General features: G+C 47.4%; 3 protein-coding genes across 5 annotated transcripts; 1 reads left to right on the forward strand and 2 right to left on the reverse strand.

Moving 5' to 3' along the window:
• Nucleotides 1–8,234: 8,234 nt before the first annotated feature.
• Nucleotides 8,235–20,716, reverse strand: dusp3a (dual specificity phosphatase 3a). Its single transcript, XM_039740695.1, has 3 exons — nt 20,180–20,716; nt 16,438–16,664; nt 8,235–11,051 (listed from the first exon to the last, which is right to left on the reverse strand). The coding sequence occupies exons 1-3, from the start codon at nt 20,404–20,406 to the stop codon at nt 10,843–10,845; spliced, it is 663 nt and encodes a 220-aa protein (XP_039596629.1). The 5' UTR covers nt 20,407–20,716; the 3' UTR covers nt 8,235–10,842.
• An 11,324-nt stretch (nt 20,717–32,040) lies between these two features.
• LOC120518096 (sperm axonemal maintenance protein CFAP97D1-like) lies at nt 32,041–53,793 on the forward strand. Of its 2 annotated transcripts, XR_005631175.1 has the most exons (7): nt 32,041–32,449; nt 40,317–40,387; nt 41,473–41,582; nt 43,153–43,276; nt 44,285–44,347; nt 49,081–49,389; nt 52,919–53,793. XR_005631175.1 is itself a non-coding variant. In XM_039740699.1 (6 exons), exons 1-6 carry the CDS (start codon nt 32,329–32,331, stop codon nt 49,153–49,155), a joined length of 564 nt encoding a protein of 187 aa, XP_039596633.1. In that variant the 5' UTR covers nt 32,041–32,328; the 3' UTR covers nt 49,156–49,912. The 2 variants fall into 2 exon arrangements, 1 of the variants encoding a protein (XP_039596633.1); XM_039740699.1 differs by lacking the exon at nt 52,919–53,793 and having other exon boundaries at nt 49,081–49,912.
• A 1,677-nt stretch (nt 53,794–55,470) lies between these two features.
• mpp3a (membrane protein, palmitoylated 3a (MAGUK p55 subfamily member 3)) lies at nt 55,471–107,014 on the reverse strand. 2 transcript variants are annotated; one of them, XM_039740685.1, is made up of 20 exons: nt 106,857–107,014; nt 80,625–80,717; nt 80,418–80,536; nt 79,764–79,841; nt 76,082–76,162; nt 75,493–75,630; nt 72,866–72,947; nt 70,676–70,761; nt 70,466–70,540; nt 70,022–70,218; nt 69,586–69,650; nt 67,750–67,770; nt 65,866–65,907; nt 65,401–65,562; nt 64,889–64,969; nt 63,316–63,409; nt 60,238–60,346; nt 58,650–58,754; nt 56,714–56,903; nt 55,471–55,653 (listed from the first exon to the last, which is right to left on the reverse strand). In XM_039740685.1, exons 2-19 carry the CDS (start codon nt 80,659–80,661, stop codon nt 56,724–56,726), a joined length of 1,752 nt encoding a protein of 583 aa, XP_039596619.1. In that variant the 5' UTR covers nt 80,662–80,717; nt 106,857–107,014; the 3' UTR covers nt 55,471–55,653; nt 56,714–56,723. The 2 variants fall into 2 exon arrangements, with proteins under 2 accessions (XP_039596619.1, XP_039596620.1); XM_039740686.1 differs by lacking the exon at nt 106,857–107,014 and adding an exon at nt 106,371–106,469.
• Nucleotides 107,015–117,180: the final 10,166 nt, after the last annotated feature.

The following is a 117,180-nucleotide window of genomic DNA, read 5'->3' on the forward strand; positions in this document are numbered from 1 at the left end:
TCAAGGCCCATCCATCCATCCATCTATGCATACATTCACACAGAAGCAGTTTGAACTCAACAATTAAGCCAACATGCATGGCCGTAATAGTAGGGGAAAAAAAACAAAAAAAAGACGAGGCCATGACAGGTAAGGGGGCACTTGAGCACTGTGCCACCGTCCCACCCGTTGAGGATATCCATTCATTTTCCTGACCCGCTTATCATGCAGCCTATCCCAGCAATCCCAGGGTGCACAGCAGGAACAGCACCAGGACAGGGCGCTAGTCATTGGCACACGTGGTCGAGGAAAGACATGGAAAGTCCTAAATAAATATAGAGGTGCCAGCTGGGTCGCACCATTTAATGCAGCATTTTGGGTACAGAAAAGAAGCAAACACGTGATGGCACAAAACACAGCAAAACACAATAACAGGCAAAGCTGCAGTTGAAAAAGTGATCAGTAGAGGGGGTCCTGGTGTCAGCTCCGCTCCAAATGAGACCCCCAACTTCTGGAGACGGTCGACTCTTCCAGGGCTCCTGCCAGAAGGCGCGGAGTGAGTTGCCTTCATTGGGTGTCTTCTCAGCACAATGACACAATACCGTTAGTGATGGCGCCCCCTGCTGGCCCAGAGTGGAAGTACATACCCACAATGAGCAAACAGGGAGATCCTCCAATGCGCATGTGGGACGTGTGTATACACAGTATGACACAGCACTACAAACTTAAGTGTTTCCTATAAATTAAATATATATATATATATGTATGTATACAGTATATATATATATTTTATCTGCAAAGGCTCTTTGTATTGGAGGAATAAACGTCAAATTTACCAACTATGTCAATTTTTCAAGCCAACTTGTCGGGTACTGATCCTCTTCTTGCGGTTACACACGCATTGCAAAATAGTTTAGACCTGTCATATTGTGAGTCGTCCTGCTGTGGGCTCTGGAGGGCGCCAGAGAGCACTAACACCAAACACGACAGGTCCAAGTTTTATTTTATAAGAATATCCTGACAGGCCCTTAGGTCACTCCACATGGAATCATCTAATACATCGAATGCTTTTCCTTCTCCTTTCACTCCTCTTCCTGCCAACTCCTAGATGAGGTGGCCTCCAGACTCGGGCATTCCTGTTGTGCCACAGCACTGAATGTCGGGAGTGCACCCCCTACAGGCCATAACTATAGTAGAATTCTCTTTTCCTCCTCCACTCTTCCCAGGTGGGCTTCGCCTGACCCCTCTCCTATTTCTGACTGCCTATGGCCCGATGTCAAGGTGGATGCACTTCTGGGCCAAGCAGAAGCTCCCAGATTGTAGGATGTCATTCCCTTACAGTTTCCCCTGGCTGCTTCAACAGGGCTGTTCTGCAGGACTACAACTCCCAAGATGCACTGCGGGTGTTCAAATAGGAGCTCCTCCAGAAGGATGCTGCCACCTTGTGTATAGGGGGAAATACATGGCCTCCGGAAGCAGTCTTCCTCTCTCCTTCCATTATGGTCCCCCACTTGGGAACGGTACCCAACAGGGATGCATGCCTGTCTACCCATCCAACATGGCACTTGCACTGCCCCCTTGAAAGACCAAACCCCAGTAAACAGTTGACAGTTTTGTTTTGTTTTACTCGCACATGTGAATAGAAAACGTTTCCTGGAGGGGGCCCTTGGTTATTAACAGTAATCGAGTGGGGGGGGGATTGGTATAAAGGAGATTTGCCATCCCACCCAGAGGCGGCTGATGGTAGCTCGGTTGTCATCAGTTTGGAGTCTGCACCTTCTCCTCTTTCCTATGGTGGTCCCTCTGTGTCCTTCCAAAGCCGTCCTGCTCTGGTTGTGCATTGATATTCCAGATTGCCCCCCCCATGCAATCAACAATCGGTGTCTTTGTGTTCCTGTGTTATGAAGTTCCCGTATGGAGCTCTGAGTCTAACCATGAGCGCCTACCAGGGCTGGACTTCCAGGAGGGGGGACCCCCCCCCCAATCCCTCCAACTTAGAGATGCTACTTTAGTTTTTAGGCTGGGGGGGGCATTCATTACCTCCTGCATGTCAAATATGGAGATCTGCACAACACTGGGGCAGCTTATCGTAGCGGAGAAGGCCCCCTAATGCAGGTAGGGGTGCCCCCCCTTATAATCAAGATGAGCGCCTTCGTGTTTGTGCTCTTACCGTGTGTCGCTGAGATCCGTGCCGCTCGCGCTCGCTCCAAATACCACACAGAGACGAGCCTTCCGCAGAACTCCCACTCGGAATGTCAAGCTGTAATTATTTAGCCATCGTCTTATTGCTGGGTCTCCATCAACGCCTCCCACGAATCGCCGGGCGCGCTGCTGCTTTGTAATTAGCGCCCAGGCTGTAATTACTCTGCCACTTTCCATCATCGCTCTTTTCGGTGGCGAGGCGGTTGGGGTCACTGAGGACTCTGCGCTTGCACTGCCGCTGCGTTAAAAGACGTCGGCTTCGGTTAAGTGCCCGTCTGACAGAAAGCTGCCCCGGGTGAAGCGGCCGTCTGGGACGGGCCTACAATCCCACACGCACACGCATACCGGGTGGGTTTCTCGTGTGCCCAATCGTGTAACTTTTACTGCCAGACCAAATCTGCACATCATATAGCCCCCTCGGACCCCTCACTTTGTGCACATTTTGTTCTGTCATGGCCTTCTGCTAAACTTGTTTCACCCCAGAGTGACAAAGCAAAAAGGGGATTCGAGGAATTTGAACAAACTGAATTCAAATGACCCTCCATGACACCTGAGATGTGGATCTCTTTACCATCACTGAGACTTGGGGGTCCACCTGTGGTCAAATCACTTGATTCGGTCTGATTATAGGAAAGTCACACATCACCTGTCTGCAGGAGGTCCACCAGGTGAGCAAAACGTCCAAGGAACTGCCTGCAGATCTCAGAGACAGGAGAGCGTTGGGGCGCAGATCTGGGGAAAGGCGGCAGCACAGAGGAGCTCACTGGCCTCCAGAATTGTAAAAATGGAAGACGTTTGCGGCAATCAGGACTCCTCCTGGGCAAGAGAGGTGACCAAGAACCTGATGTTCATTCTGGCTGAGCTCCACAGAACCGGCATGGAGATGAGAGAAACTTCCAGAAGGATGACCACCACCCAGCATTCCACTGGCCAGACAGGAGCCGCTTCTTGGTATAAGAAACATGGAAGTCCGGTTGGAGTTTACAAAAAGGGCACCTGAAGACCACTCAGATGGTGGATTGTATGGTCTGCAGCAACCAAGGTGGAAGTGTTTGGCCTTCATTTTAAATGTCACCTGCTCATCACCCGTGCAATGCCATTCCAGCAGCTTGAGGTGGCAACAGCAGGGACTGGGCGACTACTGGGCACTAAGGGAAAGCTGAATGGAGCAAAGTGCAGTCTGGACCTCCTTAATGAAGACCTGCTCAGAACCAGGACCATCTTAACGCATGGGCACGCTGGGCAGTTCCCCACGAGCATAGTGGACCCCAGGCTAATCTCTGAATGTTGGGACTTTGCTGAGTGCTTGTGTAAGTAGGGGCCTCAGTGCACTGCTTCACCTCGGGGGCTATAAAGCTGCAAAGACGGCCCCTTAGACCTCAGACTGGGCTGGACGGTCACCTTCCGACAGTGCAAAGACCCCAAGCACAAAGCAAAGATGACACAGGAGCGAGTGGCTTTGGGTCAACTCTGGGAATGTGCTGAGGTGGACCTGATAGAACATCTCTGGAGAGACCTGACGATAGCTGTCCACTGGTGGTCTCCGGCCCACCTGACAGAGCTCGATCCAATCTAAAGAGAAGGATGACAGAAAAATCCTCGGCTCCAGGTGGGTGACAGTTGTGGTGTCAACCCCCCAAGGGGCTGGAACCGCTGCCACAATGAAAAACTAAGTAAGGGGTCTTGGATCAGCATGAGAGTTCTGCTTTTTTATTTATTTTTTTTAATAAATTTGCAGACATTTTTCCGCTTTGTCATTCTGGGGTATGGGGTGTTGCTTGTTGAGGGAACAAATGAATTGAAAAGATTTTAGCAGAAGGCTTCAGCAAAACAAAATCTGATAAAAGTTAAAGGGTCTGAAGACCCCCTGAAGGTGCTGTACAAACGCGCGTTTGGACACAAAATAACGGGACACGGCTCTGTACATTCTGAGTCAGCTATTACAGTAAATGGGGGTCCCACACCCCGCCGACCATCGCACTAAGGCACCGAGTTCTCTGGACGACGATCTGAGCAGAACATCGCGCAGCTTTTCTCCGAGATATTCAAAATAATTAGCGCTGCGGCACAGATGTGCGCTGTTTTGTTTGCTGTTTTCAAGGAGTAAAACAATTAGAAAGACGCCATGTGGTTCTGATTTCCATCAAACCGTTCAAAAAAATTCATAAAACAAGTTCTTATATAAAAGCAGATTCCACATGTGCCCCAAAGACACAATGGAGTCGCGTCCTCGCCCTGGGCGGCTACTAATGAGCTAATGATCACCCCGAGCCAGAAGCGCTGTAGAAGATCCTGGGTGGGTCGTCGGGAGTGTGTGTGTGTGTGTGTTGTGTGTGTGTTGTGTGTGTGTTGTGTGTGTGTTGTGCGTGTGTTGAGTTTGTGTTGGGTTTGTGTTGCCCGTATACCTTCCTTCTCTCTTGAGGCGCTTTTCTACTGCAGGACCGTCTCTCAGGCACCGAGGACTCGGTAGAACGTTTGTAGCATTCCCAGCGCAGAAGCTCGGGCCACTGTAGTTCCCGGTACTTTGTTTTTTAGCTTCTACTCCAGGGTATGGGCTTTCCGTTGAACCAGGGAATACTCGTTTTTGGGGTGGGGTGGGGAGTTTGGGGAGGTGTTGGTTGGGGTTTGAAGGACGATGAACTGCACGGATTCTTCTCCGAATACCGGACTACAGGAGTTGCGGGCAGGACGGAGATTCCTAATGACGAGCAGTCCGGGCACAGTTAAAAAGGAGCTCACACACTTACACACAAATAGCCTGTAACACACACACACAGGCGTGACTTTGCAGTCATACACTCACACTCACGCGCACTATCGCTCACTCACATAGACTCACCCACACATACACTAACCTATACAGGCCCCCACACAAACTCACACACACACACACATCTGTCTGGGCAGTCACATACCATCAGTCACACATGTCGCTCGCTTCTATTGGCTCATACACCAACACACGTCACACTCGGGCACGCGCATACGCACAAATCGCCTATGGCTCACGTATACACCAACACACACTCGAGCACGCACACCCATATACACATCTGTCCGCGCAGTGATACACTCGCGCACACTCGCATAGACTCACCCACCTTGCCATCATAGAGTACACAGGATGCGCCTGTAACCCACACACCCTATAACACGTCCGCCCAGCCTGTCACACTCCCACACTCCCTCGCGCAGCTTCACAGACACACACACACATCCCTCACACACTCCACGCGCGCTCACGCGCACACCTTCTGCCTCTTTCAGCGCTTCGCTGCCGCCCGTCCTCACAGCCGTTACTTATGGTATGCGCACCCTAAACAGCCCCAATATTTTTTTCTTTTTCATATATTTTTTTTATTTTATCGCCCAGGTTATGTCCTTCACTTTTTCTTTGTTATTACTTTATTTGTTTTGCGAGATTTTATTTTTTGCCCTTAACACACATTCTGAATTCCTAACGAGCTGAACCCCTCGAACGATTATTCACCGTTTTACGCGCAGGGTGTCTGCTGGCTCTCCCGAGTCCCATGCGAAGTCCCAAATGCGCCCCCCGACAGGTCACCATTCGTGTTGTTTGCTCGCTTGTCAGTCGCCGCGCAGGGCCGCCCGCTAATTGTCACAGAGCCCGAGACGGGCTTTGGCAGGGACAGAGCGGCACCTACAGGCCTTGTCGGGAACTGCACGGCTATGAGTCGGTGCTTGTAAAGTGAGAGATTTCAGTTGAGTTTTACATTCTGTTCCCATGTTTTCATTTTGTCATTATGAGTTACTGAGTGTAGACTGACAGGCAGAAGTAGCAAACGTATTCACTCCAAATGAAATAGTTTAGAAGGTGAGGGGGTCCCAATACTTTATACATTAGGAGAATGGGCGACTTCAGATTGTCCCCGGGTACGTGAATGAGGGTATGTCTTATGATGCATTGCCGTCCCGTCTGGGGTTTGTTCCTGCTCCATATGGCCAGAGTGAAATAAGCAGGATTTGGTAAACAGAGGGTTCATTTGCATCTAGACATGGCACATTTAGTGGCACAAGGGGACCCAAACCAGCAGCATCAGGCACAAGTTAGGAAAGCACCCAGGACGTGGTGCCAGTCCATCACAGGGCACGCTCATTCACAGCGCTCACCTCGGGGTCTATGGCTGCACTGCCAGCTACCCTCTTCTCATCTTCATCGGTCAATCCAAACCAGGATCGTTCCCGAGACTTGCTGGTGGCCACACACAGGGGCTGAAGTTGTTTAACTCCGGAGAAGACCCTCTGAACTGCTTTCAAAAATAAAGCGCTTGCTTTCCAGCCTTGTGTGCCACGCCGCTCTGCTCTGATTTATACTCGACTGCTCCAGATGGCTTTGCCCCTAAGACACCTGAGCGTCGCTTCTCTCTCAGGTTCAGTCCAGGGAATCGGAAGCTGCCAGCTTTGTTGATATTCCCTGTCATGTGGCCTTTCTCTTGGAATGCCAACGGTTAAATTGTCCTTGACTGGGTTGGCACGCAAGAAAGAATGGCACAGCAATCTGTACTGTTTGGCCATGACAATGACCCTTTGGACCGTCAATTGTCTTATATTTAAATATGAATACACAAACACGGGTGTGCCAGGTGTGCCAAGCTTGTCGAGATTTAACTTACGAAGTTGCAAAGCTGGAATTGCTGCCACAGGGGGCTCGTCCCTGACGGCCGCTCGATTTTTAACTCTGTGTCTGCGTGGCACCATTTGTGTTTGTTTTTTGACTGGTGGGCACAGTTTAGGGGGACCTCACAGTGCTGTGAAAAAGTTTTTGCCCCTCCAATTTTTTTTATTTTTTGCTCATTCTACACAATGAGGGGCCTCAGACCCTCAGATACAAGAAAGGTGGTCCGAGTGAACACACAGTGCAATCTGATTTTAAATTCCGAGTTTCTTTATTTAAGAGTTAACGTTATGAAACACGTCTGTCACTCACGTGAAAAGGTCTTTGCCCCCATTGGTTCTGTACTTGTGACACCTTAAACAACAATAATCACATCTCAGTGCTTCGCATCATTCGAGCTTTCACGTCGAAGCTGAGGAACGTTCAAGTGGGTCAGCGAGTGGACACACGTCTGGTGGGTTCAAGTCAGGACCGGACCACTCAGTTGCAGAATTGCTGTTGTGTTTCTGGCTCATTGTCCATCCATTTTCAGGTCTGGGGGCCAATCTAAGCAGGCATTGGGCACAAGGCAGGGGGAGACCATATGGCGGGGGGAAGACCATAGGATATTCTGCTCAGGGGCACAAGTCAGGATCCCTTCAGTGATGGGGGGCTCCTAAATCATCCGCACACCCTCACCCTCGCACTGCCATGCTGTACTGTGGGTGTTATGTTCTTACTGGTCAGCGCCAGACATAGTGGGACTCTGTGTGGCCCACTTGACTTGTCCACCTGTGGCACTTTATTGTGAAAGACTTGTGGATCATCCTGGTGGTCCTCTTGGATGACTCAGGTCTCCACGTCCCTCTTCGTCCCCCTTTACCTCCTGCTTATCGTGAGGTCCTGAGCGCTGACCTTAGCCGAGGTCTTCAGATGTTCTTTGGGGCTCCTCCGTGATTTCAAGGAGCCATCAGTGTGCCGTTGGGGTCATTTGTGGCAGGCCGGCCTTTCCTGGGCAGATTGGTGAGCTAATGGCACTCACTGTGCTGCAGGCCTTAAAAATGGCTTTGTCACCGTGTCCCGATTGGAAAGTTTCTCAAATGTCTTTTGATCGAGGCCACCTGGAGGTGACGACTTCACTGTCATACCATCATGGTGGGAGTCAGGAGACCGGGAGGTTGAGATTCAGCTGTTGATGAACTTTGGTTAGCAGTTTGGAGGGAGTAACTAAGGGGGGCAATTACCTTTTCACAGTACAGGTGGTGGGTAACTTTACGACTTAAAATATATTAAGTACATGGGGGTCCAGGTCCCCCGGTTCATTTCGTCCCAAGGTCTGGACAAAAGGAGGGTATCAGGAAGGGGGGCAAACACTTTTTCACAGCACAGCACTGAAGGCCTGAGTGATAAAGCAGCAACAAGGCAGCGGACACTGGCGCATTTTTTTGCATTTCTTTTATTGTTCACACTTACTGTTTACACAAGCAGACTAATGGCTACCACACAAAATCAAGTGCACTTTGACCTGCGCCTGCCCTGGCGTGTGAGAGTAACGAGTGGCGAGTTCATGTCACTCACTAGGTGGGCGCTGCCCGACCCCAGCCATTCTCGGCCACCACTGCAGTGCGTTCACTGCTCACTTTGTCTTCATCATGGCATCAGAGTTCACCCATCAGTCATCCCAAGCGTCCCTCTGTTAGTCGTCATCTCCGTGTAAGGCGCTATATGTCCTTGACGCATCCTACTTCACCTTCTTGGCCCTGCAGGGGTGTGGGAGTCCAGATTCGATTGTGGGTGGGCGTCCACCACGCTTACTGGGTGACACCCTCCTCGCCGGCACCCGCTGTGTCCATCCTTGACCAGGCAAGTTGACAAAATTAAAAAATGACAAATTCATAAGGCGGGTTTGACTTTTGTCCTTAACGTCCAGCAGGCCTGACATGTCGGGCAGAGCCACCTCTCCGCTCCGCTTCTCCTGCACTGGCACAGGGCACTCGTGCTAATAAATACTTTAAAAAAACTGTAAACATTGGTGACAAAAACACTCGACAGAATACACACACATACATCGAGATATATTTCTATATTTTTAAAATACTGTCACATCAATCGCCGCTCATCCCCCAGGAGACAAACGTGCATGAAGCTGGAAGAGACATAGCTAAGAGGGCCGACTACCCAGCAGGCCTCAGGTCACCCCACTCAAACCTTCTAAATGCAGCCGACTGCCAGACCACTAGGGGGCACTAGCAGGCATCATTCAGTGTGACGTTATCACCTCAGCAGGCCGCATCGTTCCAGCAGAGGGATGCTGGCTCAAGTAGTGACAGCTGCATGGGGTGCTCAGGGTGAGGGTCTCGGCCAATGGTCACCTTTGAGAGGGTCTTCCAGGTGATGGGGGAGGAGGGGGGCATCACTGGGCACTCCAGAGGAGCACTCGAGTTCTTCTCCTTCTGGATGGTGCCAGGGGATTGGTCACTTCACCAAGAGCGGGCAGTGCAGTCTGGGCTCTGGGCTTCTTCTTCCCAGGAATGTATTCAGGAGCAGGGCTGCCCAAGGCTGGCTCGGCTAGAGGGGGCCGACACTTTAACTCCTGTGGGTTTCAGGTCAGGCATCTCCAACGGTGACTGGGCAGCATCCAGGAATGTGAACAGATAATGGGGTAGAGGAGCGGGCAGGGCAGCACGGGCCGGCATGGGCGCGCAGAAGAGACCGATCGCTCCTGGCAGGAAGACATTGACAGAAGATGCAGACCCGTGGGCAAGTGTGGCAGATGGGGCAGACTGGCAGCCTTGGCATACCAAGCTAAGGGCACATGTGTAGGCTGGCCCAGAGCCAGCAGCAAACCTGCTATGCCCCTCACCTTAAGCTTATATAGTGCCTTTCACTGTGGCCCCCATTACAAGGCACCTTTAAAATAAACAGAATTCTTAATTTAAAATACAAAAAGATTTAAATGGCTAAATCTAATCATCCACAAGGGGGCAGGCTTGGCATGCAGAGCTGCGTGGCACACTGCACTACACTACACAGTCCAGAAAAATCAATAAAAATGGACACATTGAGACCCCAAATGGCATCAGAGCCCTTGATGCCACCAGAATGTCTACTACTATGCATCTGCAACATTATGATTGGGTAAGTACAGCGCCACAGCCTCCTGGGCACTACCCGCCAAAGGCACTATATAAGGACAACACTGATCAACGATTCACCTAAGCTGCCCAGCGTGTCTGCCAGTCTCTCTCTGGACCAACACCACAGACCCATCAAGCTTGGTCCACTTGATTTATGGAAGACGGAGGTCCTGCCACCTTCAGAACAGAGGGCGCCTCCTCTGGTTTTCAAACTGGCACTGCATTTTGGCAAGCCGCAATTCCCAAAGCAGCCACAAGGGGGCAACTTGCGAGTTATCCTGCACCTCTCTGGCAGCCTACAAAGGTGCCCAAATAATGTTAGGGGCAGAGAGGCACACCCTGCAGGCCAACATGCCCGCTTTCGGTGACTTTGTGTGTAAAGGCACTATAAATAAGAGAGAGATTTCTTCTGAGTCTGCGGCGTGGTGACAAATTCATCAGCAACTCCTGTGTGACGAGCAGGTCGCTGTGTGGCGGTCATCCCAGGACAACACCTGCTTCTGCAAATCCCAAAAACGAGACTGGCAGAATAGGGTTAATCATCTGAGTGCCCACCCTGTCCAGTAAGAGACACTGATGCAGCCCGATGCCCACCTCCCTGATGTGCCAGTGTGGCCAATCAAGGCCTGCGCAGCATTACGTCCCCTCAGCAGCTCCAGATGGTGAGGATGCCACCTTTTACTGGGTCTACAATGTCGGCCCCTATGAGGCCTTGTGGAAGACTAGGTGCCCTGCTTCACCAACGGAGCGCAGACACCGGCCAAGCATTTCACCCGGAAGACACCAATGCCCCCCACACGCACGCCACACACACACAGACTCCGCTTCTGAGGTATAATGAAATGCGGCTGCCACGCCTGCCCATCCGCCCACCTGCCTGCCATTCCGTCCGTCTCCATCTCCACCACACTATTTCGTCTTGATTTTACCCTCCTTTGCCAGTCTCTCGTTAAGCTGGCACAGCTGCCTCAGGAAGCCATCATTCGGTCCAATCTCCCGCTTGTGGCGGACCGTGGCGAGGGCCGTCTTCACATCCATCTTGTGGCGCAACATGAGGTAGGCGATGACAAGCGTCGGGGATCGGCTGTACCCTTCTCGGCAGTGGACGTACACCCGGCCTGTGGGGGGCAGAGGACAGAACACCAGTCAGGCGATTTAAACTCCACTTTGTGTCAGGCACACCCCAGGGCGGCCTGCCAAGCCGAGGCTCACTCAAGTCCCTGGTGCCCCTCTGGCAGCCTAAACCTTAACTTCCTGAGTGCGGGGCATTGGGGTCAAAGGTCAATCTTTGGGCACGCGTCCCAAGCTGGCAGCGATCATTACTAATCCAGCACGAGGGCCGCCTCTCACACCCAGGCGGGCGCTGGCGGCGTGTAATTCCCTTAATGAGACAAGGCTGCCGCGGCGGCTCGAGATTTATTGGCATGGATTTTATGTCTGCTCTGGCGCTCCGACACTACAAGACAGGCAGGCGCCCGGGTGTTCTCTGAAGATCAGGACTCTGCTCCTCGAGAGTGATGGGGACAGACCAGTTCTGGCCCTTGAGGACACCACGGGGGTCAATGACAGTGCCACTTTGGAAGTGACCAATGCTGGCCCTCGAGGACACCATGGGGGGTCAATGACAGTGCCACAGGTGTCAATGAGAGTGCTACTCTGAAAGTGACCAGTGCTGGCCCTCGAGGGCACCATGGGGGTCAATGACAGTGCCAGTGCAGGTTCTCAAGAGTAGAGGCTCCTAAATAAGAGACTTGCCACCATAGCGGCACCCAAGATGAGGATTATCATCACAGTACTGCTCAGTGATGCATGTGGAGTGAGCTCATCGGTGGGGTCCCTCAGGGGTCCGTCCATGGACCCTCAGTTACTTTTTTCCAATTGACACTAATGGCATTGTGTAGTTAGTGAACTTGTGACATTTGAAGATGGCACTCAGATTGGAGGAATGGCAGACATGGAGGAAGTGGCAAAAACAATTCAGAAGACCTGGAGAAGCTTCGGAACGGGGATCAGAACACCTGGAAAATGAAGTAGAAAAGCGCAAAGAGGGGCAACAGGAACAGCAAGTCTAAATCCAAGATGGGGGACACTGAGCTCTGAAAAGAATTGAGGGGTTTATGTGGACACAGGAAGGCAGAGAAGTGAAGTGACCAAAATGGCAAATCAAATAAGAGGGTTAGGTGGTAAAAACTGGTGAATAGAAATCAAGGGATGTCATGCTCAGGCTGTAGGGGGCACTAGTGAGACCACCTCTGGAGTCCTGTGAGCAGTCCTGGTCACCACACTGCAAGAAAGACAAGAGCGACATGTGAAGCCACCCAGAGCATCCCAGGACTTGAGGACATGTCCTACTGGGACAGCCTCGGGGAACTTGGAACAGAGGGGACAGCTTGGGGACCACAAAGTCCTCAAGGGCATCAATAGAGGAGACTTGGCACAATTCTTACGAGATACCAAATAGGAAATGTGTGTGGAATGGTCTGTGAACTGTCATTGACACAATTCTTAGAACTTAATGATAAATCATGTACTCGAGGACACCTAGTGGAAATTAAGGGAAGTGCATTTAGCTCTGAAGAATATTATTATTATTATTATTAATAATAATACACTCAATTTCCATAACATTTTTCTTACTACTCAAAGCAATTTAAATAGACCAAGGGGGGCCAATGTGTAGTTACCCCCCCATGAATGATGTGACAGCAGCCATTTTGTGCCAGTTCACTCACCACACGTGAGCTGTTAGGTTGGTGAGGTGGTGAGATAGCCAATTAGGGACAGGTAATAATTAAGGGGCCAGAATGGACGAGGCCGGGGTGGGACATTTAGCCAGGATATCAGGATACCCCCTACTCTTTATGAACGATACTCAGATATCTTTTATGACCACAGAGAGTCAGGACCCCATTTTTATGTCACGTAAAGGATGGGATCCATTTTTAGAGCCCAGTGTCCCTGTCACTGCACTGGAGCTTTGGGATTCACACACCACACAGACCACAGGGTAGATGCCCCCTGCTGACCTCTTCCAGCAGCTTCTCCTAGGTGGTCTCCCATCCAAGTGCTTGCTTAGCTTCAGGCGACTGACATGCTGCAGAGTGCAGGTGGTGTGCCATGAAGCCAGGATGGACTTCTTTAACTCAAGAATCTGAAACAGACGGCCGAGACGTGGAGGTGAATGACATGGGACCCCCGAGAAGCTTGAAGAAGGATCTGGAGGAGAGTTTGGGACAGCAGAGCTACTAGCGAGACAAACCAGCTGGGTGGACTGAAGGGGCTTCATACTTCAAATGACAAATAACAAGGGCCACATTCAAAACGTGACACGTTTGTGGCTTCCATTTAAGTGTGCGCCTCACGTGTATGATTAGTAAAAGAGGAGAGTGGAACACCAACATGTCTGTCAGTGTCATAAAACGCTAATGTCTGTCGGGGTGTGCCCAGCCTCTCTGAGCAATCCGATTGGTCAGTTTGGCTTTGGTCTGATTGGTGGGTTTCGCTGTGGCTGAGACACATGAGGATGCGGAAGAAAGGAATAGGAGGAACGCTGAGAGTCGCCCTCAAAGACAGGATGTAGTCATACGAGTACACATGGGGTTTACACAGCGGGTAATGGGGGTCAATAAGGGGGACGGGATGCAAGCAACGGCGCCTTACAATGACAGACTCTGAGGCTTTACGTGAAAAACGCAATCAAGATGGGGGGGCTGAGACTCACAAGGATACCCCAGAAAGGCATCGGAGGAAGGCTGAGGGTCCATGGAAGGCAAGAGAGACCAAATATGAAATGTGTGTGAATTTGGTCGACTGGCTGTCACTGACGACGAATAACATGGCGAGTTTTGCACCATAGAAATGAAAGCCCCCTGTTGTTTATGGGCTGTAGGAAGGGACAATAAATAGGAGGGCACAATGTCACTTGCCACATGATTAGCAGTTGGAGAAGCTGAGCTAATCTGAAGTCAGGTGGTGACCACCACAGACACCTCGATGACCCACACATTGTCTAAGAAACTCCAGCACTGCCCCTTGAAAACATCAGGAAAGCCCCCCTGCCACTGCAATGGCACAGGCAGTGGTGCCCCCACAAGAGTAGTGGCACAGGCTACGAGTGCCACTCACAAACAGTGTAAAGAATGGGCAAGCTTGCAATTGCAACAGCGCAGGTTGTGAGGGTAACGCCCAGGTCTGAGGCAGCAAGAAAGAAAGACCACCGTCACGGCTCAGGAGTGGCACAACAGTCCAGCAATGAGCGAATAGGCGGCATGCCCAGGGAGTTTGTAAAATGGAAAGGGGTTCTGGAGACAGGGGGGTCAACGGCAGCTCAGCCAAAAACACAAAACGAGGAAAGGCAGAGTGAGGGTGAGGATGGCGACATCTTCTTTAATCTTCCTCGAAGACTACGGGGAGAGAATGAACGACGCTGACGGGCGAGAGCTCTGCAGTCCCAGGGACAGGAGGGTGAGACCTGTGGGCGCCGCCACTCACACTGCACCTCACTGCACACTCGGGTTCACCCCATGGCCACCCTCAGGGTGCCATTCTTCCTTTTCTTTGTCACCGGCCTCACCTTCCACCCCTGCGGCTCAGTATTTGTTAATTGATCTTTAGAAGCAGTTACAACGTGTGGCCTTGTATTGATTTATTATTTTTAGGCTACCATTTCAGGGGGCTTCTTAAAATATAAATGTGTGCAGTTTATCTAAATTAAAACAGAGAAAAGCACGGCTTGTTTATATGAAGAAAAGTCCCAGCCAGGCCAGCTTATCGCCAGGCGGCTCCTGGTAATGAGATGATGGGCACTGTTTGTTAACCTGTGAAAAGAAATCAGCCAACAAAGAGCACCCTACAGGTTTTTGGGGTCTTTAGGGTCCTGTGCACAGTGCCCAGTGGAGTTCTTACTCACATGTGCTCACCAACATGCCACAAGTCACCACTCTCTGGTGCCAGGGTTAGTGGGCAGAACTACGTGACCTCGAAACTTCTGTCTGCCTTACCTGAAAAAGCTCAGGACACGTTCAGTACAAGCAGAACATGGAACACAAAATACAGGTGAGGAGGAGGAGAAGGTGGGCAGAGAGGACTGGCACCAGATCTTAGAGTGGCAGACAAATGGGCGGGTTAGACGCTTGAGGGACTGCCAGCCGGGTAGGGTGAGTGAGATACTGGCAGTCAGCTGGGCGGGGCTAAATGCTTGAAGGACAGGTACTGTTTGTGGGGGTAAAAGATATATAAGTGACATGCAAGTGAATGGGGCTCACTAATTTAGGGACAGCCAGCTAATTAGGACATGATGTTTGAGTGGCAGTCATCTGAGCAGGGGTGGGCGCTTGAAGGACAAGCAGCTGAGTGGCATGAGAAGTTTGACTGGCAGCATACTGGACATGATGAGATGTCTGAGTGGCAGCTGAATGGGTGGGATGTTGAGGTTGAGGGACCCCCAACTGGGCAGACAAGACACTTGAGAGACAGGCATCCAAAGGGGGTTAAGATGTTTAATTGGCTTGCAAGTGAGTGGGGCTCGATGCTTGGGGGACAGCCATCTGATTAGGACGAGATGTTTGAGTGGCAGATGACTTGGGTGGGTTTTGATCCCTGAGGGGCAGCCAACTGGGCAGGGTGAGATATTTGAGTGACAGCCCATTGGACGCAATGCGATATTGGAGTGGGGGGTGAAATGCTTGAGGGACAGGCAGCGGGGCGGGATAAGAAGTCTGAGTGGCAGCGGATTGGGTGGGGTGAGATGTTTGAGGGACCACCAGCTTGGCAGACTGGCAGCTGGGTGAGGTAAGATGTTTGATTGACAGCCCACCGGATACAATGAGTTGTTTAAGTGGCAGTTGAGTGGGAGGGGCTAGAGAGGTTTCTATGCCCCCCCCACTGTCCTGTGCACAGAGTCTAGTAGAATTCTCACTTGCACATGCTCATCATCATGCCCCATGTTGGCACTCTCCAGCACCACGCTTAATGGGCAGAACGTTCCACAAGTGGGCAGCACTGTTATGACCGTCTGTCTTCTTTATTTTAATTATTCGGGTACGATAAACAGACCACCTGCAAACCCCCATTGCTCCCTCTGAACCTAGACAAGTGCTGTGTCACTCTTGGGGGACAGCAGGTCACCCTTGGCCTCTCCTCAAAAGCCACCAGAGAGTCCAGGGCAGCCCCTCAGTAGTAACTGGGAGGTTCTTCTTCAGGGACTAAACAGTGAGGGGCTCCTCGGCAGGAGCTGAGTGGATGAGTTCTTTTGCCCAAAAGGAAAAGGAAACCCACCGGAGCTCATCTAGAGCATCAGAAGAAGGCGGCCAAGAGGCTTAAGGGGTAGGCGGGCAGTCAGGACTGAAGGATGACAAAAAAAAAAATAGGCTCAGACTACTCGCATCACATAACCCACCTGTCACTTAATCCCATCTCATAGTGACGTCTGGAGATTTGAATGAAACTCGGTGTTAAAAAAGTGGGCCGACCAAAGGACCCCAGAGATGCCCCTTCAGGTCTCACCTTCCTTGTGGGCCAGGGCCTTGTCAATGAAGTCTGCGGCCTCCTCGAAGAAGGCGCTGAGATCGAAGTGCTCCGTGTCGTTGGCCTTTATGCCGTGGTAGCAGATGCCTGTGCCCGCGTAGAAGTCGGCATTGGTGTTGACGTGCATGAAGGAGTTGCCTTCCGCCGCATTCAGGATGTGAGTGACACCGAGACGCTGGAGCCTCATCACGTTCTGGGCAACAAACCTGCATGGAGACAAGGGGGACAACAGCAGTCAGTGTGAAATGGGGCACAGGGTGGTGACAAAATGGGACAACAGATCAGGGTCCTAATGAGAAACAAAAGTGACTGGAACTGGACGGAAACGGCCTACCAGTTACACTCAAACTGGGCCATATGAGCCACCCCCCACCAAGGTGCGTTCCCAAGTTACACCCGAGCCCAGGGTGACTAGGACTCATGTGCCACCTCCCTAGCCATGACACCCTCAACCAGTCCTCCCAATTAAGCCTTACTGGCCTAACTGAATAATACGACTACCCTCCCACCCCATTTATTACCCCCTGCCAACCAAACATGGCAGCAAGTCCTGCCCCCTCTCCTCCAAGGTGACACCTCTAACCAAGGACCCTTCTGGCCAAACTGGGTTACAAGAAATACAGGATGTCAAGACCTGACCCCAAGCAGGAGACCCCCCTAACCAAGGAGGGGACTAGTCAGGTGGTCTCTTGGTCTGGAACCCCTGCAGATTTTATTTTTTTTCTCCAGCTTTGGAGTTTTTTTTTTGTTTTTTCTGTCCACCCTGGCCATCGGACCTTCCTTATTCTATGTTAATTAATGTTGAATATGTTTATTTTTTATTGTGTCTTCTATTTTTCTATTCTTCATTTTGTAAAGCACTTTGAGCTACATTTGTTTGTATGAAAATGTGCTATAGAAATAAATGTTGATTGATTGATTGATTGATTGATATCCCCTTAAGTTATGCCCCCCCCCATATCAAACAAGGACTCACAGACCACTTCCCCAGTCATGACACCCTCAACCAGTACTCCCAATTAAGCCTTTCTGGTCAAACTAGATAATACAACTACCCCACCCCCCCCCACCCCATCCCACTAACCTAAACCCCTCCGACTCCTACAACCAAGGACCCCCCCCCCTCAGTTGGGCCTTCACATCCTAAGGCCTAACTTGTAAACACCCCACCCCCATCCAGCCCCCAAACCAATGTCTATCCCCTCAATTTAGCCCCCCCCCAATCAGACAAGGACTCACAGACCACCTCCCCAGCCATGACACCCTCAACCAAACGAGGAGCCAACATCTGTCCCTTCAAACTCTTCCTCCAAGTTAACCCTCTCTGGCCAAACTGGGTAACAAGACTCCACCCCAGCAGTTACCTAACTTTGTCAATTGGGAAAATGTGGTCTGCTCCCAGTTATACCAGTTAGGAGCAAAGATGTGCCTCTCAGTTACGCCCCAAGTTGCACCTCAGGCCCCCCGCGTCTCCCAATTACACCCTGCCAGCCAAACTGGGTAACAACTCCTGCCACCCTCTCCGCTAAGGGGACCCCCAACCAAGGTCTCTCCCCTCCAGTTAGGCGTTCACAGCCAAATTAAGAATCAGACTCTGCATCCCAGTTAAGTCCCTCTGGACAAACTGGGTAATAAAACCCGGCACACCTGCTACATGCCTCCTGTCAATCAGGGTCCTACTAAGGTCTGCCCCCCCCCGCCACACCATCAACACACCTCGATGATCTTTAAGACGTGAGGAGTGAGGTGGCTGCTGGGGTGGCACCGTCACCCACTGTGGCCTTGGCTGTGTGGCACTGTGCCATCTGCTCCCTGTCATTGCTCAGCGCTGCTGTCTTTTTGCAGGTCACACTTGGCTCCATGTGACAACCCAGACACACACACGCAGGCTCAATGGTTTTCTGTCCTCGGTGTGCGCGCCATTTCCCATAATGCCAAGAAGCTGGCACTAGCCCAGGAGTGCCCAGGCAGCAGAGCTTGTGCTCCCAAAATAAATCGTCTCTCACACGGCCAGCATCTGCCACTCGCTGCTGGTCACATCGGAGCACCGAGGGGTCTCGCTGCACGTCGCCATCTTCGTCTCAGCCACCTCCTGAGGTCACGGTAGCTGCAGGGAGTTGGGTTAGGAGATCCTGAATTGGGGTCATCTCTCCTTTTCCCACCTCTGGGTTCCCAGGTTCCCGGCCTGCTGGGATTGACCCATGTGGTGTTCAGGAAAATGTAAAGGGAGAGACGGTGCCGCCCTGATGACTTCTCCTATTTTGTAAAGCATTCCTGGTCAATGCCAAGCAGATGCCATGTGTGCCAGCTGCTGGTCCCACTGATGCTTCCAGCCCTTAGGAGTCTAAATGGAGACTGGACTGGGATGATGCCGTCTTTCCCTTCCTCCCCAGCCGGTATCTATTTAGGAATGAAGAGAGCGAGGAGATGATTGCCTGCCATTACTTTTCAAAACGTACAGCTTGCTATATAGCGCCTTTCATGATGCCCTTTCCATAAGAGGGATCCACCCCTGTGAGAAGACAGAGTGGGGACTTCAATCCAAACACAATTCTGGGATGCCATCAAGCACACCAGTGCCTTGCTTAAAATGGCCAAACTAGGACCACAGGTGCCCCCATGGTCAGGGTAACATATGCAAGGCACTATATAGAGGTGAACCTGTCTGAGGCCTCGTGCTGCACAGATGGGCTCCCCTGACCACGGACTGGATCGTAGGATGGACAGACGGGTGGATTCTCGCTCTGTCAGTGAGGGGGTGCTGTCGCCCACGGCTCATGGATGTCTTGATGCCCTCTACTGGCTAGCGCCTGCATGACAGTCCGTGAGGGGCTAAGTGGGCACATGAAATATCACCCACACTGTTGAGCTAAGGCTGTAGTGGCACAGCAGCTTCCCCAGTTCCCACTCCTCCATCCCCTCTGGTTTTGCATCTCCTCACCCAAGCAGCTTGTTTTCAGTTCACAGGTGCCATTGGCAAAATGGAAGATAAAGTTGGCAAGCAGCACAGGCACCTGCACAAACAAGCAGAAGGACACCCCTGGGTAAGAAGAGGCCGTGACGTTACTGCAATGCCATGCTGTTAGTCAGGTTCAGTGGGTGGCAGAGCTGTACCAGTAGACAGAAAGCAGCCCACCCGTTGAATTTACATGGGCTCCCTGTAAGCCTGGGGGTTCCACAAACTCTCGTTTGCACCCATCGGACGTGAAGTGTGCCCTCCAGTGGCGGCGAGAAGCACACGCCCTGAAAGCCTTCACCAAACACCCCAGCCATGCATCGCCGCCCCGGCGTCCTCAGTTGACCTTCACGTAACACGGAGACCCCGCAACTGCACGCACGGACATCGCGGACAAAGGCGACCTGCGTGTGTCTGTCAGCAAACCCCGGGGCTCGCAGGCCGACTGCGAATATAGCGCCGTTCACACGCACTCGGACGCGGGAAGCCGGCAAAGTAGGTCGGTCGACATCCGCGTTTTCGTCGCAGATGAGCATCGAGGAGCCGACATGACGAGGCAGCACGACAGTGGCAGCCCCGCACGTGACACCAAGTGAGACGGACGCGAACGAGCAGGCGGCGACCCTACGCGAGTGCCCGCGCGTGACGGACGGGAACAGGCGCTCGGCCAGCCGGCTGTCAGGAAGGGCGGCGGCTCGGAGGGAAGCTGGAGACGTTCAGAATGAAAGAAAGGAAAAAAAAACATAGTGAAGAGAAGCCACTCACGCGTTGCCCACGTAGATCCGCGGGTACACCTCGTTGCAGTGCTGGCTCGGCAGGCTGTAAAAGCCGCTGCCGTTGGAGAGCAGCTCGTTGAGCTCCTGGACCGAGATCTGGAAGTCGGACATGACGGCTCCAGCAGGTGCTTCGGTCGAACTGAGGCTCCTCTTCATTAAGGACTGCCTCCGGAGGGGGCGCACTCGGGTCAGGTGGCTGTCGGGGCGCCGCCGCATCTCCGCCCGCCGCCACCGCCACCGGAGCGCTCGATCGTCTTCGGCCAGCTGCTGCTGCTGTCGCTTAGCTGTACCGAGTCTGCGGAGCGAAGGAGACAGAAAGAGAGCTATGAGCGACGTGAAGGCGAGGCGGGGGGACTCAGGGTTCTGGGGGTGGTCGCAGAAATACTAGCAGAAAAAAAAGGAGGGGGGCGATAATATCAATGACAGAAGAAGCGGGGAGGTGTGAAACACAACGGGAGAAGGAACAGCCACTGCGCACAGCAAATCAAAGACTGAAATAAGAAGAACGTGGAACCCGAGAAAACAGAGAGAAATGGGGGGTGATGTGTCATAGAAAGAGACTTGGCACCCGGGATGGGGGCGGACGGAGGGGGCGATTTGTCTTACATTGCAATTATCCTGTAATGCGCCTTTGTGAAGCGCTCACTGGGGAGACTGGGATGGGTAAGAAAACACTTGACTGGTAAGAAAATGGGGACGAAAACAGCCGGAGAGGGGAAAGAAAGTGAACTGCTGACAGGCACAGACAGTGCGGGGGCTCACACGACAGGAAGAAAATGTGGAGGAGTTAAAAGGGAAGAGCAGGTGGCGGCGAGGGGCGCCCCACTGCGTACAAGTCTGAGGCAGGAAAGAAAAAAAAAAAAAAACAAGGGGGCTGCTTACACAAATAATGAAAGTGGGAGACGAAAATGAGCTGCAGACTTCAGAGGGGGTCTTCAAATAGCGATGTCTACCTCTTATAGAGATTGGCTCAGGCGCAACCTGTGATTCAATGATGCGGACTGAATTTAAAAGTGTTATATAGTGCCTTTCATATCCCGCCATCGTTGGGGGCGTAGTGCGCTTAAGGCTGCGCAGTGCAATGCTTACTGTCACTGGTTTACAGCCAGAACTCACGTGACATGACGGGTTACTGTTTATCAATCGTGACGGTCTGAGTTTAAGAGTTTTATTTATATAGTGCCTTTCATATGTGCCCGTCCATCCCAGAAACCATAAAGACTTCCTCGGGTCCGCCCCTTTTCGGACGATCTTAATTGTGTCGTCGCGTTTCCGTTGTTCTAGAGCCTTCAGCCAATCAGCTTTAAACTCCGCCTCTGACATCATAACCTAGGAAGTACACAAAAAAAAAAAACCAAAACAAATCATACCATTGGAACGAGAAAACAGGAGAAAGCTGACCCTCCATTTGTAAATTCACAAGCAACGTAAATCTTGGTCAAAAATACGGTTATTATTAAAATTTGTAAGGAATGAGTTTTTAAAAACTGTTATTTAGGTATGTGATATCGGGGACCTTAAAGCATAAGAGCCCTTCGTCATGGCTCATGATGTCTTCGAGTTAAAAAGCTGATTGGCTGAAGGTGATGACTGTCAATATAAGACCCTCCCCCTGTTTCCTCTTCGGGGATTTTTCTTTTTACCTTCGAACGCTTCTTGTTTATCTTAGGCATGGCTCGGCATGAAAGGCACTACATTTATTTTCTTTCTTTTTATAGTGCCTTTCACGTTTTATCCCTTTCTTCAAATGCTTCTTATTTGATTTGCGGTAGGTGTGGCTCATCATGAAAGGCGCTATATAACTTTTCTTTCGGCACAACTCAACATGAATTGCACTACATATTCTTTCGTTTTATAGCGCCTTTCATGTTTTACCCCTCTCCTTTCTTTAAATTCCGCTAATTTCATATAGGTGTGACTCAACATATAAGGCGCTATATTTATTTTTATAGCGCCTTTCATGTTGATTCTTTCTTTCCATCCATCCATCCATTACCCAACGCGCTATATCCTAACTACAGGGTCACAGGGTCTGCAGGAGCCAATCCCAGCCAACACAGGGTGCAAGGCAGGAAACAAACCCCGGGCAGGGCGCCAACCCACCACTGGATTTTCTTTCTTTCTTTCATATGCTGCCTTTTTATATTAAGTGTTATTATAGTTGAGTTCTTTCCCTCTTTTCTTATTTAAAAGTGCCCACATCAGCAGGCTCGGGAGCAGCTTCTGTCCTGTCGCTGTCACCCTGCTGAACTCCAAATCCAAGTTTGAGTTCACCTCCACCATTCCTGCCTCACCTGACAGCCACGGCACCCTCATTTCAGATCAGGTCACCCACCTGAAGCTACACCTGCCCAGTAGTTGGATGGGAGACCATCTTGGTCAAAGCTTGAATTGGCATGGCCAGCAGGGGGCGCTTACCCCTGGTCTGTGTGTGGATCACTTTGCCCCAGTGTAGTGATGGGGATAGTGGGCTGTAAAAATGGTGACATCCTTCAGATGAGACTGAAAACTGACCTCCAGACTCTCTGTGGTCATTAAGGACCCCTGGACATCCTTCTTAGAAAGCCCAACACGGCCTGGTCATTCTGACTGCCTACTCATCCCCTGCCTCTCATCTCTTCTCCACCCAATAGCTAATGTGTGGTGAGTGTAATGGTGCAAGATGGCTGCCAGGTGGGTGCTGCACATTGGTGGTGCCAGAAGTGCCCATAACCCACCAGCCCGCCGGTATGTAAAGTGCGTTGAGTAGTGACAACAGTGCTATATAATGTCACCTTCATCTTCTTCTTCTTCTTCTTCCTCACGCACACCCTTAGACTCTGTATATCCACACTCTCATGTTTAACTCTCCCCAGTCCTTCTGTAGATCTTCATGACCACACAAATGCCCACTGCTCTGTCGATTCACGTTTATCGGATTTCTTCTAATTCACTTCTCTTTGCACTTCTGGTCAGATGTAAACGGTGTTAGGAGTCTAATCTAAAATACTGGGCCGTTTTCGAATCATTTCCTTTCTAGTTCTTTCTGTTATATAGCGCCTTTTACATTAAGTACCCGTTAGTTCGTTAGCTGGTCTTTACCTTCCACGTTTGCTTTGACGTAGAGCAATTCCCACATAGTTTGTCACATATGTCATTAAATACATAACAATGGTGACTTATCTCAACACTGTGAAGTGCGCCCTATTTAGGGGTAAAACTTTTTCCACTTGTATTTGTTTTTAAATGTTGGCAGCACATGTCGCCTCCACGGAGGTCACATTTGGAGACGAGCCATGTGTCTGTCTGTCATTGTCTAACCCTCTTAGTCCTGAACAGGGTCATGGGGGTCTACTGGAGAGCCCATCCCAGCTAGCACAGGGCACAAGGCAGGACCAAACGCCCGGACAGAGCGCCAGTCCATCGCAAGGTACACACACACACACTTAGTACTGCCAACCCACCCAACCTGCACGTCTTTGGACCATCGGAGACGCCAGAGCAGACATGGGGAGGACATGCAGACTCCGTGCAAGGAGGGCCAGGGGGCTGCGAGCCAGCAGCGCTACCACCGTGCCAAGTGCCGCCCTCCCATTGTGATTGTACCACAGAGAGCGGACCACCTCTCCCCATTGGATTCTTAATTCTTTATCAGTCACAGGCTGATCGCCCCCCTACCCCAGTCCATGCGCTCCCTCATCGCGACACGTCCATCAGATGCTGGTTGAGATGTTCATTTTCTTCAGCCTCATCTCCTCTGCCATGTCGAGTTTCAGCTCCCGTCCCACCCACGTGGCTCTCAGGTACTCGAAGCTACCTGCCCTCTCCACTTGCGCTCCATGGCGGACCACCAGTTACACGGGTTCAACATCCTCCCTGAAGTCCACAAGCCCCTCTTTTGTCCTCCTCACATTTAGTCGGAGTATCTGCTGCCTGGCCATCCCCTCAGGGTGTGCCCCACTGTTGGGGGTCCACTATTACAGCTTAGCTCTTTCTTTCTTGGATTATATAGCGCCTTTCATATTCAGTGCTCTTCTGCCTACTCTATAGCGTCTTTCAGCATCATGTCAGATTCGTGAGGTTAGATGACCGCTCGACTCTTTCCCGTCTGGTTTCTTCTCCCCCACCTTACCTGATTTACCTGATGGCTGCCACCGCCCCACGTGGAGAGGAAGGCGTCTGCATGCGCGCTCGTGTTGGATCAGTCAATGGTCAACTCCTGAAGTGGTCTGAGTGATGCGTCGCTTACAGCCGGCTGTTAAATGTGCTCAAGTGAAGCCCCCCGAGCGTGACGCACGTTAACGCAGGGCACAGCGGGTGGGCTTTGGTTTCTGTCCGGTTGGCAGTCACCCTGCACTTCTCCTCTGTCTGCTGCTCGACTCTTCTCTCTCTGTATATAAAATCCAACATCCGTCTGTCTGTCTGTCCGCTTTTCACGAGAGAACTGCTTCACGGATTCAGATCGGGTTTTTTTTCTAGAATTTGCTTGAACATTCCGGTTGATTTTGCGGCTTCTCTCATCGTGCTAAGTGTCAGAGTTCGCTTGCGGTACCGAGAGAGACGCAGCAGATTGAAGGGTTGGGGGCGTGGCCTCCTCACTCACACTCCACCTTCGGGGCGTTTCTTACATCCACTTAGCTAGCGAATGAGAGAACTGCTTCGCGGATTCAGATCGGGTTTTTTTCTAGAATTTGCTTGAACATTCCGGTTGATTTTGCGGCTTCTCTCATCGTGCTAAGTATGAGAGTTCACTTGCAGGAGCGATATATTCGCACTAATCCGAGAGACAGAGGCTGCGGGCCGAGGGGAGGGATAAGCGTGACATCAGGAGTGACATCACGCGCCACATGTTGGAGCGCACCTCTCTTGCTTTTTAAAGTTTGTCCTGTTTCACTACGTAGTATGCGGGCGCAGCTACGGGGGGCGGCTAGTTCTACTATAAATAAACGAGGGAGGGGACAGAAAGGGGCAGGACAGGCGTCACTGGGTGAAAACCAGGGACACAAAGGGTGGGACAGCCCGTCTAGTGGAAGTGACGGTCATTTACAAGGGTCGCTTCACAGGACTTTTAATAACAGAGAAGGCTCGAAGTCATTCGTTGTGTAACCCACTTAGTCCTGAACAGGGTCACCGGTTGACTGCTAGAGCTCATCCCAGCTAGCAAAGGGTGCAAGGCAGGAACAAACCCCAGACAGGATGCCAGTCCGTCACAGGGCGAACACACACACACACACACACACGGGACAATTTAGAAAATGCCAAATCACCTGACCTGCTTGACTTTGGACTGAGGGAGGAAAGCCACGCAGAAGACACGGAGAGAACATGCAAACACCACACAGGAAGGACTGGGATGTGTACGCTGGTCTTCTTACTGCGGGGCAGCAGTGCCACCACCGTGCCACCCTCTGCTAGAGGTCCTATGGTGAATCGGTGAATTGCAGGGCTGAACTCCCACTCGGTGTGCGTCTTGGTCTTTTCATCTCGGTGCTTGTCACAAAACGTCCTCACCATCCTCGGGTGCCACCGGGCAATCACTGGGTCTGTTCCTGTTTCCCAGCACCACTGACCACCCCCCTGACCACAGGGTGTCACTTCTGCTGCACGTTTGTCGCTGATTTTCTCTTCCAACTGCCTGTGGACCCCCCGGTGGTTTATTCTCCACACCAAGTTTTTCTTTTCCTCTCCTCCACTGCCACTTGGCCAGAGCTCAGCAGTTCATGAATGGACGGAGAGTCTGGGCTCCCATCGATGGAGTCTTTATGTGGGCTACTTCTGTATTTAGCCATTTGTAAAATCTGCACTGGCGGAGAACTTGTCACAGCGCTCAGCGAAGGGCGCCATACAAAACGGAACAGACCTCTGCTATTGTCACCTCGTGCGCATCTTCATGTGACACCACGGGTAGCCAATCAGCTGGCGTCTTCAGGGAGCCACAGAATGTGTCGGTTCTCAATGCAGAGGGGGGTCCGTCTGCCCAACTTTCCAGACCTGCCTTTCCCTGCTTGGGATCACAAGGAGTCTTGAGAGGACACATTGGGGACAAAAACAAAGATGAGAAAAAGAAAAAAGGATGCCAGGCGGGTCACACACACCCGTCTAAACACAGCGCCATTACTGCAGGGCACATTGACTTTGTCCTTATGAATTCATTTAAAGCCACGTTTGGCCTTCAGAGTAACATAAAACGGAGACCACCACTCACCCGGACCAGACCACCCTGGGGTTCATAGATAACACTTTACAGTGTGTGTGTTTAAGTATTTGACCCCCTGCTGAATTTGTAAGTTGAAAGTCTCTCATGTTTATGGTAGTTTGATTTTAACTGAGGGAGACGGAATATCAACCAAAAATCCAGAAAAGACACAACACATCAAAGTAAGAAATGGATGTGCATGGCAGGGAGGGAAATTAACCCTTTCGGCCCTGGATTGTCTGTTTTTATGGGAAACATGATTTTGTGAGATATTCTACCTTTGGGGTGTCTAGGAAGCTCAAAAATGAAAGAAAACAAAAAACAAAAAAAAAAACCTATCACTATAATTATAGAATAGCTGCCAAATACTTCAGTCTTCTGCGGTGGGTTGGCACCCTGCCCGCGATTGGTTCCTGCCTTGCACCCTGTGTTGGCTGGGATTGGCTCCAGCAGACCCCCGTGACCCTGTGTTCGGATTCAGCGGGTTGGAAAATGGATGGATGGATACTTCAGTCTTCTTGAGGAAATAAAACTGAAAGTTGAGCTTCTGTGCTTACTATGTGGAGCGCACAGTCCGGAAGCGTCCAGTTTTACTTCTGTGTTTCGCGGACTGTATGCCAGTCTCTCCGGTTTGTGCCAATAGTTACACGCCCGCTGCCAACGGCTGCAAACGTACCTGCGCTTTACAGAAACGGCCGCATATTTATGTCCTATAGTAATAGGAGGCCAGGCCTGAAAGGGTTAAGGATTTGATCACCTATATAACCCTGCCAGAATTTAGGGTCCCGCAGACTGGCACACAGATTACAATCAATCAATCGATCGATCGATACTCCTGACCTCATCTCATTATGTGTATAAAGCCCACCCGTCCACAGACTCCCATTTCTTCTATTCCAGCGGTTCTCAAACTTGTGGGGCGTTGAAGCTGTACAAGGGGGGCTGTCGAATAAATGAACAAGACATCAAAATGAATTTTTTACATTTTTATTTCAAATTTAACATATAATCACAACGAATTCATTATAAAAAAATTAAAATAAAACATTTCTAAGGCATAGATCTAATGACTAACTGACGGGCGGCGCCGCTGCTGCTGCTTTTATCGTCGCGTATTTCCAATCCAGAAAGTTCGAGACGTATCGGTGTCTGTCACGAACATTCGGGTGACAGCAGATAAGGTGATAATGCGGCGCGACTGCACCACCTTGGCAGCGTAGCCATTATTACCAAACTGAGTTCAATAATTTACTGCGTATTGGGTTATTCTCATGATACAACTAACAGCGGTATAATATTTGTCGGACATTCGTCTCGCGCAGATTGACTTCATCGGTGTCCTCGTTTACGAGAGTTTTAAAAATTAAAACATATTTAATCGTTTCTTTACATAAAAAAAATAATTAAATAAGAATAAATAATTTATTCTTTGTTTTGGGGAATTAGAATTACTACCAAAAACCACACAAGGCATTTTAACAGTTATTAAAGCACTTTAACAAATAAATTGCAAATATTTAATCGAAGTTAGCCGAACACACGCAAATCTTATGGAAGTAAAAATGTCAGGATACGGCGACACCGCACGAGTGTCACACCTTCGTTAGTTGTACCAGGGGTTCATCTCATCTGTCTTATTTTAGGGGGTGCAGAATCTTTCCCGGTAGAAAAGGGATGCGCGAAATACGAAAGTTTGAGAACCGCTGGTCTATTCCAAGAGCAAAGAGCTGTCAGAGGACGTCGGGGACAAGACCTGCGCAAGGCTGGAAGAAGCTCGGTGACAAGGTGACAACTGTTGGTGCGATTCTTCGCGAAATGGGAGATACGTATAAAATGACCGGTCAATCGCCCTCAGTCTGGAGCTCCATGCCTCATGGGGTGAGGATGACGATGAGGGATCAGCCCAAAAATGCACACTGATCTGAAGGCAGTTGGGACCACCACAGTCACCAAGAACACCACTGGTAACACACTACGCTGTCATGGATTGACATCTTGCAGTGCCCGCAGGCTCCCCCTGCTCAAGATGGCACACGTACTGTACAGGCCCATCTTAAGTCTGCCAGTGAACATCTAAATGTTGAAGTGCCTTGAGCATGAGAAAGGCGCTATATAAATAAAATGTATTATTATTATTATTATTAAATGAGTCAGAGACTCTGAACAAATCCAAATCCTATTATGGGATATCATCTCCTGTTGAATTCTGTTCTGTACTTGTGTTCTGTTCTGTGTATTATATTGACCCCCTTTTTTTTTTGACACCCACTACATGGCCAGCCTACCTGGAAAGGGGGTCTCTCTTTGAATTGCCTTTCCCAGGGGTTCTTCCATTTTTTTCCCCCCTACAAGGAGTTTTTCTTTGTCTTCTTAGAGAGTCAAGGCTGGGGGGCTGTCAAGAGGCAGGACCCGTTAAAGCCCACTGTGGCACCTCTTGTGTGATTTTGGGCTCACAAAAAATAAATTGGATACTAAATTGTACGGCTCGGGAGAAAGTGCTGTGTGGTCAGATGAACCCAAAATCAAGCTCTTTGTCATCAGCTCGTTTGGAGGAAGAGAAATGAAGAGTGTGACCCTAAGAACACCACGGAGGTGGACACATCACACTTTGGGACTGTTTTCTCTGCTAAGGGTCCCGGACCACTTCACTGCATTGAGGGGCCAATGGACGGGGCCGCGTGCCGTGAAATCTTGGATGAGAGCCTCAGCCAGAACACTGAAGATGGGGTGTGGAGGGGTCTTCCTGCATGATGATGACCTCAAAATCCTATCGCCAAGGCAACAAAGGAGCGGCTAAAGAAGCAGCACATTAAGCTTCAAGTTGCCGAGCCACTTCCATTTCTGAAGAATCGCACCAACAGTTGCCACCTTGTCACCAAGCTTCTTCCTGGTGGTTCCAGCCATTCCAGCCTTGTGGCAGTCTTGTCCCCAACGTCCTCTGGCAGCTCTTTGGCCTTGGAATAGAAGACATGGAGTCTGTGGACGGGTGGGCTTTATACACATAATGAGATGAGGTCAGGGGTATCGATTGCTTGTAATCTGTGTGCCAGTCTGTGGGAGCCTGAATTCTGGCAGGGTTGTAGGGGATCAAATCCTTAACCCTTTCAGGCCTGACCTCCTATTACTATAGGACATAAATATGCAGCCGCTTCTGTAAAGCGCAGGTACGTTTGCAGCCGTTGGCAGCGGGCGTGTAACTAATAGCACAGACCGGAGAGACTGGCATACAGTCCGCAAAACACAGAAGTGAAAATGGACGCTTCCGGACTGTGCGCTCCACATAGTAACTTTCAGTTTTATTTCCTCAAGAAGACTGAAGTATTTGGCAGCTATTCTATAATTATAGTGATAGGTTTTTTTTTTTCTTTTTTCATTTTTGAGCTTTCTAGACACCCCAAAGGTAGAATATCTCACAAAATCATGTTTCCCATAAAAACAGACAATCCAGGGCCGAAAGTGTTAATTGCACTCTCTGCCATGCGATTCCATTTCTAACTTTGATGTGTTGTGTTCTGTTCTGGATTTTTGGTTGATATTCTGTCTCCTCTGCAGTGGGCTGGCACCACCCAGTGGTCTCTGTTTTATGTTACTCTGGCCAAACGTGGCTTTAAATGAATTTATAGGGACAAAGTCAACGTGCGCTGCAGTAATGGCGCTGTGTTTAGACGGTGTGTGTGAGACCCGCCTGGCATCCTTTTTTCTTTTTCTCATCTCTTTTTTGTCCCCAATGTGTCCTCTCAAGACTCCTTGTGATCCCAAGCAGGGCTGAAAGGGTTCATTTCACTCTCTGCCATGCGATTCCATTCCTAACTTTGATGTGTTGTGTTCTGTTCTGGATTTTTGGTTGATATTCTGTCTCCCTCTGTTAAAATCAAACTACCATAAACATGACAGACTCTTCATTTCATTGTAAGTGAGAGGAAAGTTACAAATTCAGCAAGGGGGTCAAATAATTATATACCCCACCGTATAATAATAAAAAAAAAAAATAATTCTTTAAAGGAGCGCCAGAATATAATGCAATATAATCCCGCAACTGTGGGATCAAACAGTAGGATTTATTGTTTGAATTTGAGGTAAAGTTAATATATATATATCAATGAATGATATAACAATAAACAACAGAAGCAAGAGCCGCTGCCATCGATAACCGTCCAGTAGGTGGCAGTAAGATGAGGTGCACTGCCATCTGAACTGAGCGCGTCCGTCTTGTTGTTCACGAGGCCGCCTAACACACTCACGACCGTCACGTGTTCAGAGTCGGAGTATCTGAGAGGGGAGACCACCATACCTCGAAAAAACAGCAGGGTCCGAATGCGGGGAAGTGTCAACAGCCAGGCCAGGAACCACACACCCCCCCGGGCCATTTCTCGTCATAGTTCAGTCCGGTGTCCTATAGAAGCCACTTTAGGGCCCAGCACGTCACACTCCCATCGTGATCCCCAGACTGTCAGCAGATTTTTTTTTTTTCTTTCTTCTGTCCGTAACCATTCACGGTGGTGGTGGTGGTGCTTTATGTTTGCTGCCTTGAATCTTTTTTTTAACTGGTCCACACGGGTGCCATTTTTTTTTTATTGTGGCTTAGGGTCCAGAGAGTGAAGCTTGGTAACGTACAATTTATACAAATAAATGAAAGGGTCAGGGGCACTTGGTAAACTTTCTCAAGAAGTAAAAAATGTGTCGTTCTGTGACATTTTAACCAACGTGTGGGGCACACGAGGCTTGAACTAAATCTACAACTTTGGAGGTCTTAGAGCCACCCGGCGGGGCACACTAACCTCGCACATAGAGAATGCCAACATTAAACGGCACCAGAACTGACCTCATGTTTTAAGACTGGAACGTTTGCTTACAGTTCAGTCCCATTGACCAGGGGGGTCCCCAAGTTCAGTCCAGGGGCCCCACCAAGGCAGCAGGCGTCCATTCCAAGCAGCTTCAAAAATAAATCAATGGCTCAGCCTTACTAGTTGATGTTCTTATCGGTCAATTTCTCTTTTTGCATTCAGAAGAAGGTGGCAGGTGGTGCAGAATGCAAACATCACACCAGAGCACTTTTCTGAATGCAGAATAAGAAAAAAAAAAAGACGAGCTGAGCGACGAGACGTGACAGTGACCCCCCCCCTATTCGGGAAAGTGAATGGAATGATAACCTGTAGCCTCAGTGGGACCCCACGTTCTGAAAAACCCTGGCAATTTACAGTTCTTAATAAGTAGAAAATAAACTGAAATGTTTACTGTATGGTGTTGGGTGGGGTGTTGTGCTGGTTGGGGCCACTGCGGGTTGTAGGGGGCATGGGTGCATAACAGATTAAGAAAACCGAGACCCTTAGCCTGTGTGACTGTATGCAGCGAGGGTCCTTTTAAAATCAGGACCTGCTGGTATTCCACAGATCTCTATTCCTGGAGCCTCTTTGGGTATAAATAAATAAGTTCTTACTGGAACTTTACTGCGGTCGGGCCTTTTAGGAAACAACAATAATTTGCCCTACGCTGTTGTCTTGTAGAGGACGGGGCGCCCCGCCTTTGCCAACAACGCCATTTATTTTCCCCGCATTTCCAAAGCTTCTGCACGAATCCAACATAGCCAGTAGTTTTTTCCCCATTAATAACAGATTCCCCCAAACCCGACGCCTCCCCCGTTTCCCAAAATGGATTATCCGGTTTGAAGACTTTGTCGAGTTTCAACGACCCCTTAATCAGAGCGTTTCAGCGGCTCGCTACAGTAACCCCTTTTCAGACAGTTTTCACTCCATATTTATATTTTTTTCTTTTCTTTTCGCAGTAACAACACAACGCGAACGCTGACTCTGCATTTCTTGGTTGTGTCTCCCGCGTTTCACGGACCCCACCGGCGGCTTTTTCCAGCGTCAACAGCGTCGCAGCCAATCTGCGTAGAAATCCCGGCCGCTCAGTCGACCCGCTTTGTGAGCGTCTGCTTTTATCCTTCACAGTCCTACACCACGATGAACAACCCCAACTACCTGGCATACCCCGGGGTACTCGCCGCCCCCGGCCAGTACCGCTCGCTCAGTGAGAGATGGGACACCAAGTACTACGAAGCGCACAGAGACTCGGTCAGGAAAGGTGAGTGGGCACGCGCGCGCAAGTACGGGAGCCGTGCTGGTCCAAACCGTGCGCGCGCCTCATACGCGGGTCAAGTACAGTCCGGCTCGGTGAGCGCGTCACCTCGTGGGGTTTGGACGGACTAGGAGGCGCGCCCCGCATCTGTGGGATCAAACAGTAGGATTTATTGTTTGAATTTGAGGTAAAGTTAATATATATATATATATATATATATATATATATATATATATATATATATATATATATATATATATACTAGCAAAATTTTATTGCCTTAAAATTTTTATTAAGAAGAAAATTAAACCTTATTAAACTGAGGGAAAATATACCAATAATTATTTGTTAAGGATCTCTTTGTACACCACGTTGTCAGTTCGGCCCTCCGGTTGTAATCTGACCAAGCTGTGCGCTGAGCTGACTCTTGAGCATGTAACGAACAGTCGGCCATGTGAACAGTAATCTTGTCTCAAATCTCACAGCTAATCAGGATAGAATTGAGGGTGTAGAGGTGATTGAACCACTAGGGTCACGTGACCATAATGTAATACAATTCTCAGTATTTTGTAAGAGTACAGATGCAAAGACTAAAATTGTTAAGTTGAACTTTAGTAGGGCTAATTTTGAGCAGATGCGACAAAGTCTAAGTAGGATAGACTGGGATAAGCTTTTAAATGTGGAGACAGTCGAGGAGCAGTGGAACAGGTTTAAAAATGTAATGCAGGACAGATACAGACCTAAATTTGGAATAATAGGAAACTAAAAAACTCCACGATGGATTAATAAAGATTTAAAAAGAAGTTGCAAAGGAAAAAACTGCTGTATAAGGCATATAAGACTAATGACTGCAAAGAGAACCGTAGCGCATATGAGAAAATGAGGGCAACCATTAAGAAGGATATCAGAGAGGCTAAAAGACAGTTGGAGAGGAATATAGCAGATAAGGCGAAAGAAGACCCCAAGAGATTCTTTCAGTATTTTAGTAGTAAAAGAACAGTTAAGGAGGAGGTCAAGTTCATCAGGAATAGTAAAGGGAATTAAAAGATACAGACAATGAAATAGCAGATGCCCTAAACTTACATTTTTCTGAGGTGTTTACAAGTGAGCAAGTGGATAACCTGCCAGAGGTAAACGCAACTACTAAGGAGGTACTGAGGGATTTGGAAATTGTAGAGGGAGAAGTGCTGCTCAGATTAAATAAGATGAAATCAAACAAATCACCAGGCCCAGATAATATTTATCCTCGTGTTCTTAAGGAGGCTAGTGAGTACATATATAAACCCTTGACACATATTTTTAGGAAGTCACTGTGCACTGGAGAGATTCCAAAGGACTGGAAAATGGCAAATATCATCCCATTATATAAAAAGGGTGACAGGGCAGATCCAAGCAACTATAGGCCAGTAAGCTTAACAAGCATCACAGGAAAATTAATGGAAGGAATTATTAAGGATAAGATTGAGCAACACATGACAAGGACAGGAGTTATTCTGAACAGTCAGCATGGGTTCAGAAGAGGGAGGTCGTGTTTTACTAACATGTTGGAATTCTATGAGGAGGCAACAAAAGGATACGATCAAAGTGGAGCTTATGATATTATTTATCTGGACTTTCAGAAAGCATTTGATAAGGTGCCACATGAGAGGTTGGGCATCAAGTTAAAAGAAGTGGGAGTTCAGGGTGATGTTTTTAGATGGGTGCAGAATTGGCTCAGACACAGGAAGCAGAGGGTGATGGTGTGAGGAACCTCATCAGAACTGGCCGATGTTAAGAGTGGTGTTCCACAGGGGTCAGTGCTAGGGCGCTGCTATTTTTAATATATATAAATGATTTAGATAGGAATATAAGTAACAAGCTGGTTAAGTTTGCAGATGATACCAAGATAGGTGGATTAGCAGATAATTTGGAATCCGTTATATCATTACAGAAGGACTTGGATAGCATACAGGCTTGGGCAGATTTGTGGCAGAGGAAATTTAATGTCAGTAAATGTAAAGTATTACACATAGGAAGTAAAAATATTAGGTTTGAATACACAATGGGGTCGGAAAATCAAGAGTACACCTTATGAAAAGGATTTAGGAGTCATAGTGGACTCTAAGCTATCAACTTCCCAGTGTCCAGAAGCCATTAAGAAGGCTAACAGAATGTTAGGTTATATAGCGCCGATCTGTGGAGTACAAGTCCAGGAGGTTATGCTCAACCTTTATAATGCACTGGTGAGGCCTCATCTTGAGTACTGTGTGCAGTTTTGGTCTCCAGGCTACAAAAAGGACATAGCAGCACTAGAAAAGGTCCAGAGAAGAGCGACTAGGCTGATTCCAGGTCTACAGGGGTTGAATTATGAGGAAAGATTAAAAGAGCTGAGCCTTTACAGTTTAAGCAAAAGAAGATTAAGAGGTGACATGATTGAAGTGTTTAAAATTATGAAGGGAATTAGTACAGTGGATCGAGACTTGTATTTTAAAATGAGTTCATCAAGAACACGGGGACACAGTTGGAAACTTGTTAAGGGTAAATTTCGCACAAACATTAGGAAGTTTTTCTTTACACCTGAACGATTGACACTTGGAATAAGCTACCAAGTAGTGTGGTAGACAGTAAGACGTTAGGGACTTTCAAAACTCGACTTGATGTTTTCTTGGAGGAAACAAGTGGACAGGACTGGCGAGCTTTGTTGGGCTGAATGGCCTGTTCTCGTCCAGATTGTTCGAATGTTCTAATGTTCTACGTAAGTAGGATTCAGTTAGCGTTGGGAACCCGCGTACCAGATTTCTTGAAGAAGGGCCAATAAGTAACAAAGACCGTTGGAAATTGGCATCATACCACCGAAATAAGTACGTACATTGGTTTCGGTTAGCGCAGGGAAGCTGCCAACCAAATTTCGTGAAGATGGGGCCATAAATAAGAAAGTTCAACATGGCGGACGTTGTCGACCGTTATGACTGTTACCTGTAGAATTTCGAACTTTTGTAAGTAAGCTGTAAGGAATGAGCTGCCAAATTTCAGCCTTCTACCTACACGGGAAGTTGGAGAATTAGTGACGAGTCAGTGAGTGAGGGCTTTGCCTTTTACTGTATTAGTATAGATGTATATATATATATATATATATATATATATATGTATGTATATGAACTTCATAAAGACGTTCACAAACGTTGGCGCTAAACACACGCAGAGCAGGTTACAGATTATTAAAGCAGTGGAATTCGAAAGGCTAAAAAAAAAATGGAGTGATACAAATGTGGAGAAAGTTAAAGAATATGAAAGTAGGAAAATTAGAAAGTATGAAAAAAAGAAAGTAAAGATCGCAGGAGTGCAAACAAATGTAATTTATTACTCGAAAAAGGGAAAATAATCACCATGGACCAGGTGTCATTGTAAGAAAAAAACAGGACAAAGCGAGGTCAGAAATAAAAGACAAAGAGTAGAAAACAAAGTAAAACATCATAACAAGGTTAAAAAACAAAGGGGCATGCAGAGCAGGTTAGAGAAAATGAAAACTGGAGTTCAAAATATATGGACACAGAAGTACGTAAATATTGTCAGCCTTTGAAGTTTAAGTCAGAGAATTTCAAAAACGGACTTTACCTCTCATGTATTTATTGGTTACTTTGCATACAAAATGATGAACTGCTGCTGATGATGAAGATCGTTTTGTCTGTGCAGAAATTCCAAACAGAGACACCGATCCTGAATTAGGGTACAAAGTCATTAAACACGCGTGTCTCACTGACCTCAAGATTCAGCACATTGCGACTCCAAAGATTGTGTTTACAGAATTTCTGAAGTAAAAGTGAAACTAATGAATTAGCAACAATTCAAAGAGGAAAAAAAATCTTAAAAGTGTGTATCCACAAAACCAAACCCGGGGGTTGGCGAGCGAAGCAAGCAGCGGACGAAGCCCCCTTAGTATATATTAATATTTTTTTGAGCCTTTTGAATTCCACTGCTTTCATAATCTCTAACCAGCTCTGCATGTGTTCAGCGCCAACGTCCGGATTGGACCTTCTTTTGTTTTCTGTTCCACTTGTTCTGGGCTGATAACGACTTTCCTTATTTTCTGAATTTACACCTCAATTATTGTTTTTCGTTTTTGTCTCTCCAACGCTTTTGAGTCTCTCTTCTCCGCGCTGCTTTCTTCTTCACTTAGTCGTCTGTTTCATTTACGTGTTGTCCTTCTACGCTTTATATGTTGCTGAGAGCCCTGGATCTGCGTCTGCTCAAAGTCAAAACACGACTGAGTGTGTTGCTGGCTGTGCTCTTATTTAGTTGTAAGACCTTAAATACCTTTGACCGCTCATGACTGGACACTCCGGTCTATGAAGTTCAAGGCTTGACGAGCTCATCATACCAAGTGATCAGCACTGAGCAGTGACAGGCAGTCAAATCAGCAGAGTGACAAGGGGACACACATTTGTGCACAGCCAGTTTTTCACATTTGATTTCATTTCATACGACTAAATACTGCGTCACTAAAAATCTTTGTTCAGAAAACACCGCAGTACTCCTGGGAAATGAAAGACAAGCCACTGTGATCTTTACTGTTGAAAGGAGAGTCAGTTATTATGCAGACTGAGAGGGGGTCCTGAACTTTTACAAATGGCTGTATTGTGAAAGAGAGAAAGAAAACAAATACAAGCCCTATATTTTGTGCAATTGGTTATCTTCTTCATCTTCTGCTTTCGGCTGCTCCTGTTAGTGGTCACCACAGCAGATTATCTTCTTCCATATCTTTCTGTCCTCGTCATCTTGTTCTCTCACCCCCATCACCTGCATGTCCTCTCTCACCACATCCATAAACCTTCTCTTAGGCCTTCCTCTTTTCCTCTTCCCTGGCAGCTCTGTCCTTAGCATCCTTTTCCCAGTATACCCAGCATCTCTCCTCTGCACATGCCCGAACCTACGCCATCTCACCTCTCTGACTTTGAGCTGACCCTCTAATGTCCTCATTTCTAATCCTGTCCATCCTCGTTACCCCCAATGCCAGTCTTAGCATCTTTAACTCTGCCACCTCCAGCTCTGTCTCCTGTGCCACCGTCTCCAGCCCATATGACATAGCTGGTCTCACTACCGTCCTGTAGACCTTCCCTTTTACTCTTGCTGATACCCGTCTGTCACCAATCACTCCTGACACTCTTCTCCACCCTGCCTGCACTCTCTTCTTCACTTCTCTTCCTCAATCCCCATTACTCTGTGCTGTTGATCCCAAGTATTTAAACTCCTCCACCTTCACCAACTCCACTCCCCTCATCCTCTCATTCACACGCATGTATTCTGTCTTGGTGGTCCTACTGACCTTCATTCCTCTCCACCTCTCCAGGGTCTCCTCCACCTGCTCCCTACTCTCTTTACAGATCACAACGTCATCAGCAAACATCACAGTCCACGGGGACTCCTGTCTAATCTCGCCTGTCACCATTTGAGATAAGAAGGGGCTCAGAGTCGATCCCTGATGTAATTCCCACCTCCGTCACTCCCACCGCAGACCTCACCACTGTGGCACTCCCCTCATCCATATCCTGTACCACTCCTATGTACTTCTCTACCACTCCCGACTTCCTCATACAATACCACAGTTATAATTATATATTATATTATATCCAGTATCCAACCCGCTATTTCCTAACTACAGGGTCATGGGGGTCTGCTGGAGCCAATCCCAGCCAACACAGGGCACAAGGCAGGAAACAAACCCCAGGAAGGTGCCAGCCCACCACAGGGCACACAAACACACACCAAGCACACACTAGGGACAATTTAGGATGGCCAGTGCACCTCAACTGCATGTCTTTGGACTGTGGGAGGAAACCCACGCAGACACGGGGAGAACATGCAAACTCCACACAGGCAGGGAGGACCCGGGAAGTGAACCCGAGTCTCCTAACTGCGAGGCAGCAGCGCTACCCACTGCGCCACCGTGCCACCCATATTATATATAAAGTGCAGTAAATAGCGGGGACATTTACTTCAAGCGTATTAAATGTTGCGTTTCATATCCTGTTGATTGTCTTTCTTGTTCCTGGAAGGCTGGAGATTTTCCGAAGTCTAAGGGTTGTTTTGTGGTGAATGCCTGACTGGACTGGGCTGTGATGGGTTCTAAACTTTGGCTCCAAGTCAGATCCCTTGCATCAGGGAGGGTGCATTGTGGGCTTGGGTGGCAGGTGAAGGCAGGACCCCTCCCTGGCAAGCGAAACTAACTCTAAGGAAATGGAAGGTGATCTCAATACTAATACATTTCATATCAATGTGTAGAGGGGCGTAGTGGTAGCGCTGCTGCCTCGTGGTAAGGAGACCAGGGTTTGTGTCCCGCATTCCCCCTGTGTGGAGTTTGCATGTTCTTCCCGTGTCTGCGTGGGTCCAAAGACATGCAGGTCAGGTGGACTGGCGACACTAAATTAGCCCATGTCGTGTGTGTACTTGGTGTTCACCCTGTCCGGGGTTTGTTCCTGCCTCGCACTCAATGGCAGCTGGAGTAGGCTCCAGCACCCCTCGTGACCCCGTTCAGGACATAGCGGATTTGAAAATGACGGACTCATTTCTGTACGTGATTCAAAGTCACTCACTCACCTTATTTCCCATTTAGTCAAAAAGTTGAAATTTGGCAGGATGGCACATCTGGGCCAGTAGGTAAACGCTAAGAAAGTGACATCGTTGCCAGTGCTACTGCAGCATTATGTATTTTTAATCACGGTCACTTCATTTTAAATGTACAAAATATTTGACAGCAGTGGTTCCCATAATGTACGCTTACTGGTACTGCATATTAAAGGTGAGTTTCCTAAAACTTCAACAGGTAATGAAAAAAAAAATAATTTTGTGATGATTACTATCAGTATTTGCAATATATAATTTTACAATAAATATCAAAAAGCCTTGTAATACTCATATATTTATATAAAGTGCTCATAAATGATACACACATTGGAAGCAATACAAAGCGGGTATGGGAATCCTAGTGCAAATGACATCACCTGTAGTTCAGAAATCAAATTGTGCGTCAGTCACGTTATATAGTTTGAATTTTCTTCTTCTTCTTCTTCTTCTTCTTCTTCTTCGGCTGCTCCCGTTAGGAGTCGCCACAGCAGGCCATCTTTTTCCATCTCTTCCTGTTCTCGTCATCTTGCTCTGTCATGACTTTGGTTTCATCCCAGGTGAGGAGCGAGTCCTGGTTAGCCCTATGAATGAGATCTCCATTACGCTGGTGTCAGCGGTGGGATCCTCTTGTCTGCTCTTGAAAGTGTAAGCAGGGCAGAGCTTCTACTTACAACATCAGGGAGCCCGAGACTACGGCCGTACTTTGCTCCCGGAGGTCTTCAGCAGCAGGAGTTCCACATCAGTTGAGGCTAAAGGCTGATTTGCACTTCATTGTCACGTGACCTGCCTGAATTTTAGGCAGCGAGGTTTGTTGCACACAAGAAATCCTTTCAAATGGAGGCAGTTTTTGCCCCTCCAGGATCGCTGCACATTTTCTTCCATAGGCGGATGTGTTTCTCCCTCACATTTTTACCTTCACCGACCCCCCAAACCGATGTTAGCTGATATTTCACACCACGAATCGCCCGCCGTCTGATTGTCTTGGCATTGTTGTGCTGAGGTATCAAAGAAATGCGTCCGTCTTCTAATTTCGTTGACAAGACATTTCTCGATCTGCTCCGTGCTTATTTCAGAATTGAGGAGGACAAACGGCATCACGTCTCAGGAAAGGCGCATTTACCAAACTGGCCAATCAGAGCTGTGGGGTCTGCGTCGATGTGACACGTAGTGACGTTTAGGAGGCCACGCGGTAGAAGTTTAACTTGGCCTTCAGGGAGGTTTGCAGCTGCACTTCTCCTACTCACTAACGCTTCTCCTTCTCCGTCTTCTACAGCCAAAGCCATGATCGACACCCAGCCGCCAAGGAAGTACGTCCACTCCCAAGTGGATCTGAAGAAGTTGCAGGTAAGTGTGAAGCTCCACCCATCACAAGATGCCCGGTCACCTGCCCGCCTTTATCCCTTATGTATTTCTCGGTGGCGTCACGTTTAGTAATTCAGCTCAAGTCCCGTGCCCTGATGGTCCACCAGGGGTCTCTGTGGGTTTCCTCCAGCATTTCCAGAGTTGCGTGTGGTTGGTTGTTTGTCCGTCCTAAACTGGTCCTATGAGTGAAGGAAGCCCTGTTCTGGACTGGCACCCCCTGTCCAGGGTTTGGCACAGCTGGTACAGGCTCCTGAGGCCCAGAACTGTCATGTACTTGTATTGTCCTCATATGTGAGAACCATTTAGATGAATACCATGTTCATGAGTGGAGGCATCCAGGATGAAATGAGGCCTACCAGGTGCCATACCCTCAACAGTAGCCCCCCACATGGGCCTGATTTTTGAACTGAAGCCTGTACTGAACGTATACTCTGGACAGGCTGACTCTCCCAGTCCTTCCATTATTCCCTGTCCTTCCACTCTGGCCTCCCTTCCCAGCCTTTCCTCCTAGACGAGATGCCAGACAATCCCATGTGGCACTTACAAGGGGGTATAAAGTTCAGCTCCTTGGACTTTTCTGTTCATTTGTTCGTTTTGAGAGGCTCAGGTCTCGCGTTTCGGCCGAGTTGCAGGTCATTACTGCGGCTTTGCGTCTTCTCGCCTCCATCCTTCATCTTTTGTGCGATTAGCTTATTAAAGTCTCACCTCATTACATCATCAGCTTGCTTTCCCTGATTTTGCTCTTCCTCCCGTCATCACGTCCATCATCACAAGCAACCTCTGCCATGCAGAGCAAGTAGAGTCCCTCAGAGATGTCAGTCGTGATGAACAACGTTAATAAAACTTTCATTGGAAATGAGAAAATGGGGTCTTCAGAGGACAAAACCAGAAAACACTAGAAATAGCCAAACCAAGACAGGCCAATTCCTTGACCTCAGTCCTGTCTGCTCATCTCCTGGTCTTTGTTTGTCATCTTTTCACCTTGGCATAAGAGAGCAGTTTCTAATAGTCACCTGATAAACACACGGTGGTCCTCACCGTCTCACCGCTCTTCTGTGTCTTTACAGAAGGAACACGAAAAATCAGCTCAGATTGAGCGAGAGAACCGAATACTGCAGCACAAACTGGACACCACCAAGTATTCAGTGGACAACTGGAACAACTACAGACCCCGCAGGTAAACCCCCAGAGGAGCACTTCGCCCATTCAAGACCACTCACGGTACACGCACCCCTGGCTGGATTTACCCGTCATGTCTCTTGGTGCTCAGTCGGCCCGCCGTTGGATTTCGTACAGTTGGCTGACATCTTTTCCCAGTTCGTTTCAGCTCTTTGCAAATATTGCCCACCACCTCCGCTGCTATCCCAGACCACCACTCTTGATTTTTTTCTCTTGGTCCCCACATAAGAGATCTGAAGAATTCTCTGCCTTAGCAAAAGTGATAGAAAGCATGAAAGGTCCCACATGCTCACTCAGGACCCCACACATTGCGGCAGTAGTCTAATCCTGGGGGTCCTCCGTCTTGGGCCTGGAGGTCCGTGTTGGCTGCTGGTTTTCATTTCAGACAGTCCTTGCTGCTGCTAAAGCCTGCTGTTTCATTCTTTGGCTTACTCGTACTTTCTTTCTATCACATCATTGGATTTTTTTTTCCTCTATTTCAGGGGTCCCTAAGTCCAGTCCTGGAGGGTCCCAGTGGCTGCAGGTTTTCATTCTAACCCTTTTCTTAATTAGTGAGCTGTTTTTGCTGCTAATTAACTTCTTTTCAATTCATTTTAATTGACTTGCTTTTGAACACTCGGACCCCCTAGTTGTTTCTTTTTCTATAATTAGCAGTCCAACAATAATGAGATACAAAATGAGCCCAAACAACTGGTGACCATCATGCAATATCTGAAAATAAAGAAAGATGAGGGTCTCAGGAATGTTGATCTGCTCAGGTCCACAAAACATTTTGTCGGTGGTCTTAGAAAAGAGAAAATCCACCATGTCGGACCTGTCTGCTATTGCACCACGAGAGCAGCAACAAGCCATGGAATTAAAGAACAAGTTTTTAACGACGAGAGTCAGAGCCTAATTAAGCAGCTGGTTGGAGTGAAATTGGTGGGAATTTGCGGCCCTGACTTAGGTGGTCTTCGGTTGGCGCACTCGCTTCACGTTTCATTTCTGTTTGCGAGCCAATTATGGAAAGACAAGAAGCAATTCAGAGGAACGATGAAGAAATTCGGGGGAACAAAGTCAATTAAAGTGAAAGGAAAAGAAGTTAATTAGCCACAAAAACAGGTGACTGATTAAGAAAAGGGTTAGAATGAAAACCTGCAGCCACTGCGGCCCTCCAGGACTGGAGCTGGGGACCCCTGATCTATTTGATGGACCAGAACAGGTTTGCACTTCTTGGTCCTTCTGTTTTCTCGTAATTAATTTCCAAACATTTTATTGATGAAGATGCTCCATGATGCACATACAGATGTTATACGTGGACCTGGCTAGTTGGGCAGCAGTGGTTTCCTTTGTCATTTGCACGGTGGCTGTATACACAAATAGGTAAGAATGACAACTCGAATGCAGCTGCTTAAAGCCAACGAGACCGATGAAGGATTGTCGTAATTAAGATGAAGTATCAATAGCCTCTAATTAAGAATTTGGGCGAAGTGCCACTGCGGCCCTCCAGCCTCCCCAGCCCAGGACCCCCTGATGGTCTAATCCATCTGCCCACACCACCACTGACCGACTAAACTCTCTTCTTGCAGTCTGAACTATCGGAAGAGGGTCAAAGAGCTGGAGAAAATCATCCACGAGAACGAGGCCATGATGAAGCGAGTCGAGGCCCAGAGGACCTGCTACAACCGGGACAAGTTTGAGAAGGGCTTTCGGGTAAGGGGTCCGCCTGCTTTGGGCCCTGTTGACCATTGGCCCCGCTCCTTAATTTGGGGGCTTCATAACCTCTCATTGACCCATCAGTGCACTCACTCTGAGGGTCCTCAAACACAAAGAGTTGGGGGTCTCCTTAATACTTGTAATCCTACAACAGCCGGACCCTGTGCTTCACCGGCCAAGGGGCCCAAACTGGGTGGCCGTCTCCTGCTGCCCCCCAGTTATGTGGGTGGGGAATAGGTAATGTCTGCTCTGTATTCACTTACTGTCTTTTTGTTGTATTAATTCTTCTGTCCTCTTATGGCATCCCTGCTGGGCTACTCTCTGCCCCCAGTACCCGTAGAGGTGGTCATTTTATGTACCAACGCTAAATGTGTTCACACTGGTGCTCCTCAGAGACGGCCATGTGTGCTTCTCTGTGCGCCTCTCATGTGCAGCACTTGCACAGTCAATGGGGTACATTTTCATGAACATAAGCCCACCAGGTTAGTGTGTCTTTTTGTGCAGACCCCCGTGTTCCTACTGGGCTATTTTAACCGTTGCCCCTTTGTGGTCCTCGCATGCCTCTCCATTTCTTTCTTCTGTTCCTGGGGTCTTTGTTTGGCCATTTTTGCCTTACGCCTCTGTGCTTGCCACTTGATGCCCACATCTTGCCCAGTTCCTTAGACATAGACAAGTGGCACAGTGGCAGATGGCGTCCGTCGTCCACACGATGAGTGAAGTGCAGACACCTCTCCTCATGGCTCCTAATGTGCCAGGCGATGCACAAACCCTTCCGATTTCTGGCTTCTGCTCACCTTTACGTTTGTCCAAGTGCAATGCCCTTGTTGCCCATTTGAATTGTGCCTGATCCTGAAGAAAGGCCACTGCCTGGCATAGGTGAGCCACGTGTCCTGTGATGGGTTGGAGGGCCACTTAGGGACCCAAACAGGCTGGCAGCAGGCCATTTCTATCTTGTCCCATGTGTGGCACTCTATTCTTTTTTTTTTTTTGTCTCGTCCCCCCCAGGTGACAAGAGAACACATTGCGCGCATCACAAAACACCCCGGCCTGACCGTTCATCAGTATGAGGTAAGTTGGGTCCTCACCCAGTGTGTCCCACTCCCTAATTTAAGCCCCTTAATCTATAAACAGGCACTTAGTGGGCAGCCGATTTCAGTTCGGCTGCTGTCTGTGTTCTTAATTATTCAGTCGTCCCACCGTAGGTGGGCTGGGGTGAGCCAAACCACCTATGTTGTCATTGTTCAGCTCGGGACCCCCTAAAAGATGCTGTGTAAACATACTAAGATAAGCAAGTGCGTGATCATCTTCCCTTCAGGTTTTGCGATACTTGCCAGACAAGAGGCTTTCCCCCGAGGCGAGCACAATCACACCCGGCCGGCTGCGGACCCATTCGGCGCCACAGGGCCACCCGATGCCCCAGTGAAGCAGGGGAGCGGTCAGATGATTTGAGTGGCACTTGGCCTCGGTCTCCCTTAGGAGAGGTCTTGCTTTTTTCTCTCTTTTTTTCTTCCACCTGCGTTCATGCAGATCCAGTGTGACAGATTTGTTAACGGGGTATGTGAAAGTGCGCCAGTGGGTGTGGCTTATACCCTGACCTGTGCTCATAGGTGGGTCAGGATGGTGGGAGGGGCTTGCTGTGTCAGGCGATGTGCTGACACGTTTTTAGTAATCGGAGGCGTCCTGTGGAAATGTTGGGGTGAAAAAATGAGGTGGGTTATCCTAACTATTAGAACTCATAATGGAAAACGCTTATGAATGGCAGCCCAGCGTTGAGCCACAACTGTCTGTTACCACCTCGTCATTAGCAGCACCATTGGCCTCAAAACAACACACACAATTAACGTTATTCATCCAGTCTGTGATACACAAAGTGTGTCAACAAGTCACGGAAACATCCAAAAGCTGAGGCCGACACCATTGAGGACCAGGAGGTGCTGCCAGCAGATGGCGATGTTGTGCAAAGCTGGAGTAAACTTTCACGTTGTTCATTTCTAGCCAACTCAACGTCGTCCTCATGCGGCAGTTCCTCTCCAGTTCTCCATGCCGCACTCGATGCCATGTCTTATTTAGATTAATCTTTCTATTTAGGTGGAGTGACACGTTCTTCTTGTCTGACACCCCTAACCTGTTTCAGAGCCCCGGACCCTCAGTTTTCTCTCTATACCTTTGCTTGGGTGTCCACACGCCCACCTCAACTTTTCAGTTCCTCCGTGGGGTTTGAAAGGGGCATCATAGTCGATTTTTAGTGACACATGTGGGAACTTGATATGTTGGAGGAGTCTTCTTACTAATCACACATCACGTGGATTACTCATCCGTAATATAATTTAGCAGTAAGAACAACAATTTGGAAATTTATGAAAATTCCCCCTTGGGTGTCGCGTATTTGATGTTGATGTTCAGATATCTTTTAATACTGTTGTTTAGGGGATGTTCTGTAGGACAATATCTTGACAGACCTTCATCCGGTTTGATTTTTATGGCATAATTCAGCCGACATTTTATTACTAGTGGTGGGCATTGCGATTCACTTTACTGACTCCATTCGTTCAAGCTACACAATTAAGTGAATCAATTCATTTGATTTGTTTTATTCATCAGTAGGATCCATGGCCGGTACTAGTAAATGAAATCTAATCGGATAAGATGCTGTCATTCGTGCCGGATGATACTCTCCTGTTTGAAAGCACAAGGCAGGCCAGCATACTTGAAGTGCATAATCAAAAGAAGAGGAATCCATTGAAGTAAATGAGAATTGTGCACCTCGTTCTCTGGTAACGCGTCACTTCACAAATGAAACAAACGCAAATCGTGTGGCTCGTTCTCGGGTAATGAGGTATTCAATTTGCCAGTCAGATGAATTAGAATCGTGCATTGTATTCTCGGTTAATAATTCAGTTTGCAAATGAAATGAATTAGAATTCTTGGGTAATGAGTCAGTCTGTGAATCAAATAAATAAGAATCATGCACCACGTTTTCGGGTAACGAGCCACTTCACTAATTCATTTAATTAATATCTTGTGACTTATTGTTGGGTAAGGAGTCAGTATGCAAATTAATTGAATCAAAATCGTGTGACTTGTTGTTGGGTAATGAGTCAGTATGCAAATCAGATGAACGAAAAAGGTGGGACTTGTTCTTGGGTAATGATTCCGCTCTCGGATCATGAATCATGAGTCCTGTTCTTGGGTAATGATTCCATTTACAAATAAAATGAACGCAAATCATATCACTCATTCTTGGGTAATCATTCAATTCCCAAATCAAGTGAATGAGAATCATGCAAGACCTCGTTCTTGGGTAATGATATAGTTTGCAAATAAAATGAAGAAGAATAATGTGACTCGTTCTTGGGTAAAGTTTCAGTCTAAACAACTGAATGAGAATCATGCAATTTGTCCTCGGCTAATGATTCCATTTGTCAGTCAAATTAATTAGAATCTCGTATCTCGGGTAACGAGTCACTTCACAAATGAAGTGAGTGAGAATTATGTGACTTGTTGTTGGGTAATGAGCTTACAAATCCAAGGAATGAAAATTGTTTGACTTGTTCTGGGCTAATGATTCAGTTCTCAAGTCACATGAATGAGAATCATGCGTGTCGTTCTCATGTAGTGATTCATGAAATCTGAGGCCTCGTTCTTGGGTAGTGTTTCACTTGGAAAATTAAATGAAGAAGAATCATGTGACTCGTTCTTGGGTAATGCTTTAGTTCTCTAAGCAACTGAATGAGAATCATATAATTTGATCTTGGGTAACTATTCAGTTTGGACATCAAATGAATGAGAATCGTCATTTTGTTCAATTTCTTAGTCAAATGGAGTAGAATCCTATATCAGTCAGTCAATTCACAAATTAATTGAATGAAAATCTTGTGACTCGTTCTTGGGTAATGAGTCAGCCTGCAAATTAAATGAATGAAAGTACTGTGCCTTGTTCTTGGGTAATCTTTCAGTACTCGTGTCAAATGAATGAAAATCGTGTGAGACCTCGCTCTTGGGTAATGTTTCAGTTTGCGAATGAATTGAAGAACACTGTGACTCGTTCTCGGGTAACGGTTCAGTCTTGATAATTGAATGAGAATCATGTGAGACCTTGTTCTTGGGTAATGTTATAATTTGTGAATGAACTGAAGAATAATAATGTGACTCGTTCTTGGGTAATGTTATAGTTTGTGAATGAATGGAAGAAGAATAATGTGACTTGTTCTTGGGTAAAGTTTCAGTCTAAAGAGTTGAATGAGAATTGTGCAATTTTTTCTCGGCCAATGATTCAATTTTTCAGTCAAATGAATTAGAATCACATATCTCCAGTAACGAATTACTTCAAGTTAGTTGAGTGGGAAGCATGTGACTCGTTGTTGGGTAAAGAGCCAGTCTACAAATCAAATGAATGAAAGTACTGTGCCTTGTTATTGGGTAATCTTTCAGTACTCGTGTCAAATGAATGAAAATCGTGTGAGACCTCGCTCTTGGGTAATGTTTCAGTTTGCGAATGAATTGAAGAAGAACACTGTGACTCGTTCTCGGGTAACGGTTCAGTCTTGATAATTGAATGAGAATCATTTGAGACCTTGTTCTTGGGTAATGTTATAATTTGTGAATGAACTGAAGAAGAATAATGTGATTCGTTCTTGGGTAATGGTTCAGTCTTAACAATTGAATGAGAATCATGCAATTTTTTCTTGGCTAATGATTCAATTTGTCAGTAAATGAATTAGAATCACGTACCTCAGGTAACAAGTCACTTCACAAATTAACTGAGTGGGAAGCATGTGACTCGTTGTTGGGTAAAGAGCCAGTCTGAAAATCAAATGAACGAAAGTGCTGTGCCTTGTTTTCAGGTAATCTTTCAGTACTCATGACAATTAAATGAGAGTCATGTGAGACCTCATTCTTGGGTAATGTTTCAGTTGTGTAAGCCATCGAATGAGAATTGTGCAATTTGTTCTCAAGTAATGATTCCGTTTGCCAGTCAGATGGATTTGAATTGTGCCCCTCATTCTTGGGTAACAATTCAGTCAGACCTCGAAAGAATCCATACCGCACTCCATCCCTTTTTTTGTTATAACTGCACTGTGAGCGACGAGGGGCGCCATTTTGATAACTCGAGGGGCACACGCCTCCCCCTCACGGGCTCCATATGAGCTCTCGAATGACTCGCATCCCGCTACTCCACACACGTTCACAGAAGAGCCGGGCCACTTCAAGTGCCCCCTAGAATTTCCATACCGTTACCCTCACTTTGAGGACCACCAAGTTAGACTGCAAGTTCTGGACCTTTTTATTGGCTCTTTTACATACAAATTACATTTAATTGTAAGCACTTGTAACTACCTCATAAAACTTCAAAGAAGTCAGGATTTCTTTTAATGTCATGGCCATGAGCCCCCTGCGCTCTCCCCACTCAGCCGGCACTGCCCAGGTTTTAAGGTCCCATGGCTGGTCGTTGGTCACTCCACTGCCCTCCTGATCCCAGACACCATCCTTCTGCTGCTCTCACCGCCCGCCTGGTCGATGTGGTCTTATCGAAGTATCCGTTCTTGAAGTGAGCTGCCAGTTACATCAGTTTAGCACCAGCTGGGGGGTTTATGGCTGCTGAGACTTGCACCCAGTGGCTGTGCAGGACCAAAGTCACGAACGTGAAAGCCTTTCAGGAATTTGGTAGTGCACAGGTAAGAGTGAAGGTGAGGGACGCAGTTGGGGACTTCTTGAACACGTTGACAGCAGGCAGCCATGGGGTCGCACTGGCAAACGCCTTTTTTTTGTATGTTTTGCTTTGTTTTTGTGTCTTTTTCCAGGTGCCAGTCACCTCTCCAAAGTTCCCGTCTGTCTACGCCTCATGCTGCCAGCAGTGTGCCTACTTGCACCAGTGACGGCCACGGCTGCTCTTCTTGAGTCAATCAGCACAAATGTCTTGGACATGATGGATAAGAAGAGGTGGCACCTTACTGCCCATCCGCTCATGAGGCCTTAGCGCCAGCAGTCGGCCCGAGAACAAACCAGGCGGGCTCAGTGAGAGTCGGCATCAGGCCCCTGCATTTTGTGTTCTTCTGCTCCAGAAGTAGACGGCGGGCCACACCGGACACGTGCTTTGTAACGGACAGAAGGTAAGAAGCACAGGGTGGTCCGAGGCCATGGCCCACCCTGGGGATGTCCTTCCTGTGCCATCCCAGCCCGACTAGCAACCAGCGCACCATCGAGTGTCAGCTGGAATGCCCATCAGCTTCATCCATCAGCCAACTGAACTTTTGTCAGGACAGGCGGAGGAAACGGTGACACACACATGTGTGAAGTGCTCATGGGTTTAAGTGAGGGCCTGCAATAAAAACTCATCACACACTCTTGGGTCTCCTGCTCAGTGAAAGGCTTCATTGTGGTTCTGGGTAAGCGAGAAGTGGGCTAATCGGCTCTGGACAGGAGACCCTCCTGTGGGTACAGAGGGGTTCTGAAGGAGGGGCAGATGGAAGTCGGAGCCTCCATTAAAGCAGAGAAAATGGCAAGTGGGGTGGGCTCAGCTGGACAACCGAGACACGTCAGCGATTGATTTAGGAGGGGCTTACATTGACAGATGGGAAAGGTGCCATATGGGAGATGTGGAAGGCACTATATAGGAGGTGGTGTGAAAAACTATTTGCCCCCTTCCTGATTTCTTCTTCTTTTCCATGTTTGTCACACAAAATGTTTCTGATCATCAAACACATTTAACCATTAGTCAAATATAACACAAGTAAACACAAAATGCAGTTTTTAAATGATGGTTTTATTATTTAGGGAGAAAAAAATCCAAACCTACATGGCCCTGTGTGAAAAAGTCATTGCCCCCTGAACCTAATAACTGGTTGGGCCACCCTTAGCAGCAATAACTGCAATCAAGCGTTTGCGATAACTTGCAATGAGTCTTTTACGGCGCTCTGGAGGAATTTGGCCCACTCATCTTTGCAGAATTGTTGTAATTCAGCTTTATTTGAGGGTTTTCTAGCATGAAGCGCCTTTTGAAGGTCATGCAGGTCATAGCATCTCAATTGGATTCAGGTCAGGACTTTGACTAGGCCACTCCAAAGTCTTCATTTTGAGGTGGATTTGCTGGTGTGTTTTGGGTCATTGTCCTGTTGCAGCACCCAAGATGGCTTCAGCTTGAGTTGACGAACAGATGGCCGGACATTCTCCTTCAGGATTTTTTGGTAGACAGTAGAATTCATGGTTCCATCTATCACAGCAAGCCTTCCAGGTCCTGAAGCAGCAAAACAACACCAGACCATCACACTACCACCACCAGATTTTACTGTTGGTATGATGTTCTTTTTCTGAAATGCTGTGTTCCTTTTACGCCAGATGTAACGGGACATTTGCCTTCCAAAAAGTTCAACTTTTGTCTCATCAGTCCACAAGGTATTTTCCCAAAAGTCTTGGCAATCATTGAGATGTTTCTTAGCAAAATTGAGACGAGCCCTAATGTTCTTTTTGCTTAACAGTGGTTTGCGTCTTGGAAATCTGCCATGCAGGCCGTTTTTGCAGGCCAGTCTCTTTCTTATGGTGGAGTCGTGAACACTGACCTTAATTGAGGCAAGTGAGGCCTGCAGTTCTTTAGACGTCGTCCTGGGGTCTTTTGTGACCTCTCGGATGAGTCGTCTCTGCGCTCTTGGGGTCATTTTGGTCGGCCGGCCACTCCTGGGAAGGTTCACCACTGTTCCATGTTTTTGCCATTTGTGGATAATGGCTCTCACTGTGGTTCGCTGGAGTCCCAAAGCTTTAGAAATGGCTTTATAACCTTTACCAGACTGATAGATCTCAATGACTTCTGTTCTCATTTGTTCCTGAATTTCTTTGGATCTTGGCATGATGTCTAGCTTTGGAGGTGCTTTTGGTCGACTTCTCTGTGTCAGGCAGCTCCTATTTAAGTGATTTCTTGATTGAAACAGGTGTGGCAGTAATCAGGCCTGGAAATTGAACTCAGGTGTGATACACCACAGTTAGGTGATTTTTGAACAAGGGGGCAATTACTTTTTCACACAGGGCCATGTAGGTTTGGATTTTTTTTCTCCCTAAATAATAAAAACCATCATTTAAAAACTGCATTTTGTGTTTACTTGTGTTATATTTGACTGATGGTTAAATGTGTTTGATGATCAGAAACATTTTGTGTGACAAACATGCAAAAGAAGAAGGAAGGGGGCAAATAGTTTTTCACACCACTGTATGGATAGGAAAGGCGCTATATAATAGATACATGTGAAAAGTGCCACATCAGGGACAGGTGTAGAGATAAGAGTTGAGATATGGGAAAGGCGCCATATACAAGGAAACACCAAAAAGGCATTACATAATAAATGGATTTTTTCTTTTGGTGAGGTGGATATACAGAAAAGGCGCTATATGAGACACCACTCCCTATCTGTGTATGTAAGGTGCTGTATGACTGATTGAGACGTGTGAAATGCTCTGTGTAAGACAGCTAGATAGGAAAAGTGTTATGCGAGAGAGAGAGAGAAGGCGCTATATAGGAAACACAACCGTTTTAAAGGCACCATATAATAGGCAGGTGTATGGGAAAGGCACTATATAAGATTCAGATATATAGATAGGAAAGGTGAGCAATAATACCTAGCTATGAAAGGCACTATATAATGAGGCAGGTCAACTTTAAAGGCACCATATAGTAGATTGATATGTATGGGATGACACCGTGTATACACAGTAGCTAGGAAAGGCAAAAGAGACGGGTTTATGGATGAAAACGGTGCTCTATAATTGACACGTGTGAGATGCTGTGTACGAGGTGCGATCCACAAGTTCCCGAAATGCATTCATTCTGCAGCCAGGAGGGTTTGTTTAAATCAATCGCCGCCAGACAGCAGTTCAGGTTGTCCTTGAGAGCTGTCATCACGCGTTATAACAACGTCAGCGCAGTTGGCTTTCAAGTCGCAGCTCTCGTTTAAACTTCGGTTGTGTCTGTGAAGGGCTGTCCGTGAAAAGGAGTGACGTGAAGGACAGACGGTGAATGGCGCTCTCTACAGGGATGTTCTAAGACAGGAGTTCCCAAACTTTTTTCGGCCGCATACCCCTTTACCAAAAACTTTTTAAACCGTCGACCCCGCTAGTCACATGCAACGGTTTTTCATGTCTGCGTTTGCTTTGATACGTTCGATAAGACAATGCACAGACGTGTTATGCTACATGTATTGTCATGCATTCTTACGTGTGACTCTTTTAATGACACATTTTACCTTTTCGTTTGCAAGTTTGGTATGCAATGTGTTTTTATCAAAAGTGTTTTTTTGAATTATTTTACTTAATTTAGGTAACTATTGGAATCATAGATATTTTGAAGTAACAAACAAATAGCAGTAATAAGGGGTCTATTTTTGCTGTCGACCCCTAGAAAGTTCAAATCGACCCCAGGGGGTCAATATCGACCACTTTGGGAACTCTTGTTCTAAGGCGTCTGCGAAATCGAATTCGCCGACCAAGTCCTCCGATGTGGGCTGCCAAGTCATTTCTTTTGAATCGCGACAATGCACCAGCTCACAATCTCGGACTGTGCCTGAAGGTTTGGCTTCTACAAAGTTTACTGCCATTCCTCACCCTCCGTACTTCCCTGATTTAGCGCCGTCTGATTTTTTTTTTTTTTTTCCTAAGATGAAGATGAGGCTCAGGAGACGCAGATTTGAGACGGTGGAGGAGATCCAAGCGGTAACAACCGACGTCTTGAACACACTGACAAAAAAACGACTTCCAGAGGTGCTTCGAAAGGCTGAAATCTCGCTGGGATTGGTGCATCGACTCGGCGGGTGACTCTTTTGAAGGAACTGTTCACCGTGAATTGTTATTTGGTGTGTATGCTTTGAAATAAATGCACTGCGGGAACTTCTAGATCGCACCTCGTATAAAGGACACATTTAAAAGGCATTACATCATTTTTGTTAAAGGAACTAGATTAGAGGCAGAGAAAAGGCGCTATATAAGACGCAGTTATAGAAAGTTGCTGTATAATCAATGGAGACGTGAAACGTTCTGTACAAGACAAGTAGATAGGAAAGGTGCTATATAGAGTAAGAGTGGTGGAGGTGAAAGGCACTATATAAGAAGCAGTGATTTGAAAGGCACTAGTTAATCGATTGAATTTTTTTTGGTGTGTAAGGCCCTTTATATGAGACGGCCGGAGCGCACATTGATTTATGTCAAATTCCCTGTATAAGAGAGCTAAACCTGAAAGGCGCTATATACTAGATTAAAATATGTGAACGGCACTGTAGAAGGCACGGCTAGATTTGGAAAGCACACTATAATACTGTAGATTAAATTTTAGGAACGGCGCTATATGTGAAATGCCATACATAACACCGATTTTAAAAGGCCCCTCATAATTGATGTATATGAATGGCGACATATAAGAGAAAGATATGAAAGGCACTATAAACTAAATAGCTGAAGAGCGCCCCCTACATTGAGAAGAGGACAACTCTGCTGCCGGCCGAGAAGTTCAGGCTCCTCAGATCTTTGGCCGAGGGACATGCCAGCATGCCAGGGTCCTCACTCGCATGCCCATGCTTGCTTGTCTTGTGTTGGCAGTCAAACTGGCACGGCGGTCTGTGGAATGAGGCTGGAAATCGGAGTACATGGAGAAAGGCATCAAGACCACTGGGAGAACGCGGAGAGAGCACACAGGATTGGGATTCTCAGCTCCGTCTTGAGTGGTAGGCGATCATCGTGTCCTCAGTACCACAGACAGGCAAGGCGCTGGATGATAGATGGATAGACGTGAAAGGCGCTATATTGCTCATTAGGTAAATTCTCTAAAAATGAATGAAATGTTTCTAAATACCAGAAAAAAAAATAAATTGGCAATAAACCCTGAAACTGCCCACCGGCGGCTCTTTGTTGCCACCACCTCGCTTCAGTTGTCCTTCTGTCACCTCCCTGAGTGCTGTCTGTCCAGGTCACCCCAGACGGCCTCCATGATGAGGAGATCTGAGCTCTGCCGAGTCTGATGCAGACCACCTCTTGTTAAAGAGACCCTCTTGTTCGGGGCCGTTGAGGTTTGGACTGACCGGGCGCCTCCTTTGTGGGGGAAAATCGCCACCGACAGCTCCCTCCGTTCTGAGCAGACCACCAACTGCGCGGGCTCTAAACCGGTAGATCACCGCCGCTGTGTGTCACGGTCGTCTGCTCTCCGGCTCTTCTATGGACAAAGCTGCATTTCAGACTTGGACGTGGCAGTCGGGGGCACTTAGTGCCATCACTTGGAGCCGCGTGGCTTTGTGTCCACTTTGGCTTTTTGGCAGCGACTCTTCCACGGAGACCCTCGTGACCGGACCCTTTCTCTATTACTTGGCAGAAGTGAAAGGAGCTGAGAGTCAAACACGGAATCGTAAACCAGAAATTCAAGCCCATAAGCCTTATCGGCGCTCTGGAAATAACCAACACACACACACACACACACACAGAGTCAAAAACACACACACACACACACACACAGTCACACACACGGACAGACAGACAACCACAGACACACAATCACACACACACACACACACACAGACACAGACAACCACAGACAGACAGACAGCCAGAGACACACACACAGTCACAAACACACAGATAGACATTCAAACACACACACGGACAGACAGACAGACAGACAACCACAGACAGATACACACACAGACACAGATAGACATTCAAAAACACACACACACACGGACAGACAGACAACCACAGACACACACACAGACACAATCACACACAGAGACACACACAGTCACAGACACAGATAGACATTCAAAAACACACAGACAGCCAGCCAGCCAGCCAGAGACACACACAGTCACACACACAGAAAGAGACAGACATTCAAAGACACACACAGACGCACACACACGGACAGACAGACACAGACAGACATTCAAACACACACACACACACACAGTTACACATGCGCGCACAGACCCGGCGAGTAACGCGCGCGACCTCTAACTGGTCTCCTCCGCGTGACGTCACACATCGCCGACTCAGACGTCGGGTGACAAAACACGGCGGGGGAACACAAAACGGCGGTGAGCGCAATCGGAACAGCACGAGCACGATATCCGCGGCAAACGGAATTCATAACATCGTCACGACATTGAAACAGAAACCGGAGTAACGACACAAGAGAACAGAACTCCACACAAAGCCGAGAAAGCTCAAAAACTGTTCAATCTGCATAAAAAGGTTTTTATTTGTCCCAGTGCTGAAAGCTTTCATCAAATGAAATATTGCTTGTGTGTTCAGCGAGATCATGAAAAAATAAAGACAATTGTGCAGAGTCGGCGAGCCTCCCCTCGACCCGGGCAGGACATCTGGACAGAGACGGGACCTCCGGGGGCGGTGAGCTGCAATAGAAACAGAAAGGCGACACGTTGTGATTGGCGTCGTGGAAATCCTTTACGTCAATGGGTTACTGGAGAGATGATTCAGACAAGTCCGGGATTTCCAGTTCGGCACATTGTGTTGATTTTAATTTAAGAACAAAAAAAAACCAAAAACAAAAAAAAAAAAACAACCGGAAAAGCTCGTCGACTCCTACTGATGTCTTGGGGTTTATGAGCGGAGGACACGCGCTGTCGCACCCGCCTGCAGCCTCTCTGGGGGTGGAAAAGACACGTTAGAATTCCGACTGGCAAATCCCAAAGTCCAAATAAAAACGACAACACCAGGAGAAGCCCAAGGATGCTGCGGCGTTGAGCCTTTTTCATACCCTAATTTAAATGTCTTTTTTAAATTTATGTATTTATTTTTGACACGTACGGTGCACTTTTAGCGGTCGTCAGCTTTATTCCTAGTGCCAGCTTTCTAGAGTTTCTGGTTTCTACTTTGACTTTAAATTGCTGCACATCCTGCAGCCTGGTACTCGTGTTTAGCTGTGGCATGGGGTTGATTCAATGAATTTGAAACCAAAAGTAGGCAACTCTAAAACTGGGAATAAAAGAAACTCCCGCTAAACAGCTTTTATATCCTCACATCCCCAAATTAGGCCAAATAAGGCATCTGAAAATGGCTGAGTGCTACACAAGCCCAGCAACACCCCGCACAACCCAAGGAGACAGAAATCTAAAATGCAGACCGCTAGTCGTATGCACCTCAGTCTTTTATAGGGGCCATCACACACCACGAGACATGTGACTAACAGCAGGCTCATTGATATGGCGGAAAGCAAAAGAAGTCGCCACCAATGACATTTAAAGACAATAAACAAATGGAAACAAAGGCAATGCTCGTCAAACTTGAAAAACACACCAGCTCATGGGGTCTCCCTCTAAACCTACAGTCCCCCACTACACAGTCAGACCCCAGCCCATGTCTGTGTGCGTTTTTCTATGTGTAATGGGAAAAAAAAAAAAAACTAGGGACAAAAAATGATTCACATAATCCGACTCATAACAGCATGGATACCTGGTGGTCTTCAGGGCCGAACCCAGCTAACTGGTACCCAGAGGGGCTCCCTCTCCAGCCTCTCAAGGATGCTCTTGAGCTCCAAGCAGGCGTTAGACAGGTCGTCCTTCACCAGCACCTTGTCTACCAGATGCCCGTACTGCTCCTCGATGAAGATGGCTGACTGGCGCATTTCCTGCTGCTCCTCTTCCTGTGAGATGAAACGACAAGAAGGGAGAAGGTGAACTGGGCAGCCAGGCACGGACACACAGAATGAGGGGCAGCCATCCTGGACAAGCAGGAGTGAAGTCACTGAGTGACCCGTGCAGAGGCTCAACTTGGAAAGATAGATAGATAGATAGATAGATAGATAGATAGATAGATAGATAGATAGATAGATAGATAGATAGGCACTACATAACAAAGAGATGAAAGGATGAAAGGCACTATATGATTTATAGAAATAGACATAAGGCACCAATTAAATGCAATACACAAAAAATAATAAATATATTAAAGAAGAGAAGTGAAAAGCAAGATAGATAGATAGATAGATAGATAGACCTGAAAGGCACTATATGATAGATAGATAGATAGACCTGAAAGGCACTATATGATAGATAGATAGATAGATAGATAGATAGACCTGAAAGGCACTATATGATAGATAGATAGATAGATAGATAGATAGATAGATAGATAGATAGGCACTAGATAAGATAGATAGATAGATAGATAGATAGATAGATAGATAGATAGAAAGATAGATCTGAAAGGCACTATATGATAGATAGATAGATAGATAGATAGATAGATAGATAGATAGATAGATAGATAGATAGATAGATAGATAGATAGATAGATAGATAGACACTATAAGATAGATAGATAGATAGATAGACACTACATATCAAAGAGATGAAAGGATGAAAGGCACTATATGATTCATAGAAATAGACGTAAGGCACCAATTAAATGCAATACACAAAAAATAATAAATATATTAAAGAAGAGAAGTGAAAAGCAAGATAGATAGATAGATAGATAGATAATGAAAGGCACTATATGATAGATAGATAGATAGATAGATAATGAAAGGCACTATTTAACAGATAGACAGATGTGAAAACCACCACAGAATAAACATGTGTGTGATCAGCACACTACAACATTTATTTATATAGCACATATTCATACAAAAAGTAGCTCAAAGTGCTTTAAATAATGAAGAATAGAAAAATAAAAGACACAGTAAGAAAATAAAATAAGTCAACATTAATTAACATATAATAAGAGTAAGGTCCGATGGCCAGGGTGGACAGAAAAAACAAAAAAAAACTCCAAAGGCTGGAGAAAAAAATAAAATCTGCAGGGATTCCAGACCACGAGACCACCCAGTCCCACTATATCTATGGATAGATCTATGTGAAAGGCACAGTATAATAAATACTTGTGAAAGGCACTATATACTAGATAGATAGATAGATAGATAGATAGATAGATAGATAGGTGTGCAAGACCCTATATAATACTGTTATAACAATAGATGGAATGATATGAAATGTGCTATATTATACCAATATAACTGATAGATAGCTTTGAAAGGTGCTATATAATACAATTATAAAAACATATCATATGAAAGACGCTATATAATAATAATGATTAGATAGATAAATATGAAAGGCACTATATAATAGATAGATAGATAGATAGATAGATAGATAGATAGATAGATAGATAGATAGACACTATATAATAGAGAGCTAGAGAGATAGATATGAAAGGCACTATATGAGAGACAGACAATATCCTTACTGTAACATAGTACATGGGACATTATGGACCCCCCCCCCACACACACATACATAAGGTGCTGAGCATCACTGGATCTTTTTGCCCACCCAGTCCAGTCTCTCATCCGCTTGAGCTCCCGTGTACCCCCATATGTGCCCACCTGCTCTCCTGCACCAGCGCTGCGTCTCCGGCGCCCCTCCAGCAGACGTGGCTTCACAAAGATGACATAAGGCTTAAACTCTTCTGTCCGTAGGATTTTCAGCGCCTGCAGAGACACAGCAAGAGAGGATCTGAAAGGCTTAGACAAGTCAGAGAGGACAGGTGATTAGGCTGGCACAGAGAGCTGGGTACGTCCGATGGCAGCACAGCCTGGCACTGGCACGTCATGTTATCAAAGTCCTTGAAAAGGAAGAGGAAAAAGTGCCTGGACAAATGGCAGACATCGAGTGTGTGACTGCGCAGCCCTCTGACGGTGACCCTCTTACTGTCCCCAGCCTCTTCTATGGCTGCAGCACTGTGGCGCCCCCTGTCTGTGACTCTGTGAAGTTCTCCATCACTTTTTCTTGCCTGCTCTACTGTGTGCTGATGTTGGAATGACAGACGCATAAAATGAAGACAACACCATGTAATGCCCTCTGTGGTGATCACTATGAAGACTAAAACTTTAATTGTAATTAAATCAAACACTTTTACTGTGTGCTTTGTTAAAATTGCTTGTGAAGGAAGATGCAGGAGGGACAGAACTGGGCAACAGAAGCCCCCAAAAACAAGAAGGAAATAGATGTGGGTATCAGAAACATGTCTTTAGTGTGGATGGGCTCCATTTTGTATAGCAGATGTTTAGAAGCCCCGCCTCCTTTGACCAGTAGGTGGCAGCAAACTGTTCCTTGAGGAAACATGTGGGACCCCCCAATGCCTGTCATGGATGGCACCTGGCCTAGTAATGGTGAGTTGGGGGCTCCGGGGTGCTGGAGTGCCTGGTGGGGCCAGCAGAGGGAGCTCTGAGGGGATGAATATGAATAATTAGCTCTTGACTCTGACTTGAAAAGTATATGAGGGGTTGTGGGGGGACGAGTGTGGACAAGGACAGAGTGGCAGGAGGTGACACTGGGGGGGGGTCGTGTGTGCACAGTCCTCTTTCAGCACTCTATTTTATCTTGCTGTGTTCCCCTAATTTTGAATGTTTGGCCTCCCTGTCAGGACGCCCCCTTCAGTTAGCCCCTCTAACTATGGCGCTCTTTGCTGTTTCCGATTTTTGCGATTATTCCTGGGACTTTCACACCCTTCTTAGATTTTACTGCTTATCTTGATTTTTGAATTTGACCCTCTGTCATGTGTTTTGGATTTTTATATTTAGCGCTTTGTTGCCTTTTTGTTTATGGGTTACCTGGGTAACGACTCAGGTGTGCAGCCCATGACATCCTGGAGGTGACGGGATGACTGCTGGCCAGTTTGGTCACATCCCTGTCCCAGATTGTGTCATTTTGTTTGCACTTTGGAGACAACTTTTATCTCTCTTTTTTGACTTTAATTTTTGTTTCTCATCTTATGGTTTTGGTGGTCCCGGTGACACCCCTTGCTTGCCCTTTGACCTTGTGTCTCCTCTACTGATCCTTTTTGTTTTTTCTACCTTAGCACACCATCTCTTGATTGGCTCCTAAAGGCGCTATATAGATATGGACTGTTTCTAGCACTCTAGAAAATCAGGACCCCTTTAATGGCACCCAGATGATGATTTCTCCATTTACCTCTGGCTGGACGTCCACCAGGCATAGCTTGTTTTTGGTGAGGACGCTGCGAATGGCCTCCAGGCTCGTGCCGTACAGGTTGTCCTTGTACTCTCCGTGTTCGACAAATCTACAAAGACACAGACATGAGAAGGCAGACCATGTGATCAAAGCGGCCATAATGGTACGCAGAGCCCAGGAAAAGCCCGAGGGGGTCTTTGAAGCATTGAACTTAGAAGTTTGAATATCAACGGTGGGCACCAAGCACTTAAGGACAAAACAGACAAACTGCAATGGTGCTCGCCAGCTCAGCTGAGCTCTGATTGGTGGAGACTCCTGACAGTTACACCAGCCAGCAGACAAAAGAAATGGAGGGCAGGGAAGGCCAAAGGGAACAGAATTCATCTTCAGATTACAGAAATGCGCCTTTCTAGAATGAAGGCCGTCCCCATGGCACTACAGAATCAGGCTGCAGTTGTGTACTTGATGATCAGAACATTAGGACATTAGGAACACTTGACGGGATGAGGGCATTCAGGGCAACAGAGCTCGCCAACCTTGAGGGGTATTGGAGGCAACGAGGGTAGTGTGAGCAGAAAAGGGGGACACATGTACAGTAAGGGCAGTTCAAAGAAAGTCCCCGAGAAAGAGAGAGAGGCCAGCATGTCATCACGCCAGTGCAGAAGAAAAGGCAAAGCCAGCTGGCACTCTACAAAATGCCCCTGAAGAACAATCAGTAGACGGGGGCAGCCGGGACTTGGAGGTGGGCAATGTCCAAAGGTCCTTCAAGACACAAGAGGGTAGACGACACAGGGTGATAGGAACGGCAGAACCCAGCTTATAGATAGAGATGTAAGCCACAGAGGGAGAAGGGTCCGGCTGCAGACCTCCGGAGCTGTGCAATTCAGTGTGGTCAGCTTGGCAGTGCCACACACTCGGGTATACACAGTACAGACTGTTGTAAGGGTACGCCTGGGGTGTTAAAGGGGATTGGGATGTTTATTCATGCAGTCTCTGATTCCATCTTTACAGCGGAGGAACAACACCTGAAAAAAAAAACGGGCATCACTTCCTATTCCAGCAATCTAGGATAAAGATAAAGAACAGAGAGCTGGAGCTGGATGAATGATCTTGCTATTCCTTCTGGCTCCACAAGAGGGCGCCAAACACCAAGAGACTGTATTTTGGAGCAAGCGTTCATTAAGATCACATTAAATGGGAATATCCTGGTTAGACCCCCAGTACTTCTTTATTTATAAAGCTATATTGGTTCTGCAGTCTGTGAAAGATAGGGGGCGCCGTCAAGGCAAAAACAGTGCAGATGAGTCCAAAATAAATACAAAAAAAAAATCCTTACTAAAAAAAAGCAGGGATGATCATAGGAAACAAATGCAATATAACGCAAACCAAAGGGAAAATAACAAACGTCTGCCACCTTTCTCCATCTTCTTTTGGCTGCTCCCATTAGGGGTCCCCACAGCAGATCATCTTCTTCCATATCTTTCTGTCCTCTGCATCTTGTTCTGTTACACCAACACCTGCATGTCCTCCCCTAACTACATCCATAAACCTTCTCTTAGGCCTTCCTCTTCTCTTCCCTGGCAGCTCTGTCCTTAACATCTTTCTCCCAGTATACCCCTCATCTCTCCTCTGCACATGTCCGAACCTACGCCATCTCACCTCTCTGACTTTGAGCTGACCCTCTGATGTCCTCATTTCTAATCCTGTCCATCCTCGTCACACTCAATGCACATCTTGCCATCTTTAACTCTGCCACCTCCAGCTCTGTCTCCTGTGTCACCATCTCCAGCCCATATAACATAGCTGATCTCACTACCGTCCTGTAGATCTTCCCTGTCACTCTTGTTGATACCGGTCTGTCACCAATCACTCCTGACACTCTTCTCCAGTCACTCCACCCTGCCTGCACTCTCTTCTTCACTTCTCCTCCACACTCCCCATTACTCTGTACTGTTGATCCCAAGTATTTCATCTCCTGTACCTTCGCCAACTCTACTCCCCTCATCCTCTCCATTCCACTGACCTCCCTCTCATTCACACACTTTTATTCTGTCTTGGTGGTCCTACTGACCTTCATTCCTCTCCTCTCATATCTCCACCTCTCCAGGGTCTCCTCCACCTGCTCCATACTCTCACCACAGATCACAATGTCCATGGGGACTCCTATCTAATCTCATCTGTCCACCTGTCCATCACCATTGCCCAATAAAAAAGGGCTCAGAGCCAATCCCTGATGTAATCCCCCCTTCGTCACTCCTACCTCAGACCTCACCACAGTCACACTCCCCTCGTTCATATCCTGTGCCACTCTCACGAACTTCTCTGCCACTCCCGACCTCCTCATCCAACACCACAGCTCCTATCAGTCACCCTGTCATTTTCTTTCTTTAGGTCCACAAAGACGCAATGCAACTCCTTCTGTTCTTCTCTCTACTTCTCCATCAACATCCTCAGAGCAAACATCACATCTGTGGTGCTCTTTCCTGGCATGAAACCACCCTGCCACCTCTCTAAGCCTTACAAATGGGGTGGTTTTCCAGGTACCCCAAAATCCTGGGTTTACTTGAGCCGACTCACCTCTGGACTGAAAGCTGGCTGGAGTCACCTCAGGGGCCAGCCTTGGTGTCAGACTCCTTGACCACCGTGAGGCATTCCTGCTGACCTGATTCTTAACTCCCACCTAACAGGGCAGAGAGTCCCCTGCTATAATGCGGAGGGCTTTTTCTATTTGTTGTCCCCCATTTTGATTGTTCCCATTGCTTTGCTACCCCCCTAGATGGTCACTACTGTTCTCTGGACTGCTGCTGCCCCCCACCATACCCCTGATGGCATCTCACCCTCTCCTCAGGCAAGACAATTAGCCTCCTTTTCTTTCACTATTGGTCCTCACAGGTCTTTCCTCAGTTTGTGGTGGTCCTTTTGTCCTGCGCTGCCCCCTATAGTTTGATCTCCCGAGCGAAGGTGAGATGATTACTTTCTGCCACATCCGCCTCACTGTGCTTCAAAGCCACTCGGATCCTTAGAAACCTCAAAGCTCCTTCTTTGACTTAACGCGTGAAGTCGCCGCTCGAGACTCACTTGTTATTCTGGACGTCCCCTTCAAACGTCTGCTTGGACACAAAGTGATATTCCACCCCTTCCTTCTCCTGGCTTTTCTTGGGCCTTGTGGTGTCTGAAAAGAGAGAAGATGTGAGGGCTAAAGGTCAAGAAGAAGGAACGATAGAAAGGCTGCTGCTGCAGATCAGCCAATCACATGTACACATTAGGGGGCGTCAAGGTCCACAGCAGCCAATCACAGGCCTGCATTTCCTTAACGTGTACCACAGCTGAGCCAATCACAAGCTCACGTTGCATTGAGGTGTGCGTCAGATGTGACTCTCGTACTTCTTGAACCTCTGTGTCGTTTTTACACAGGAATATTACGATTTTTAGAAGTTGTCGTACATCCACGTTGGGGGACCTCCTCGCAGGCTCAGTCGAGGTATGGAATGACCCACCGAGGTGAGGGGGCCGCCGCCGTTAACGCGGTCTTTTCCTTCTTTCTCCTCCCAGTCGAAGGGAATTTGCAGCGCCCCTCCTAGTCCCACCAACATTAAACCCCCGGGCATCCAGGAAGGAGCCGTCACATTTAGGGAGACGGAGCTCCGCTGAAGGCCGACACCTTGACTGTTCTTCAAATCGCTGCTGCAGGGCCTCGCGCCTTCGACTTTCATTTACGTTCTGTTCCTGATTATTTTCCCGTCCTCGGGCGAATCAAAGAGACGTTCCGGTTGGCGCTGTCCTGAACTGTCATTCCTGCACCAGGCCACAATGGATACAGAATATTACTGTTATGCCAGTGATGTCATCAGCGGGTTCTGGGGAGTTTTTCACCTTCCCGTTTGGAAATGATCAGAAGTGTTAGGACCACCTTGGGAACGGCGGGTGTCCAGTGTGATGTTGGGAGTCCGAGAAAACAACCAAGAAATGGGCAGATGAACTGAGAAGATCAGAGCATCAGTGAGACGTTTGAACCGGGCACCAAGACCCAGACGCCAAGTCGAATAAGCACCTCCCACTAACTCAGTGACAGCAGCCCCTCACTAACGCCACGAGTTAACGTCTGATTTTGAGGAAGATCCAACATTAGGATAGCGAAGTCTGTGAGCCGCCATCTTTTATAGGCCTGCAAAGAGGAGTCATGAATAGTCACAAAAACAGAATGCCACCTGGCATCGAGATGAGCTCATTGGCATAACATTAAAGTAAAGTCTGTAAACTCCCATGATATGCCGTAAAGACCCCAGGGAAGTCACAACATGGATTCACGACATTGACGTCCATTTTCTTTATCAGATTTTAATTCGCTCTTCTCAGAATTCCTTTGAAACCACAAGCTTCGTTATATTCTCACTTTCCAAAATGGCCACAGACCCCTAATCTGTGATGTCTTCTGGGGGGCTGCACGCACACACACTCACACATACTGACCCCAACAGGGGCCGTTCAACAATCATCAAAGAAGTTGCATGAAATGCATCAAAATGTTGATTTCCATTGGCAGCCGCTCCTTGTGCCATTCATGTGCCCGCCATAACTGCTGGGTGGTCTGCTTAACCTCAGCTAAACCCACATCACCGAGTTCAACCCGCTCCCCAAATTGGTGACTTACGAGGGACGGCCACTCCGTAGTGCTGGGGGTCCTCGGCAATCACCTTCTGCTTGAGCTCATTGATCCGCGCCCCCAGAGATCCTGCAATGACAAGGGTAGAGGAGGTTAAGAGCAGGGGGGGTCTCCATTTGTTGGCAGGTGTCTTTATACTGGGTGCCAGGCTGGAGTTCTCACTACCACCTCAGTCAACCCAAGACTGCATAGCTGGAAGTTCTCACCACGCAGGATGTGTCTGTCTGGCCAGCGCAAGCCCCCTCCTGTCCTCCCACACCAAGGTGACATCTCATTTGGTCCTGACCTGGCCACAGACCCCTTGGTCACATCAGCCTCGCCGTCCATCAGATGTCTGAAGACGCTGGCCATGCTTGGGCCTCTCGAATGTCCCACGCGCTCCAAGGCATTCTATCAGCCTCCCAAGCTGTGCTCCTTCTCCATTGAACCCTTTGCTCCTGACCCACACATGCACAAAGTGTCCCCCTTTTGGGACAGGATATGCCCGCCCACCCACATACCGATGAGAATGACCAGCCGAGGTCGCTCGCTGGGGTGCATCTGGTACTGCGTGACCTCCTCATAGCTCAGGATCTCCGGCTCGGCGGGCTCCGTCTGTTTGGCTTCGTTTTGTGCCGCCTGCCTCTCCTTTCTGCTGAGGCGAAAACTCCGGCGCAGTCCCGCTGAGGGGAGAAGGACACACAAGGCAATGGTTCAAACTGGGAAGCTCCAGGAGACAGGGAGAAGATATCAAGGAGGAGAGCAGACCCGTCCGAGCCTGCAAGTGTGCCCCATACTGGTCTGAAGCATCATCCCAGTAACATAACTGGCCGTCAGGACCACCACAGCCACAGTGGACGGCCAGTTTACAGTCAGAAGGAGGTGGCCGCACCAGCACTTGTTACAGGGAGGCTTGTGATTGGCCATCACACTGAGTTATTAATTGTGGTGTCCCACGGGCGGTCAGCTGTGCAGCCGTTGCTCACCTATGTACTGTCCATTGAAGTAGCCTTCACAGTCGCAGTCCTCTGGAAAGAGCAGCGAGAAAAAGAGGGGCGTTAGGATTGTGTTCAAGAGGGGAGGACACCCCCCACCACCCCTGGACCCCAAAAACACAGAACATTAAGGACAGGGCCTGCTGTGACACAAATCAAGCTGGTCATATGGGTGAGTGGGCACTCAATCACATACGCTTGATTCAAAATCCACACTGGGCACGTGTTGTCATTTTGGGAAAACTGCACGCCATGTCGATAAGAAAATAACCGAGAGCTCCTTCAACAGCCTGGCCTTGGATTGACCGCCCACGATGACAGAGCAGACCTGGGGACAAACACACATCTGAGGGGCAACAATGGAGGTTCAACTTTTAGAATAAAGGGGGGGGGGTTGATGAATCTGAGGAGACACTTTGGGCCCAAAGGGGAGGAAGTGCTGCTGTCCTGTGGGGCTGTGGACGTGGCACTGGCTATGGCTAACAGAAGAAGAAAACTGAAATAGAGAAATGTTGGTCCTCATCTGTACTACCAGCGCCCACCAGCAGATGGCACCGATATCACATGTCTGTATTACTGATGCACAATGTGCTCATGCTGTATATATATTTAGGTATTCAAAAATATGCAAATGTTATTCATAAGGTTTCTCTTCTTTCATGTTAATGTTGTCTTTATTTGTTAATAAGATCAATTCAGTCGTTTCATAAAAACCAAAGGTGGAGATTTTACAGGTGTATTGTGAGGCCAATGACGTCATAAAAACAGCAGCTGTCGCCAGCAAAGTCAGATTAAAGGTACTTAGTGGTGCAGTGAGGGACAGAGTGAGGTCAGATATGGGGGGGGGTCAGGTGGGAGGTTAGGTGTAGAGGCACTCAGATGTGGGTGGAGTCAAGTGTAGCTATGGTGACATATGAGGGGAAGGTGTGGGTGTGGCCAGTTAGTTGTGGATGTAACCAGATGTGGGTGGAGTCAGGTGTAGATACAGTTAGATGTGGGTGGGGACAGATGTGGTGGATTCAGGTCTCAGTTCCTCACCGTTTACAGATGGAGTGACGTTGGATGCGTAGACTCCACATCCTTTTTGCCTTATTGATTATTTGATTAAGTAATTACATATTATATTACTGATTTTTGATTTCAACATCAGTTATTTTATTTGGTAACAGTCTGACATCTCACCCCACTCATATCTAATCTGCCTCATTCCTTGTCACATCAGCACAAGGACCTTCTCTGTTTTTTCTACCGTGAAAATGTTCATTTGAATTTAAACCTTTCTGTGAAGAGCTCCCAACCCGAGTTAAATCAAATGCAATGCCACAGTGAACCAGCAGGTGGCGCCAATGTGCCTGTGTGAGGTTTGTGCACTTGTCACGTGTTTGTGCGGAGCTCGGTGAAATTCTTCTTGCATGTGCTACTTTGCCACGTGACACGGACTGGCGAGGACGTCTGAGGTCTCAAGCGCCTTTATCACCAGTAGCGCTAACGTTCATTTGAAATGGGGGCTCTAAGGTCTCTTTGCTTTTGGTGTAGATAAGCATAAGCTACAAAGGGGCTTAAACCAGAACAACCCCAAACACACACACACCCAAGGGTTCAAAACTACAGACGCCACTTATCACTTGCACTAAAATGAAAAGCAGCAGGTGGCGCTGTGCAGAGCGGGGCGATTCAACTGAGGTTTGGAATTTCTGCTAACTTTAAAGTGCGATGGGACTGTGCAGTACCACAGAACACCAGCAGATGGCAATGATGTGAAGAGAGCGTCCAGCATACCTGAGCTGGCTGAAACCGGCCTGTGTCAAAAAGAGGCGCAGAAGACTAGAATCAAAAGACCCTCGGGCCCCTAAGCCCACCATCACGATCACTCACCTTTATCACAGGCCTGGTCATCTGAGTGGATAGCAGAAGAAAGAAAAAAGAAGAACCCAATAATCCTGATAATCTGAGGTCGTTCTAAACATAAGTGCAGTTACTCAGCTTACTGTGTATAGTGCCTTACACACTACACTTGCCATAGGGGAGTGACACCCCAAACCCCACCTCTATGGCAAGTCTAACAGTTAATCTTTTCACAGTTGTATCCAACACCCCCACTTTGCGCCCCCCCCTGCCAAAAAAAGCAAAAGCTCTAGGATCCAGAAACTCTCTGGGGGTCATTGTTTCCCCACAAGAAGCCCCCCAAGGTCCAATTTACTTAATTTTTATAGCACTTTTCATACTAAGCACTGCCACAAATAACTTTACAGAGCAATCTATCTGTTCTGGATATTTGATTAGCGGAGTCGACCGAAAAAGTCTACAATTATATAGCGCCTTTCAAAGCTTGTCACAAAACTCCCTCAGTACTCCATATAGTACCTGCAATACCGGAGCTTTATGCAGTACCCCTCATAGTGGGCACTGCTATAATGTCTTCTGCAATATAGCGCCTTGCAGATGTGCTGCCTCTCATAGTTCAGATTTCATGACATCAGATGGGTTGGCATGAGATGAGTGTTCAGCTCTGCCCCCTCACAGCTTGAGCTAAATCTTTTGGTATCCATTGGGCATCCATAATATCAGTGTCACTACAAATAAAAGGTAGAGCCCTAAAAGATGCCCATTCACATCTCACAGTTCAGACTTGTCATGAAATCTGGGGAAAAAAATGCCCACACTGTGCAAAGGAAGCTCAAACCTGGGACTTGCCACTCACATGCCAGGTGGCATCATTCACTTTTAGGTCATCTGGAGCTCACTGTCGGGCACCGGCCGTCCATCATAAGTGTTGCCTCAAAGTGCTAGAGAGGGCGATGCTCCATGATGCCAACTGGGATGACAGGCTGGCATGCCAGGACACATCCTTGAAAACATTTATATAGCATCTTTCATAAAAGGAAACAACTTTTTTCAAAAACCTGGTATTTTATACAGCGCCTTTTATAGTTTGCTTTGTCACAAGAAACAGCGCGACTCCCTTCCTACTCTATATAGCACCTTTCACACGCATCAGCCCATTGCCCATTAGCACCTTCCATAAAAATTAATACTGAGCTTTATTTTAATAGTGGGCAGTGCATTAATAATTTGTGGAATATAGCGCCTTTCATATATAACAGCCCTCATTTGCTCAGGGAAACTTATGAATTCTGATTATCAACTTCAAATGACTGGCACCTGGGAGAAAAACCACGAGGTAAAACTTATGAAATGCTGCAGGTGGACCAGCAGAGGGCGCTGAGCCCCTAACAGCAGGACATGTCACTGCCAAGCCTTAGTACAACGATAGGGGGCACCGTGATACAGGAGGTACCAGCATTGAATTAAGGTGATCGCCAAGTTCCCCCCGAGCTTCAAATGAAGGATGGTGAGCTCTATCAAAAAAGTATATTCAAATATAGTGCCTTTCATAGGTAAATCTTCATAAAGTGCCTTTCAAAACTTTCCACTTCTACCTGATTTAGCACTTTGAACCAAGAGCAGCAGTGCCAAGGCCTTTAGGAATGAATTCAAAACTGGCATTGGGTTGACACTGGGCAGCTGGGAGGCAGCAGTGCAAGTGTGACAAGTCGCTGGGCAAGTGTGGTCCAAGTGGGTCACTCGGACAGAGAAGCTCCATATTGACCCCTTTGTCAAATTCGATTTGTAATGACAGTCATATCATATATCGGGTCATTGACTCCTCAATAAACACAACACAAAAAGCCAAGAAGCAGAGCGACTTACATAGCGGCCGTCGGGGGGAGCAGGGGGTCTGCAGGGTGCCCATTTTTATCCTGTAGGCAAGTCGTCTAAAAATACAAGAAGACAGGAAGACATGAAGAGCTGTGCGGTGGGTTTGATGAACACAAGGGGGCTTCAGGTCTGCCAATCAGCTGTGGCTTTTCATTCCAACTGAGCAATGAATAAAGAAAGAGAAGTGCAGTAGCACACAATGAACACTAGAGGGAGCATCGGAGCATGAGGAGTATTTGATGACTCTGAACTGCCTGGAGACTCGCTGACCAAAGTGCTGACCACAGGGCTGACCACCAGGAGTCGCCGTGCCCAGTTCAGATTGAGGATCACATAAATGAAATGGGGAATGCTACTGATACCCTTCGACTGTGGCTCTGAACCGACCACACAGCTGACCGTGTGCCCACCTGGACAGAACTCTTACCGTTCCTGAAACTGCTTGGAGGGGATGAGGCCAGCTCGCAGGTTATGGTCTCCCACTCTCTTGGCCTGCCACCAGGTCTGGTCATCTTGACTCACCACCTGCAGGATGTCCCCTTTCTTGAAGGGCAGGCCGGCCTCCTGGCAGGGAGTGGCTTTGTCTTCCAAGGGGATGTAGTCAAACAAGGCCCTCATGAACACCTGTGTGGGGAGAGCTGGGTATGAGGGGGGGGTAGGACAGGTGAGGCACAGCTCCTGCCCCTCGGTGGCCATGGCTAATGCCAGTCACTGCCACCCTAACCTTTACTGCTGTAGCGGCCAGTCTCCATCACCTCAAGGTGATTTGAAGCGACCCCACTTACCCCTCAGGTCCTTCTCACCTTCCTGCCCTCAGTGCCACACAGATGTCACAAACGTCACCGCCTGTCCCCTCGGCTCTCTTGCTCACCTTGCTTTCCTTCAGCCGGTCTTCCTCTTTTATCGCCGGGATGATCTTCAGTGTGATGGACCCCTGAGACTGGGCCTGGGCCATAAAGAGAGAGAGAGAGAGAGAGAGAGAGAGAGAGAGAGAGAGAGAGAGAGACATGTCAGGGGTCTGACATTTAATTGGGGTGGGTGGAATTTGGTGGACATGGAGGGGTAGGGGGGCACCACATACCAGGATCTGACTGATCTCGTCTGGCCGCTTCTGCACAATGGAGACACCGTTGACTTCCCTCAACTCATCACCAACATGGACAAGGCCTAAAAACAAAAAAAAGAAATAATTATAAAATGAGGGGGCAACCCAAAGACCCCCAACCAAGCCACAATGACACCAGTGTGACAAAAGGCATTATACAGCAACTGAGTGACATCCAGGGAGACCTAAAATTGGACTTAAAGGTGGAAAGCTGAGGGCATCTGGGACTCCCAGAGTGCCACTGTGTTGGGCAGGGCTGCCTCATATAGTGCCTTTCATAGAGCACCAGACTGGGGGCTTGTTCTTCAGCCTTTCAATGTGGAGACAGGCCAGAGGGGGGCATTTATTTATATGGGTGGGGTGACACCTCCAGATGGACAGTTGGCTACAATGGTGCCACTTACCTAATGCCACCATCATCATCAGTAGGTGCTTGAGAAAACCAAATGGAGAACTGGCACTGCCATTGTGACTTGGCTGTTCTCCAATTCTAGATTTGATTCTGCCCACCTGACACTCCCTCTTGGTATCCATTGGACCTCCATAATATCAGTGTCACTACAAATGAAAGGTAGGGCCCTAAAAGATGCCCATTCACACCTCACAGTTCAGACTTGTCATGAAATTTGGGAAAAAAATGCCCACACTGTGCAAAGATAGTTCAAACCTGGGACTTGCCACTCACATGCCAGGTGGCTTCATTCACTTTAAGGTCATCTGGAGCTCACTGTCGGGCACCGGCCATCCATCATAAGTGCTAGAGAGGGGGCGATGCTCCTTGATGCCAACTGGGATGACAGGCTGGCATGGCTGGACTCATCCTTGGAACTTTTATATAGCATCTTTCCATTTAAGGAAACAACTTTTTTTAAAAACCTGGTATTTTATATAGCGCCTTTTATAGTTTTCTTTGTCACAAGAAACAGCGCGACTCCCTCCCTACTCTATGTAGCACCTTTCGCACGTATCAGCCCATTGTCCTTTAGCACCTTCCATAAAAAATGAATACTGAGCTTTATGTGGCCAAGTTTAATAGTGGGCAGGGTTGTAATAATTTGTGGAATATAGCGCCTTTCATATATAACACCTCTCATTTGCTCAGGTCACCTTATGAATTCTGATTATCGACTGGCTAAATAACGCTCAACTTCAAATGTCTGGCACTTGGGAGGCAGGCATCCCAAGACATTTTAGAAATGCTGCCACTTAACCAGCAGAGGGTGCAATGCCCCTACCTCTGAACAGGCCATCCCAATGCCCTGGTGCAGCCAGTAGGGGTGCTGTGTTGTGGGAGGCGTCGACTTCAAATGGCTACATTAGCTCACCGTGGCCCCCTACAGGCACTTTATGACTCCAATACTCACTGAGTGTGCAGCAGTGCCCTCTTGTGGTGGTGGGTGAAATGAGCACCCTGTATACTACAGTCAATGCCCAAATGCATGGATGGACTGGCACCACATCCAGGTGTTGTTCCTACCTTGTGCTCTGTACCTGCTATGGTGGGCTCCAACTCTCCCGTGCCACTGCTCTAGATAAGTGAGTTAAGAACATAGACAGATGGGTTGGCACACTAGGAAATGCCTCACCATCACACCTTGGTGAATGCTCATCCTGCGTAACTCAATAGGCAGTCCAACACAGCCTGCAATTTGGCATTTGGACAGCTGGCATCAGTCAGGTGCATTGAGAGAACTGCCCGGGTGCATTACTGGGCAGGCCATGCCATTAACACTGGCACCGTTTCTCTTTGTGGATTGTTAGCCACCAATCAAATTGTGTAAAGCACAAGCAAATGGGGAATATGCCAATGTGCCACTGTGCCAGCAACTTGAAGGCTGATGAAGGCCAATGAAGTTGCTGCATCTTAATGGAACAAAATAAATCAAGAAATGAAGCCAATGAGAGATACTTTAAATTACAAAGCCAGCACTGAAATGTTTGATAAGGAGCGGGGTGGTGGCCAGTCAGGCTGTGCCCCAGCTTCAAATGCATGACGGTGTACGGGTGGGGGCTCAGTGTAAGATGGATTCGGATTTATGAGGTGTCCAATGTGGAGTTGTCCACAAATTATCTGTATGTGAACGGGTGGGCAGACGAGACTCGTCACTTTGGCCTCAGAGCTCCAAAGTTAAGCACCCCAACATGTCGGCTCCCTGCTAGACTCACCACTGCGGTCGGCAGCTCCACCTCGCATGATCCTGGCCACCACGATGGCGCCTGTGCTCTCATCACGTCGGATTGTTGCTCCCTGGTTAAAAAATAAAAAGGACAAAAATCAGTATGAGCAGAGGGTCTCGAGTCAGAAGAAGCCCCCCGCCAAAAAAAACAAAACACCCGGCGCATCGCAAGAGCCGCCCGCCATGGCCCCGCCCACTCATCTTAGCGCTCGTGTATGATTGGTAAGCTGCATTGTCTTGTATTCGGGTGTATTATTTATTGACTTGGCTGTATTAATAATTAGTATTTATCTGGTTGATATGGTAATGCTAATGAACAGCAGTGCTGAATGTAGTTGACCAGTAATGAAAGTCCGGACTTTTTATTTTTTTAAGTACGTAAACGTACCTGCACTAAGCGAGTACATCAAGACACCTTAATAGGACACGTGACAGGACTTGTGACGGGAGTTCGTGAGTATAAAACATTAAAAGAGATTATAACGAGACACCAAACGGAGTGACGTCAGTCTGTGTGATGAAGGGTTTTAAATGAATATCGGAATATTTCTCGTGTGTGTGTGTGTTTTTTTACACTTTCATTTCACCAACCTTTTGCTCTTAACCGGCGACGAGAACTCAAACCCACAACCTGTTCCGCCTTCGAAAGTCACGTGACTCTACCGCGAAGTTACCCACCCAGACTCCGCTGACGGCGAATCCGCTTGGTGCTCTTATTCGTTCACGGTGAGGACTAAACAGAACAATTCGGACTTCTACCTAAATGGCTGAAATGAGCACATTGTACATCCCACAAGATTCATTACATGAAACACGATCGAGTTATGTTCAAAAGTGCAGCATACAACACGTGTAATATAAAGTACAGTAAATACATTTCTGTTAATGTAACAACCTGCCATTTCCCTTTTTTCAGTGAGGTGGCCTGCTCTGTGGAGCAGGTCTTCATCAACGACCCCCCCCTGGATTTGGCAGCATTCATCCTTCCTTCAATTCTGAGCCCTGTTAGAGTGGCATTGAGTCCGGGGTCACCTCCCAGACCAAGTCCCTTCTTGCCCAGTTACTCAGTTTGGACAGATGACCAAATCTAAGAAGAGTCCTGGTTGCTCCAAAACTTGTGATTCACAGTTCCTGAGACCACTGAGGCCACTCAAATCTTTAGAAATGGTTTGTCCCCCTTGACCTGATCTAAGCCTCACCACAATATGATGGTGGAGGACTACAGGGAGTTCCTTGGACCTCATGGCTTGGGTTTTGTGGTGACATGCAGTGTGAATTGTGGGACATTCTCTACACACAGGTCCACTTGTCCTTCTCAATGATGTCTAATCAATTCAGTTTACCACAGGTGGACTTCTAGAAACATCTCAAGGAGAATTAAAGCAGACAGGAGGCACCTGAGTACAACGTGCAGTGCCATGGCAAAGGGTCTGAGAACTTCTAGGAATGATTTCTAAAAACATCTGCAAGACTTTAAGAAAACATGTGACCTGTTTGTTATTATGGGTTACTGATGGCAGATTAGTGGGCAAAAGTTGCAAATTTATCTATTTAAAATTAAATCTACAGCACAAGGTGTACAGAAAGTGAAGGGGGTCTCAATACTTTCTGAATCCACTGTACATAAATTCTGCATACCTGTATATTCTATATTTACTAGCTGTGCTACCCATCTAAGATGGGCTCAAGTCTAAGTAACCAATGCAGACATCAGTGGTAATGTTTTCAGTGCACCATCTGTTGGAATGTATTTTGTAATGCAAATAGTAATTAAAAACACTGCATTTGTCACTCCAACAGGTGGCACATCGCAAATATATGTAGCAATAAAATGCAAATGGCATAGAATAGAGATGTGCATTGCATTTGTCATTCCAACAAATGGTGCATTAGAAACATTTGTGGCAATAAAATGCATTGCATTTGTAAATCCAACAGATCTCTCTTTTGTAAGTCACTTTGGATTAAAGCATCTGCTAAGCAAATAGATGTAAATGTAAATGCGTTATAAACATTTGTCTCAATAAAATGCACTGCATTTGTCAAAGCAACATGGCGCACCACAAACATTAGCACTGCTTTTACTAATCCCATACACAACGGCATATAAGAGAGATGAGCATTGCATTTGTCATTCTAACAGATGGCATATAATAAACATTTGTAGTAATAAAATGCATTGCATTTGTCACTCCAACAGATGGTGCATCACAAACATTAGCACTGCTTTTACGAATCCCATACCAAATGTCATATAACAGACATAACAACTGGACAGACACACAGATAGCACAGTCACCTGTCCATACCAAACCATACTTCAGCATAGCATTATATACTTAGCTGTACATAACGTGCCTATGGTGAATGCCGAATCTGAAGGCACCGTCTGACTGTTTCCTGGTGCCCACTATTTAAGGGCACCATACTGATGCTGAGAGAGAATGTTTTACACCCTTTATATACATTTTTAATAATGAGTTATATTTGGCGACAAATCAGGGTTTCACGCCTAACATTACTAAAACCCCCAGCCACCCCCTGGGCACCGCAGTAGATGTTTTCTGAACTCTGTAAGGAGCCGATGGACCCCCATACTTTTTTTTCTTCACTCACCAGAGGCTCTTTGTTCTTGACCAGCCGCACGATCTTCACAGACTCCTCTTCAAGTTCGTCCTCAAAGTCGTCTGGAAGCGGTGGGAGCACCGGATCAAAGTTCTTCTGTGCGACTGTGTCATGGACGGTGAGGACCGCCTGTGAAAGACGGAAGAGACAATTAATTCTTTGCATTTTATGTAGCGCTTTTCTCACTACTCAAAGCACTTAGCAATTGCAGGTTAAGGGCCCAACAGAGAAGAGTCCCCATTGGCATTTACGGGATTCGAACTGCCAACCTTCTGATTGCCAGTGCAGATCCCTAGGCCCAGAGCCACCACTCCACCTGAATGGAAAAGTGGCGGGTGGCACTAACGGGGCACCGCCTGGCGAGATGATCCAGGCCTCTGTTTAAAAAGTTGAGAGCTGAGCACCGAAGTCAGCCCATGTGTTGCAGCCTGTGGTGCCAGCATGTGATGGGTAGCCTGGTCTATGGTGTCCACCACTTTATTCCTTTAAGCCATTCTTGTCCAGTTTGCCAATTCTGCCCACTTTCTACTGTTGTGACCCCCAGTAGTCAACAGGTTATTGGTAATGGAGGCGCACAGACCTTGAGATGTGGACCCGTCAATAGCTGGAGAAGCTCCTTCTCATCGACGCTCATGGGCCCACTCTGGAGCTCTTCTGCCACCTGGAAACAGAAGACATGTTGGCAATGGTGCCACTAAACTGGATTGCAAGCTTCTGACTCACTGGCATGGGCACAAGGCAGCATGAAGCCCACATGAAATATACCTGATTGAACTAAACTGGGCACATGAAGTCACTACCAGCTCCAGGAAATGGCACTCCATACTATGAACTGGGAAGAATGAAGAGCGCCCTCTACAGACTCACTGATGGGAAGGACTGGGAGGCATGGAAAGCAGGAGTTTCCATCACTACCGTTCATCCTCAGCCTTCTGTGCATTTCAGCCCTTTGTAGATTTGGTGAATTGGCAGCTGATGTGTGTGTGTGTATGTGTGTGATGGACTGGCACCCCATCCAGGTGTTGTTCCTACCTTGTGCTCTGTACCTGCTATGGTGGGCTCCAACTCTCCCGTGCCACTGCTCTAGATAAGTGAGTTTAGAAAATAGACAGATGGACTGGCACACTAGGAAATGCCTCACCATCACCCCTTGGTGGATGCCCATCCTGTGTAACTCAATAGGCAGTCCAACACAGCCCACAATTTGGAATTTGGACAGCTGGCATCAGTCAGGTGCATTGAGAGAACTGTCCGGGTGCATTACTGGGCAGGCCATGCCATAAACACTGGCACCATTTCTCTTTGTGGATTGTTAGCCACCAATCAAATTGTGTAAAGCACAAGCAAATGGGGAATATGCCAATGTGCCACTGTGCCAGCAACTTGGAGGCTGATGAAGGCCAATGAAGTTGCTGCATCTTAATGGAATAAAATAAATCAAGAAATGAAGCCAATGAGAGATGCTTTAAATTACAAAGCCAGCACTGAAATGTTTGATAAGGAGCGGGGTGGTGGCCAGTCAGGCTGTGCCCCAGCTTCAAATGCATGACGGTGTACGGGTGGGGGCTCAGTGTAAGATGGATTCGGATTTATGAGGTGTCCAATGTGGAGTTGTCCACAAATTATCTGTATGTGAACGGGTGGGCAGACGAGACTCGTCACTTTGGCCTCAGAGCTCCAAAGTTAAGTGTTTGATGAGGAGTGGGGTGGTGGCCAGTCAGGCTGTGCCCCAGCTTCAGGGACACGGGTTCAAATGTCTCTCACTGCAAGTTACCTGAGTTAGTGAGAGTTTGTACCTACAGCCTTCACCCCTCAGATATGGGTTATAACAATGGCCAACTCCAAACTGGTCCAGCCATAGTGAGACTGGGTGTGAGGGTCCAACTACTGGGCTGCCAGGGTAAACCTCAGACCCCCCAACTCCTGGACAAAGAACTAAGTGCACCTGGGAGAACCAATAAAGGGATCATTGAACTGTGCTTCACAGCACTGCCACGCCACTCCATGTACTTGGGTTCAATGCCAAGCCTGCACGCTGGCAGTGTGGAGTTTGCGTGCTCACCCAGCGTTTATGTCGGCTTTTCTTTGAGGGCTCAGTCTCCCACCTGTTCCACGGCCATGCAGATTTGGCCAATCTTCCCGTTATGAGTCAACATGCCCTGCAATGGAATTTCATCCAAGGTTTGCTTCTGCCTTGTGCCCAGTGGTGCCAGGACAGGCTCAGCTGCCAGTGACCCTGAATAGAAATTGGAGACTTTGAAAAATGGATGAATGAATAAAATGATGCAGTGAATGGCGCAGTGCTCACCAATACTGTTTTATGACTCGAAGAACTCGGGTTCAGCTCCCTGCCTGGTCACACCAGGTCTCCCAGAGCCCCGCCCCATTGAGTAGCCAATCAAACTGCACAGACGCGTTTTACACGGGAGTGATGTCACTCGACACGCCTCCTCACGTCCATTGCAGGATGCACCTTGCCTTGTATTCTCATAGCACATGGGCGGAGTTATGACGACTAGGACGTGGGTGTGGCTTATAGTGGGCGTGCCATGTAGCTGGCCGGGTCTCTCAGGTGGCGACTGTCATGCAGTGCTGGAGTCCCAAAGCAGATTCTCTATGTATATAACATGTGACATAAACATCAGCTGGACCCCCCTGAACTTGGCCAGGAGTGGGAGTGGGCATGAATGTACCCCTCTGCTGCTAGGATTGGCTCCAGCACCCCCTGCAGACGGCTATAATGATAAACAGCCAGCGGTTTGAAATGGCCGCTGGCTCGTCCTCTGTGCCCAGTCTCCCAATTTTGGATCAGTGGCCATAACTGGCACTGTGTGAGGGCAGAAGGGCTGCTCGAAGAAGGTGGGCAAAGCAAAGTGAAACAACACGTGTGAAGACTTTGGTGAAATCAAAATGGACACATTTGATGATGTTGCGTTTTAGTGAGCTCCTGAGGTCAGCGGGTTTTCCTCTTCTTGGAATCTCACGAAGGCCTCAGGGCGTACAAACAGAAAAAAAGAAAATAAAAAGAAATGAGCAAAACTGCCGATTCAGCTTCACATTCACACTTTGAGTCTCATGAGCTGAAAAACAGAACAGAAAAAAAAAATGAGCTGGACAAGGAAACTGGAGGACATGAGGGGCAAAGCCGCTGGGCAGGGTGGGCACGCAATTTAAAATTGAGCACCCAACATTCGGCAGAGCGGCCAGCGTGAGGATACACAGCAGGGAGTCGTCTCTCTCTCCACCTTTAATGGGCACTCGCCATTTTGATCTTCATCCACAGCTTCACTTCTGCCAACTCTCACGCCGCAGGCTGCTGCACTCACCAATTTTCTTTCATGGACATTTTTGTAAAGACCAGGGCAGAAATGAAATGCCAATTATAAAGACAGGCATCAAACTGGCATGGTGAAGCAGACTACCAGGTGCCCTCCTGATGCCCACAGCAGCTTTCTCCTATGGCGTTGCATGCCTGGGCAGTTTCAATGTCATTTTTAAAGGGGGCGATCACTAATTAATTAAATGTATTGAGTGCCTTTCTAGACACTCAAAGAGCTTTAAATAGACCACCACCAACGTCCAGCACCCACCTGGATGAGATGACGGCAGCCATTTTGCACCAGCATGCACACCACACATTATTTTTTAGGTGCTAAAGGGGTGACTGATATTAGGAGACTAGAATGGACAAGGTCATGGTGGGCAGCTTAGCCAGGAGATGGGGGTACACTCTACTCTTTTCAAAAGAAGCCCAGGGATTATTTATGAGCACCGAGAGTCAGGCGTTGGTTTTACGTCTCATTGCTCCATTTATACAGCCAGCCCAGTGTCCCTGTCACTGCACTGAGGCACTGGGATCCCCACACAGACCATAGGGTAAGCGCCCCCTGCTGGCCTCACCTTCACTTCTTCCAAGCTTCTCCAAGATGGTCTCCCATCCAAAAACTGGCCGGGTCCAAACATGCTTCGCTTCTGTTGTTTTGAAATACAGGTGGTATGGCGGCTGGCACGGTGCAGCAGAGTGCCATAGACCTGCTCCTGATGCCCACATAATGCAGAGCACATCAGCTTTCTCTTACGGAATTGCATACCAGGGTAGTTTCAATGGCATAGCCAAACTGATTTTAAATGTGACTGGCAGGCTATCATTTATAACACAAATAACAGGCTGGTGAGCTTTAAGAGCGGGTGGCACCTTTTAGGTTTGGCAATGCAGTGGTGATATCAAACCTACACGCGTGTGGTTACCCGGCTGTACTTACATCGTCTGCCAGAGAGGCGGCGCTGTGGAGGACCGGAGTGGGGCTTTGTCGCTCGTACTGTCGCAGCTTTTCATGGATCTGAAACGGACACAGAGAGAAGAGGTAAAGGCTGTCGGTAACACGCATGCGCCACCTCCGGCATTGGAGCAGCGAGTCGCTCGCAGACCTCACCGAATTTTCTTTTTTATTGTAGAGGCGCTTCCCACGGCGCTGAATGTGTTCTCCTTTCCATGATCAACTTTTCATATAGCGCCTTGCATTATTAACGCCCCCACCCCCGGTCCACTAACACCTTGCGCATTAGTTGCAGCTTTCATGACGTAATTTCAAATGATGCCATTGTAACCCACGGAATGACTTCGACGTAACAAAAGTCAACTATACAGCTAGTTCAAGTGTCACCAGGGGAGCAAATACGGAGGGCTTGCAGAGGGGCATTAGATGCGGGTTCACAAATATAGAAATTATAGCGTGTGTTTTCAAGGGGGACCCGTACACCCCTCCACCCCCGCCCGATCTCGCACGGACTCGCTTTTATTTCAAATAGCTATATGGCCCCTAAATAATTCCTGCACACTCACTTCAAATCAGCCTGCAGCGCCCCCCACTGACCCTTAACAGGATTTTGCTCTCTCAGCCCCCGACGTACCGTACCTTCATCAGATAGCTCAGGCTCTTTTCGCTGAAGACGTCTTTCAGGAAGCCCATGTCTTCTTTCCGGTTGGCATCGGGGTGAAGCTGCGAGGTGAGCAAAGCCAACGTCTCGTGCAATCCTGCAGGGGGCGCACACACCGTAAAAGTCCGGTGAATTTACTCCGCAAGGGTTCAAAAGGGCTGACCGAAAAGCGGCAGGCTTCTCACCTGTTCCTGCGGACAGGACCGGCATGGCTTCTTTCATCGATCTGCCTCGACCCCCAGCCGCCTATCGGGAACACTACGCCCGGGCTTGGGCTTCTGTAGTAGAAAAAGAAGAAAAAGGAGAAGAAAAAGAAGGAGAAGAAGAAGTTGAAAAGCGAGTAGAAAAGTCGCAACAAGGAGTGACTGATGAGCCTGCAGGTGAACATGAACGTCACACCTGAACTCCTGTCATCTGAAATCAGTCAGTCAAGGAAGACAAAGCGCAGGCCTTGGCATCAACGTGCATGGGCACGCTGGGCAGTTACCCGGGTGCCCCACGAGTATAGAGGCTCGATGCTAATATGTATGATGCTGAGTGGTTGTGTAGGTAGGAGCCTCAGTGCACTGCTTTACCCGGAGGGCTATAATGTTGGAAAGACTGTCCTGGTTCAACGGAGTGACCGAATGGCTGATTCCCGTGTAGGGTTCGCTATATTTTAACAGCCGATTTGTTAAAGCGACATAGACGGCCGCCCTAGTCATCCATTTATAAAAATTAAGGGGCACGAAATCGGGAGATCCCAAACCAGCCGTGCTTTAGACGGTAAGGCACGTGGAATACAAACACTTTGGGGGGATTACAGCCACCCCCAAACACACCGACAAGGAATGCCCACTAATATTGAACGCGCGTTATGGACACCGAGGAGCGCCGTTTAGGAAACTCAAGCGGCGCGCGCTCTGAAATCTCATCCACTGTCAAACCCGAATGCCGCCCCATGTCATTAAAACATCATGGGGCGTCATTTCGGTGACAGGATTCGGACACCGAGTGGGGCCACACATCCCAGTCCATAAAGTCTCCTAATGTTGAATGTGCGCTATAGACACAGAGGAGCGCCGGTTTTTAAAGTCCAGAGGCCCTCGAGCTTTTTCACATGGGCATCGGCCGGCATTGGCAATGGCTCTGTGTGTCTGCGATGGATGTCTTGACAAGGCAGCATCAGGGATCTCAAGGGGCTGCCGGTGAGTGGGAGTGCTCGTCCATGTCAAGCGCTAGTCCACACTTCAGGCTTCGGGGGAATGACGAGAACACGGGGTCATCTCATGAAAATGGATGGGCCGAGAAAGCAGCGCTAAAGTCTGTGCTACCACAGCGCCATCCCTCAAATGAGACGTAGCCGTTTTGGCTTCATATTCTGCCTTCATCACAACAACGAACTGCAAATTAATTCACCGTAAAGGCAGCACAAAATTCTAGTTAAACGTTTATATTTAGAAAGACTTTCACCTTTAAGACAGGGGCGTAGCCTTTTCGGGACCTACCGCAAATTGCTAGCGATCCAGACGTCTAAAAGTGGCGTTCATACAATACGTTTTATTAAGAAAACACAAAACATACACAAATGTATTAAATATGTACGTTAAAATCACTGCGTATCCTCGCTAATAAATGAATCGGCATACTTTTGTAAGAATTAGAAGGAAACAAAACTGTGCACTGAATAATAAATGTCATTGTGTCGTTACTGCAATGCACTGGCGCCCTGCCCGGGGTTTGTTGCTGCCTTGCGCCCTGTGCTGTCAGGGATGGGCTCCAGCACCTTAACCCCAAAAAGACACGCTAACCCTGTTCAGGACAAAGCGGATTAGAAATGACATCCCATGACTGATTCAATATGTCGATCTTTGTTTATTTGAACCTTTTCACAAGAAACCCTTAGATCAGGGAATATATAAAATTTACTGAAAATTAACAAAAATGATAAGCTAATTATATTTAAAAAAGTGCACTTAAAAAAAAAAAAAAGCCCTACCGCACCCGGGAGTTTGGCCACTGTGGTGTCCGAGTTGGAAAGTGGTTTCCTTTAAGAGAATGGGAATTATGGGCTACAAAAGGGACTGCGGGGGATTAGAATTAGAGAAGAAATAAATAAATACATGAGCAAACAAACAAACAAACAAACAAATAAATAAATAACGAAACAAGAAGTGACTGAACCTTTATGTTGAGTGGAGCTTTATGTTGTGCGCCCATGTCCGGGTCCTTTGTAATGCGCATGCGTTAGCCACGCCCCCTGAGCCGAGCACTCTCCGGCTCATTTTCTGCACTGGCGACTTCGCTGCGGGATTTCTGCTTTTCGCAATCTGTCACATATATTGTTTTACACGCATTCTGTATAGCGCCTTTTGCACGTGCAGCCTCACAACAGGAGGGGTTATTAAAGACGGCACAGTCGCTCGTGTTTTGTATTCGCTTTAAGTCTGAAGTGAATACTAAAAGCTCTTTTCTATACCACGCGTTCACGCTGGAGGAGTTTTCATCTTCTGTCGGTTCCCATCCTTCGATTTCCATGTCGCCTTTCACGGGGCCTGCTGGCGCATGACGCGGCTCCGCTTCCGCTATTTGGGAGCGCACAGCGGGTGGCTGGTGTCGCAGTGCTTAGTGGTGTTGTCATACAGGTAATGGCAGGTCTTTTTTGTGATTCTTTTTTAATTAAAACATTGTGTATACACACAGACACACACACACAACCTAAAGGCAAACCAATTAAGAAGGTAATTATGTAAGCCAATGGCACCCACAACCCAATCCCCCCAGTAAGACCCCAGGGGAGAAAAACAAAACCACTAGGTAACTAATGGGAAACTAACCACACCTCCTGAACAGGCTAGACATTTAGAAAGTGCAATTTCATTGGGACCCCCAAGCACCAGGTTCTAATGGTCTGAGCCAAAGTGGGCATTGATGGATTGAAGTGAAGCACAGCTGGTGACATTCAAGGGGGATTACAATAAAATATAAGGAACGGCAACTGTTACACGTGACAGGCTCTGGAGTCCAGGAGTAAATTATCCACCAAAGTGGAAGGACGGAACAATTCACTGATGACAAGTGAGATTAGAGAGGCCCAATAATAGAAGGGTCTGTGTGCCCCCCGGGCGAGAATCACAGAAAGAGATGAAAAGAGAAAGTGACAGACATGGTGAGGTTTTAGGGGGCTTAGTGCCAGGCAAACCAAACAAACTGAGGTGGCAAAGTGGTTCAGGGCGGATGTCCATTAAAAAAGGTGTCGGAGGGGTCGGGTGACGTCTATGGTGTCGTGAAGTTGTGAATGCCAGTCCTTCAACAGCACTTTACTGGGTTGTGTGGTCCCCTGAACCACTTATTTCATTCTGTGGAGGATTCTTTGCATATGACGTTGGGTCATTGGGTTTTATAAAGCTTCCTGCTCTGTGGACAATACAGACATCTTTACTGTTGTAGGTGGCACATGGGATGGATTCGACAAGGTCCCTTACTTGGATGGGAAGCCCCGAGCGAACAGAAAGGCATCCCAACCAAAAGAGAGAAGGATGTCGCACCCGGACAAGGCTGCCCTAACAGATGGATGGACATCCCGTGCAGAAGAGAAGGTCCCTTACCCAGGAGGGGCGCCCCAGATAAATGGACAGACATCCTGACCACCAGGGTAGGGATAAAAGAAGAGAGGGAAGGATTGTCTCTGAGGGAAGTTTATTCCCCCCAGGTGCTAGATGGCAGCAACGCTCCATATTGGTGCCCATTCGGGAACAAGCACGGAATGCTGGGAGTTGTAGTCCAGCAGCACAGTGGGTGTCACAAGAGGGTGCTGAAGGGAGACACACTCCCTACAATACTGGACTGCCATATGACATGGAGGCAATTCCAACAGGCAGCAGCTCTGGCACTGGAATTACTCCTGGGTCCTCAATAAAAGGGACTGCACTCCCCGAGTTGGAGATATTTCTATAATAAAACACACCTTTCTTTGAACCCGGGACTGAGATTGTGTGGTTGTGTTTGGGACTCACTGGCAGTCTGGTTCTGTCACACTAGTAGGTGACCTAGCAGAATACAAAAACCTGAACTGAGCCTGCATGATGGCACGCGAAGAGAGTCCTTTGAAAATCAGGAGGCCATTGCCATTTAAGCATCACAGTTGTCATTGATGGAACCTGTTAAAGCTCTGAATGAAAGGTTCTTTCTGCGACCTTCTTGAGAAGAGTTCTTTTGGGAACCAAAAATGACTCCCTTATGGCATTGCCCAGAAAAACGACTTTGGCACAAGGCTCAGTGGACTGTGGTCACTATCTGTGTGGCGTTCACGTGTTCTGCCCGGGTGCCCGTGGATTTTTCCTTCCGCTACTCAGACTTTCCTTCAGTATCCCCAAAGACGTGCTGTGCAGGCTGATTGGTACAAAGTGGGTGCCTGCGAGTGTGCAGGAGCCAATCACCCAGCAGACTGGCATCCACACCAGGAATGCTTCTGGCCTTGTGCTCGGGATAGATACCCAGACCTCCAACCCCACAACTCTGAACAGGATTAAGTGGGTGTGAACACGTTACCATCCTCTGTGGGTGTCAACAAATATCGATTATTGAATGCAAGAACTAAGAATATTTATAATAAAAAAAATGTAACCCTTCTGTGTGCTCATGAGCTCTGCAGGCGGCTGGTGGTGCAGCGGTTAGCGCTGTCAGGCTGCAGTCGCATGTCCTTCTCGTGTGTCAGTGGGGTCTCCTCCATGATCATCAGTTGCCTTTCGGACCCCATAGACGTGTGTCATGTTTAACTACATCCGAGTGCTATGCTTTTTTTAAATAACGTGTTCGTTTATTAGCTTTTTAAATAGGAAGTTCCGTGTTTTTCAGATCGACGTCATATCCCTTCACAGTCAGGGTGTGTCTGAATTTGCCACATGAAATTCTGTTCTCGGTTCTTGGCTGCTTCTCACCGGCTTGCTTTCTGTCCTCGTGGTGACGCGCTCTTGTAGCGCGTGTCGTCTCAGAGCTCGATAAGATTTCGGCTTGAAAAACGGCCATATTCGGGACGTGTTAAGGCTTTTATTTATAGTGGAGCCCTCTGGGGCCCATAAGCTTCATTCCTAAACGCAAGAGCGGGCTTTTAAAAATGTAAAACATACACTTTAGAGGACAGTTTCATGTGGCAAATTCATATGTGCCGCGATTGTGAAGAAATCATTTCGACTAGAAAAATACCGAACGCATCGTTTAAGGGTTACTTCAGCACTGCAACAGTTAATTAAACTCCGGCACTTTTGCTTTGTGGCAGCGAAGACTGAAGTTTGGGAGCGCGCGCGCGTGCGTGTGTGTTTGTATGCATCTTCGCGTGTGCGAGCGCGTGTTTGCATCTGCGCGTGTGTGCTCGCTGAGTGTGTGTGTGCGCGCGCTTTGGGCACAAGTCGGGAGCGGAGTGAAAAACGCGTTCAGAAAAGACTGGATGGATGGATGGATGATCAATCAGAAAATCTGTGAAAAGGCTGGATATATATATGAAGAGAGGAAGTTATAAAACCTTAACAATCTGAATGACGAAGGTAAAGCAGAGAGAGAGAGAGGAGCAGTCCAGGACAGATGGCGATGACAACTGTTGTCCCTGCACTGGTGACCCTGCACACCGCCTCCGACAGATGACCACTTAGTTGAAGCAAACATTAATCAGCCGTCTCGTCTGAATCATCCACGACTTTTGGAAGGAGGACAGTGTGTGTTAATGAATGACACCTCTCAGGCATACGGAACTGGAATTAATGCACGGCTGGTGACATCCAACACGCCAAAGCTAATCTGTCTTTTCGTAGCTGCAGGAGATCAGCTACCAAGATGAAGTGATGGGACACAGAAGGACAAGCAGCACTCGCCACAACAAACCGACTCTGCACTCTTTGACATTGCTTAGTGATGCCGGGTGTTCATTGGCCGATTTTTAGAAACTGGGGACGATAGAGTCGCCAGTCCTTGATGTTCTCAAACCATATGCGCACATTCAGTCCGACTGACATACCATGATGTGGGTGCTGAGACAACACGTGAACATGGCCCTGATGGACAGTTTTAAATATAGTAAGCTTTACCCATCAGGGTGGTCCAGATCTAATTACGCAGATCCAGATCGTCTGGATGACTTTGCAATCCTCAGCAGTCCAAACCCAGAATGTCAGTCTGTCCCTGATTTTTTTTCTTGGCTTCTTTGCTGCCCACCAGGCCGTCCTCCACAAGTCTTCTCCTCACTCACTGCTGCCTTCTACTATTCCTGAGCAAGCTATGCACTGGTGGTGCCCACCGATCCCGACCCATGAATAAAGAATGAGACCCAAACATCTGAGAGCAACTTCTGCAACCATCCAAGAACAGTTTTGTGACCAACATGATGGAGCACCGGGCCACAACTAAATGGCTCGGGGAACAAAACATTGACATTTGGGGTCCATGGCCATGCTCCCCAGACCTTCATCCCATTGACAGCTTGTTGTCAAGAGGCGGGTGGACAAACAAAAACCAACCTATTCTGGTTATACAAGAATGGGCAGCTGCCATCAGTCAGGTTTGGGCCCAGAAGTTGATTGCCAGCCTGCCAGGGTGAATTGCAGAGAGGGGTCTTGACAAAGAAAGAAGGGCCAACACTGCAAATATGGACTCTGTGCATCAACGTCATGTCATCGTCAATCAAAGCCTTTGGAACTTCTGAACTGCTTGTCATTCTACTTCAGTGGACCAGAGAGACATCTGACAAGAAGATCTAAAGACACTGAAGCAGCAGACTCTGTGAACACCAACACTCGGTCCTTCTTAGACCTTCTGGCCCCGACTGTTGTAACTACAGTTGATAAAATTGATGAGCCGCAGCAGTAAGTTATGGGAGTGAGTAATGGAAGCTCGACTAAGAAGGGAGGCGATGACTAGTGAACAGCAGGATGGTTTCATGCCAAGAAAAACCACCACAGATGCCATGTTTGCCCTGAGGATGTTGATGGAGAAGAATAGAGAAGGCCAGAAGGAGCTGCATTGCGTCTTTGTGGACCTGCAGAAAGCAGATGACAGGGGGCCTGGAGAGGAGTTGTGGTGTCGTATTTCATTTCAGGACCACTGAGTGCCCTTTGTGGCCCCCGCTCAAGTCAGCCCGTCTTTTATTCCACCCCAGCCTCCCTGGCATATGCAGCTTTTGGCTTCGAGATGGCAGGGTGACAAGCCGCCACAGAGCCCAGTGACCCGAGCCCACTGGTTGTGATGATCGGATCAGACCGAAGTCCTTTAATACCTGCGGGGGCTGTCAGGGAAAACGGGACGGGCGCGGGTTACAAGTGAGAAAAAGAAAATGGAGACGAGAGCAACGGGCGGAGTTAATGAGCCTGCAGTCGGTGGGCATTTGAATTCAATATCAGCGCGGCACAGGGGGTCTCCCACGGGACTTGTGCGGCTCACCTAATTAACAGCGAGTGCAGATAACAAGGGGGCTGAGGTTAACATCGGGAGTAAATCTGTGGATGGTTTATTATGAGGGTCGTGCTGCCCTGCCCTGCCCTGCCCTGTCCTGCCCTGTCTAAAGAGCTGCCCGTCCGGTGGCGCTGCGTGCGACAGGCACTGACCCGGCATCGCGGTGTTTACGGTGCCCGAGGGTCTCTTTATAGCAGTGAATCTTAGGACTGGCAATTCAATATTTAAGTGCCTACCTTTTGTCTTCCTGCTAAATAATCAAATTCACTTCTTTTCCAGTTTTTAATTATTTAGATACTTGAAATAATTAGTGGGTTTTAATTAATTTTAATAACTAGACGGGCGGATTGGTTGCAGCTGCGTTTTTCCTTGCATGCGGTAACATGGATGTCAGCTTTATACGCGCCTTTTATTGTTTTCAGTATTCTGTACTTGTTTTGCAGCTTCATCACAGTTTAGTTAAAAAAGAAGTCAAAAAAGTAAAAAAAAATAAGAAATAAATGACAAATCAAAATGTAGAAGACAGAAACGTGTAGCAAATATAAAGAAAACACAGTTGGAAGTGCATTGCAATTAAAACACTGATAAAAATATATCATTTCAAATGCCTTTGAAGCGATGGTTTTAAAACAGTCGTGTGAAAAAGAAAGTGCACCCACTGAAAAAAAAATCAGCTTCCTCGAAGCACATTGGATGTTTTATGGCAATGCAGTGACATTCAATCAGAGTGTGTGTGTGTTGGGGGGGCTCACTGTGCAGATTCTCAAAGGGTTAGTCGGTACTCGTCGGTATACACTAAGGGTGAGTGTTGGTACGTCGACACTTCGACCGTCGCAAAACACTGACAGGTGAACAAAGAGCGCGTCCACCGGGGGGATTCGCTAAAAGGTGCCGACTGCCTCTGCTGAAATTAGAAGATGGCCACTTCAGGTACTCGTCACGCAGATCTTAACAGGGCCAAATACAGGACTGCTTGTTATACCTACAGCCTACATACCTACAGTTATTAAAACCTTCAGAATGTCTTTGTTTGTTTATGAAATTTATGTTTTCATTTTTTATTCAGATTCAGATTTGGCCGTTATGGCAATTAAAGTTCTATCTGTCTATCTATCTATGGCACCAGATACCAGATACATGGAGAGATAGATTTGAAAAGCACTGTGGAACAGATAGATAGATAGATAGATAGATAGATAGATAGATAGATAGATAGATAGATAGATAGATAGATAGATAGAGTGAAAGGCACTATATAATAGATAGATAGATAGATAGATAGATAGATAGATAGATAGATAGATAGATAGATAGATAGATAGATAGAGTGAAAGGCACTATATAATAGATAGATAGATGCTATATAGATAGATAGATAGATAGATAGATAGATAGATAGATAGAGTGAAAGGCACTATATAATAGATAGATAGATAGATAGATAGATAGATAGAGTGAAAGGCACTATATAATAGATAGATAGATAGATAGATAGATAGATAGATAGATAGATAGATAGATAGATAGATAGATAGATAGAGTGAAAGGCACTATATAATAGATAGATAGATAAATAGATAGATAGATAGATAGATAGAGTGCCCTCTATTTCTTCTTGTTCTTTTTTTATAAAGGATTCCTGCTGCCAGAGTTTTCCATGGGTTCTCCCTGTTGAGAGGCACTTTTAACATTTAACTTTCATCACCCAGCTGCTCCATTTTTGGGCCTATTAAGGCCGAAGCCTGCTGTTGGTGCTCAGCGGGACTGGTCGGCCACCCTGTGTGGTCTTTTTGGAGGCCTCCCCCCCAAACCCCCCACCTTGTCATTTCAGTAGCTCTTAAACACGGCAGCCCCTAATTACAAGTAAAGACTTCACTTTGCTTTTAGGCCCACAGCCCTCTTCATATTTATGCTCATCAGAGTGAATCGATAACAGCGCGTGTGAAAAATGCTTAGACGCCCAGTTTTTCAAGCCATTTTTCATCAGCACCTATTATAAAAGGGCACTATAACTGACATAATGGTAGGTAAGCAGATATCATGTGATGGATTAAAAGACACATTATAACATAGCCATTGAGAAATCAAGACCCCTGTACCTTAAAATCTGAAACGGCCTGACGTTAAAGTCACTGTATAACATAACCTTTGTCACTGTATTGCATTTTTCCTTTCTATGTGCCAAAGTTTACTGTGAAACCTTAAAGCCATTACTGTTAAAAGAAAGCACAAAAAATGAGAGCAGACCTCCATAAAGGCGAGACGCGTTTCCTCTACAAGTCTGAACTCCCTACACTGGGTTCACCCACGGCAGCCAACCCCCAAACTCAAAGGGCAGGCTTTCTGCCTGCATAGGCCCAAAAACAAAAAAAGAAACAACAATAACTCAAAATGTCCAGAAAGTATGAGGGAGGAAACCGTAAACCTCTGGTCCCAGGACAACAAAGCAAAGTTTCTTTAATAATCAAAAGTCTTTATTAAAAAGAAGTGAAGCCAAGGCAGAATTAAAAGGAAAAAATAAGTTTAGCCTAAAGGGCAAAATCCACAGAAAACCAAACCAGTCGCACCAACCAAAAACTGAACGCTCATCAAAGCAGCGGCCAAAATCGGGGTATCCATGCAGAAGGAGATTCACAAAGTCAAAAATCCAAAAACGACAAATTCAAAGCTGAAATGTAAACTGCTGCTTCTCCCCTCATAGAGCTTGGCTGGGGGTTAGAGGGGCACCGATTTGACTTGTCCTGAAACCCCTGGGCTTGTGGAGGACCCACGACATTCAGTGCAAAAATTCACAGCGACGTCAGTAACACAATATCAGCAGGAGCAGCGGTGACGACTCCATGGACCTACTGAACCGAAGGGGGTCACCCCACTATAATCAGCTTTCTGCATTAGTGCCCAGATTCCCACCACAAGGACAAGAGTGAACCAAACCCACCTCAACCACATTTCATTTATTCCACCATGGCTGACCGAGTGGTCCTTTTTAATGCCTGAAATTTTTGAGAAATGACTCAGTCGTGTGCAACCGAGAAACAGAAACGGATATTCTGGATGTCCTTAAGGACTGCAGCCGCCAGAGCCTGGAGTCGAATTCTGGAGAAATGATGTAATGGAGGCCCATCTCATTTACTACACTTGTTACGGGGACATTGTCACAAACGTGCGCATGGGAGGCAGCTGGAAGGACAGAGAGAAGGTAATTCCATGCCAGGCCAGGGGGTGGCGGGGTGCAATAAACCTCTCTCTTCTATCTCTGCGGACCAGACAATTCCATAGACGTAGAACTACTAGACGCCGCATGACCAGTAGCATTGTACGTCAACGTCGCCGCCATATTGCGAGGGGCACTGCTGTGGAGTGAAGTGATGGATAAAGATGCATCATGCATTTGCTGCTTGGGATTGTGCAAACCGCTGTACGCTCCAAAGCAGATCCCGGGGGATTACATTCCATAGGTAAGGCTGAACGATTGTTGTTACATTTGGCCATCAGAAAATCCCGTTTTATAATCTTAACTTTAGCTACGACAGGCTAAGCTAGCAAAGCTATGTGAGCCTCCAAACAACGTCTTGGCTAAATGTATTTAGTCACTGACTGTGTAGATGTTGTTAGCTGTTAACATTTCTCAAACTCTGAAGGTTTCCCAAAAGAAATCCACCTCAGGAAGCAGAGGGAGGTCAGGTAGCCCTTAGACGGGATTTGGAGAAAGCTGTCCTGTGACGTGTGCCGTGCCAGTCTGGTAACAGATGTTGTACTGGCGTCATATGATCAAAGCTACCACTCGCTCACATTGAAAAGCAGCAGTCAAGGTGGTCACAGTAGCTGAGCGTGTTATCTGACAGTCGACATGAGGACAAGCTGTCAGTGGATCTTGGATCAGTCAGTCTGTTCGGGCTGAGATTGGTTCAGACATCGAGGAAACACCGTTTGAAATTGACAGCCACCATTTTATATTCAAGTCTTTAGTCGTCTCTGTCTTCACAAACTAAGGCCGCACCACATTGACAGACTGAATCCTCTCAAATTACAGAGTGGCAGCACACGGAAAAAGCTATGGAAGACAGTTCTGTGTCAAGGATTTGAGATCCTATCCTGTATACATTTAATTGACCAAATGATGTGTGCATGTGAGAGATTGAGAGACGAATGAGTGAAATGTTTTCAGAACTGATTAAGTCAAAGTGTATACAATAAAATTGTTGATTTATCTCATTGAGTGGATCATAAGCAATCAGTCCATTTATAATGCCAACTATAATACCGAGGATAATGTAAATAGTAAAGTGGAAAACTTTAATTCTAAAGTAAGAACTGCTGTTGACATAGTCACACCTGAAAAGACAGTTAAAAAATCCTCTAGTATTGTTATTCCATGGAAGACCCAAAGAGTGTCTGATTTAAAGAGAACATGTCGTAGAGCTGAGCGTCAATGGAGGAAAACTAAACTAACTATCCATTATGAGATATTGAAGGCTAAAATAACAGAATACAATAACACTGTCCGTCTTGAGAGGCGCTGCTATTTCTCTAATATTATAAATAACAATGCTAGTAATCCCAGAGTCTTATTTTCAACAATTGACCGTCTGTTAAACCAGGTAACACAAAGGAATGCCCCCAGAATACTTCCAGTGAAACCTGTGAGAACATTGCTGTATTTTTCACTCAAAAAATTAATGATATTAGAGATAACATAGTATATCTCCCCAACACTGCAGAACCTCCAAAGCCCCGGTACTCCGTTATAAACAAATTAAATGCTTTCACCAGGATAGATTTACCTGAATTACATTTTATAATCTCTCAACTGAAACCCTCCACCTGCGTCCTTGACCCAATACCAACCAGGTTTTTCAAAGAAATATCAGGCGTGCTAATTGATAATGTTCTGGACATAGTAAATTCGTCACTAGATACGGGGGTCTTCCCAGACTGTCTTAAGACTGCTGTAGTTAAACCCCTACTTAAGAAACATAATCTTGACCCTCTGCTCTTGAAAATTTTAGACCCATCTCTAACCTGCCCTTCTTAAGTAAAATTCTAGAGAAGGCAGTCATTATGCAGTTAAATGACCACCTAAATAAACCTGCTATTCTTGATAAATTTCAGTCAGGTTTTAGAACAAATCACAGCACAGAAACTGCACTCGTTAAAGTAGTAAATGACTTGGTAAATGCAGACAGAGGCCATTTATCTGTTCTCATCCTCTTAGATCTGAGTGCTGCATTTGACACCATTGATCACAATATTCTTAGAAATCGCCTTAGTCAATGGGTGGGCCTCTCTGGCAGTGTCTTAAATTGGTTTGAATCCTACCTGGCAGGGAGAAAATTCTTTGTGAGTTGTGGTAATCAAATCTCAAAGACACATGATATCCATATGGTGTTCCACAAGGCTCTATCCTGGGTCCGCTGCTATTCTCAATCTACATGCTTCCGTTAGGTCAGATTATCTCAGGTTACAACGTGAGCTACCACAGCTATGCTGATGACACACAGCTGTACTTATCAATAGCACCTGATGACCCGACTCTTCGATTCACTAACACAATGTCTTACTGGTATTCTGAATGGATGAATAGTAATTTTCTCAAACTAAATAAAGAGAAAACTGAAATTTTAGTAATTGGCAATAATGGATTCAATGAGGTTATCAGAAATAAACTTGATGCACTAGGATTAAAAGTTAAGACGGAAGTAAACAACTTAGGGGTAAACGTTGACTGTAATCTGAAATTTTAAATCACATATTCATCAGATCACTAGGACAGCATTTTTTCACTTAAGAAACATAGTAAAGTTAGACCTCTTATATCATTGAAAGATGCTGAGAAATTAATTCACGCTTTGTTTTCAGTCGACTAGATTACTGTAACGCACTCCTCTCAGGACTACCCAAAAAGACATAAATCATTTGCAACGAGTGCAGAATGCAGCTGCTAGAATCCTAACTGGGAAAAGAAAATCCAACACATTTCTCCAGTTTTGATGTCACTACACTGGTTACCTGTGTCATTCAGGATTGACTTTAAAATTCTGCTTATGGTTTATAAAGCCTTAAATAATCTGCTCCATCTTATATATCGGAATGTCTGACACTTATATTCCAAATCGTAACCTCAGATCCTCAAATGAGTGTCTCCTTAGAATTCCAAAGCTAAACTTAAAAGAAGTGGTGAGGCGGCCTTCTGCTGTTATGCACCTAAAATCTGGAATAGCCTGCCAATAGGAATTCACCAGGCTGATACAGTAGAGCACTTTAAAACACTGCTGAAAACACATTACTGTAACATGGCCTTCTCATAACTTCACTTTAACTTAATCCTGATACTCTGTATGTTCAATTCTTCATAATAACTATTCATGGTGGCTCTAAAATCCGTACTGACCCCTACTCTCTTCTGTTTCTTTTTCCGGTTTCTTTGTGGTGGGCCTGTGCCACCACCACCTACTCAAAGCATCATGATGCACCAACATTGATGGACTGAAAGCCAGAAGTCTACGTGACCATCATCATCATCAGGTCCTTCCATGAAAACCCTAAATACAAAGAGGACTGTTTGATTTATGTTAGGTAGATTGCCCAGAGGGACTGGTCAGGTCTCTGGTCTGGAACCCTACAGATTTTATTTTTTCTCCAGCCTTTGGAGTTTTTTTTTGTTTTTTCTGTCCACCCTGGCCATCGGACCTTACTCTTATTCTATGTTAATTAATGTTGACTTATGTTTAGTTTTATTGTGTCTTCTATTTTTCTATTCATTTTGTAAAGCACTTTGAGCTACATTTTGTTTGTATGAATATGTGCTATATAAATAAATGTTGATTGATTGATTGATTGATTTCACTGCTAAAAGAAAGACCGGACGGCCAGTTGCTGTCTTACTATTTTGACTTTCAGACATTGGTCAAGTTTTTGTCACAATATTTAATAATAATACATTTTATTTAATAGGCACCTTTCTTAGCACTCAAGGTCACCTTACAATAAAATTAAAACAAGAGAATGATAAATCAAAAAGCAATATTTAGCAAACAAACAACAATAACTGGCAGTAACAGTGCAAAATTCACAATTGGCATGCCAGCTTGAAAAGAGAAGTTTTGAGGGCAGTTTTAAAATGTGTGATTGAGTCGAGCTGACGGATACGAGAGGGAAGAGAATTCAGGAGTTCAGGAGCACCAGGAGAGACGCTCGAGATCTCGTAGCACCGAGTCTGACGTGTGGCACAGAAAGTCGAGCTGCAGATGAGGATCTGAGTGGGCGAGAGGAGTGCCAGTCTGGAGGAGATCAGTGAGGTGTGGAGAGCTTTAAATGTTCAGAGCGGGATTGTGTGTCGTATTCAGTAGTGAACAGCGAGCCAGTGACGTGAGAGAGAATCGGTGTGACGTGTTCAGTGGATTTACAACAGCAGGTTATCATCCTGGCAGCAGAATTTTGAAGAAGTTGTAAGCCATGGATACGTTTTTGTGGGATGCCAGCTGGAATAGCATTACAGTAATCTGTACGTGAGGTGACTCGGGCATTGACCGATACTTCAGTACTGTGTTACGTAAGAACAGGTCGAAGTCTAGAAATGTTTCAGAGATAGAAGAAGGCAGTCAGAGAAATGTTACTTATATGAATAATAATAATAGTTATTACTATTTAATAGTTGCTATTATCAGTGTATAAATGGATATAAATAACAATAACGCACATAGTACTCGTCTCTGCACCTCCGAAACATTAAATATGGCACTATTAAATGTCAGAGCTTTAACTAACAAAACGTTTTTTATCAACGATCTTATTAGTGATAAAAAAAATAGATCTTATTGCACTAAATGAAACATGGCTGAATTCAGATGGCGCGTCAGTTTTAATCGAATCTGCGCCTCCGGATTACAGTTTTACTCATGCAAACCGCCAGGGAAAAAGGGGGGGCGGATTGGCTAACATTTACTCGAGCCGATTAAAATGTAAAGATGTCAGTTTTGGTAAGTTCAAGTCCTTTGAGTATCTCGCCGTTGTTATCCATGGAGATTCTCAAGTTCTAGTATTATCCGTGTATAGACCTCCTAAATATAACGCGTCGTTTTTTGAGGAATTCTCTGACTTAATGTCAATTTTAATTACTAATTATGACACACTCCTAATAGTTGGCGACTTTAATTTTCATATAGATAATCAGTGTGATCTAAAAGGAAAAGAATTTATGAACCTCCAGGATTCTTTTGATTTGAGACAACTCATAAATCAGCCTACACATAAAGCAGGTCATACGTTAGACTTAGTGATTACTAAAGGACTGAAAGTTGATATAAAGCAGATCATTGATATTCGTCTATCAGACCATTTTCTTCTACTTTTTAATATGGTGGCCTGCGCCACCTCCACCTACTCAAAGCTTCATGATGCTCCAACAATGATGGACGGATTAAAAGGAAGAAGTCTACGTGACCATCATCATCATCAAGCCCTTTCGTGAGAACCCTAAATCCAAAGAGGACTGTTTCATTTATGTTAGGTAGAATGCCCAGAGGGGACTGGTCAGGTGGTCTCATTGTCTGGAATCCCTACAGATTTTATTTTTTCTCCAGCCGTCTGGAGTTTTTTTTTGTTTTTTCTGTCCCCCTGGCCATTGAACCTTACTCTTATTCGATGTTAATTAATGTTGATTTATTTTTTATAATTATGTCTTTCATTTTTCTATTCTTTAATATGTAAAGCACTTTGAGCTACTGTTTGTATGAAAATGTGCTATAGAAATAAATGTTGTTGTTGTTGTTGATAAATAATTGCATTTAAACGATACGCCAAAATCTGTCGTATGTAAACGAAACTGTTTAAAACGTTATTGTTTTTTCATCAGAAAACCCGGTTTCCATGTCTACCTGTATTAGTTTAAATGGCACTGTTAGCACTCACAATATGGCGGTCGCGCTGACGTATCGTGTCGACTGGGCAGCACAGTGAATGCGGCGTCTATCTATGTAGGTCTATGGGAAATTCTGCATGATTCTGGTGACACCACTTCCAGTCCCAGCCCGATGACGTCACTTCCGGCTCCAGATGACGTCACTTCTGGTTACCTGTTTTAAAAGCCAGTCACCTCATACACTTCTGGTTTGCCAAACTCCATTATTGCAGCCTTATTCAACTATAGGGGTGGCTGCCCCAGACATCTTGTTCCATGTGGTTTGTAAAACTGGTATCACGAGCGGGTTTGATGGCGGTTATTTAGTACACTATTGTTGTTGTGTTGAGGGTCACTGAGGTCAAATATTCTGCACTTGGCATCACTTCCTTGCATTTCGTAACGTTTCAGAGGTTGTGTTTTGTTTTGGACGCCATTTTAGGTCCTCCATTGCCGCCATTTTGTAATCCTATCATGAGGTTCCGGGCCCCTGTGGTTTTTTAAGGGGTGTGGCCTCCAAGGCCATGACCTGTGCTTAAATCGACATGAAGACATAAAAGGATGGTTGGGAAGTCAGTTCCTTATCCGATCTGCACCTTCCAAAATTCCAGAAAAGCTTCGTTGGAATCGTCTCACTCGCTACCTTTGGTGTTGACCTTCTGGTTGTTCTCTCGACCTCGGATCGTGCCTCTCATTTCGGCTTTGGTTTCCTTCTGCTCTCCTACCCCTTTTTGGCTTTCCTACATCCATCTTCCGGTCGCATTCAAAAAGTGTATCTGTCAGTGCGCTGAGAGAGAGGACAACACAAGTGGATGAGCTTTAGCTTCTTGAAATGTAAAAAAGATTCTGACAAGCTACACGCAGGTAATCTTCTGTCAGTAATATGTGGTAATGCCGAGGCCAAGAAGGGGCTCTTTAGTACAGTTCTGTCCCGGACCCCTCACCGGTATTGTCATGAACTAGGAGTTCTAAAGCACGTAATTCCCAAACAGTTCCAAAAATGACCACTAGAGGGAGATACCTCGGCTCGATAACAGGGCAAATGCGGGCGCTTTATAAAAATAAAAGATCTGTTTATGACAAAATTGCTCTGCAGAATGAGAAGCTCCGTGGAGCACAAAAGGGAATTGCCTGAGAAGACAAGGAGGACCAAGACAAACAATCCAGAATCCAAATCAGAGCACGGGTTCAAAAAGGCAGAAGGCACATCCAGAGAGAGTGACTCACCCACCCATTCCTCCATATTTATAGGACAGTGCATGGCAGGTGGTCCCACCTCTAGAAGAACCACCCACAAGACACAAGGAACATAACCCAGGCACTGGCAACAAAATTAAAATAAAATTAACATCAACATCCATAACTGGTACAAAAATGAGCAGAAAGGACAAGAAACACGACAGGAGTGCATCAGCAGGTGGCCCTGGCCCCTTGGGTGAAATATAAAGTGGACAGGGCAGAACACAAATAAGATAAATCCATACATTGGAAACAAACCTGAAAACTAAGCAAAACATCGTTCTGTCTGAAGGCTGGAAGAGGACCAGGAGCTGAAACAAGTCAACATCGGGAAGACGAAATGTTTTACGCCAAAGCCTATCAAAGTCAGAGGGTAAAGCAAAAGGTTCAGAAATTCGAGACAGAGAGAGATATGAACATCATTTGGTTGAATTTCTCATCCAAGCCACACGTGACATGCATGAATTGTCACATCGATTTCTGAGGGATTGCGCTGATGACATAACATGTGGGACCGTCTGAGCGGCATATCGTTAACGAGAACGTCCATACACCAAACAATATAACGTGTTCACAGGTCGGGTGAGATCAGGTCAGGTTGGGGGGCAGACACTGGTACCCACCACACGACCAAACAGCTCGGCAACCCCCCCAGGAAGACACGCGGTGCAGTCCCACCCTCTGGAAGTGACCCTCTGTCTGTCACAGCCAGGTGCTATGTGGGCGACCCCTTGGCTTGGTCCTCCCGCTCAGGTCCTCAACATTGAGCCGGATCGCCCTCGGGTAATGGCGCCACTTGGCCATAGTGCCGTAACTGACGCTCCCTCACAATGCAGGTCATGAGCCTCATTCAGGACTCCGTGAGCAACACAAAGTCAAACCAGCGGGACCCAAGAAGAGACACAGAAGGAGTCCAGTCTTCACCTCGGGTCACTGGATAGAGTCGTCCATTGATGGTGTGAAATAAACAGCCGCTCTGATCAGGAGCTTCAGTGTGCAGAAACGCACGCAGCGTCTACTTTAGCTTAGGAGAAATAAGGTGAACATCTCATGAGGAGGGCAAAAGCAACAGCAGAGTTAATAACAAAGTACAGTATATTTCTTCTTCTTTCAGCTGCTCCCGTTAGGGGTTGCCACAGCAAATCATCTTCTTCCATATCTTTCTGTCCTCGTCATCTTGCTCTGTCACACCCGTCACCTGCATGTCCTCTCTCAGCACATCCTCAAACCTTCTCTTAGGCCTTCCTCTTCTCCTCTTACCTGGCAGTTCTATCCTTAGCGCCCTTCTCCCAATATACCCAGCATCTGTCCTCTGCACATTCTTATAAATCAGTCCCAGTCCTATGGGGTCCTCTACTCATGACAGGCGCTAATCAAGCCGGCCAACACGTAGTCCCCCCCCTGTAAAAACAGAGAGACCGCGACACATCCCAGCAGTCTTCATGGTGCCTAATTCCATGTTCCGTGGGTACAGTGAGGTCTCGGCCAATGTCCTTGCCACGCGGTCACAAAAGATTTTCAAAGGTGACACGCGTTGAATCTCAGGACTTGTGTTGGCTTCCGACCAGCCATGGAGGGATTAAGAGGGGGCACATGAAGTGCTGATGTCACAACACGTGAGAAAATCGCATGGCGTGTGCCCACCCTGAGCTGACGCCTGCCTGCTTTCATTATCTTATTTGGTGTCAACAGAGGTTGTACAGAAAGTGTGACCCCCCCCCCAGGGTCAGCACTTTTTTTGAGGGGGCTTTTTGTAATCACTATTAATTGTCATTTGTATTTCTTTTGTCAGCTTGTTGGTGAATGCAGAAGTGCAGCGGCAGCCATTGAAGTGCAGCTTGTGAAACGTGTCCATCATAACAAAGTCCAGTGGTTCGTGTTTGAGCTTTGGGTGCCCATTAATCCCCCCAAGAAACCCACTCCAGGTCCTGGTGCTGTTGGGCACTCACCCAATTTACCATATAAGAGACAAAGTGCAGTGCCACCAAGGTCATCGCTGTGGGCGCCAGTTGCCATCAATGCCCTGGCTGTGTGGCACAGGGCTGTCGGGCATCCTGACATATAATGGTGCAAGAAGTTTAGTAATTAGTTAGTCAGTCAGTTAGTCATTTATATTTTGGATAAATGGGCAGGTTGGCATGGTGGTACACCAGGTGGCATTGCCACCTCGTAGCTCTCATACTTGGGTTTAGTCCCATTGTTTGGGGTCTTTATGTTTTCCGTGTGTTCCTGTGAGGTTCCCTCCAAAGACTGCGATTTCCAAAGGCATACATTTATGTCAATTGGGGAATCTAAACTGGCACGGTGTCTCTTGTGGCAGAGCTGTGCCTCCTACAGGGCAGTTTTATGTCCGTCCTCTACATTACAACTGGAAAATCAGGTTTATAAAATGGAAGGATGCATGAGATGCACTGCTGCCCTCCCAATGACTGATTCGATTCCAGATTGTGGTGTGGTCTCAGTGGACTTGGCATGTTCTCCCAGTGTTCCTGGGGCCTTTCAACACAGTCTAATGAAATTCATGTCTGCTAAATGGAGTTGTAAAACTGTTTTGGTGCAAATAAGGTGTCTCTGTAGCACAGTGGTGCCCCCTACAGGGCAGATTGTCACCTCATGCCCAAATCCCCCTAAGTAGGCAGTGGCTCAACCGGCCCTTTAAGTGGAAGTGCCAATTCAAAAAAAAAAGGCTGAGAACTGCTGGTGGCATCGTTACACTGGCTGTGGGTGGCACTTGGCCCCGATTTACTGCGTGACTCACATTTGTTTTGAGGTCTGCCAGTGTGGCATTTTGACCTTTTGAAAAACAAGCATTGAATTCTGTCGAGTCATCAGGCTGCAGCCTAACGAAATGCCAAAGCCCCCCCCCCACATGACTCCTGGTGTTGCAGACCTTACAAGGTAAGTCTAATGTTGAAATATATAGCGCCTTTAAAATGTACTAAAAGTGGAAAACCAATCACAATGAAGGCCACAGCTCATGGAATGCATTGGAGACCATTAAGCCAAACCAAGTACCTGATTTCTTTAGCCCTCAAAAACTGAAGTCACACCAAGAAATGTGTAGACAACAGCAGCCCCCGCCAAACTGAAGCCAATCTGGAGTGACAGATGGACGAGTCTCAATGCCAGCATGAGACAGTGGCCTGTCCTCGTCCTTCCAGTCTTTCTATATGCATGTGGATCCTGGACCTTGATAGTAGAGAACTGCAGCAGAAAATCCAAGCGTTGGACAGGAGATGCTAGAGAACCGTTCTGGGGATTTTGTACTTCATCTGTGTCCCCAATGTTGAGATCCATTACATCAACGAGGAACAAGCAGGTAACTATGAAGACCCCCTCATGATAGTATAGAGGAGCAAGCTAAAGTACGATGGTCACAAGATCTGAGGGCCAGTCTTGTAAGGAACAGTCTGGGGAAAAAGGAGGAGAAGCTGACGAAGAAAAAAGTGGATGGATGACATTTCTGAGTGGACCCAAATGCTGGCACATAACTGGCAGGTGTGGCTATCAAGTGGCTGAATGTTCAACAGCATAGCATCCCAATGACCAGAGCCGGTCAAGTGACCAGAAAGAAAATGTCCTGGTCATCAGATAATTAATATGATTAAACAGACCTGAGCATTCAGGTTGAGTCCACCAAGTTGAAGGGGCATCGGAGCTGAAATCCTAATAATGGTGGACTGCAAAGCGGCATGTGGTGGACTCATTATGGCTGCTGACCTTCAGAGTGGTCCAGTTATTGGGACAACATGATGAACTTGGGAAGAAAGGATGACAAAAGCAAGGCAGGGATGAGGAGGACAACATTGGATGAGGTGATATGGAGAGACGGATGAGCCGTGCGCACCCTGGAAGGGGCAGAGGAAGCAGAAGAAGATGACAGACAGCCTTCTATGTGCAGTTTCCGCCTTGTCCCCGAGCTCATCTGGTTTACTCATGATGTCCATAGACGCACGATTATGTTAACTGCTTGGATATAGGTGGTCAGTGACGGACTAGTCTGCCACCCAGGGTGGGTTTCCGTCTCGTCCCCGTGTTCGTGTTGTTTATTCATAAAGTCTGAAAACCTGCAGTGATGGACGAGCCTCCTGTCCAAGCTTGGCTTCTGCTTTGCGCTGGAATGGGCTCTGTGACCCTGAAAATGAATAAGGGGGGTTCGGAATTGAGATGGATATACGTGATTATTATAATAACAGCTTTTTTGCTTCTTCGGTAATTATTCTGAAGAGCTCCATTATCCTGTAATTAAAGCGAGTGTGGAATAAACAATCAGAAGAGCGCGCATATAATTACAGCGGATTAACAAACAATTACTTAAATAAATGTCGGAACTGGCGAGCATTTCAACCCTCCGGCAGGGCGAAGCTTCTTGTTTCTCGAATGAAGTCCAGTTGGGGGTCTCCCTTTGAAGGTGAATGAAAGGGAGCGAAATTCCCGAAAGGCTTCATTCCTCAAATAACGCCGTGTCCGCGGGGTCCCGGAGCTCTCGCAGTTTGCTCGGTTCGGAGCTTCTTCCTGTCGTTTGTTGCGACTGACATTTCAAAATAAAGGGGACGCGGGCGATATGGCGACTTCCCCGCCTGCAATGAAGTATTTATACGTTCATTATAAGGTAAGCATCGTGGGAGCCGCACAGAAGCGCAAGTGACTCCGGCGCGCTATAATATTAGGCGTAATGGAACGGCAAGGCAGCTAAACTCCATGAGATTCTTACGGAGCCTCGGCAAATTCAAGCACCGAGCAGACCCCCACCCCACGCCAACCCAAAAGCCTAAACCCAAACTGGGTGTCCTGGCCGGTTCAAGGTCGACGACACTATGCGGCCAAGTCAGTCACGCAGCAGTTAACTGGTGAGCGCCTATTGGACAGAAGCCTGGCCTGCGCGCTCCCGCTTGTCGGGGGCGCCTGAGGGAGGCGAGGCAGAACATGTGGAGTGGGAGGGGTAACGCGAGAGCGCGACGGTGGGGTTCGTGTTGCCAAGACAACGGCCAGCAAGCTCAGCACCGACTCTGACAAGCGGCCTTCGCAATGTGCTGTGACGGACTGTCATTTGAATTTGTCCGTGTATTATTATTATTATTATATTCAATGAGCTTTATGCAGTCCAACGATGAATTCTGTAAAAGGTATTATAAGTAAAAATTGCAGTGAGAGGATAACCTTGGATGGAGGAAATCAATGAATCTAAGGTTTACAGCGCCTCCGACAATGAAACTATACACACGCGAGCCCACGGAGCATGACAAAATAAAACACGGGAGCCCCGCTGCTGTCACACGAAATCAAAATACAAGTGCTTTATTCAGCTAAATATCAATGATTATGTGTATTTATAGGACATCGGAATAATATAATGTACACAACATTAATCTGCATTGGGTTCAGCTCAGCTGTTTTAATTTACACGACTGTTGGTGCATTCGGAGATCCAAAAGACACAAAGTAAGAAGACATCAACGTGCAGTGCAAAATCGTTTAAACACATAAAAAATAAAAACGATCAGAAAGGTTCTAAAACTCTTTCATTCGTTCATTTTCCACCGCTTATCCGAGACGTGGTCGTTGGGGACAACAGTCTGAGCATTGAGGTCCACACGTCCCCTCTCCCCAGTCACAGTGGGACCGACCGTGGGATCCCAAGGCGCTCCAAGGCCAGATGGGAGAAATAATTCTTTATAAAAGAACGGAGTCTATAACTGTAATAAATTTAAAATAAAGATATTAATTATTAAACAATAAATAATAATAATAATAATAATAAATAATAATAATAATAATGGGTAGCACGGTGGCGCAGTGGCAGCGCTGCTGCCTCGTAGTAAGGAGGCCTGGGTTCGCTTTCCGGGACCTCCCTGCGTGGAGTTTTCATGTTCTCCCCGTGTCTGTGTGGGTTTCCCCCGGGTGCTCCGGTTTCCTCCCACAGTCCAAAGACATGCAGGTTAGGTGGATTGGCGATCCCAAATTGTCCCTAGTGTGTCCTTGGTGTGTGTGTATGTGTGTGTGCACCCTGCGGTGGGCTGGCACTGGATTTGGCGCTGGATTTGTTCCTGCCTTGCGGCCTGTGTTGGCTGGTATTGGCTCCAGCAGACCCCCGTTACCCTGTTTTAGGATATAGAGGATAATGACTGAATAATAATAATAATAATAATAGCAGCGAGTATGTGCGTGAAAGGAGAAGCAGACAAGCAAACGCACTTAAGCCCCTCTGAGACGCAAGGATGATAAGGTGGGCTTGCGGCAGGAGCAGACAGACAGGAAGATGTGGCCGACAGGTGAATTTTGAATTCGTGGAGGGTTCGCTTGTGGAATGACAATGCGGGACAAGCGCTAGCGGGGACAAGGAGGCCAGTGAGCCGCGTCTTTCTGAGAGGCAGCTTCTAATAAAGTGACAACTCCTCGTCTTGAAGTCTCATTTCTTTGAAAAGCTGATAGGACTTTCACTTCCAGGAGGACTTTGAGTGGATTGTCATGATTTGGGCTCCGAACTTCCTTTGTTAAATAGAATCATCGATTAGCCCGCGTTGGTTGTCAATGTGCGCCGAATGGAAGAAGGCAAGTGGCGCTCGTTTAAGATATAAAGAGAGAGAGATGGGGGTTTGGGCACAACTTTAGGAAAACAAACAAACAAGCAAACAAACAAACAAACAAAGAAAGCACCTCACAAGCAGACTACTGTACTTTTAATTATTCGGCATGTTTGGACAAAGTGTACGAATTCCCTGATTTCATTCAACGAAAGAGAAACGCGAGCAGCAATTAAACTAAAAGTCCCGAGTCTGCAGATCGATGTGAAGTCCAGCAGCGTCTACGATGCCAGTTTAAGAAAATGACTTGGCAAAATGTGGAAGTCCTCGACGTGACTCATGCGTGGCAGCGTGCAGGCGGTACTCCTGCTTTTAAAATGGAGGTGCCAAGGTGGCCCTTCAGAGCGATGCCAAAGGAGGAAACCATTTTGGGTTCCCATGCATGCAGAAGAACCATCCGCATGAAAATTCCAGAAAGAACCTTTATTGATTGATTGATTGACTGATTCAAATCCGGAGGTCCATAATAACCATGAACAGATGATAATACATTTGTGAAAGAGCAAAGGGGTCCCGATTTTCCTGCAGGCTGCTTATCCTCGCACAGACTCAGTTCAGATTTTCTTGGTCTGCATGGCATATTCTCCTATAGGTCGCCTACTGCACACATTTCTGTTTTAGGAAGCTTCTGAAAGCCCAAAGACCCAACTTCATGTTCGAGGAAGGCTTCCCAGAATGAAATGGTTCTTTGTCAAGAAATTGCTCCACGAGGAAGCCCACATAGCCCAGGACATTGCCATTACATAACCGTATGCAAATCATCGTCTCAGTCCACCCAGAGTGGTCCGCTGCTCCAGTTAAAAAAGACGAAAACGATTTGACTTAACCTGTGAAATGCTTTCGATTGGCAAAGGGCACGGGTTCAGAACAAAGTAAAGTGCCATTAAGGAACCTAAAGGAGTGCATGTCCAGTATGAGAAGTGGGGCTTATTGGATTCTTTACGGGCTGACTAGCATTAGGGGGTCTACGATGCATAACCTTCTCAAACGCGCTAAATTCAATTCATTGGCTCGGGATCGCAGATAACCCCTTGGGCAGGAATGGGATGGACGGGACGCCAGTTAATCCAAAAATGAGGCTACTTCGACCACACCTAAAAAAGCACAAGACGGGTGACAAATGTGGTGCCACTTCATTTCACCGTTCCGTTGAACGTTGTATATAGCGTCTTTCACGGCAGACATGCGCCAGGAGTTCACACAGGTCCGCGCGTAAGCAGTTCTATACCCTAACCAATAAAAACAGTAAAACATTTAGCCATGGGAGTACAGGAGGAAAGGTGAGAAGTGAACGTGTGGCCATCACTTTTAACTCCTTCAGTGCCACTGCCGTCACACTAAAAACCATCCCACCGCACTCGGAGCGGGGCCTTTCATTTGTGAAATTCGCAGAGGACAAACAACCGCTGGGGGGGCGTCTTCTTAGGTTTTGAACGACTCTTGAGAGGACCATGGTTTCAGGTGGTGCACAACTGCACACGGACACTCAGATTCCTGTGCAATCCCGTTTTCGCGTCATGATCCATGTACAAACTCCCGAATCCACGCCTCACACACTCAGAAACGATCCTTCGGTGTAGCACACACACACACACACACACACACACACACATCCTCACACTCGCGTGCTTCTCGTTAACTCATTCGTGTGGTGCACGTAAATAAGTAGAAGCATCACGGACTCGTGCACCCGCACACGGCTCGACTCTACATGATAATGATACAGGATGCCATGGATCCAGCCCTGGACGGGTCGCCATTCCATCTCGGAGGACCCGATTCACGCTTACCTGGCTAATTTAGACTCCTCATATTTCACACGTCTTCGGGATGTGGATGTCGCACGAATGGCTGAAAGGCACCGCGTACTCCTCGTCCTCCCGTGTTACACGACGTGTGCACAACCGCTGTCCTATTGGATGCGCGCGCGCACACACACACACATACACGCGTGCCCGGGCACATTTGCACACTCACGAGCACTCCCACACACGTCATTCTCCTACACCTCAGCTCAGGCGCACCCTGCCTTTCTTTATATCCTCCATCTCCGCATAGTGGCAGCAGGCAAGGCGCTTCACTAGACAGCCGTACAGCGGGAGGTCCCCCGGCCCGGGGCAGCGCGCACAGCCGCCCGTAACGACACCAAATGATGAGCGCGGATGTCACGCACGTCGATCCCTGGTGTGCTTTCGCCCTGCTGCTGATGCGGGTGCGCCTACGGCCCCTTTGTCTCTCCCCGCTGTCAGTAGCCGCAGAAAGGCGTCGTTTCTTACCTCCGGTCAGCAGCTGTTGCGACGCCCAGCCTCCACAATCCTCCAGAATCCTCGGCGGGCTCCGACTGAACAATTTGATAACGTGTTGAAGCGGAGACTGCGAGCCTGCGACTGGGATGTGCCACATGCAAAGCAATTCGCCGTCTATCGCTAGCACGAGCCCCCTCGCTCCGTGCCACTCAGCCAGCAGACGCTCTCGCAGGCCCCCCGCCGCTTAATCACATTTACTATAGGCGAAGGAGAGTCATATGGAGGAAGAGAGGAGGCGCAAGATTTCATGGACCAGCCCCCTCCACCCCAGAAATAAAAGGATCGTCAAGGAGAGTGGTGGTGGTCTCGAGCCAGCCTCCCACTCCCACTGTCACAACGACCTGGAGATGCTGCGACTGTTTTCTTTGTGTTTCGCTCGCATTTCCCAGGGGACACTGGGCAGTGGCCAGCGGGGCACGAGCCTCACCCCAAAATGCCCCCCTGCAGCTCACGACGAGAAGGCCGCTGCCTGCTTAATTATGATGGGGCTGTTTTAGCGGTCAGGTGTACAACATGTGATTCGCGCGTCATGGGGGGCTTTAACTGGGGGTTAAAGGTAAAGGTCTGCTTTATTAATATTGTGTGCTCACACACTTCAGAGCCCAATCAATGGAGCGTGGGACCCTGATGATTCAGGGAGTGGTGGTGTGCAAAGCAGGGAGTCGGGGGGTCAATCTCCAACATGGATACTCGTGTGACCCTCAGCGACCCACTTTATAGATCTATAATGCCCCCCCGCCCGAGGCTGCAAGAGAAGGAGGAGTGGGATTACCCTCTTATGACAGACTGGTGGTCCGTAAACCTTTTTTTAGCAGCTGCCTTCACCACACCACTCAGGTCTTCAGCAGCTTTGTCCCTTAGAAGATAAGAAAAATAACAAACGTGAGGGGACCATTCAGTCCGTCAAGCCTGCTTGTTCAGCTAATAGCTAAGATGTCCCCTTTGTCTGCTCAAACATGCCGCCCGGGTCCTCCGGAGGCAACTCGTATGCCGCACTTTCCCCCCGTCTCCTTGATCCAGCGCATGGTCAGGGTCCATATTTGAGACTCGCAGGCACATCCGAAATGCTGTGGCCCCCCATCCACACTTAGAGCAGGTGCTTTGTAGTCAGCTTCTCCAGGTATCCCCCTTTCACAGTTGGTGGTCACCTGCAGATCGTGTCCCTTTCAGGTCTGGACCCAGGGGCGATACACTGCCCTCCTCTTAGCCCCCAACACACACTTCAGGGATGTGAGGCTATCTGGGCTGCATAGCCCACCAGCTTTAGTGTTACACCAGTCCTAAAGTGGACCATTGGCTTCTACTGCCCCCCACACACACTCACAGGGGTCACTCCAGATATCTCCACTCCTTCTCACAGTCTGTGATCACCTGTCCCTGTCAGGTCTGGACCCAGAGGTGACACACTGCCCTCCTCATCTCCGAGGGTAACACAAACTCCGTCTGGTGGGATACGTGTGACGGACGTAAGAGTCTTTTCAAATTCAGGAAGCCGCCACAAATCTGCTGTCATCTGTCCATGGATATTTATGAAGCCTGTTGCGGATCAAAAAAAAGATTCTTTCTGGAACCTTCTTTTAGGAACCAGAAAATGGCACCCCTGTGGCATCACCCTGCAGAAGCACTTTGACACCTTTATTTTTAGGAGGGCGCTCAGTAAATGATGTCCACCTGTCTTGTCTTACTGTCTACTCGTATCAATTCAGAGAGTCACTGGACGGCTCCGTCATGGCACCGTCGCAGCGCCACCATCAGGCCACATTGTTGAGACCCCAGCAAGGTCGTCACTATTTCAAACTTCTTTACCCACAACGGCTCACAAAGTGAAAGTTCACTACAACGGTGCCCTGCTGTGCCCTGCTCCTTCCATTGATCCCAGTCAGCAGGAGTGCGCCATTTGTGCCCCTTCATCCGGCTTGATTGGCTTCTCAGCCGCTGTACCCGCTGTTGTGCATTTTCATTTGTCACTTAGCTGACCGACCGTATCGCTGTTCTCTTTCTGCCCAAAGGACCCCCTTATTCTGCACACTTTTGGGGGGGTAGTCTGTTCTTGGCACATTCATGACTTTGTTGGTGTTGCTCCTGGCACATTCTTGCCTCCACCTCTGGTGCCCTGTGCCAGAGCTTATTTAACAACCCTTAAATCTTATGTCTTGTCCGTTCTCCTTGTGATTCGTCCTCCGATGGTCTATCATTAAGTGCCCACCTGCTTCAGCGCTTGGGGCATTAGTGGGTTACGATGGCAGGTGGGCCAGAAATGAATGAACAGATCAACTGTCTTGGGGTGACTTTGCCTTCCTTTGACGGGCAGATTGGCTGCACTCCATAAATTATCGGTAAAGCTTCACCCAGCCTGCCTCCTCCTTCCATGCCCCTTATTATGGGATTGACCCCATACTCCCCTGGCACTACATGTCCTCACTCCAGGACACGACCTGGTGACCTTGATTTTACCCAGCTAGGATTTGTTAAAAATGAAAGACCCTCCATATGTGATGGTGTGCCCACCAAGTTGTGTGGAGTTAAGAGTAAAGGGGGAGGAAGGAGAACATTATGATGGCGCACTCATGCCACGCCATCACCCTGCGTCGCACTGGAACTGGCTTCAGCTCAGATACTGGCTGGCTACTGCAGGTAAAAGCTGCCATAACTGCAGTCCACCCGGGTATTCGAATAGCTGCAGCTCGGTGCCCACATCTGTCTGTCCGGCCATCGGATATTAAAGTGCAGGGTCACCCAGCGGCTGCCAATCTGGATGTGGTCTACCCAGCGGCCTCGCTGCCCAAAGAGAGCAGAGACAATGGCGTTAAGATGAGCTGCCTGCAAATCTGCTTCACGCGGAGCGCATCGGCGGCGCCTTTCAGCAGCTCATTTACTTTTGATCTCCTGCTGAACCTGAAAGAAGGTCGAGAAAAAAAAAAAACAAAACGAAGTGAAGAAAGCGACTGCCCACCGTTATCGTAGGATGGCATTGAAATTCTCGAGCATCGTCACTCGCTCACGTCCACGGGAAAAATACTCAATTATTTATTTTAGGGGAGCGCTGCCCGTGGCAGGGATTGTTGATCTGAGCAGAGCGGATTTAGCAGGCCTGATGAACTCGCTTAGATGAAATAAAGAAAGAAAGAGAAAAGATTTAGGAAATCCATTTACAAAATGGAATGAATCATTTGACTGAAAGCAGCCGCAGGATTAAAATGCTCGCTTCAGCGCACAATGCCATGCCAGACGAGTCCCTCCTCATGGCAGGCTGTGCATTTGGAGGGCACGGAAAGGAGGGCCGGTGGTGCACTATCAGGAGTGAGGCGAGGCCTAGAGGGGACACTGGTCACCTGAGGATGTGACAACTGAGGCCTATAGAGGACACTGGTCAACTGTGGGCGTCACAAGTGAAGCCTTCAGAGGACACTGGTCACCTGAGGATGTCACAAGTGAGGCCTACAGATGACACTGGTCACCTGAGGATGTCACAACTGAGGCCTATAGAGGACACTGGTCACCTGAGGATGTGACAAGTGAGGCCTATAGAGGACACTGGTCAACTGAGGATGTGACAAGTGAGGCCTACAGAGGACACTGGTCAACTGTGGATGTGACAAGTGAGGCCTACAGATGACACTGGTCACCTGAGGATGTGACAAGTGAGGCCTACAGATGACACTGGTCACCTGAGGATGTCACAACTGAGGCCTACAGATGACACTGGTCACCTGAGGATGTCACAAGTGAGGCCTACAGATGACACTGGTCACCTGAGGATGTGACAAGTGAGGCCTACAGATGACACTGGTCACTTGCATATGTCACGCCTACAAAGGACACTGGTCACCTGCATATGTTACAACTGAGGCCTAGAGAGGACACTGGTCACCTGAGGATGTGACAAGTGAGGCCTACAGACCACACTGGTCAACTGTGGGTGTCACAAGTGAAGCCTACAGAGGACACTGGTCACTTGCATATGTCACAACTAAGGCCTATAGAGGACATTGGTCACCTGCGGATGTCATTAGTGAGGCCTATAGAGGGCACTGGTCACCCGAGGATGTCACAAGTGAGGCCTTGAGAGGACACTATTTGCTCGTAAACCCTTTGTACTTAGTGGCACTGGCATCGAAGTACGGCATGCAGAGGGCCAGGTGGGCTTAGATTGTACATCACAGGGAAAATCCTCTTCGGCAGCGGCTCGCGTATGAAGGGGTGGCAGAGAGCGGAGGTCCTGGACAGACCAATGAAAAAGCCCTGGGATTAATGAGCCGGGTTTCTATTTAAATCCGACTTGAGACTCTCGTTCCCGTCGCTTCAGTTGGCTGCGATGTTAGAATCGCGTCACCACTCACTCGGCTCACAGTCACCCACATCCCGGGCTGTTGTGGTAGCAAAGTTCGAGTTTAGTGTCGGATGTGTACAGTGCAAGGAGATTCTTACGTGCATGTCCCATCAGAGCGGTGACAATAAAAGCCACACACAAACACATTATACGCCGAAGGTGACAGATGTGGGCAAATGTGTTGTTCCCCTTCCAGCTCATTGAAAAAAGTGGCATAGGCCCCCTGAAAAGTGACTCGGTGCAAAGCTGTCATCCCCAGTGTCCCCGCATGCCTTTGAGATGTCATCGAGTGAAGCAAAGCAAGTGTGACAGCAGATCAATTGTTGCTTATTCTACAAAGATCTTCTAAAATGGCCTGGACACATACTGTCTGTAGAGACCCCTAGGAACGACCCTCAATCATTTGGATTCGAGTGATTTGTCAGAACTCGCCGTTTTCTTGAAGTCTTGAAATCTCAAATTGTGCAATCAGTCACCCAGACGACTGAAATGGAGGAAAGGCATCACTCTGCTGTTTGCTGTCATCAGGTGTCCCACACTGGGCTTGGACCAGAGATTGTGAAGGAGGGAGTTGACACCGAGGAGACCAGAAAGGAAATGACAGACTGGCGTGAGAGAGGCAAAGGCTACGAGACCATCTTGAAGTTCCTGTGACAACAGTTACAAATGTGATGAAGACGTTGAAGGTCCACATGGGACTGCAGCCCACCAGCAAAGAGGAAAAATGACCCCAGAATGGGCAGAAGAAGAGTGAGAATGATAGACGAAAAGCCAAGGACAACGTCCAAGGAGATCCAAGGTGGAGGTCAATCAGTGTCTGATCACACCAGGTGTTGCCGTTTGAGGGACAGTGGGCTCAATGGAAGAAGACCCTGCAGGAGGTCCCCACTTAAAAAAGCCAGACTGGGATTTGCTAAAGAGACCTCAGTGCTCCAGGGTGAATGTTCTCTGGACAGATGGGACCAAAGTGACGCTTTTTGGCAAATCCTATCAGCTTGATGACCACAGATGACAAAATGAAACTTTCAAAGACATGGAGGAGGCTCGCTTATGTTTTGGGGGCTGCTTTGCTACGTCTGGCATGGGGTGCCTCAAGTCTGAGCAGGGAACCATGAAATCTCAAGACCACCAAGACATTCTGGAGCAAAATGTCCTGCCCAGTGTCAGAAAGCTCATGTCAGTCGCAGGTCATGGACCCTCCAATAATAAGGTGACAAAACACACAGCTGAAAGCCCCCAACAATGGTGAAGAACGAAACATCGGCCTATTCTGGTGGCCTTCTATGAGCCCACACATCTGTGGGAAGAACTGAAATGTGAAGTCTGGAGAAGACCCCCCTTCAAATGTGACACAGCTGGAGCAGTTTGCTCAGGACAAGTGGGCCGCACGACCTGCGGACTGGTGATGGGGGTCTCATAGAGACCTCCAGGAATCGCTTGTGTGTGGCGATGGGTAACCAAATATGAGGTTGAGTGTCCCAGTCGCGTTGTCCAGGCCATTTGTGTTCTTCATATTCTGTTGACATTTTGTGTCCCCCCCGTCGAGTTCTCTTTTATAAACCCCGATGTCTGAGTTGACAGCTGTGTCTGCACATTTTGAGCGCCTCTTTGTGCAAACAGAAATCCTGACCCCCCCAGGCTTGATTTTGGGATCATCTCCGGTGGTCTACAAGAGTGGAAAGTCTGCTTAAATTTCTAAGAGTTAAATTCTCATTTCAAGACTGCATGTGGTCTTAATGAATCCCCCCCCCACCATCTTGATCATTGCAATAACAAATCTGCATGGGGGGGCTGAAGTTCAAGAGAAGGGAAAGAAGTTTTGCGTAGGTTGGTGTCTCTTTGATGATTTTTGATGGTGGAAGACGAGTGTCGAGGGACGCCTGGGAGGTGGTGTGGGGGTCTCTGCACCTTAGATGGCCCATTTTTAAAGCCACAAAGATGTCAGGGCAGGGGGTCTCCAGCTCCAATCCTGGATGGCCACTGCACTTACAGATTTTTTATTCTAACCTTTTCCTCAGTTCGCCTCCACTCTTTGCTGCTAATCGCCTTCCTTTCCCTTCATTTCAATTGACTTGTTGTTTGAAGGTTCAGTCCTCCGAGTCGCTTCAGTTTTTCCTCAAATGGCATCAAAAACAGGGCAGCATGGTGGCGCAGTGGGTAGTGAGACCCGAGTTCACTTCCCGGATCTTCCTTGCGTGGAGTTTGCATGTTATCCCCATGTCTGCGTGGGTTTCCTCCCACAGTCCAAAGACATGCAGGTTAGGAGCATTGGCGATCCTAACTTGTCCCTAGGGGGTGTGTGCCCTGCAGTAGGCTGGCGCTCTGCCCAGGATTTGTTCCTGCCTTGCGCCCTGTGCTGGCTGGGATTGGCTTCAGCAGACCCCCGTGCTCCTGTGTTAGGATATAGCAGGTTGGGTAATGACTGATGGGTAGCATGGCGTTATTACATCAGAGACCTGAACCAATTTCTATGCCAGTCACTCCAAGTATGAAGTTTTCTCCAGGTGTTAACTGTTTCACCCCAAAGGCACACAGGTTAGGCACACTGGCAGCTATAAGCAGACCCAGTGTCAGTGTAAGTGGAGTGCCATCCAGGGTCCATTCCTGCCTTATGCCAAGGGGAGTGGGGATAGGACTGGGCTCCATATATCAGAATAACAGAGCTTGGAAAATGAATGAATAAATGAATGACTGAAGGGCGGCACGGTGGCACAGTGGTAGTGCTGCTGGCTGGCAGTTAGGAGACCTGGGTTCACTTCCAGGGGCCTCCCTGTGTGGTGTCTGCATGTTCTCCCCGTGTCTGCGTGGGTTTCCTCCCACAGTCCAAAGACATGCAGGTCAGGTGCATTGGTGATCCTAAATTGTCCCTAGTGTGTGCTTGGTGGGTGTGCCCTGTGGTAGGATGGCACCCTGCCTCGGTTTTGTTCCTGCTTTGTGCCCTGTGTTGGCTGGGATTGGCTCCAACAGACCCCCGTGACCCTGTGTTAGGATATGGCGGGTTGGCACCAAAAACAGCAATGAGATGTGAAGTGAGGGAGCCAACAGATAGCCAAGGCAGAGTCTCAAACTCCAACCAGTTTCTTTACTAGAAGTTGATTCCTGCTGTTAATTAAATGTGTCCTGCATGGGCTTCCATTCTGCATTTCCAAAACTATTGAATTTTCTAAGACCACCACTAAAATAATTTGTGGGTCTGAGCAGGTCAACATCACTGAGACCATCAGCTTTATTTATCTTCAGAGGTTTTTGTGATGGGCCCAGGTGAGCTGGTCAGGTGTTGGATCCTTTTGTATCTCATTGTTTGGCTGATAATTACGGAGGAAACAGAAACAATTAAGGGGTCCGACTCTGAAACAGCAAGTTAGTTAAACTGAAGACCAACGAAGTGAATTAGCTGCAAAAACAGGTCACACTTTAAGGAAAGAGCTAATTCACGGGTGTCAAACTCCAGTCCTGGAGGGCCGCAGAGGCTGCAGGCTTTCATTCTAACCATCTTCTTAATTAGTGACCAGCTTTTGTTGCTAATTAACTTCTTTTGCCTTCATTTTAATTGACTCCGCCCACCTTTGTTGTTTCTTTTTCCTTAATTAGCATCCAAACAATAATAAGACACAAAACTATCCTCCACCTGCCCAGCTCACCACAATATCTGAAAATAAAGAAAATTAAAGTTCTCAATAAAGGTTGATCTGTCAGGTCACCAAAACATTTTGACGGTGGTCTTAGAAAAAACAGAAAATCAAAAGGTTTGTGAAATGTCTGCTGTGGCAGAATGAGAACAGCAACAAGCTGTGGAATTAAATAATGAGTTTAATTAACAGCAAGAATTGGCTTCTCATTAAGAGATTGGTTGGAGTGAAAGTGATTGGAGGTTGAAGCCCTAATTTAGCTGGTCATCTCTGCTCGTTTCACGTCTCATTTCTGTTTGGCTGTCATTTAATGAAGAAAAAAATCAATTCAGAACACTGAATCCTTAAAAACAAGGCTAATAATCCAAGGAAGGCTGCAGGACCTGACAACATACCTGGTCTTGTGCTCAAAGAATGTGCAAGTCAACTGGCTGGTGTCCTCACAGACATCTTCAACACATCTCTGAGCCAGTCGTCAGTCCCAACATGCTTCAAGTCGACCACCATCATACCAGTGCCAAAGAAGTCATCAGTGACATGCCTGAATGACTACCGACCAGTTGCACTCACACCAATCATAATGAAGTGCTTCGAAAGGTTAGTCATGTCACACATAAAGACTAATCTCCCTGCCTCCCTTGACCCTCTTCAGTTTGCATACCGCTCAAACAGGTCAACTGAGGATGCCATATGCTCTGCCCTTCACATCTCCCTGACACATCTGGATAAAAAAGACACATATGTCAGGATGCTATTCATAGACTTTAGCTCTGCCTTCAACACAATCATCCCTCCAAAGCTGGTGGTAAAACTGAGCAGGTTGGGCCTAAACACCACCCTCTGCAATTGGATCCTGGACTTCTTGACAGAGAGGCCCCAGTCAGTTCGGATGGGCTACAACACTTCCAGCATCATCACACTGAGCACTGGAGCACCGCAGGGCTGTGTGCTTAGTCCACTGCTCTTCACCCAGCTGACTCACGACTGCACAGCCGCACAACACCAACCACATCATCAAGTTTGCGGATGATACGACGGTGCTGGGAATGATAAGCATGGATGATGAAACAGCATACAGAGATGAGATGGAATGGCTGTCTGCATGGTGTGAAGACAGCAAACTATCTCTCAATGTCGACAAGACAAAAGAGATAATCGTGGACTTCAGAAAATCACGTCCTGCCCACATCCCGCTCAGCATCAACGGTTTAGATGTGGAGATTGTTAGGAGTACCAAGTTCCTCGGTGTGCACTTAACTGAGGAACTTACGTGGACACATAACACCTCATCACTAATCAAGAAAGCCCAGCAGAGACTACACTTCCTGAGGCGGCTGAATCAAGCACGTCTTCCCCCTTCCATCCTCACCATGTTCTACAGAGGCATCATAGAGAGTGTCCTGACCAGCTGCATCACTGTCTGGGATGGCAACTGCAACATATCCGACCAAGCGCCTGCAAAGGATAGTGAAGACAGCAGAGAACATTATTGGGGTGCCTCTCCCTTCACTACAAGACATATTTTACAAACGCTGTGTCCGCAAGGCCTGCAGCATTGTGCAGGACCCCTTACACCCCTCACATGGACTTTTCACACTTCTGCCATCCAAGAGAAGATATTGCAGCATCAAAGCCAAATCTGCGAGGCTGCAGGAGAGTTTTTACCCCCAAGCTGTTAGACTCCTTAACACCAGGCTGCCCCCTGGGACCTTCCACACGGCCTCAACCTCCTCTACAAAACAGAACTTTTATACATGAAAACCACTATCCTGCAAAGAACTGAAAATCTCATACTGACCTCTAAGGATTTATGAAACATTCTGACCTGTCATTGTTTACACACGTCTTAAACAACTATTATCATACACTGATAATTTCTGTATTATCTATATCTATTATTTATTATTTATTTACTTATTATATTACATATCTTACACATCAATATTGCTGCTACTTGTTTGTCCTATCTTTGCACAATGTCTTGTCTTGTTTGTTTGTGTTTTAATTATAAATCTTAAAATTTTTATTCTATTTTTAATTTACTATTTGCACATCATGTTGTTACACTGTGGACCCTGAGCTTCGCAATTTCGTCTATCTGTATACTTGTATATGGTTGAGATGACAATAAAGTTCACTTTGACTTTGACTTTTGAAAATGAAAGGGAAAAGAATTTAATTAGCAGTGAAAACTGGGCACTGATTAGGGTTAGGGTTAGAATGAAAACCTGTAACCACTGCGGCGCTCCAGGCTCGGAGTTCGACATCCCTGAGCTAAATGAAAACCAGTAGCCCACCAGGACCGGAGATGGAGACCCCTGCGTTATGGCAATGA

Source organism: Polypterus senegalus, chromosome 17, assembly GCF_016835505.1.
Source record: "Polypterus senegalus isolate Bchr_013 chromosome 17, ASM1683550v1, whole genome shotgun sequence".
NCBI lineage: Eukaryota > Metazoa > Chordata > Cladistia > Polypteriformes > Polypteridae > Polypterus > Polypterus senegalus.

Coding starts and splice junctions, on each gene's coding strand:
- dusp3a (XM_039740695.1), bottom strand. CDS start 20,406: ATGCGGCGGCGCCCCGACAGCCACCTGACCCGAGTGCGCCCCCTCCGG. Junction 16,665..20,179: donor CGGATCTACGTGGGCAACGC/GTGAGTGGCTTC, acceptor GTCTCCATGCAG/GTTTGTTGCCCAGAACGTGA. Junction 11,052..16,437: donor GGCCCTGGCCCACAAGGAAG/GTGAGACCTGAA, acceptor TGCCCCCCACAG/GCCGGGTGTACGTCCACTGC.
- LOC120518096 (XM_039740699.1), top strand. CDS start 32,329: ATGAACAACCCCAACTACCTGGCATACCCCGGGGTACTCGCCGCCCCC. Junction 40,388..41,472: donor TGGATCTGAAGAAGTTGCAG/GTAAGTGTGAAG, acceptor GTGTCTTTACAG/AAGGAACACGAAAAATCAGC. Junction 43,277..44,284: donor AGTTTGAGAAGGGCTTTCGG/GTAAGGGGTCCG, acceptor CGTCCCCCCCAG/GTGACAAGAGAACACATTGC.
- mpp3a (XM_039740685.1), bottom strand. CDS start 80,661: ATGAAAGAAGCCATGCCGGTCCTGTCCGCAGGAACAG. Junction 80,537..80,624: donor GGTCCTGTCCGCAGGAACAG/GTGAGAAGCCTG, acceptor CGCCCCCTGCAG/GATTGCACGAGACGTTGGCT. Junction 65,908..67,749: donor TGACCAGGCCTGTGATAAAG/GTGAGTGATCGT, acceptor TGCTCTTTCCAG/AGGACTGCGACTGTGAAGGC.